This window comes from Centroberyx affinis, unplaced genomic scaffold, assembly GCF_046629955.1.
Source record: "Centroberyx affinis isolate AG114_WGS23_722 - 3 ecotype Tasmania unplaced genomic scaffold, CSIRO-AGI_Caff_v1 ptg010099l_1, whole genome shotgun sequence".
Taxonomy (NCBI): domain Eukaryota; kingdom Metazoa; phylum Chordata; class Actinopteri; order Beryciformes; family Berycidae; genus Centroberyx; species Centroberyx affinis.
This window is the reverse complement of record NW_027284735.1, coordinates 2,539-146,717: the sequence shown is the minus strand read 5'-3', so window position 1 is coordinate 146,717 and position 144,179 is coordinate 2,539. Positions and strand designations below refer to the sequence as shown.

General features: G+C 41.1%; 2 protein-coding genes across 5 annotated transcripts in view; one reads left to right on the top strand and one right to left on the bottom strand.

Annotated features, from left to right (window-relative positions):
• Window positions 1-33,818, top strand: part of LOC139640641 (rho GTPase-activating protein 26-like) — a 108,968-nt gene extending 75,150 nt beyond the window's left edge. For 2 of the 4 annotated variants that reach the window (XM_071514816.1, XM_071514815.1), the window contains 9 exons: window positions 338-396; window positions 7,828-7,933; window positions 11,052-11,211; window positions 13,498-13,639; window positions 15,482-15,659; window positions 27,566-27,601; window positions 27,780-27,890; window positions 29,619-29,710; window positions 32,841-33,818. In XM_071514816.1, coding sequence (XP_071370917.1) covers window positions 338-396; window positions 7,828-7,933; window positions 11,052-11,211; window positions 13,498-13,639; window positions 15,482-15,659; window positions 27,566-27,601; window positions 27,780-27,890; window positions 29,619-29,710; window positions 32,841-32,929 — 973 coding nt within the window. In that variant the 3' untranslated portion in view covers window positions 32,930-33,818. The remainder of the gene's footprint in view (window positions 1-337; window positions 397-7,827; window positions 7,934-11,051; window positions 11,212-13,497; window positions 13,640-15,481; window positions 15,660-27,565; window positions 27,602-27,779; window positions 27,891-29,618; window positions 29,711-32,840) is intronic. The other 2 variants (XM_071514818.1, XM_071514819.1) reach the window with 2 other exon arrangements.
• Window positions 33,819-41,338: 7,520 nt separating this feature from the next.
• On the bottom strand, window positions 41,339-113,978 carry LOC139640649 (glucocorticoid receptor-like). Its single transcript, XM_071514827.1, has 10 exons — window positions 113,557-113,978; window positions 109,977-111,241; window positions 63,150-63,319; window positions 60,223-60,249; window positions 53,845-53,961; window positions 51,328-51,600; window positions 48,161-48,305; window positions 45,926-46,056; window positions 42,086-42,243; window positions 41,339-41,584 (listed from the first exon to the last, which is right to left on the bottom strand). The coding sequence occupies exons 2-10, from the start codon at window positions 111,230-111,232 to the stop codon at window positions 41,432-41,434; spliced, it is 2,430 nt and encodes an 809-aa protein (XP_071370928.1). The 5' UTR covers window positions 111,233-111,241; window positions 113,557-113,978; the 3' UTR covers window positions 41,339-41,431.
• Window positions 113,979-144,179: the final 30,201 nt, after the last annotated feature.

Sequence of the window (144,179 nt, the reverse complement as noted above, 5' to 3'; positions counted from 1 at the left end):
ACACACACACACACACACACACACACACAGCCTCAGGACCTGAGGTCAGGCCTCATTGAGAGCCAGTGGGAGCCATTAGCCGTCTCAGGGTGCTGTGATAAACTGATCTCCAGCTGTGTGCTCGCATGGAGGAGAGAGAAGATGAGATGAGAACAAAGAGGAGGAGGCGAGGGGAGAGGAAGAGAGGAAGGGAGCAAGGACGCTTCTTTTTTTTTTTTTTCTGGATTCTCGTTGCATGCATGCTCATCCAAACTATTTAGATTTATTGATTTTTCGAAAGCAGCCAGCCCCTAACTCTCGTCTTCCAAGCTGACATCTCTGTCTCCTCTGTTTCCAGAATGCTGCCTGCTCCTCTCATGACTTACCAGTATCAGAGGAGCTTCATCAAAGCTGCCAGTGAGTATTTTTATTTTTTTTTTCTTTCATGGCTCATATGTGCCTTTCAAATGCGGTCCTGTGTAGTTTAGTCGGCAGAGCATTAGACCAACTCTCCCGGGGTTTGATTCCCACCGAGGCCACCCAAATAAAAATTACACGCACAGTTCATCTAAGGCCTCTTTGGATAAAAACATATTCCAAACACCAGATGGTTTACAGTGAGTCCACAAAATATTGAGACCAACTGCTAACCAGGGGAATCTAAAAAAAAAAAAATTGTATAAACATTTTTATATATTTATATAATCCCTTATAGGACTGCAACTAACAATTATTTTCATTATCGATTTTTCTGTTGGATTATTTTTTCCAATTAATCCATTAATAATTTAGTCTATAAAATGTCAAAAATAATAACAAATGCCCGTCACAAGTTACCAGAGCTCAAAGTGATTCTTAAAATTTCTTACTTATTCTGACCAGCAACCAAAAAAACCCCCAAAGTATTCATCTTATAATGATGTGAAAAGCATTTGTGAAGCTGTGACCAGCAAATGTTTGGTATTTTTACTTGATAAAAATGGCTAAAACTATTATCAAATGATTATCAAAATTATAATTGATTACTTTTCTGTCTAATCGATTAATCAGCTAATCGTTTCAGCAGTAATCCCTTAATGATTTAAGCTATTAAATCCACTTCACTCATGTGGAGATGAACAGTTCATGAATGGAAGGAGATGAGTTAAAGATAGATTTGTAATCCTTGTTCAGAAGAACGTGCAACTCAGTTATTGTAAAGTGTCCTTGATATTTTGAATATTCTTTGCAGGTTACTCCTCTTCTTTCTGTTCTCACTTGAGTATGGCCTGTATATCTGTTATCTGTAATACACGATCTGATTAAGAGATTCATTTAAAGCATTTCTCCTTTATTGGATAGTTTACGGTGGAGAATGGCGTGTGACTAAGGTCATGATTCAGTACCAATCCAGTGAAGTCGCAATACACGGGCCGCCCGCTGAGATACCAGGTCGCCCGCTGTGCCACCGGGACGCTGCTGTCTGTCCATTTGCTCTGGCAGTCCGGCCCTCCTGCTGTGCCGCTTCGTGTTATGTGTCACACACAGTATGTTGCTGACCTTGTCTGTCCAGGGCAACCAGAATATTTATACAATATTTATATGATTTCTAAAACTCCACACAGAGATGAAAAGCCTGGTGACTCGCTCTGAGAGTGAGCACCTCATAAAAGGTTTGCATGTTGAGGTTTGCTTGAACCGTGACTCGGGTCAAATAGTTGCAAATAATTGTTAGCATTTGTTTTACCAGTACCAGATGGGTGGAGTATATTGAATTAGGACAATTTGTTTAATTTCCAAAAAAGTATACTCAGTTGATACATTCTTGTGTTTGCCTGAAGTCACCAAACACTCACTGCATTGCTGTGTGTTTCAAATCCCACTCATCTGGCACCTAAAGGTAAAAACTAGGGCTGGGCGATATTGACAAAATCAAATATCACAATATTTTAGACAGAATACCTCGATATCGATAATGTGCTGATTTTTCATATCAAGCACCCCTAATTTAGTCCACCTTAGGGCCACAGAACCCCATTTGATGATATATTACTATCTGTATTGTAGATAACAGTGAAGCTATGATCAAAACAGTCATTCTTCTACATTCTCTAACTGTGTTAAGTTTAACAATTCATCAATTTGTTGGGGACCCCCTGGAACCCCCTCAAGGACCCCGGGTGGTCCCCAGACCCCACGTTGAGAAACGCTGGTCTATTTTTGGTTTGGTCTGGCCTGGTCCAGTTTAGTCTGGTTTTATCATGTCTGGTTTGGCTTTGTCTGGCCTAGTTTGATCTGGCCTTGTATTGTCTCGTCCAGTCTATTCTTTTCTTACCTGAACAGCCCTGTTTCATCTCGTTTCACTCTTTATGTTCAGATTTTATTGCAGCGATAGTTCTGTTGTCGTCTAGTCTGAACGAGTTTAGTCTAGTCTAGTCTAGTCTGGTCCAGTCTGGCCCTGGTGTCTCACAGTCTGTGTCAGTGACCTGCTTTCTGTCTGTCGGTAGCTAAGCCTCCTGAAAGCTGAGCTGACAGGGGAAGGAACTCCAGGAAATGACCGTGTGTCTCTGGCAACCCCACCAGGAAATGGCTCTATAGTGAGGCCAACTGGAGAGAAAATGGGATGAGGTGTGTGTGTGTGTGTGTGTGTGTGTGTGTGTGTGTGTGTGTGTGTGTGTGTGTGTGTGTATTGGGAGAGTGGAGAAGAGCGTGGCACTAACAATGCCAGGGTTACTGGTTGGATCCCCACATGGACCACCCATGCTAAAAGTGCAGGTATTCAAGGTGACAGCCAATAATAAAATATAAAAGCAACCGCCAAATAGCATTTATATAAATTAGCAGATTTATATCTCTGGTCTCGCTAGATCTTTCCTCCTTCTGCTAAACTCCTTCCATTCTTTCTCTCTTTCCGCTGCCATTCATCTCAGGTTCTCATTAGATTTGTCCGGGTGTCTGTGTACATCCTTGTGTCAGTGTGAGTGTGTGTCCATACGTGCATGGGTGTGTGTGTGTGTGTGTGTGTGTGTGTGTGTGTGTGTGTGTGTAGTTCTGTATTTTATCCAAAGCAGGCATTAGCAGCAGCAGTGGGGTGTTATGAGGACAGCGTCCTCAGCTGAACTCTCCTTTCACGAGCTCCTCCCTTTCTCCTCCTCTCCTCCTGTCCTCCTCTCCTTCATGTCTCCCCTCCGACTCCTCCCACCACCCTGCCAATGATCCTCCTCTTCCTCCTCCTCCTTCTGCCGCTTCTTTTCAGCTTACTCTTCTGGTTTTGGCAGAAAGCGATGGGAGAGGGGAGGGGACTAGAGAGAAGGAGGAAATGGAGGGAAATAAAGGGAGAGTGAGGAGGAGGAGGAGGTGGGAGGGTGGAGTGCCACCTGGATTTTGGATACAGCTTGAGGCATGCACCAGCAGGAAAAAACACACACTCTCACCCTGGTTACCGTTGTTTTTTTGCCCGCAATCTCTCGGTGTCATCACTATCCTTTTTTACCTTCGTCTCCCTAAATTTCTTCCCTCACTCTGTCTCCCCTCACCTTCCCCCCTTACCTTTCCCTTGTTCCCCTCATTTTCTCCTGTATGAATTGGCTGCATTCCTTCAACTCTCTTCATCTGGCTGCATTTTTTTTCAGCTTTGCTACGTGAACCTTTGAAAGTTGCTGAAATGCTAGGCCAGACATTATTGATTTCAAAGATTACTTTCAAGGCATTTCTGCTTTATTAGCTAGTATATAATAGAGAGAGATGGAAAGATGATGGAGAGAGAGAGAGGGAGACATGTGACAAAGACCATGAGCTGGATTCAAACTGCTGACATTGAGAATGTAACATGCGTGGCAAATGGTTTTACAGACTCAATAGTGTCTCAGTCACAGACTAAAGGTCTCCCTCGGCAACCTCATCTCCCCTCTCAGCTAACTAAGCTACCAGGGCTTCTTTTAAAACAGTCTGTCTCAAAACGTGATGTTTGATGATCCACACCAGTCCCAGTCCCAGTCCAGATGAGATGCAGCAAGGAAGTCAGGAGAGGATGGACATCTGGGCCGGTTTTATCCAGCTTGAATCAGCTGTTACTCCCACTGTATCTTGTTAACTAAGGACAGAGTTGGGAGTCAATTCATGAATAAACTCATCAATTCCAATTCAACTGAGGAACTGGAATTGGAATTTGAAAAAAACCTACAGGAAACCTGTAACCTCAAGACAACCTCATCCTGCTTTTTGTCATTCAGAAATGTTCAAATTGTTGAACTTTGAATGTTTTGTATATTTATATAGGCCCATTAGATTCTGATTCATATGCAATGTATCCTAGACTATTTAGTCACTAATTATCATCCCTGTGATTATAACACAATGAAACCTATCTGGCAGCAAGCATCACTGTTTTCTCCTCCTAACCAAGAACTACTGGGAGTTTGAGTGAGTTTGGGAGGGAATAGAAATGCACTTATTATATTATTATTATATTTTTTATAATAATTTCACCCGTCCATTATTTCTATCTCCACCCCTCTCTCTCCTCCCTGCAGCTCTTCTGTCTTTTCCTTTTCACCTGTCCTGAAGGGTTGAAACAGTTAAAAGTAAGGTAAAGTTGAATATACAACCTGCTGTTAGAAGTGAAGATAGAGGAGGAGGTTCCCTCTTTGAAACTTTTCCTCTTGTCTCCATCTACCTGTCCTCCTTTTTGTCCGATTTACTAAATGACAAATGACGGTTGATGATCCATCACCATGGCGTTATCCTGCCTTACCTGCCCTGACCAACAGGTGGAGCTCTGCTTGTGCTGTAAGGCTTGGTGTGGTCTTGGCGGGAGAGGAGAAGTGAGAGAGTGTTAGACTCTAAATTTGCCTTTACCAGCCTCAACAACACTTAACCAAGTCTTCACTTCTTCCCAGAGTTGTATGCGTGTGTGTGTGCATGTGTGGGTGGGTGGTGGGAACTTGGTTGATGGGTGGGTGAGTGTGTGTTTTGCTTGTGTTTTCATGTGGATAAAATGATATATTTATAAAATGGATTCTGAGTAAGAAAGGCCCTTTGAACTACCCAGAAGGATACAGCTTACTTAAGATGTAAGCCACAAAATATTTTGAAAATCAAATGTCTAGGAACTATCATTCAGTTGCATCCTTCAGGAAATAGAAGAAGTCTGACTGGTTATCTCTGTTTTGCATCAAATTTATCAGCAAATTATCAATGGAGAATATTTCAGTGTGAAAGCAGTAATGATATTGGTGCATTATAGTGAGTACTGGTGGTGAAAAAGAGTATAATTTATCAGAATTAGAGCAGATCTGAGTAACAGTTCTCTATTTTGTGATGTTAGTTTACTATTGTCAGCATTTTATCAGAAAGTTGTGTGTTGGTGCTGTGTTCAGAATTTGTGCATCAGCAAAATATGTTTTACTGTATGTGAAACACTTGTAGTAGTTTCCCCCACTTTAAATGGGCTATCAATGGCTATTTGTTTACTTATATAATAACTGCATAGTAAACAACTTCTTAATTTGCCATGGTATCCGGGCTGGTATTGGCAACAAAGTCAAAGTGTTGATATCATTAACAACTGTAGTGTGCTCGCTCTGATGTGTGTGTGCATAATACATACTGTATGTGGGTGGATGTGTGGTTTTGCTAACATGACTTTGATTGCAAAAGCATGTACTGCATATAGTGAAGACACGATTAAAGAGAAATGCATGATTAAGAAATGCTAAGATGAATGAATTTTTGATGAAGTGAAAACCGTGACTCTTTACTTTCACGTTGGTCAGTGCATTATAAAGTGTTACAGCTAACTCCACAGTTTGTGTGTGTGTGTGTGTGTGTGTGCAAGCAGGCATGTGTGGCAAAGAGGGTGAAAGGATGTTTATTCGTGCTTGGGTACATGCATGTGTGTGTGCGTGTGACTTTGTTTTCTCTTGTTGAGAAACAGTGAAAAAAACAAGAATGAATAGTGAGAATAAAAATGTTTCTCTGATGAAGTGTGAAATGAAATCCAAGGTGAGAGAGGAAAAGTGACTTTTAAAGGTCGATGTGTTTCCAGTGATGGACGAGGTGGAGACTGTGATGGTAAATGACTTCAGCTTGTTGGAAGCGCTTGCTGTGTCTCGGCACCATAGCTACTGACTGCGGTGTAGCTTTAATGTACGAGCTGTGGTTTGAGTGTGTGTGTGTGTGTGTGTGTTTGTGTGCATGTGTGTTTTGACTTAACATACGGGCTGGTGTGTGTGTCAGTGTATCTGCGGGTCCTTAAAGTCTGGAAAGATAATCTAAATTTGAGGTCTTAAAAAGTATTAAAAACAGTTATTTAAATACAGCTATTAGAGGTCTTAATTTTCTCACCATGAAACAACAGGTTTATTTTTTTATTTTCATTTTGATACAAATTAGACAGAAGTTTTGACAGAATCTTGACATTCACAGAGCAGGGTTAATAAAGTATGCAAACTTTAATTTCCTCTTCCTTATACTGCCCATTTACAGTTTCAGGACTTTGATTAGCTATGTTAACTGATACAATTGATCATCTATTTTGGCTTGATTTTTGTTTCTTTAGTTTGTTAAATCGGTCTTAAAGCATAACTCCATCCATGATTGACCTGGACCCTATTTTCCCATCTTTGTCCACCATATCAATTGATTCTGATAAAAATCACAACAATTGCTTCACTATAAAACTACTTCTGTCTTGCTTGCCTGGGCATGTGGCTCTCCAATACAGTCTCCAATACAAATTGACCCTAAAAGCATCCAAAACATGTTGTTTTCAACACATCGATTGCTCCCTGGTATGATGGAAAAAGATGGGAAGATAGGGTCCAGGTCTAAAATGGCCAGCATGCTTTAAATTCAATCCCAGGTAGCATTAAAAGGAAACCTGCAGATACCCTGATGTTTGTGTGTGTATGCATACGTGTGTGTGTGTGTGTGTGTGTGTGTGTGTGTGTGTGTGTGTGTGTGTGTGTGTGTGTGTGTGTGTGTGTGTGTGTGTGTGCGTATGTATATGTGTTCTGTCTTAAAGTTGAGGTGCAGGTAGAGGAGTGTGTGTGCTTCAGCATAATGCGTGTGTTGTGTTGGACACCAGAGAACGGCAGACACTGGCAGTGATGAGTGTGATTGTTTTCATGTGCATGCAGCTGCGTGGAAGGCTGCATGATCGGGTGTAGCGGACGTGAACATGCATGTGGATGTGATGTGGTGTGTGTGTGGTTGGTTGGTTGGTTGGTTGTTTGTATGTTTCTGTTCTCACAGTGTGCCGTGTGTATCCACTAAATATGTGCAATGAGCATGTTTGTGATGGTTGTTCTGTGTGTGGTGTGTGCATTTGTGTGTGTGTGTGTGTGTGTGTGTGTGTGTGTATATCCTTATCAGCCTGATTGTTGATAAGAAAAAATGCATTTTTGTTTTCCTGTGTGTGTGTGTGTGTGCGTGTGTGTGTGTGTGTGTGCGTGTGTGTGCGTGTGTGTGTGTGTGTGCTGTGACAGTGGGAGTGTATTGCCCGGCGCTGACAGCCAGGGCCAAAGGGGTTGATCTAGAGTCTGTCTGCTGTCGTCTCTCTATCGACTGGCTCTGTGCCGCTGACTTATAGAGTCATTCATCACCAGCATGTCTGTCCGCCTGTCTGTCTGTCTGTCTGTCTGTCTGACTGCCTGACTGCCTGTCTACCTGTTTGTCACCAGAAAATACTGCAGTGCCACTTTGCAGTAGAGTTAAACACCCAAACTGACGAAAACCTGTCTGTCTCCTTCCCTCTCTTCTACTTTTCATTTCCTTCTCTCTCTGACTCTCTGGCCTCTCTCTCTCTCTCTCTCTCTCTCTCTCTCTCTCTCTCTCTCTCTCTCTCTCTCTGTCTGTCTGTCTGTCCAGAGCTAGACAACCCGGAGGCCAGGGTGACAGAGATCCATGCTATCGTGCACCGGCTGCCTGAGAAGAACAGACAGATGCTGGAGTTGCTGACCAAACACCTGGCCAAGTAGGTTGAAATATGAGGCTCACACACACACACACACACACACACACACACACACACACACACACATACACGTAGGGTTCAAATCGCAGTGGAGCCACGGGCAGCTGAGCTCCTCTGAAAGCAATTCAAGTTTAAATTTTGGAGAAGGTCAATGTCCTCAGTGAGTAATATTGCAGCAAGCTGAATAGAATCTAACGGCAACAGGAACACAGCAGCCCAACCTCCTAACTGGGAAGATTTAATGCAAGAGAATAAAATGAAAGAAAGAGACAAAAGAACAAAAACTGTTTCTTAGGAAGGCATCATTGAAATGGGGGGAAATAACGTTCTTATCATTTATTTAAGTTGACGTTGAGTTGGAATACCTTTCAAACCTATTTCAGTGTTTTTAATTCAGTATTTATAGAGGCATACCACTCAAATGGAGATTTAGTCATAGACCAAGATTAATTTTGTAGGCCAAGACAATAGTCTCATCCAAATAAATAGCCTTTTATTTTTATTTAGAGGCTCAGGTGGTTTGAATTATTAATGTATTGTACTGTGTTGTAGATGTGTGTATGTAGATCCCAGAAAGAATGGCTGTTGCTATCAGCTAATGGGAATCCAAACAACCTTAACCATAAACAGACAGATCTATAGTCTACAGAGTTATACACAGGCATAAATACTTACTAATGCTGTATACTATGTGGCATTCTATAGCTGGTTAAATGGAATATCTGTTCTATTGATTCATCATTCAATACTGTCCACTAATAAACCCGTCCGTTCAAATGTTATTGATTTAAATGCATGTAATATACTGGCTGTAACTGTATATTCTGTGGTATTTCTGTAGTGCAGTGTTGCCCTTTGTTACTTTGCTACATCTCCCCACTCTGCTTACCCAATTAAGAGGATTAGACATGCAGTGAGTCGAGAACTGGTGACAGCAACAGTGACCGGATAGATTCACATGCTCTACTCCTCATAACTCTGCTGCATCATTATGCTGTTGTCCTCTTCTCCCTGATCTATCTCTTCTCCTCCCCTCCTTACTTTTCTGCCTCTCTTCTGTCTTCTCTCCTCTCTTCTCTTTTCCTTTTTTCCTCTCTCCTCCTCTTCTTTCCTCCTCCTCCACTCTCCTTACCTTTCTCTATCCTCTCCTCTCTTTCCTCTCCTCTCCTCTCCTCTCCTCTCCTCTCCTCTCCTCTCCTCTCCTCTCCTCTCCTCTCCTTACCGTTCTTCCTCCTCTCTTCTCTCCATTTCCTCTGCTCTCCTCTCCTTATTTTTCTTCCTCTTTTATCCTCTCCTCTCCTCTCCTCTCCTCCTCTCCTCTCCTCTCCTCTCCTCTCCTCTCTCCTTTCCTTACCGTTCTTCCTCCTCTCTTCTCTCCACTCCTCTCCTCTCCTCTCCTCTCCTCTCATTTCCTCTGCTCTCCTCTCCTTATGGTACTTCCTTGTTTATCCCCTCCTCTCCTATCCTTACCTTTCTTCCTCTCCTCTCCTCTCCTCTCCTCTCCTCTCCTCTCCTCTCCTCTCCTCTCCTCTCCTCTCCTCTCCTCTCCTCTCCTCTCCTCTCCTCTCCTCTCTTATCCTCTCCTTTCGTTACGGTTCTTCCTCTCCTCTCCTCTCCTCTCCTCTCCTCTCCTCTCCTCTCCTCTCCTCTGGTATGGAGGGAGGAGCAGGTTTTGCTCTCTTTCCCCACCAGAAGGATTACAACCTCATACATTCTGCAGGGGTTGAGTATTCCACATCTACATTGCTGGAAAACTATTTAGCCAGATTGCTGTTGTCCTGCATCCCCGAGGAGGATTAGCGCTCTGTGTGTAATCTCTTGACCACATGCATTAAGGCAGCATGTAAATAGAAACCCATCCAGCCGCATTCAAGTCAAATCTATTTCCTGACTTGGCCCTTGAAGGGAAAGGGAGGATAATAGTAATAATAAATGTATTACTTTATTGATTTCATTTTGCCCCTATAGAGTGCAGCACCACTGGAGCTGGTAGAGATTCAGTGTTTTGACTTTAAAGTGCAACAAATCAGTTGTAATCATTTGCAACGACCTGGTCAGTGGTTTCATATTAAGGCGATGCACTCCTGCGTCCTACTGATGGCTTCTTCTCTCTCTTTTTCCTCCCACTTTCATTCACCTCTTTGCCTCAGCATTGTGGATGTTTGTGCACATAGACAGCATTGCATAGACACGGCCATAGCAGGTGGCCTGTCTTTTGCTTAGATAACCACAAGCTGCTGCAGCCTATAAGGAAAAAGCAGGGCATGACACTGTTGGCTTATCTGTAATTATTCTTCTAATGCGGTCGAGTGGCATTGTATTTCACTCTAAAGCCGCTTCTAAGCCCCCTGGCTTTACCAGGCTTTCTTAGGCAGCGGCGACATGATATAATGTGTGACAAATGGGATAGTAGCCAGGTTCACACTTCCGTTTCAGCCAGTCGCAGCATGCAGTCGAGGGCGTATGCAGGTAGACAGAGTGCAACCTCTTTACCCTCATAGATAATACCCATCTGCGATAAAGGAATCAGCACCGGCTTAGGTGGAATGTCTGGATCACAGTGTCTCTCAATTCAGTTCAATTCAATTCAATTCAATTCTTAACACATTATGACTAATGACAAAAAAGAATACTAAGGTACAAAACATGTGACATGAAAAGACAAACAACAAAGCAACAACAACAACAACAACAAAAAAAAGAGCAACAACAACAAACAAAAACATAGGCTATAAGTCCCTTGTTGGAAAAGAAAGAGAGAGAGGAGGGAAAAAAGCTAAATAATAAGAGAATGGGATAATAATGAATTGGGAAACAATAATGGAAACAATTCAATTCAACGTGCTTTATTGGCATGAATGTCATAAGAACAATACTGCCAACGCATCTAAGAACAATGAAGTAAAAAAGACACAATTCATCAGCAGAGTAAATAGTGAATACATTACTAATAAGACAAAATCAATTCAAGCAAGAGCATTCAGATAATACAATAAACAGTTGAATATTACAAATTGGTAATTGTCTCTCATTGTCTGTCTCTCTCTCTCTCTCTCTCTCTCTCTCTCTCTCTCTCTCTCTCTCTCTCTCTCTCTCTCTCTCTCTCTCTCTCTCTCAGTGTGGCCAGTCACCACCAGCAGAACCTGATGACCGTGGCCAACCTGGGCGTGGTGTTCGGGCCGACGCTGCTCCGCCCGCAGGAGGAGACGGTGGCGGCCATCATGGACATCAAGTTCCAAAACATCGTGGTGGAGATCCTCATAGAGAACCATGAGAGGGTAAGCGGGGTGTGTGTGTGTGTGTGTGTGTGTGTGTGTATCATGCATAAATGAACACACACACGCACAAGTAAAGTGTAAAGTAAAGTGGAATGGAGGAGTATTTGCAAAATATATTAAATGCCTCCCTCGGCTTGTTAAGTTTTGCATAATTGTTCATGAAAACAACAATTAACCCGCCCACCATTATGTGTGAACCTTGACCTGCTGTACACACACACACACACACACACACACACACACACACGCACATATATATATACACACACACACACACACACACATATACAGTATATATACACTTCAACGCCCTCAGGCCCCTTTCCCCTTTCGATCCAAGCAGCTTATTGGCTGGTCAAGCTGCTTACAGAGGTCACTATGGCAACGGACAAATTAGCCCGACTGTTTGAGACCCCAGCATCACACACACACACACACACACGTCTGTTTGGCCTGTCCAGGGAGCACACACACACACACACACACACACACACACACACACACACTCACACACAGCAGCTCGCAACACACCAGGTACACACAGTGAATCCTCAGTGATCCTCAGCAGATTCTGCCCAGCAGCCTGGTAGACAGACAGTTACACACACACACACACACACACACACACACACACACACACACACACACACACGTTGGCTTTCTGCCTCCTCCAGACTTCCTAGAGAACTGCTGGAGTTCTTTTTGATTGACAGTGTCTCCAGTGCAGGGTGTGTCTGTTCTTATAGAAAACCCATCGCACTCCACATCACACTGTCTCCTGAAGATATAGAACAGTGACAGTCTGCATGTGTAATTGAGAAACAACACTAATCCTTTACACATCTGACCTTTTCCTACGTACAAAAAGATGATTAGTGTCCTTTTTCAGACATTTCTTTCATTTCCTTTGCTAATTTTGGCACGAAGCCTTTGGAAAGTGTTTTTTTTCCTCTTCCTCTTGAATTTGCTACCACCATTTACTACAATGAAAACATAGTTTAGTTTGGTGTGCACGGTATTGAAGCAAACATTCATAAACACTTTACTGGAGCTTCATGATAGCTACATGCATTCAGGAGTCTGCAGGTTTCATTTGGTCCTGGTTATGACAGGTTAGCACACTTTTCTGCAGTCGAAAGCCACAAATCCGGTGTGACAGTCGGTAAGGGATTTCACAGATCTCCAGTTTGCTTCTGTTTCTTCTCTTTTCCTTCCTGGATGGAGCTAAGGGTGTGGAGCTGGCTGAAAAGGAGAAAGAGGCGATGACAGACGAATGGATGAGGAGATGATGACACTTGACTTTTCAGGCTGAAATAACAGGCTAATAAAAACATAAGGTTTTCAGTTGTGGGGGAAAAAAAATCTGTTCAAAAAATGGAGAGAGAATTGGTGAGGGAAAAATTAAAAACATGAGACAAAATACAGAGCTGCACAGCATGTGATCGTCATTCTCTCCTCTTCCCTGAATGTAATTACAGTACGTTAAGTTGGTGTTATGTATTCTGCTGTATCTTGCTTCAAGGAATAGCACAGAAATGAATTTTAGGGTTAGAAATTGTAAATTGTAGACTGTGGGCCACAGTCTACCCTGCTGTCCATTTTGCTTTTCTGCATCTGTAATTATTTATACTTAAAAAAACATTAGATGGGGCAGCAGCAAGCAGTTAGGATGCTGACTTCGGCAATAGTGAGTGTAAAGGGTGCAATGCACTGGTGGAATATAGAAAAGAATGAAATTGATGTGTTTTTGTTTATCAGCTCACATATTAGGCTGTCTCCCGGTCAGCAGAGCAAAATGGCAAGCCTTATTGACTTTGCAAACAGGCATAGGGACTGGTTGGATCACTAGTGAGTTAGCAGAAATGTTTATTTCATCATGTTGCTATTTTAATACTGTGTTTTTGCTTGTTTTTTGTACTGAATCATAATGTAGCATATTAGGACCAGCATGTTATGTTTTTACATTCAAACACCACATTGGAAATAAGTCTCTGATTAAATACGATAAGATAAACTAAACTATCCTGCAAGTATCCAGATCCAGTCCATAACTGGCTCATGGTAAAAATGTTGTACCTTCATGTGACCGAAAGGAATTTAGAGCATACTGTATACTCGTTAATTGTTTTTGTGAAGAAAACAAATCAAAAACCCAGTGTTTCCATATGTTTTCTATGTTACTTCCATTTTGTTATCTCCATCTTGTAAATTTGACCTCTCGATGTAGATTGTTTTGCTGGCTGAGCTGAATCACTCACACCTCATCCGTCTCCCTCATGTGTGCAGATATTCAAGGACATGCCGAGTTCGACCGGTTCGACCAACCTGCAGCTCAACCTGTCCAGGAGGAGGAGCACGGAGAGTAAAGCCCCGTCCTGCAGTGAGAGGCCGCTCACTCTCTTCCCCACTCCCACACATTCCCTGAAAGGTGAGTTGGACACTGGCAGTACAGTGCTTCCCTTACAGGATTAATATTGTTGCGGCTCGCCCAGGTAAATTAACAGCCTGCCAAGCAGTTTTTTGGATTCATTTTGGAGCAATGATACATTAAGCTGGCAGTTCTCACTGATATAGTTTTCAAACAATCACGATTTAATGCTGCCAAGTGGCTAAAGCATGTTAGTGAACTACAATGACCATAATTCCTTGCACCTAGTTTGAAACGTAGCCTCGATAATCAGACGGAAGTGTTGCAGTGCCATTAGTTTATACTAGATTTAGAGACTTTAGTGCCTGAATAACAAGTCATCAATAACCCTCCCTCCCTACGCTGCTGTAGTAAACTGACAACCTGAGGAAAACACTGTGGTATCATGCAAACACAAAACATTAAAATATACAACAAATGCTAACAAACACTCAAAAATATGTAGACAAAGAGACAGGGAAACAACACACACACAAACATAAATATACACATGCAGAAACGGACACAGCACATACGCAGACACAAACAGGCAGTGTCACAGTGGACAGAGTCAGAAATGAACTTTCTGGCCTCACCTACCAACAGCTGATATTAGTTAACATACATTTTTCATAGAGATATGCCACCCTGTCTATTTTCAGTGCTATTTTGTGTACAGAATCAGGTAGTGTGTGACTATATTTCGAGTTTTTAGAGTTTTAATTGGTTTAAATGGGAGTATTTGTTGCGTTCTTTTATCTTTCTATTTTACTTGATTTGATTCTTTTAATGCAATGCATTTTGCTTGTTCTTTTATATGAATTTTATCTTTTTATCTGCCTTCTATTGATGTAAAGCACTTTGAGCGGCATGTGGTGTATGAAAGGTGCTATATAAATAAAGGTTATTATTATTATTATTATTGTTATTATTATTATTATTATTATCAATTAATTAAAAACGTGCCCACAGACTTATACAATGGATATTTTTTGTCTTCATTATTTTCTTTTTAGAGCAACGCTACAATCCTTGACTGTCTCTATTTCTTTGAATTACTACATCAGTACAAACATGGCTACAGTAATGGAAGGAATGTGTTGAGTGTCTTTCTAGACTAGATATCTGATGCAGAAATGGACGATACCCTGTTACTAGTCCTAATCTAACCGGCAGTGGTGGAAGAAGTATTCATATCTTTGACTTACGTAAAAGTAGCAATACCACAGTGTAAAAATACTTTGTTACAAGTAAAAGTCCTGCATTCAATCTTACTTAAGTCAAAGTACAAAAGTATTAGCATCAAAATATACTTAAAGTAGCAAAAGTAAAAGTAGTCATTATGCAGAATGGCCCATTTCAGAATCATATATATCATGTTGTTGGACTATAATTATTGATGCATTAATGTGTTTATCACTTTAATGTTGCAGCTGGTAAAGGTGGAGCTAATTTTAATTACTTTATATACTGCTGGGTAGCTTAACCTATAAAAATATATAATCATTTATTAGTTGATTTATAATTTGTATTAATAATCTAAATCTGCAAAGTAGCTAGTAACTAAAGCTGTCAAATAAATGTAGTGAAGTAAAAAGTACAATATTTCCCTCTGAAATGTAGTGGAGTAGAAGTATAAAGTAGCATGAAATGGAAATACTCAAGTAAAGTACAAGTATCTCTAAATTGTACTTAAGTACAGTACTTGAGTAAATGCACTTAGTTACTTTCCACCACTGCTAACCGGCCTGTCAAAGTGGCCGCTAAGTTACATCGCTTTCTACCGCAGACAAAGAGACAAAGAGACAATTTGCTGGTGGATGACACCAAAGAGTTTCTGAATCCGTCTTGTTACTCCTGCAGGTGAGAAGAGGAACAGTGTGGTGAACTCGGCCGCGGAGCTGCAGCAGCCCGTCTCCTCCAGCGCCAACTGTAACAGCAGCAGCAGCAGCAGCAACAGCAGCCAGGGACGAACCCCGAGACACAGCCTGACCAGCAACGACGGGGAGCAGGAGAGCAGGCAGAGCCGGCCCAGCTCGCTGTGAGTATAGGACAGAGAACATGATCAGAAAAATAGAGATTGACTTTATTTATATAGCGGCTTTCATAAGAAGAATGCAGCTGCACTTCTGGACAGATATGAAAGTAAAGACAAAACGGAGAGAAGCAGCAGAGAAGCAATGCTAAGAGTGATGACTGTCGAGAGAAATAAAAATAAATATGAGCAGCCTGCGTGTGTGTGTGTGTGTGTGTGTGTGTGTGTGTGTGTGTGTGTGTGCGTGTGTGTGTGTGCGTATGGGTGGGTGAAGGGCAAGGAATGTGAGTGGGGAAGCGAACCCCGGTAAGAGTATATACATTCAAAAATATATGTATAAATAAATATATACACACACACGTACTCATGCAAGAATGCACACATACGCACACCTGTTCACTAAACACATGCGCATACACACAGAAATGCACCTGCACACACAAAAACACACACATACAGATGCACACGTCAGACATACCAACAGTAATGCACACACACACATACACACACTTGATCACACACACACACACACACACACAGCAACTTAGAGGCACGAGAAGCAGGTGTGTGACCAGAAAGTCATCGGCTCAAATCCCCATACCTGGTTACATAAAGTCAAATACATTTTAAATGCTATCAAAACCATAAACACTGCTCTATGTATTTAATCTCGGATTGATTTTAGAGGGTTTTTTTAGGGATTTTGAGGGTTTTTTTAAGTGTCTGTCCAGATAAATCAGTCACACCTCAAGCAGTTTACATAATTGAAACCGTAAACCATTTACAAAGATATTTTTAGCGGGTTGGAACAAGCCCCTCCCCCCTGTGAGAAGTGCTGTAGATCTTAATGTAAACGCTGACTGGACACACCCATGCTGTCGACATTGACAGATGTAAACAAACGCAGACACACCAATTCACAGAGGCATACTGGCTGGAACACACACACACACACACACACACACACACACGCCCCTCATCTGTCCGTCCATCATCGTGCGGTCGTCTGTTCCGTCTTGTTGTTTCCACACGCCACTTTGGTGTTGACGCACGCCTTGTTAGACTGGGAAGAGATCCAAGCTGGCAGAGCCTCCTCAGGGGAAACTAGCTACCAATCATCTCATTTACTGTCACAGGCGAGACGGGGTTTCAAACACAGCCTGTCACTGAGACGGCTGCACGTCTCCACTTATTACTTTTCTCCCGCTGTCTTCCCATTTGTACCTTCTACCTTCCCCGCCTCTCCTTCACTCTCCCCTTCATCTCTATTCTTTTTAATCTCTCACTCACACATGGCTCTTATATCTAGCCTTGTTTATTAAGTTGCCTCTCAGTGTGAATTCGGTCTCATCGTTATTTATTACATTTCCTCCGATGCATCTCCTTGTATGTCTGCTAATTCATACATGGGATTCGATATTCTGATTGATGTGATCAACTGAAGCACCGTATTTGAACAGCCGCCATATTTGTAGCAGTCGATCCAAATTATATGAAGTGTGAATGTTATACAGTATATTGTGTGAAATGCACATGTACTGTTTACAGTGGGAGCATTTATCCTGCATCTATCCTGCATTAGTGCTGCAAACATTCTCTTTTTAACATTATACAGCAGGGCTAAACGATATTGACAAAAAAAAACCTAATTGCGATTATTTGACAGAATACTGCAATTGCGATTTACTGCGATACTACTACTACTACTACTAATACTACCATTGCGATTCATATCAAGTTTTTCTTGTCATACATTATGTTTAGATTTTTAAAATTGTTTAAAGAAAAGTGATTTTGTTTAAAAAAAATATATATATATATATATATACTGTATACAGTACTGTGCAAAAGTCTTAGGCATATGTCAAAGATATCCATAAAGCGAAGAACTAATAAAATGAAAAGTGTCTGAATATCAAAAATTTACAATAAACAGCAGTCTACTGACACACTAATGCAGAAAACAAATACACATCTAACACTTATAAGAAATTTATATAAAAACTCTAGGGTGCCTAAGAATTTTGCACAGTACTGTATATATATATATATATATATATATATATATATATCAGTGTGCAGGATTTACTGAGTTTGAGTATAATGAAAGGTTGTGATTCTTGGGTGAAATATTACCTGGAGCTCTAAAACACCTTGTTCAGAAATCCAATTTGGACGCTCCTCTTTGTCTTAAGCAATTAATTGCAGCTGTGATTTGGAAATTGCAAGTTCATATTGCGATTTTGATTTCTTTCTTTTTTTCTCAATTAATTGTTCAGCTCTATTATACAGTAGAACCAAATTAGAATATTGTAAAATAAGACTCTCGTCATGACTGATGCATCAGTTGCATCAGTTGTTTCCTTCATTCCATCAGGTTTCCTAGAAGTAGAAGTAGGGCCTGAAGCATGGTGTTTTATTTGTCTTTATTATTCCAATAGAGACAGGCCTATAGCTGTGATGACCAACATGATGTGGTAGGGAAGAATCATGGGTGTAATTGTTTTGGTAAATATTTGATATTGGCAGGCAAGGAAACAAGTTACTTTATAGCAAAGAAACATAAAAAAAACCCTCACAATTCTTTTTGGATAATCAAAATAAGTAAAAAATAAGGGAATATTATGGGGAGTTGTCAGTTTGTGCAATCATGTAAACAGCTAAATCGGATTTGTGTCTTATTGGCAGTATTGGCAATAGTCGTGTGACAGTGTAAGCATCTCTCTCAGGGAAAGGAAGAGAGAATAGCAGAAGTGAGACGTGGATTGCCAGCTACAGTCACTGAGGCTAACCAGTGGAGACAGAGCAACAGGGAGAAAGAAGGAGAAGTGGCTGAGAGAGGAGGAGGAAGAGTCAGCAAGGGAAATTGAGGGAGAGTTCAATGGACTGAAAGAGTGATTCAGACAGATAGAGGCAGAGCAGTGTTTTGAGACCGTCTTTTGATTATGAGTCATATTAAAGAGGCATTTAGTGGCAGAAATGGCTGACCCATGGGTCATAACAGTGGACCTAATGGGACATGAAGTGGTATGTTCTCAGATTCTCTTCCAAATGTTCAGCCGCCCCTCCTCCTCCTCTTAGGGAGAAGGAATGTATAGAATAGTGCTATCAGGAGTTTTATGCAAGTGTGTGTATGTGTATGTGTGTGTGTGTGTGTGTGTGGGGGGGGGATCACATGGCGTATGTATGTACGCATACATTTGTGTCATGAAAGTGGAGAGATTCCTCTTCATTGCTTCTGTCACGGCTAATTTAGCCGTTTTCCAGCATCTCCTTGCGTCTACTCGCTAAACGTTTGAAATCGCTGTGAGATGGAAAGAATTATGCTCTTTGCGCTTCGCTTGCGGCTACATCTTATTTTCATGCGTGAGAAAGCGCTGTGTGGTCAAAAAAAAACCCTACCAGTGCTCCGTGTGTATTTAGCACGCTGACACACAGTGGAGGTTTTTATTTTGGTTGAGCAAACACAGACCTGTTGAGTGATTTTCAGCTATTCAGCAAGCGACCACAAAAAGAAAACCGGACAGCGGCGGAATGAGAAAGTGTTTATTGTATTTCCAAAGCTGCTCTTTGGCTAGAGTGTCGGTGGACTGCAGTACGGTCACAGAGGTGCAAATCGCCAGAGAGTTCCCAAGGCAATATTTTTACAATACTTGGGCTACAGTGTAATTATACTGAGATTCTTAAGATCATACCAGGTTGGCCTTGTAAGTAAGAATTTATCCTTGCAATTAAAAATTAGCTCTAATGTGACTTGCTGCCTGGTTAATGAAATAATCTGCAACATTTTCATACAAATAAATGTCAGTTTTGCAGCTCTGTATCTCCGATTGATGTAACACAATATTTATTCAACCTATACCTAGTTTATGAAAGCTTTTACATTTGCTGTTCTAAACACCCGTTGTCAGGTAGGTGCTTCCGCAACAGGATTAAAAAAAATAAATAAATAAAATGCAACAGGATAGGTGTACAGGAAGTGATGCGCTTTATGTTTCCAGAAGCAGCCACAGCAATTTGTTTGGAATAAATAGAAGAACTTGATAGCAGGAGCAGCAGCAAGGAACAGAAACTCAAGCTTCATCAACTTCTTCATCAATGATAAATGACTACATCCCATCCATCAAACCTCCTGGAGTCATAACATTGGTCTAGTGCCACGTTTTGCCTTTCGGAAAATATTTTGATCAAGATCTAGGGCTGAAACATCAGTTCTGGCCAAAGTCTAGGTAGTAGGACTTGGCCGGTTCAGGTAAAAGTCTAGGAGCGACCTGAAAACTGAAACTGAACATCAGCTCAGATGAAGTAGTAATCAACAAGTCAGCTCCGATGAAACTCAAGAACTGAAATGTAATGAAAGTATAGGACTGAAACCTTATGTTAGATTAAGCTGCACTTTATTTGGACAGTCCAGTGATGATTCTCAACTATCAGATGACAAAATGTAGCTGTGCAACAAAATGTCATTTTCCTGTTTGCTGCATCTCTACAGAATATGTGACTCTAACCCTATCGCTGACTCCAAACCTAACATTGTGAATATCACCTGAAACTCAGTAGACTTTTTAGTGGCACTTTGGACTATCCAAATATAATGTGATCGATTTAAGCCTTAGGAACAAAACATCTGTTCTCTGGAATATCTTGGATCAAAAGTCGTGTTGCCTGGAGTTTTTTTCTCTTTTCTACAAATTTACTTTTTTACTTTTACAGACGGAGTGATTGAGTGTGGGGAACCTGGTCAGCAATATTTAAATCATCTAGTCTCCACGGCTTGGGAGGTCCCAGCTAGCATTTCATATGGCCGCGATCTGGTTTAATTAAGCCCATTTACAGTGTAGCAAGTATCGGTTTTGCTGAATAAGTCAGTGGTCAGAGTCTGTCTGGTCTCTTTGACTCTGGATGTCTGGACTCTCTCACTCACTCACTCACTCACTCTCTCTCTCTCTCTCATTCCAAGAAAACCCCGGCCTGTGCCCTCATCAGAGAGGAGAGGGCTGCAAAGGTCAGAGGTCAACAACTGAGCCTTCAAAAGTGCAGCGTCCCCCTGCAGGAGGATGTTATTTTCGACCTCAGCACCTTAATTCCTGCTCAGGGTTTTTTTTTTTTTTTTTCTCGTGGCGTTCCTGTTTTTGCCGTTCGCTTTCGGGTGGGGAATGCCTTGAGGTCTATCCACACCTGTATGAAAATGTCTCTTTTACATTCTCACACATATGCATCGCATTTCTAGCGCTCTTTCTAGGAATGCAATAAAAAATGTTAACAAAATGAGTCGAATCGGAATGCGAGGCGAGACTAAAAAAGTGAGTGAAAAGTGAGTAAAAGAAAGGAAAAAGAGAGAGTGAAAGTTCACAGTCTGGTTTCTAGTAAACTTCAGTCTGTGATTGATTCGAATGTCGACCTCGCAGACTTGGCCTCGGACCTGAGGTGCGGAGGCGAAAGGTCAAATGTCAAGATGTCTCTTCCTCTCCTCCTTTTGTCCCTCGGGGGAAATCCGTCGAGTCCTCTTTTCTGTTTGACAGCGAGAAGACGAGAGAGAGATAGAGAGACATAGAGAAAGACAGGGAGAGAGAGAGAGAGAGAGAGAGAGAGAGAGAGAGAGAGAGCAGTAAAACTGAATTACAACACCAAAAATACACTCCAGGCGAGAAAAAAAATTTCCGTGGTGACTAAAACATTTTTCTAGGAAACCTGTCATAGAAATATTTCCTCTCTCCCTCCCCCAACAGCATTACACACATGTGTACACACACACACACACACACACACACACACACACACACACACACACACACCTCATTGTCTGCTGCTGTTGGTGCAGTTACTGAGGAACTCTAGCTTTCTCTGATATTTTTTTTTCTCATTCCCTCTATAATTTATTTCTGCATTTAACACACTACAGACATATGATAGTGCGTCTTCACCTGCCTCTCTGCCTCTTTAAGTCTCTTCTTATCTATCCACTGTGCACATTCACACTCCTTCACTCTCTCATTCCCTCTAGTTCATCCCAGTCTCCAGATATAGAGTGAGTATTGGCAATCGATCAAGTCTTAACAAGTCATTCAGTCTATTATTGAGTCCTAAAATTTTAATTTTCTTAAAATAAGTGAAGAAATCTGCCAATGGAGTTAGATAATTTCTCTTCAAATCAATTTGTTTCAATAATTTTGTTGAATCAAGTGTCATTTTCCTGATAGTAGTGCAGTGATCTGCCTTATTCTGACTTGTCTCACGATACTGACACTAGACAATTCCTGAAACTGCAGTGGAAACAAGTGAAGGTTATCTCAAATTTATGTCTATTATTACATTATTAATACAGCCGTTTTAGAGTGTTAGAGAACCGGTGGTTTCCATGCTGCACAGTAAATTTCTTGTTGCTTATTTTGATTATCGCCACAGGCGGTGAGAATAGAGAAAAATACTTAAAATACTTCTTCTCTCTGACATTTCCCCCTTTCTCCCTTTCCCTGCTCTCTGCATCGCTGTAAATACACTGCAATTTATGCTTTCCTACAGGCTGCACAGTCACGAGTGTGGCTGGGCGTTAAAGCTAGCTCTGTGTGGATGATGATGATGATGATGATGATGACGACGACAGCGACCATGCTGATGACATTAACACTCAAAGGGCACATTAGCATTCATAATGCATAATCAAACTAATGGATAACCAGGGACTGAATCGACAAGTGAATAAACTATAATTCTTATCTAATTAATATTCAAAACAGCCGCTTTTACTCTGTTTATTTTAATCCAAGTGTTTGGCTTTACTGCACATAATCTGTGTTGTAAAAACATTTTGAGACGAGTGTCGGTGTTTATAATCAGGGATTAACAGGCTAAATTCATCCGACCCTTTGTGAAGCCAGAGGCGCACACAAAGGGAAGCACAAACCCAATTGAATTACCACATCACAAAAGTATTCTTCTTGGTTAAGGAGAAATGCCACATCATTTCACTTCATCACAATGCAATTCAGTTTTCTTGACTCAAGGGAAAAATGGGCAGATCATTCGACTTGTTTTAAGATGATGTGACTTGATTCATGCAAATTTATTTAAAAACTTAAAAAACAACTTTAGCTGGATTGGAAACAAGTTATATAATGTGACTACACTGAAGGTTTTTAACTTTACTTAAAAAAAAACGATAAACGATAAAAGTTGTGGTTAAAAATATTTTAGAGCGTTTAAATATTATCATTATTTAATTGTTATTGATTACAAAATAAAACATTTATTGGATGTTTTGGGGATTTTTTTTTATGTTTACAATGCCATGCTAGCTCCACTTTATAAAAGCCACCAACACCTCCTGCCTGTTCCCTGTATCGCTGCAGCATCTTGTGGTTTATTGCTCAAATGCAGAGATACTGTTATGTTACACACTATTACACTTGATGAATGACATCAGCAGCAACATGAATTTATGAGGCTCATTAGTCATGTGTTAAGCACCGCTGTTGCCTGTGAGCTTATTGCACCTTTGCATTATTTTTTAGAGCCCAAACACAATATTTGCAGGTCATGCTGGTTTATTATCGTTAGGGCCTCTGAGCGATGGATGAGACATTCCTTCTTAAAGCCGCAGTAGGTAAGTTTGAAGGAAACCAGGAAGACAAACACACTCTCTCCCCTCCCTCCTCCACCACCCACCCAGCCATTAGCAATCGCCATGCAGCTGATTGACAACCTCAAAAATCTACTACTTTGAAATCAAATAGCTGAGCAATATTGCAGAGATTCCGACATATTATCTTACTCATTTATGTTCATCCAAGTTTTTGTCAAATTCAAACAGACTGTCAGCTAATAAAACCTGCCTATGATGGCTTTAATTGATCGTTGCAGGGTTGTAATCCTTTACTGTATCAAATGTCACAGTAAATAGAGATTTGACAGACAGCAGGACTTCCAAACTGTCTCAGTGCCGGAGGTGAAAACAGATATGCAGACTGTTGTTGCAATGCAGCACCATTTAATAATTCAACTTATGTTTTGGTTCATTTGGGTCTTGCAGTAAATAGAGACATAAGTTGACACATTGGTGTATTTCACTTTACTTTGAGCTTGTTGCTCTTGGTACCGAGGCTGTAAAAAGAGCGCTGATTAATTCCTTATATGCATAACCTATAAATTAGGATACATGCTGTCGTTGTAGTCAATTTGCAAATACCCTTCCATTTTCTTGTGATGAGATGGAAGAGATGGTGTGTGTGTGTGGGTGTGAGTGGGTGTGTTGTAATGGCACGATGTTGTGCAGATTGATGGTCTATCTGGCAGGGGGATGCGACGACAAGAGATCAATTTAATTAAGTCAGCTGTCAAGTGTGCCGCAAATATGGAGGGGAGAGAGAGCAGCGACAGGATGAAGAGTAAACTCACCTGAACTCACTTTACCTCAGTTTACACTTTATTTTCCCCTGTGAAATACAGTGACCCCACTTTTTTAAACCATCACAAACCATAAAATCTCAGTTTTTAGGATACAGTATGTCAGCTAAAAAAACCAAATCAGTCTTTTCAAAATAAAGAAAGATAAATGCTATTGTAAATAGTGTCTTTTGTTGTATTAGTCGTTCAAAATATCTTGATTGACAACTGGAAATAATCCCACTTTTTATTTTATCACTTCATCACCTGGATGGAGGGAGGGAGGGGTAGAAAGGGATGGAGGGAGGGAGGAAATGAGACGGAGAAAGCAGATGAGAGAAAGCAGATGAGAGAGAGCATCTTGACAAGCAGGACGCGCCAAACAGAGAGAAGGTGTTGAGAGAATCAGTCAGACTGTCAGTTTCATTAAGTAAAAGCACACAAACACAATTTATTTAGCAATTATCAGCATTTTTTGTCTTCACTTAACGGGGGTAAAAGACAACAAGAAGTACTGTAAAATGGAGGGAAAGGAGGGAACTTTACTCTCCCGTCACACAGTATGTCTTATCTGCACTATACAGATATCCTGTTAGCAGTTTGTCCTGCAGCTAGTTTAACAGCATCATATCAGCACCAAAAACCAGGTCAAATTCCTTGTGCACCGGTTATTCTTGCGGAATCAAAGCAATTTCAGTTGCTTTTCCATTTCCAGTTTATTGCAAGAATCTCCTCCAATTAGAGCTCGATCCACCTCAAGTATTGCTTCTACATTTTTTTTTTTTTTTTTTTCAATTTGTTGGTAATTTCAAAGCAAAAGTAGTCAGGAGAAAGACTGCGCTGGGGTTGAAAAGGTGTGGATGCATTCTGATACAAAGTCAAGTGGTACAGTCGATGATTTATTCCAGAATCGCAACATACCGTCAGGTCAAACATCCATCATTTCATCTATACTCGTTATAGGGTATTATGCGATTCCGCCGGCAAGTTAAAGCTGTAATTTCCTGCTGGAGTGCATCGCTGGCGGACAGTAGATTGACTCCCAACAGTATGCATAGAAAGCACAGAACAGCTCTTATCACCTATCTGTTATCGGCGGAGTACCAATAATAAAGGTGGTTATTGAGGTGAGTCATACGGTGGCTTGACATATGAATCTCAAGAAAGACGGAACGCGATTATCCCATATTATCCAAAACCTTGCCATAGGAGTGACGTTGGGGATTCAACAGAGTCGCTATGGCAACCTGCGCGTCATCGGGAAAGGGAAAGCCTAGGCTATAGAAATGGCTCTGCTGTGAATGAGTTGATGTTAGGTGCAGTATGGTATATAACGTCCTGGTTCAACAAAAGGGCCGGAGCTGCGTAAAACACACTGCGTGGAGAGTGAACTCTATGACACTGGCAGAAATAGAGTACAATACAATATTGTGCCTTGCTGATCACATGTATGCACTGTATCTCTTGTCCAATAATGATGCGCTTGCAACTGGTGAATAAAACAGAACCTCGGCTCTATTGGCCTCAGTGAATGAGGAGCAAAAATGTGCACAATTTCCCAATTTCCCAACAAAATCTTGGCGAAAGGGAGAATGGTAAAACCGCCTAGTCCCAGTTTTCCTAAAATAGACTGTCCAGCTGAATCTATTAAAAAGCCACAATCCCTTTTGGTTTCTCATATTAAATCCACTTTGATCATGAAGCAGAGGAGAAAGGTTAAAGAAGGCGTTTTTAAGCCTTGAGACAATGTGAATGCTTGTGTGTGTCTGCCATTCAGTGGGTGAACAGGCAAATCTAAAGATAAGATGTAGAAAATTATTTGTGAAGCTGACTCCCATTAGAGTCTATTGATATGCGTGTATATGTTGTATATTGTATTGTATATTGCATATTGAGCGATGTCTCGTGTTAAAGAGCAGTCCAGTCTTTTAAGGTTTATCTCTCTCTTATTGTTCATGTGTTGCAGACCAATGAAGCAACAGAAAATCAGATTATAAACTGAAACACATGCAGTCAGTCATGATGCACAACAGTGTGGCTGAGTCTTGTCACAGTGCTGCAACGTGAATGCAAAGTGGTGGGCGTTTTGTTACCTAATGACTCTCTACAGTGCAAGTTTATACTGGCCTTGTTTATGACCAAATCTTCTCTGGCGGCCGTGTAATAATTATATTATCAGTGTTACTTGAACTGCCTTCATATTTTTTTTCTGTCTCAATAACGTAATAAAAAAAAGAAAAAGACCAGGCAGGGAAAATGATCTTGAAGATAGTTACAAAACCTGGCCTCGCCCGGCTATAATTTAATTTGCTATGGACAGTGTGTGTTCCCTTCACTCCATTCATCTTTCTCTATGTTTTTCCATCCCCCCCCCCCCCCCCCCCCCCCCCCCTTGCCAGCATATTCTGCCTCCCTCCCTCCCTCCATCTCTCCTTCCTTCCTCACTCCAGTCCTCCATACTTACTCTGTCTTTGTCTTTTTCACCTTCCCTCCTTCATCACCCATTATCCTTAAGGGGAGCCAGTGATGGATAGCAGCCTGTGTGTCGTTTCTGAGTGAGAGACACTGAGAGAGGGACTTGAATGACAAGCATAATTGAAGATTGCACATGCGTGCGTGTGTGTGTGTGTGTGTGTGTGTGTGCATGAACCTGGCATCCTTGCAGCACCAGCTGGATGGATAGATAAAGGGTTTAGATGTATGGAAGGACAAATAGATTGATGAAGGGATGGGTGGAGGAGCAGCTTGGTTAGATGGATGGATGGATGGAGTTTTATTCTAATACAGTGCCATGTAGACTGATCATAGTGGGGTAAAGGGAAAAAAAACAAACAAAAACATTAGTTGGGTACCGCTTGGAGAGACTCCCACTCCAACTATGTGTAAGTAGATCAAAGAACCAAATGTAAACATGTATTTTTCATATTTGCAGCCTGTGACGATGTTAGCCACGTCGACTTGAACATACTTGGCTGTCTCCGCTATCAGCAGCCTGTAAATGGCAGTAACTGATTTATAACCTGACGACTGTTAGCATCACTGGTGTGTTACCGTACCTCGCCCGCACCAGGTTTGGCCCGTGTGTATCCATAGCGAAGTCTGCTGTCTCCTTTGTTTGTTTTGACTTTGGCGTCACACCAGAGCGTACCATTTTCCCCGTCACGACTATTAGCCTTCATTTAAGGTTGTTATTTCGGTCGAGGCTGGAGCGCATTAAGCGACTCACATAACCCTTTGAGAGCTATTAGGGAGTCAGTCTCTCCTCACAGCTAAATGATGTGGGTTTTATTTTGGCTTGGCTTGCCAAGCAAGTTGGGAGGTCCACTCTACGGACTTGTCATTGGTTCCTCTTTGTCTGGCAAGCGAAGGCAAACATGACAAGACGTACAGTACATGGGAAGGGGGGAAACTTTTGCACGTCTAAACTAGGTTTAGACGTGCGAAAACAGTTTAGCGCTTTTTCTCTCTCTCGTTGATTAGGATGGATTACCTCATTTTTTGTTTTTTGTTTCATGTTCTTGTGATTTCAGGCTGAACCCAAAGAACCGCGCCAGCATCCCAGCCAGGTGAGAAAAACTTGTCTTTCACCTACCGAACACATTTACAACAGGTTACAATGACCTGAACCGATGCATGCGGTGTAACACTTAACATTTTAATCACTTCATTATCACTATCACAATACCCAATGCTATGAATCACTCACTGTGTGTGTGTGTGTGTGTGTGTGTGTGTGTGTGTCAGTGCGGCGTCCCCCAGCCCCACCTCACCTCGTTCTCCCTCCTGGCCGATGTTCTCGGCCCCCTCCAGCCCCCAGCCGACCTCCTCCACCTCCAGCGACTCCTCCCCCGTCAGGTCGGTCCACAATGTTTCTGTTACGATTTCATCTGAACTTGTAGAAAACTGTACTGGGAAACTCCCAGCTGAGGATGTGTGTAACTGTATGAACACGAGGGCAGGGCATTGCTGAGACAAGTCATCTTACTGCATTGGCACTGGTTCCAACAAATTTGACTGTTTTTCAGGATAATGTAACTTGTTATTTACTTGGTAAAAGTGACATTTTCTTGGAGAAAGTTTCTTGTTTCAAAATGTTCTTCATTGTTTTATGATGATTTCTTTAAAGAAATCATATTGACATGTATCAAGTGAAATTTATTGAAACCAGCAAGATTATCTGCCAGTGCAGTGAGATAATTTGACTAAAAATATGACAAAATAAGCTTGACAGGTCTGGAAACAAGTTAAAATCACTGGACAGCTTGTCATTTTTTGCAGTGTAAAGGTTAAAAAATAGATTTGTGATGTTTATTCACTTTATTTTCATGTAATAGTTCCACTTCTGAAGCTGTTGGAGTGCCTGGAAAGTTGAAGCACTCCTCAAATACTAATTTGGGGGGAAAAAAATGAAAATACATCCAGGTCTACATGTTTTTATTTGCTACACAGCTATGGCAGCTTCCTGTGAAATCCTAAATTCGCTTAATAATGGTGTGCTAATGGGCATCTTGCTAATGTTTACTAAAATAGCACATCATCATGCTATATTGTTGCCAGTAAATATGTAAAAAACGTATTCCACTATTTAACTCGTACAGAAAATCCACCTCCTGAACTGAATGCTTTTAAATGGAGCTGAGCTCAACCTTGACAGACATGCAGTGACTGTTTCTCCCTTACTGTGAGCTTCAAGCCTCCTGGTGCTGCCACAGATGTCGTTATAACATTTCGTCCGCTTTGCTATCCCGGCCTTCCCTCCTCCCGCTCGACACTCTGCATGGCAACTGACCGATTCTGCGGCTCACCCTGGTTTTATATACGTTGCAGGGACGCGATAAGGGGCCTGGAAGAGGAACGAAAACTGTAATTTCCTCTTCAAAATGAGTGGCAGTTGTGCGTCCAAAAAAATCAATCAAACAAACAAACAAACAAAAAATAGAACCTGAAATCCATAACGGTCCTGAAATATCGCGTCTCTGAGGTTGACTTTTGCGAGACACACAGCCTGTATCTTGCATTTTTGTAGCCACTTGGTACTTGTAAAACACTTTCTGTAAAGGAATAACCTTTCTGTGGTTTTAGTAACTTGAGAGTGTCTGAATGATGCATTGTTTCAAACTGCAAGCCTTTTCTCTCTCTCTCTCTCTCTCTCTCTCTCTCTCTCCCTCTCTATCTTCCCCTTTCTCTCTCTCTCTCTGCATGTGTGTTTGTGCAAGTGTGTGTGTATGGGTGTTGGAGTTTTTAAGGTGTTTCTGGTCATCTCTCCCTCTATCTTGTGAGACGTTTCACTAAAGAACATCAAAAGTCAAAGTATCTCTCTCTCTCTCTCTCTCTCTCTCTCTCTCTCTCTCTCTCTCTCCCTCCCCTTTCTCTCTCTCTCTGCATGTGTGTTTGTGCAAGTGTGTGTATAGGTGTTGGAGTTTTTAAGGTATTTCTGGTCATCTCTCCCTCTGTATTGTGAGACGTTTCACCAAAGAACATCAAAAGTCAAAGTATCTCTCTCTCTTTCTCTCTCCCTCTCTCTCTCTCCTCTCTCTCTCCCTCTCTCTCTCTCTCTCTCTCTCTCTCTCTCTCTCTCTCCAGTGTTGTGGGCAGGAAGGCTCGAGCGCTGTACGCCTGCAAGGCAGAGCATGACTCTGAGCTGTCCTTCATCGCTGGGACCGTCTTTGAGAACGGTGAGTCAGGCTCTGGACTCGCCAGCAGGGAGGGAAAAAAAAAGGAAAAATATTGTGGGTTGGTGTTTGTGCAGAAACAAACAATTACTGTCAGCATGAAAAATCTGCCTCGGGGATTCGCTGGACCTCACTAGCCTCTGTGCGGGGGGATGTATTACAGTCATTGGATTTTGCCCTAATTTGGATAATTAATTTGAGACTTTTGCCACCATTTTTCCTGGACTGCCCCTTCTATAATTAAATACATTGATTACTCATTCATTCCCATCTCATTTCTCCCCTTTGGTAAGGTGTTGATCACATTGGAGGCTTTGAAAATGCAAAGTGCACTGGCAACGTCCCACAGAAATATATCCACACTCTGGATATGGCAACGTTTCTACCAACAAGGCCTTCCTCAAACACTCAGGATTGTAGGATGGAGTTTTTGTTGGTTGACACAATGCAATTAATTATGAGGAGCTTGGATATATTGTTTTTTCCACTTGTTTTCCAAGTATATTTTTATCCAACACCTGGCCTGCGAAAAAGCTTGGATGTGCACTTGGTCTTTTCGTACGCTGCTGAGGAAAACATCAGACTGGAGTGTAATAGATGCTCCTGTAGAAAGTCCAGTTAAGTGAAAACACTCAACACCTTTGAGGTTTGATGAGATTTACTTTGACTTGTTTTGGGGGAAAAAGAAGTACACATGTTAAAATATTCCACCCACAGGATGACACACGAAGGTATTAAAAACACTTATTTCCAGTTTTCCGTTGCACATTGTTTAATGGTCTGTAACCATATATAGTAGCAGAGGAGGGCTTGTGCTTCCACTTGTTACTCAACGGTCTCTCCCCCTAGTACCAGTGTCTGGCATCTCCTTTCCTTTCCTTTCCTGTCCTTTCCTTTCCTTTCCTCTCCTCTCCTCTACTCTCCCTTCCTCTCCTCTCCTCCTTTCGTCTCCTCTCCGCTCCTCTCCTCTCCTCCTTTCCTCTCCTCTCCTCTCCTCTCCTCTCCTCTCCTCTCCTCTCCTCTCCTCCTATAGACTCAGGTTCCCCCCTCTGCCTTCTCTCAGTCTGTAATCTGAGCTCCCTGAACTGTAAATCACATTCATCCCTCTCATTCAGCAGCTCCCTTTCACCCAACTCTCTTAATGAAGACCAGATTGATACCAATTGAAAGACAATTAAGCCATTTAAGCAGTAGTTAAGCTTCTTTACTGATTATCAGGCAGAAAAGCACAATTGAATTGACCTTAGTTAATGTGATACTTTCATTAATCCACGCAGGGAAATTGGGACATATGGTCTCTCGAACCCCCCGCTCCCCTAAATGGGGCTATCCTGGGCTAAGTGACAGTACCGCAGGTTGTTTAGCGCAGAGCCGTGCCTTGAGGGTGTCACCAGAGCCCCGGGGGTCAACAGGTCACTTTGGGGACATTTAATCCCCGCGGCGGCATCTCAACACCCCAACACCGAGGCGGTGGGTGTTACCAGTGGCCCGCCAAGGACGGAGCATCCCAGCTGTCCCTCTATAGCTCTTCTCCCCTTCCACATATCCTCCCAGTCGTATAATGTCCTTTTTAGCATTCTTAAGCGTACAGAACAGTGTATAAATCTGCTTTTCTTAGCCATTAAACACAATGTCGTCATAGTTTTGATTAATATGCCGTTGCAGAAATACTGAGCATCCAAAGGAAAACGCGTTTTCTCAGACGCTTAAATCAGGCGGATGGGAGAAGAAGATCGAAGGAGACAAAAACCTCACGCGTGGTCTCGTGTGTTTTCGTGCAAGTTTTTGTTTTGTCTCTTTGTTTGATGCAACTCTGCGGCAGCGTGGCCTGCAAACAGGGTTTATTTGTGAGCTGGATTCTGTCAGAGAGGACAAAATCCTCCGCTGTGGTAAAGCAGACAATTTACTTCTGCCGCGACTGCCGTGTTGACTTCCTGTTTTTTAAGACACATGTTGCCAGAAGGACTTTCTTGGTTTTGGATCTTTTTATCAGGACGTTACAGTATGCTGCGCGTCAGTGTTCCACACAAACACATAATTAATCTAATTATGTTACTTCCTCCGAAGCACAGTATTGTTGCAGTTCATACATGTCGGGCTCCGCACTATTAGTCACATTATTAGAGAGTTGTTTGGACATGTATGCCCCAAATCCAAGGCAGCCTTTCTGTTGGCGCTTTCATTAGCTGACAAGCTCAACTTCACGTCAACTTGTTTTTATTGACAGTATAATATAATAATAAAGTGCCTGTGTTTACAGCTTGAGGGAACGTTACATTGCATGAACATAAAGTGAAGCAAAATCACTGCAGTTTACAGCAGCAGAGGAATAATTGCTGTTGTTTTCCACAACCACTGTAACGCATTCAAGTCAGTGTTATTGCATAGGGATGGGAATATTTACATATTTTTCCCACCTCAACCACCTGATTAAATTATTCTAACAGCAATAATAATAATGATGAAGTATTTTTAGATACCTAAAAACAAAAACAACTGATTTTAATGATACTTTTAATGACGTACTCGCAATCAAAACAATTTTATCGTCATAACACCGTCTGGCAGCAGTAGTGAATGTAGGTTTAGTGAAAACTGTTTCTAACCTCTGACTGTATATGAGGCCTTCACAGTCCTGTACGTCATGCAGTTTCTTCATTTACCTGCAGTTAGTTTGTTTTCTGCTCCATCTACTGTAGACGTACATAACAGTAGATTTGCAGGAGTCAGGTAAGGTGAGGTCATGTGATCCCAGCCTGTCTGGAGTCTGACATCTGATTTAATGTCAAGCATCAGGAGCTGCTGGTGTGACTTTGCTGCTCGAGACGCCTGCTCCCCCTTGAAAATATCCAGAAATGAAATGAGGAACATCTGAAATCGTTAACTGTCTCCTGTTCTTAGTTATGTGCATCTGTTTCTTACCCCACCTCCCTCTCTCCCTCTCTCTCTTTCTCTCTCTCTCTCTCTGTGTGTGCATGTGTGTTTGTGCAAGTGTGTGTTTATGTGCATGTACTGTGTATACGGTTGGAGTTTTTAAGGTGTTTTTCCTTTTCCTCTGTCTTGTGAGATGTTTCAGGAAATAACATCAAAAGTCAAAGTCTCTCTCCCTCTCTCTCTCTCTCTCTCTCTGTAGTTCATCCCTCCAGGGAGCCCGGCTGGCTAGAAGGGACTCTGGATGGTCGAACGGGGCTGATACCAGAGAACTACGTGGAGTTTATGTAGCCCAAACTGAACCTCACAGGACCGGAGTGGACCAAACTGGACTGCATGGGACCGGAGCAGACTAGATCTGACTGGACTGGACTGTTGTTGATTAGATCGGACTCGGCTGAACGGGACTGGGACCCGGACTGGGAATTGAAACTGGAGCGATGTGACGTAGCGGAGCGGAGTGGAGTGGGGCGAGACCACTGAGTTGCACTGGAAAAAAAAAAAAAAAAAGAAAAAGACGAGACCCCCTGTGGTTCCGGCTGTTATTGGATTAGTATGGAGCTGAAAGGAAAGGCTTCCTGGTCGTGGAGAGGATGATGTGGTAATGAATCTGGAATGTGTGTGTGTGTGTGTGTGTGTGTGGGTGAGAGAGACCCAGACATAGAGAGAGACCAGTGGAGAAGGAGAGAGACAAAATTACTTGTAGAAATGAATTAATATTGCTGAGCTGTGAGGCTCAGGATTTTTCAGTCCTTGCTTTCTTTTTTTAAATGCACTGCCACTGCTTTGAGCATCTCCTCTTGCTACAACTGTTAAAAAAAAAAAAAAAAAAAGATGTTCCTGTGGTTTTTTGGAAAGGGGATGTGAGGACAGGAAACACAAAAAAAAAGCAAGTGGCCTTAATCTTTGGACTACGAGCTCGCCCGGTCGCCTCGTGGCTGAATGATCGTCGGTCGCATCGGGGGCCGGCCGGAGCTTTTAACGCCGACTGGCTGTAAATGTGTTTTGTGAAATACTCGCTGCTGTACTGCGGCGGCCCGGTGAGTCTCTGGGACAAGACTCAACCTGGCTAATGTTTCAGAGCTACAGTGCAGCAGCAGCAGCAGCCCCGGGGCAGATCGAGCGAGGAGAGCGAGGTCGCCTCAAAACAGTTCTCCGAAAGGTCAGCGTTGGGTTTCTCCGTTTTAACCCCCCCCCCCCCCCCCCCCCCCCCCCCCCCAAAAAAAAAAAGTGAAACATTTCAAACAAGCTCTGCAAGCAAATCAGCGGTTTACAACGCAACGTAGGAGGAACAGACGATTCCTGCTGGTTAAAACAGGCCCAGCTGTGATTCCCTGCCCCGCTTCCCCGGCTCAACCACATTTTGACTGTGACTGTCAGCGGTGGAAATAACCAGACATCGACTTTAGAGTCTATTTTACGCTATTTCAGTCCGGTCCTCCCTCATCCTCGCTCGCGGCCCCCCTGGGGAAACCCCCATTAAGCCTGGATGTTGTATTTTTCACATCGGCCCGATCCATAAATGTTCCAGTACAGCAAGGCCCTTAAAGGAACGTTCCACTTATTTTCAATCTGGGTCTTATTTCCCTAGTTTTTGCTGATGAATTCTGATCAGAATTGCATCATTTACTTCCATCGGTTACTTCACTGTAGAGATCCTTTAATCTTCAACGGGACGGAGCGAGCGATCGAGTGAAGTCATTTGAAAACCAAATATGACCCATAATTCGTTGCACTGTGTACGTCATCACCGGGAACTAATCACCGTTATCTTGCTATCTAGCTGCTTCCTCCTGCTTGCCTCTAACCGACTCCCTCACGAAATGACTAAATGACTAGAAGGCCACTCAGCGATGACGCTAATAACCTAATTATCTGGAACGGAGCCACATTTACATTTGGGTCGGCGTTCAGACCAAAACGCAACAAGTCGTTTCCGGTGTTTCATAAAGTAAAACCTTGAGGAGTGATTGATTACATATGTAAATTGACAGGCACTTTGATGACATGAAACGTGAAAAACGCCACCATTAAGGCAAAAGTTCACTCCAGGTTTTTTTAATTACCGAGTAGTGAATTTCAAAGATGGATTTGTACGCTGGTCTGCTTCGGGGCTCCAATGAATGTCCTCATTTCCTACGAGTCAAAGCTGAATATCATTAATTTGTTTGTTTTTTTTTCCTCTGAACTACTTGGTGAACATCTATCAGCTATCCTGGAAAAAGAGTTTCCCTTGATCTTCATGCTTTCATTTAGGACAGAATATTTAATGACATTTTAGCATTGTAACAGGTATATCAAATGGGAGAAAAAAAAAAATCTTTTAAATGTGAAACTAGACTACTTTGTTCATATGTAAACCTTTATTTATGAGACTTTCTCAAAGGCGCAATTCTGAACTGTATTCTTTTGGGGAGTGTATTATTGACATTGTAAATAAATACACAGCATTTGATAAGGTATAATTTTTTCTTAAGTATGAAATTTTATATTTTGTATTTTTAGCATACTAACTTAATTCCTTAGCATCTCAGTTGCCCAAATTTTTGTATCATTTAAGTCTATCTACAGCCTTAAATATTCAGAAGTCTCTGTGAAGTGAAAGGTTGTGCAGAATTAAAGATCATCGTTGAACAGCTACAGCTGGTCTCGCTGGTTTCTTCTTTGATGCAGCGTCTGGGCTCAGTATTTATACTGTGGCGATATTCACACGCTACACATCGCACTGTTTGCTCTGTAATTTAATGTAGCTGTGGTGCCGGAGGGTAATTTTAGTTTTGATTCCTTGTTTTGTTCCCAGTCATGGATCCAGTGCTGAAAACATTTTTCTTTGGATACTTTATCATAATAAAAATTTAATTGTAAACATAAGGACTACGCTTCTTGTGTGCTCGAGAGGGAAATTTGGCTCAAATGTATTTAGGAGAGTTACAGACTTTTAGAACCAAAACATGCTGATGCAAACTTGAACTTGAAAGCTTTATGGAAGTAATGATAGTAAAATGTTTTCAGCATCTGATCTCTGTTGGCAGCAGATCTCGTTCCTGCCTTGTCTTCTGTATTTTTGACCTTTACTATTTTTAGTCTGTCTGGCCTTCATTTCTTTCCCTAGCACTTCTCTTTTATACACAATAATTCCAGGCCCAGATGTGTATTTCATCTCTCGTCTTGTCACTGTGGCTTTAACACTTGCGCTCTTTACGATTGGTGACACATAATGTCAGCAGTCCAGGAATTCAAGCTTATTGAAGTATTAAATATTAGCTAAATGCCTAAAATGTAACTGCAAACGTTTCCAGGTAGTTTTCAATATGTGAGAGAAAACCAAGCCGTCGGAGGTGACTGTTGTGATTTGAAAAACAGGAAACTTTATTGTGTGAGGTGACCGCACCGAAGAGAAATCACTTCTTCAGATTTACCAGCGATGACAGAAACATCACTGCCAAAGAACAACACAGACAGTTAAATTCAACATTTAATCAAATAGGTGAAAATATCGACAATGACTACAGAAGAAGGTGTAATACAGAAGTAATACAAACTATTGTTTTTTTTTTAAAACAAATAGACATTTTATATTTTTTTGTTTGTTTTTACATCGGATTACATTTACATAACTGAAATACGAACAAAACAGACTTCAATGAAAGCCATATATACCAGTGAAACATGATCTGCCCTTAATCTTTAAAGATAATATTTGCATGTATTTTATACAAAATAGACTTTATCGACCAGTATAGGGTAGTGCAATTTGTCAGGCTCTGGTAGATTTACTTTCACGCGCAGATTCAACTTTTTTTTTTTTTGTTTGTTTCTTTTCTTTTTATCCTCTTTTAAAGTGACCAGTAAATCCTCACAGCAATGTACATCGGGTCCAAAGCCTAGACCTTTACAAAAGATACCTTTCAAATAAAATAAGAAGTACTAGAAGTTGGATAATCGTAAGTGCTACTTAATATGTAACTGCTTGAATACTTCTTTTGTTTGTTAAATCTTTTTTTTTTTTTTTTTCTTCTTCTCTGCTTTGGTCACTCTGATATAATACAAAACATCCTCCAGTCCGTCTCTCTCTCCCTCCCTCCCTCCCTCCCTCTCCCCCCTGTTTTCTCATAACTTTAAAACACAGTGATCATTCATATAGACTTTCCCATTGATTCATAGAATTTACATTTACTTTACAAGACAAACATGTTTAACACTTTCTAACGTATTCAACACATCTACCTTTATCAAACACAAACCAACAAACAGAAAAATATTTACTTTCTTTACTCGTTCAATGTACAAAAAGGATTGAGTAAAATTATTCATATCAAAGAGGATCAAGCTGATGTATTCAAAATCGCAGAAAATATTGTCTTTTTTTTTTTTTTTTTTACAAGAAATCAATCTTCAAAAGCATTGATAGTTGTTAAGGGTTTATCTATTTCCTGATTTGAAATCCTATTTCTATGGCTCTCTGTCTCCCTTTCGCAAGGCCTTTAGTCGAACACTTAGTTGAAAAGAAAAGAGAAAAATGTATAGGAGTATACAGGCTATGTCCATGTAAAAATATTCTGTAATAATAGACACTGTTTACACTGCACTGGATATGTTGGCGCTGTTATATACACCTATGGCCGTTCAGAAATAAGCAGGGATATGGGTACATCTGCAGGTTAAAGCTGGTTTTCTGAAGCACCGCCACCTGAAAACACCTTGCGCTGTAATACTGTATGCAAAAGTATAGACATCTGCGTCAAATCTTCCCCAAAAATAATCAGCATCAAACCTCCTTTTACAGCACAAGGCCACAAAACCGCGTTAGCCGGCGACGCTAAAACCCGCCGCTGTACATGATTCCTCGGGGAGGGAAACGCACGCCGCTGACAAAAATGGCTGAATAAAAACGTTATGGCTCTTATCGAATAGTGGCTCTTCTGCGTCCAGAGCCTGCTGTGCCGTTAGCTATAAGTAACACACAAATGACCGGTCGCTATGGCAACCCACTACCTGCTCTGTTAACTGTCATTCAGAGTCATGCGCTGCGGAGGGACGAGTACCGTTAAGAGTAAACAGATGAAAATCTATACGGTCGCCATTTTAGGTAGAGAGAGGCTTGGCAGAACAACAGACACTGAAGAAAATAGAGTTGGGTTTTTCTACTGGTGGGGGGGAGGGGGGGGGGGGGGGTATATTGTGTTTGCCCTGCACTGTCACTGTGTGTTCACTTGGCCATCACACAAGCTGGTGCAAACACCTTGAATCGTTTACAGAGAGAACCAGGAAACAACCTTTTCGCACGACTTTCACATGTGCTGGTCACCGCCTTTCTGACAGCGATAGAAAATACCGTACGCAAAAAAAAAAAAAAATAACCGCTTTGCAATTTCAAAAGTACAACATTTTTTTGTACATCTCCAAATAAAAGTGTATCTTTTTAAAAAAATATCTAGCGTGCAGAACTTGGAGAACAATCAGTACAGGTAAGCTGGTGTAGGAGATTGAACCGAGATCCTTCTCATAAAATGAGAACCCTGAAGCAAAGTGATGACGGCCACATCGTGTCGAATCATGTGCAAACAAAGTCATAAATGAATAATCACTGTAAAAAAGAAAAAGAGCATACCTCCATGAATAAAAATGAATTGGGAACCTGCTGTTACTTTTGGCACTAGTAAAATACATCCAGGTGACGTGCAAACTCATCTGAGCTGCGATTCACGCTCAGCCAAATTGCAAACGGCAGCAACCTTTTCCCCCGAAAATATTTAACCGATTACTGACAAACTGTAGAGGTCAAATCATGAGCTTAGAACTGTGAGGTCCCATCTATGTTCAGAGGAGTTTGGAGACAATGGGTGTCTAAGTTTTCACATCCCATATACAGTAGCAAAACAAACATTACCTATTTAATTTAGCTTTTCGAAAGTCTAACTTCTGCCATGTGTGTAAAACCTGTAGAGCACAACTTATTTTTGACCAAAATGCCAGATAAAACGTTATATTTCTAACTGTAAAAAAAAATAAAATAATAATAATAATGTTTAGGGTGAAAAATGCTTTCTTTTTTTTTTAAATAAAGAATGTTAATAACTCCAGGAGAGTTCAAGCTCTGTAAGGTTTTTTGTTTTGTTTTTTTCTCATGTAGGATGGTATTATGAGTGAAACAGGGCTGAGCGATAATTCAATATTAACGTTTATCGTGTTTCAGTGGAATCATATCGTGATGATATGGTGATTTTGGGATATCATGACACACAATTTTGCTGTCTAATGATGATAACAATCAAATTTTGTTGATCTGTTTTGTCTTTACCATTCATTTCAATGGAATGAACATTAATTTGATTATTTAACATGTGATTTTGCATACGTGAGCCATATTGTGATATACTGTATATATGTAAATCCATATCACCCAGCCCTACTGAATCATAATACTTAATCTTTTTGTCACATATACTGCACTTTTTCTTTACCAGATCTTTGCAAATAATTCTCAGTGTTTGTTTTAACCCGGCTGGAGCAGCAGATGGGTGGAGCTGCTCATGTCAGGACAGTTCAGATGAAGTCAGTTAAGCTGTCAATCACAAAAAAGTCAATTCACATTGACTTTCAAATACCTGGTTGTGACTGTCTAAACTTTCTGGCTCTCATTGTACTCATTGTATTGTCTTATCAAACCCACCTATCAAGTAGTCCAGTCAGGTTAAAACAAAAGCTGTAATTATTTCCATTCTTATTTAACCCAGGTGTGATTTTTCGAGGTGGAAACAGGCAGAGTTTGGCTTTGGGCCACTTTCTGTGCAGGTGGAGCTCCTGAATATAGACTGAATATAGCTGGCGATGAATGGACGGTTTTCACTTGAAGTCAAGTTTGCTTGAATCATTATGGCTATTTACCCACACCCAACACCCAACCCTGACATCTGACACCGTGGATGAGTTTCCCAAATGCAACTTCGTCCTCAAAACCCCTTTGTGCAACTGCAACTGAGCGAATTGCAAAAGGTGGTAAGGGATGATAAGTGTTTCCAGGGTTCCTGCACATATTTCACTCCAATTCAAAACACTTTTTCCAGACTTTGGATGCGTATTCAACATATTAACTGAGTGCTATGACTTTCAATATAATGTATACTTATACTTATGTAAGAAGACAGTGGATCTACAAACACATAGTCATATGCGTTTTGGGACTAAACAAAATTTTTCTGTATTTTTCGAGATTTGTTTCTATGACTCCCAAACGTTTAAAGACCTGAAAAGACCTCAAATTAATTTTCCATACAGCTGCAGACATTCCCTTCCTGCGTAGGAACCCTGTCTTGTGAGGAACCGTTGGGATCTGGCTCTCTTACGTTCACGTCTGGGGATCAGAACACAGAAAGCTGCCCACATTTAAAAAAACACCAACACGGCGGCTTGGAAACAGAACAGAAATTGCCGGCGTGGAAAAACCAAAACAGACAAAATATGTGGAAGGGTGTCAAGGTTAGATTCCTATGCAAAATACGCAACAGTTTAGAGAGAATGGCTATGAAGAGCCTTAAAAGCTAAAAAAGGCACAAGTTTTTGTTTTTTTTTCCCTTCTCAGATAAATCCTGTGTAAACATTTTGGTGAGTGAATTTGTGTCTGTGTATACTTTGTGTTGCATGTGTGTGTGTGTGTGTGTGTGTGTGAGTGTGTGTGCATGACTTTGTGCGTATGTGTTCACAAACGCATGTATGCATAAAATCAATAGAAACTATTCCTCTTGCTGTTTTCTTTTTTTTCCTCCATTGGCCGGGTAGATAAATCGGATTCGTCTCATTTCAGGATAGATAACTGATTCACAGCTGAAACACAATTTGTCCTCAGAAGTCCTTGGTTCCAGACGAAGAAAAATAAAATGTTGTCATCTCAGAGTGTGTTTCTAATTTTCAAGAATTGTGTCTTTCTTTTCGCCCGCCCCCCCCCCCCCCCCTCCGCCGGGAGGAATCCTCTTGAACACTCACTACATTTTTCTGTACGGTGGAGCTGGAAAGGGCAAGCGGAGGAAGGCAGGCCGGGCAGGTGAGGAGGAGAAGAAGAGCAGCAGGCGTGATTTGAGCTTGAGGAGGCGGCTGCTGATCCGGCGAGTCGGAGAGTGTGTTAGGTGTCGGGGTGAGAAGAAGAAGAAGAAGAAGAAGAAGAAGAAGAAGAAGAAGGGCGGTCTAGGTGTCGGCTGGTCAGTGAGGTCGGGCTGAGACCGAGGCGTAAGAAACATCACAGGCAGGAGAGAGTGGTAGAGGCAGATGAGGCCGAAGCAAACGGCATTAGAAACTCTATATCCAAGGACGGAGCCATGGACGGAGGAGGAGGAGGGGGGGGGGGGGGAGTTCAGGGGAGGCTTGGTGTCGCTGAGCGAGGCTGTGGCCGAATGGAAAAATATGGATCGCCCAACGCAGCAGCAGAGTCACCCTGCCTGAGACATTCAGAGCCAACATTTGTCCCCTGGAGGCCAAATTCTGCTTGCTTGGCCAAGAGGGGGGGCTACAGGTCGGTGGTGGTGGAGGGGAGTTTCAGACTGAGGCCAAAACCTGGGGGCCAGGATTAGGATGAATGGGGCAGGGTGAGGGGGGTGAGAGGGGGGCAGGTATTGTGCTCCTTGATGAGGTCAAATGGCTGCAGCCGAGGAACAGAATGAGACTGAGGGTAGAAACGTTTTTTTTTGTTTCCGGGGGGGTGGGGAGAGGCGAAGGCTTGCGGCTCGAGGGGGGGGGGGGGGGGGCGAAAGCTCGGGGTAGGGGGCAGGACTTAAGGCATTGTTTCACAGTTTAAGGCAGTCATTTCTGATGAAACAGCAGAGGCTTGACGCTCCCGTCTTTGAATTTTGGTATCTGGTTGGTGATGATCTCCGCCAGCATCTCGGGGAATTCCACACTGAGGGTTTTATTCACGAAGGTGTAGAAGCAGATCTGGAGAAGACCCTCCACCATCTGGAGGCAGGCAGAGACACAATCAGTGACACATATAGACTCTTTATGTTGTTTTTTGTTGAAATTAGCTATGTACTTCTTTACTTGTGCATTAAAGAGATTTTAAAGGAGACGAAAAGAGCCTAAGAAAGCTGCGATCAGAGCAAAATACATTGAATAAGATCTGAGATTGTAGAATCTTCTGGATTTTATGTGACTCAGCTGGTCTAGGGAGCTCCACAGGGCACCAAGTTATTGATGCAGACAGTGAATACAAACTAGACAGTCATCAGTAGACATTAATGCACTTGAACCAATAACATATGGAAAAAATAGCCTGGCTGGTACAGAAAAAGCCTTAAAAAAAAAGCCATGACGCATCTCTAAAATGCTCTTGATACTTTTCAGTTCATAACGTAGAGCAAATCCCATATAGAACATACAAGAGGAAAAATGTGTGTGTGTATCTCTGTGTGTGTATGTGTGTGTGTGTGTGTGTGTGTGTGTGTGTGTTTTCCTCACCTCCTGCATGGAGTCCAGTAGCTTGGTCAGCTGGTAGAAGCGTTGCCAGTTCTGGCTGGAGTTCTCCTCTCTCTTGACGATGGCCTTCCCCAGCTCCTTGATGTATGTCATCCTGATCTCGTCAAACACCGCCTGGCTCTTCAGACCGTCTTTTGGTACTGTGCACACACACACACACACACACACACACACACACACACACACAAACACAGAGACACAGACAAAAGAATTCATGTTAGCTGTCTTACAGCTACACAGCGACACAATTAGACTCAACCTTGTATCTGCAATGGAAGCCCTTAAACTCATCAGCGGATCCTTGTTACATACTTCTACACAGAAGCTCCTAGTTTTTCATGATAAGGACCCTCAAAACAGATTCATATTAGACCATGGATGCCAGTTTGATAACATTTTGTCCCAGGAACCCCCCCATTTACGAGGATCATTGTTATAAGATTTGATTTAATCCAGAAATCTATAACAGGGAGATAACAGTGGAGGGAGTGAAAACGCTGTTAGAGATTATTTTATCGGGCTATCTCCAAGAGAATGAAATAACAGTAAAATTAAACTGTTCTTCTACCTCCTTACAATGCACATTTGCGAGTTAGGACACAGTTTTCTCTCCGATCTGGACACCTCCTAATGTGAATAGCTGGTGATGCACACTTTCAACCTGTACCTATTATAGCCTATTTATACTCTGCTGCACACACACACACACAGGTCATAGGTATGGCTGCAATTCTAAACATGTTTCTGGAAACATAAATCTAACTCGACACTTTCACCTGCAAAACAAGAACAAGAACAAGAACCAAAAAAGTGTGTACCGTGGTGTGAACACACAGACACACACACATACACACACACATACACATACACATACACATACACAGACACAGACACAGACACAGACACAGACACACACACACGCACACACACACACACCCTACCCAGCAAGCTGAAGCCAATGGAAAATATGCAAAACCACAGGTAACATCAATGGCTGCTGTGGAGTGTGTTTCCTGTCTGATGAGGCGTAGGAGGAGCAGAGGGATGGACGCAGACCGCACACAAATCATAAACCTGGCATGTATATCATAAAGCATGAGAATTTTCACTGTAGCTGTCACTGCCTTCCATGCAAAATGTCTAAAATAACGCCCATGTGAAGTTGTCATAATGTCCAAGCCGGACGCCAACGACTCCTCCCTCTGTGTCCCTCCTCCACCTGGGCCGGGCCCAGCAGCTTGGCCTCCGGCCCGGGCCTGACCGCGTTCACTGGATTATGCAAAGCCACACGGGGCAGGAGCAGGGTGAAATACTGTCCCATTTACATAATCAGATAAACGGGCGATACCGCAGTGCGAGCGCTAACTGGCCTCTGCGCTGTGCTTTTGCTGGTTTGGCTGGGAGACAGTGATTTCTGTAAAGAGTGAAACCAGATTTCCTTTTCAATCTGCCTTATGCCCTTGGATTATTTAGTATGAAATAACTGAGAAAGTGTTATTTTGATTTAACACAGCTTTGGGTGTTATTGGAAGAGCAAGCCCAGTTTCTTGTGTTTTTATAATTATTCAAATTTTGTAGTGCAGATGTTGAATCCATTTGAAAATGTAGTCTGGCTTCTGAAGTTAAGAAGTAGCTAATAAATCAAACTGTCCCCTAGGTGACTGTAATTTGCACTGTTATTTGTGTGTGTGTGTGTGTGTGTGTGTGTGTGTGCACGCGTACATGTACACGCATGTGCACATTAACACCTTTATTAAGCCAGCTCAAACCAAAGTTGTCCTGATAGTATTCTCATCCCTGACAGGAACCAGCTGGAAATTGCTCCCAGGCATAAAAATACAACCCACTGCTCGGTATGGAAATGTCATTTCCTCTGCGCAACAATCAAATCACCCTTAAAGTGCATCCTTTCCCCAACCATTCATTTGGAGTAAATCAGAAGGAATAATTCTTTTGTGAATCCAATTTTCAATCACCAAAGCTGAAATAAACCGAAATGGGCAAAAAGTTGGATTTGGTAATGGTTTAGTGTTATTCTCAGGGTTTTAATGGTGATGATTACAGAGCTGGAATAGTAGCCTGCTGCTTCTGTAACTCTTTTTTCTTTTACTTTCCCTCTTAGGAAGAAAGAGCAAGTGAGGGGTTACTTTTTTTTGACCAGTTAAAACTCCGCCCTCCAACGACCTTAACTGATTCGAGACGAGTCATGCAAGAAATCACTGGTCGCAAATCACCCTGTAAGTGCATCCTTTCCTCAACAATTCATTTGGAGCAAAACAGAAAGAATAATTGTCCGCTAAATCCAATCTTCAGTCGGCAAACCTGAAATTAACAAAATTGGGCAAGAAGTTTGGTTTTGTAATGGCTTTTCATGCTTTTCAGGGCAATTTAAGATGGTGATAATTACATACCAAGCCAAATGGCAAGTTGTCTTTTTTTTACCTCTGAGCCTGAGACTGACCTGTTGCTGTTGTACTTACTTAACTCTTTGTTGAACAGTTTCAAACAAGCTTTGCAAGCAAATCTTTGGTTACAAGACACAGTAGGAGTAACAACTGCTTCCTGCTGATTGGAAAAGCCCCAGCTGTCCGCCAAGATTTGTGTTGTAATTTACTTTTGTTGTACCCCCTACCCCTCAACCTGCCTCGTCTACTTCTATTCCAGTTTTCCTTCATTTCCCAGGATGCCTTTCAACAACAAACCCCCAAAGAACAGGCCTGGACATGTTGCATCCAGCTGGGTTTTACAAATAGGTGGAGAGAGAGATGGCAACAGATAGACAGCCAGAGTTTCCAGTCGAGAAAAAGTGAAAGTCACCCCTTACTCAAAACACAGCATGTCTTGCATTGCATTCTGGTCTATAGAGACTACTGTCAGTGGAGAAACTGCTATTTCTTCTCTTCTTCTGTGTGATTGTTTAACGTAATTGCAAAATGGTGAGTAAAAAAAGCAAGACTGACACCAAAAAAGTTTACCGTTAATATTTTAGATCGGTGAAAACTTTCCTCCTATTAAATTTCACTGTAGCTGTGCTAGAAATATCAAGATGTGACGTCACACCTATGTTTGGCCAGTTATCCACAAAAATAAGAGAAATATGGCAGCAAACAACAAAATTAACCCAGAAATGCAAAGTACATTGTCAAAAGCTGTTGTTTTTCTTTTAAACAATTTTAGGGTGTCTTTTTCCTTTGAGGACACACTATATGAAACTATAAGTCTTCATTGCTTTTCTGCAGTACTCACACAACTCAAACAGCCACCCGGCACCACACACACAAGATAAAGTCATACTAAGTTTACGAATGCTGTTCCTAACTGTAGATCTAGAGTCTCTGTTACATCTATTTATAAATCTCTTTTTTTCTTCCAACATCTCAGCAGTATGTACACAGACCACCGGATATAAGCTTTTAGTTGCTTTATCATTTCCTCATCATTCAACTACAGAGACATATTATAATGATAGTTTTGATTGAGTGCATGTTTGGAGTAGCAGACCCCTCAATTACAGTGTAGTGTGGTGCAGCGAAAAATGTATTGTATATTATTGCATTATTATTGCACAGGGGTTTCCAAACATTTTCAAGCAAAGCTTGACTTCTGGAGCCATCCAGGCTACAAAGATTGTTTTTTACACTCATAATCTACTACCTACCTGTGATGTATTTAGACTACCTAACAATGCAAGGCTGAATATACTTGCAAAGGCTTTGGCAGAATAACATACTGTAGTAACAGCACAAAAAAGTAATTTCCGGATCCATTTTAATCCCAGAATAATTGCGGGGCATAAAAGCGTGTTTTGGTGTTTTCCATTACCTGTGCTGAGCAGCAGCAGGACCTTCATACACAGGTACTCATCATAGGACACCTGCAGTCTGACGAACTCATTAGAGATCTTCAGCATCTGCTCGCACTGGTCAGTCATGAAGGGCAGCTTCATACGCTCTCTGGAGGGAGGGAGGGAGGGAAGAGGAGAGGGAAGGAGGGAGAAAAGGAATTAGGAGAGATGGAGGGGGGGGGCAAGGAGGGAGTGAAGGAAGGGGGAGGAAGGGAACAAATGGAGAGGAAAGGAGTAGAAAGAGAGAGAGAGGGAGAGAAGGGGGCAGGAAGCGAGAAATCAAGAGAGGAGGAGCAGGAGGGAGGGGAGGAAGAGGAGAGAGAGAGAGACGGAGAGAGATAGAGACATACTGATTAAACTGAAAACTCATTCACTCTTCCTGTTATTCAATTCTCAATAAACAGCCGTGGCGGTGGAGTGCTATGGCCCAGCAGGAGCAAACCGCGCTGTGAAATCAGTCCTGATGGGCTTTCACACCTCACTTCCACTGACACACAGCCCACATTACTTTCTACCGCTAAAATCAATACAGCACTTTCTCCAGACAGCCTCGGGTTTTAGAGCCGTCTATCCATTCCGTCAAACTGTAGCGCTGTTGGCAGTGACCTCTTCACCTTTTATATCTATTTTTTCCCCCACTCCGAGGTTGCGTGCCCGTTGGGAACGACTCCTCACGGCACAGGACTCGTTTTCTCCTTATTTTCAGTGGAGAGGATGTTGCTGTTCTGTCAGCGCTGTGAGTTCAGTGTATTTTTTTATTATTTTTTTTTTAACTCAAACTTGACAAAACAGCGCCACGCTTCACACAACTTTTCAATAGTCACTTAAGAACAAGAGCAATGCCCAGTGTCTCCCCAAAGCATCTACTGGCTAAAAGGAAACGCTTGTTGTGGGACACCAAAGTATCGAGTTGGTTTGACGAGTAAAAACAGACGAAGACGGATGAAATAAAACAGCAGTATCATTTCTCTCTGATGGTGGGATGTTGGGTTGGTATTTAAAATTTGTATTCAAAAAGCTGGGAACCGCACTAATGCCTAGTTCATGACGGATGAGCCTCTGCCTTCTCCAGTTCACTCTGGGGGACTCTGCTTAAAACGCCTGCGGTAAGCAGCAATGCTTTTCAGCACGATCAATTTCTACAGCCGGTGGTTCCTGGTGTAATGAGGCTTTCTAATGAAGGTGCTGGAGTTGTACCTGAGCCATCCGTCTAGTAGCATATACGCACTGATAGCTATTTACTGCAGGTTTGGTATGTTATCGATGCATTCTGCTCTGTCTGTGTGACTAATGCTCTGTCATGATTGTGCTTTGTTCTGTGTATTATATCACTTGCGGGGATTTTTCTCAATAAAGCACTATTACTACCACAATGACTACAATTACAACTACTAATGCTCTTGTTACCGTTTATCATCCCAACACTGAAAAACAAACCACTAGTTTTAGTAGCTTATGGGACACATGGCCACAAAGTAGATAGAGCATTGGTGTACAGTTGATGAAAGGTTACACTCTTCTCAGTGTTTACTGTACCATGATATTTGTAATACCTTGAATTGCTGGCTTTACTTTTCAGTTTGAACATGTGTAACACCAAAATTCTTCCTGATTTCGGATTTACAGTATGTTGCAGTACTATTTTTTTTATATATTGTCAGAATCTGCTTTGTTTGTGTTCGTTTATGTCCTAAAAGTGTGATTTTGAGACCCGTTTTGCCATTTAATGGCAGTGAATGGAGAGAGGAAAAAAAAACACAATTGTCCAATCATCTCTACTGGAGCAACAGATAACAGAGAATCGCCAATTTTGGGGTTATATCATTTCCAGGAAGCTACACAACCCATGGTACTACCAAATCAACATCACTTTAACTAGGTGGAGAGGTGGAAGGAAGGTGGGTCAGGCCAGAAATCATTTGAACCCCCTTTTGAAGACAATTGACAAATAAAGTGAATCTCTACATCAGCTTAACACACAGACTGAAGCCACATCAAAACTTGCCAAATTCATAATATCGTAATATTATGACTTCTACTCTATTCTTGTCTAGCTTAGTCATGAATAGATGGATGAGTGATTGTGCAAGCCAAGTGATGAAGTGAGACTGATATAATAAAACGAAGAAACGCTGCACAAACCCATTGACTAAATGTCAGGCTAAATAGAAGAAAGAAAGAATAGGTATAAAGGAGCCGGCTGTGGTACGTACTCGTTGATGACGAGGTCGGGGGCGAAGCAGAGCATGCTGCCGTTACACTGCTCATAGGACCGCCAGCCCAGACTGAAGGACATCAGGAAGAGCCAGGAGCACTGCAGCAGCGTCATCTGGTCATCCAGGTGCAGGTTACGGAAGCCTGAGAAGGTCAGATTAGGTACGTTCACACACACACACACACACACACAAAGCCAGACAGACAGGAAAGGGCGTGCAGACGGACATAAAACATACATAGAAACAAGCACACAGACAGGCAGGCACACACACACACACACACACACACACACACACACACACACACACACACACACACACACACACACACACACACACACACACACACACGTAAACTTAATTAAAATGACCAGCTAATAATGTGACACCAAAAAACCCCCTGAATTATTACATTTGAGAATATATTAGATTATTCTTAAAAGATTATTAGTCAAAGTCGTAAATAGTTTCATGATTCTATGACAGCTGCACATTTTCTTTCTGTCAGAATGCTGAGATTAAGCTTTTTTATGGAGCTCGGTTGATTTATGAGGGTCACTGCATATTATGTAGCCTGTGAAACCATTTCCATTCTTTAAATATTTTTAAACTGCTGAACTTAAGTTCAGAGAGACGCGTGCAGCAAGCTTGGCTGGGTAAGAGGAATGCTAATGAACAAAAGTAAAAATGAGAAAGTAATAAGCACTCAGTCCATATTCCATTATTAACACACAATTATCAAGCCAGCTTACACAAAGTAGACTAATAGGACAAAAAAAAATAAATAAAAAGGATCTAGTTAAGTCGATGTTCACATTGGACTTAAATTGCAGTTCAATTGTTTCCACTTTGCTGAGACTTCAAGAGTGGAAGTGCACATAAAAAGTCCTTTCACATTATATTTGTTTTAAACCATGACTCGGTTATGTAAGACCCTCCCTAAGAGCCTCCCTTCACTATCTCCTTGGCAAGCTGCCAGCTATGAACAATGCACACACTACATGATTTTGATCAGATTTGTCTCTCATAATACTGTCACAAGCACAAAGTTTGAAAATCAGGGTAAAAGGCTAATGTCACTGTTTTGCCGGGAGGTTTTCTCAGAGAAACCCAATCTTAAAGCGCCGGTGTGAACAACAGCAACGATTAGTGCAAGAAGTCGTGTAGTGTTGGCCCACCTCAGAGGAGAAAGGAGGGCACACAGGCTCCGGGCGAATACTTGGGGCGATTACCACATCATGTGCCTCCTTTCTCATGATTAGAAACTAGTATGGGTGGTTCAAATTCCAAACTCTTTTGTTTCCATATCCGCGGAAAGGATATTAGGTAGCCTACAGACCCAGCAATTACCTTTTCACTTGAGGCTTTAACACATGGATTTAAGCCATTTAACACAATTGTAAGAAACAAGTATATCCCTTATTTGAAGAAATCCTGTACTGTGAACTGTCCACTACTTTTGTAATAATGCAATTCAAATGATTTGGCTCAGAATTCACTACATCACACACAGGAAAGCTATTTGTTCCAGTTTTGATTTTTGCATGTAGTTCTATTCCCATGTGATTGATAACATTAGTATGTTGTGATTAGTACCAGGGATAACATGACAAGTTTTCAGGAAAACACTGAACGATTAAAATAATTCCCCAGAAGCAATATTTTTCAGTAAAATAGACATTTTGTGTATCTTTGAGAACAAAACCATTCTATCAAAGTAATATTTCACATAGAAGAACGTTTTCATTTGGTAGCACCAATGCCCTCATATGAGTTAATGTGCTATCTGACACCAATACTATGATAACACTGCAGGTACTGTATAATGTAATTGAGACATTATACAGACAGTAAATGACATTGACTTGCTTCCATTTTGAAAACCTAGCCCAACGAGTTGCATCTTCAACACATGGCAATGTGATTCTGTCGTATGCAATAATCCAAAAAAGGCTCACTCTTACAACTATTTCTAAGTCAATGACACTGATAATAAATCCACTGACTTGATTATCTGTCAGATGAAGAAGGGCAATTGCTGCTCATTGTAAGAAAATTAGCTTGAAAAAGAAAATGCTTTTCGTTAGATTATAGGAATATCGTTTCATTTGCACAGCTAAAAAGACATTAACCTTGGTCATGACCTGACAAGATTAAAAGTGAGAGGAATCATTTGCAAAATTAAAGTTTTGCTCTCTTTTTTGCAGTGTGAAGTTACAAAGAAGCTGGTGACTAGTTGGCTGAGAGGCAGTTTTGTTTTACAGTATACAGATTAAATTTTACTGTGTAACATTGTCCTGTACTAATGCAGCATAAAGGCATAGAGAGGGACTTCTACAATGGCCACCACTGCACAGATTAAGATACAAACAGGCTACAAACCTAACCATGATCAGATCAGCTAGATGCTGGACCTCAACTATACAAAGGCTCCTTTGTTGCTCTTCCTCAACTGTCTGATTCCACAAATTCAAACTTAGGTGAACAATAAAAATGAATAACCTCACTAGGTTAATGTCTTAATTCCTGTCTCACATTTTACACCAATTCTCCAAATGTGACTTACTTCACTTGCTACATACCAGAAAATGTCAAAGAACACACTGACATGAATTGAATTATGGTTAGTTACATTTCTTCACCAGACACTTGTCACATATTTGGCATTGTTTCGCTAGTTAACTTCTGGCTAGCAATATACTTGACTTTCAGTGAGGAACCACTCACTAACAACACTGACAAGCCAATGCTAGGGAAACTGAAGGGCAAAAGTAGAAACCATTTTTGCATTACGTAGCATGTGTCTGATGAAGAAAAGTAAAGTAAAATTGCAAATGTTAAGGTTTTTCTTTAACCAAACTGTCCCTCATTAGCAAGCGGTGACTTAAACCTCTTTACTATGGATCTCTAAAGCAAAGAAACTGTCCCTTGTTTCATCTAAAAGTGATTTACCTTGCTTGACCAGCTGCATGCGCCAAAACTGACAAACATGGGTGTCCTATTTACCCATCAGAGACTTGGCCCACTTCAATACATATTCCTTTGGTCTCAATTACAAACCGGACAAACCTTTTTCCCTGTCCGTGATGTGCCTTGCTTGGCCAGTTGTACGCATCTAAACCAAACCAAAGATGTTGAAAAAACGTTAAAGAGCGTGTCTTTACCTGGCAGTGACTTGGCCCACTTCACTGCGGAGATGACCTGCTGTCCGCCCAGCCTGTTGAGAGTGGTCATGAGTCGCGACGAGGTGTCGGGCAGCGTGCTGTCGTAGCCCGAGTAGATGATCTCCGGCTCGATGGCCTTGAGCAGAGACAGCATGGTGGGCACCAGCTGGGGCATGGACTTGGGGATGACCGGGAGAGGCATGCTGCCGCCGGTCTCCGACGGCGTGGTCGACTGCTGCACTTTCATCTTGATCAGCTTCTTGTTTTTCCTCGCTGGTGGGACGGGACAGAGGGAAGGAGAGGGACGTGAAACAGGAGCCTAACCCTCCTATCCAGAGCATCTTCTATGTACAGCAGCTGAAAAAGCTTAAAGACCCCCATGAAATGGCATTTTTACTCCTTTGATTTGATATATTTCCTGTTGAAACAGGATGTCGGGGTGGGACATAATACAGTGAGGGATCATTCAAAAGTCTAAACCAATGGAATATGAGTCAGGGAGAGAAAGGCAATTTTATTTGATGGCAGGGGTGCGGAGGGGCGGGACTGTTCAAAAATCTGATGGTTTTATTGGTTAGAAATGTATATTTACGTCACCATGTTTTCCAAGAAGTAAAAGCAATGGGAGTTCAATTCATGGGGACTTTAAAACAGTCAAAACAGCAGTGCCCAGACAGTATAAGTAAAAACGATCTATTCCTTTTTACCTAAAATATTCATGTATCATCAAAAACACAGGTGCAAAGTCAAAGATCCAAGTAGAAAACAGTTCACAGAGATTAGATTAATACGTGGATACACTCAGAGCAACATTTTAACGCTGGTGTGAAAATCAAAAGGGGCAGACCTGTGATTAAAACAACTGAATGAATTTATTAATCAGTGAATTACTTGATTAATAATAAACAGGAGAAGAAAGGCAACAAGAAGACTGAAATGAATGTCACGCATTTTGCACCCAGTTTGTACCCCATGAACACCAGAATATCACCAGAATACAGCAGCCTGGTTTGTATCCAGCATTAAGCAATCGAGTCTTTAGTTTTCTATGAAGCAGTATGTCACCGAGCAAAGATTTCACAACATTTTTTTTTTTTTTTTTGGTGCGTTCTTTAGAAAAGAACACATTTGTGCGAAAAACAGCAACGACAACAGCATTTATCCTGTTTTACCCTATATGGATTCTCTAGGCATCTTTTCAACATTTTCTGTGGCTAAATGTGCAAAACATGTCATGGGTTGAGAGGTTACCATGAAAAAACATGTTTTTTCCCTACTCTCTACCTTTTTAATTTCCTCTCCTGGCGTTTCTATGGCAACTAAGAGCCTTTCTGGTGGGAGTCTGGGTTAGTTTGTCTGCTGATGCACTGACGTCCATCAAATCACTCTCTTCCACACACACTCGCACACACACACACACACACACACAGAGTGCAGAAACTACTCTCGCTCACACCTCTCTCTCTGACACACACTCTCTCACAGACACACACACACACACACCCACACACACAGTACTGTTTCTATCTCTGATCTCACTCAACACCCTGATTTGTACAAACTAATCATTGCAATTTCATGGCCCAAAGGGAGCATCAGGTGAATGAACACAAGGACCTGTCCACGAAAAACACCAAGTCCTTCAGCAGCCAGAGTGCTTCACCTGTTGCAGCCCGTGTGCATTCACTTTTACCTCGACACACACTTCACTGACAGTCGTGCACTCTGTCCAGACCTTGAAAAAATAACAACTAAGGGTGAAAGACTACTGTGAAGAGCCATTGTTTCTTTCCCTCTATCTTTCCGTTTGTCGTTACCTGATCCAAGGCTGTGGACTTGAACTTGGTACTGGATTGTGTATGTATAGTGTGCAGGCAAGTCAGCAATGAAGATAAACTCCATCTGAGAAAGTTGAAGTTTGTCGCCACTGTGGCATTAGTTTTACAGACGAAAGAAACAAACACAATCTATTTCCATCATAAACCTGCTAGCGTTCTTCTGTTAGCGTTGTGCTGTTAGCTGGATGGCTAGCTTTGTTGTTGTTGTTGTTGTTGTTGTTGTTGTTGTTGTTGTTGCGCGTTGTAGGAGGATTTTGAAAGAGGTAACACACAGCGCAGAGTGGCAGGGCAGGGAATCAGCCAAAATTCGTAGGAGCCAATAGTAGGATTATCCAAGTGGCCAACATCTGCTAAGCTAGACTAGCTTGGAACACGAGGTTAAGGAGGAGGAAGCTTTACGTTAAGCTGATACTAACACCAACTTCAGGAGCCAGAAGGCACTGATGACTTGATCTGAGATCAGGCATGTCATCGGGCTAATCAAGTGGGAATAAGAGTTTCAATGTGATGGCTGGCAGTGTCTCACAACATTAGTTGGAATCCAGTATATAATGGCTGCAGACGGGGCAACTCATTTGATTCCATTACGCCAGACGAGATCAACCAATACTTCAAAAAGAATTCACATCTCAAAAAAACTGGTGATCTGACACCAGGTTGAATCGGTGCCACTGTTTACCTTCCAGGTTCATTCCGGCTTGAAGACATTTCCTGAAGCGGCAGGCCGGACAGTTCTTCCTGCGGATCTTATCAATGATGCAGTCGTTTCTCCCTGCACACAGGTAGTTGTGCTGTCCTGTAGGGAGGAGAGCATGAAGAGGAAGGAGAAGAAAAGGGAGAGTTATTAGTGAGCTAAGAAGGTTTGAAAAGGATTAGCCTGAGCAGTATGTATTGTGACCACAGTAACCACCTGTTGATTTCAAGGTAAACCTGGCAAACCTCTAACATCCCACTGAGCAATTTTACGTTGATTAGACGTTTAAAACACGTCTAAATGGCCATAGCTGTCTAGGCTAAATTAAGTTTAAATGGGGTTGAAAAGTGAAACTTTATTAGATGTCTATACATAGACAAAATTATCCTGGACTATATGAGAGCTACGCATAGACGCAATGTTGAAATTACTTCTTGTGCTCAGATAATTATCTTGTAGGCTAGTCTACAGGACTTCTCTGGTACATATTTTTGGTATTTACAGATGTTTATTCATTGTAATAATGTATTTACTGCTTGGTCTAAAATAGGTCTATACATAGCCGTAATGATCCTGGGCTATATGAGAGCTAAAGCATAGACGCAACGTTGAAATCACATCTTTTGCTCAGTGGGATCCATCTAGTGTTGATACCTCCACTTCCTCAAGCCTGCACATATTTTATCAGAGTACTTACTCTTACTGTAAAGTATACAGAATAGCTTACATGTCATTTGGGGAATAGTTTGCATGTCATTTGGAGAAAACTGAGTTACACTGTGGCATTGCACACACATACTAACAGGAGGATGTGTCAGTTTCTCAAAAACCAACAAACAAAAAAAAAAAACTGTTGTGAAATTGTTTCCATGTCTTAAGAGAGGGCTTGATTAGTGATCAGTCGGATAAGCAGCTAAAAATCCTTCATCTTAAAACCACTTGCAAGATCTATCACATGTCATGTAAACTGCCAGTTACGGTGAATAACAGTGTAGCCTAGGCTACAGTGCAACATTACAGTGTCCTGTTTTTAGTGCTGTGGCTATACTAGGCTCAATCACTGAGGAGAAAAAGGAAGCTCTTGTATGAGGGAGCCTGAGGAGAGTCATATGAATCTAATCTTTCTGATAATGTCTCAGACATTATCAGCCTAATAGACAGAATTAATAAGGGGAAGTCCTGTAATGTCATGTCAAGCAGGCCAGCAAACTGTCATTAAATCATCTCACACGCTCTTTTTTTGTTCTGAGAGGCCCTGAAAGGTCACCTTTGAAAGTTCAACTATGACAAAGCATTATTCTATGTAATAAAGTCATGCCATGATGCCATGATTAACCAGAATCTCCTCTGATGTGCCAGATGAGTCACCACCTAACCGGCCAAAGTACCTTATATCTGCTGCTCTGATCACGCAATGCAGTGGAAAACAGCACCAAGGCAGCGATTTAGAAAGCGATTACCATAAATCACCAGTCACGGCAAATTATTTCTGTTGGTTTCACCACATCCTTCAGTTACCTGTTACTGTTCCCATCAGGCTGATGCTACTGGCCTTGGACTGCTTTAAATTCAGTGAGTAGGCAGAACTGAAAAATCCCAATTTGATACTTTTTTTTTTTTGCAGACCAAAAATTATGAAATTGAATCTGTTATAAAATTAGTTTCAGCCCAAATTACAGTAGCCCTCCTCATATTACACATAATCTAGATCCATGATGCCAGTTTAGGCTACTTTGCATATACTTTCCCCATCCAACTCATAAAAACCTCAAATTTTAAACATAGCAGATGTATCACTCATTGTCTTACACCTTTGACAATAGGGTAATAATATTAATATTGTAAGTCACTCTGGATAAGAGTATGGATTAGTATGGATGAGTTATTTTAGTGCCAGCACAAATTGAATCTGAATTTAATAGTTTTGAAATTTGAAATGTTCAAACTGAATATTGTATGCTAAATTTGAAATTTACCTGTACCTTTTTGATTGGACAGTTGAGACAGAGATCGGCTAATTACTGATGATGTATTTAAAACATTTAGCAGTCGATTATGATCGATGGCCGCTTGATTGGTGCACCCTTAGGTGTAAGGGCATCAGCTAAATGCTTAAAATGTGAATGTAACAGTCTATCTCAGGAACAAGCACTTTGTAGAGCTTTTCAAACTTTCTCATGATTTTTTGTGTTTTCCCATACATGTAAAGACCTGAAAGCAGTAGAATAAACTAAAGTAATAAACAATATGTTTGCATATTTTCCAAAGAGCATAGGAAGCCAGCCCCTGCTCAGACCATTGCTCTATAGCTACTAAACCCTTGATACTTCCATCAGGTCTACATCCTTCTGCCTACTGTCCGGGCCTACTGTTCTACCTCAGTTTGGAGTCACTCCACATATTTTTTATAGACACAAAATACACTTCTTCAGGTCACACCATGCCCTCATCCTCTCTACTCCTCTACCTGCACTTACAGTACACTTGATCCAAGTTGCCACTTACTTCTAACCATTTATAGGTCTTCACATTTTATTTTAAGTTATTTCCAATTACTGGATTCCATATAGCCAACTTATCATTAAGTCACTATGGACCAGAGCATCCGCCTCTTCTGGATGACTAGATGACAAAATTATAATATACTCTTCCCACCACCAATTAGATATGGGGAGATAAAGTGGAAGGCTAGCTCATTAGCCACCTCTGGTATAATAGCACTACCCATTATAGAGCTTTTTACATTACATACATCGTTTTTACATTGCCAGGACTGGCATAAGCAGCCGATGCCATAAATGAGCGTATGGATTTATAACCCTGAGACTGTTTCATGTGCAGCCTTTCCATGTAGGTTGTTCTTACAACTTGGCATCAAAATTTAGAATGTAATGCTAAGAGAATCACACTAGACACAATGTTGACTTCATCTCCCTACTCCTACATCAAACCTTAATTTAGCCTACATACACACTGAGAAGATCATGCTTGACTGTAAAATGAAAATGACAGTGGCTGAGAAAGGCCCTCTTAACTAACACACAGTCAATAGAGCCTCCACAAAATGTCCTTTGGGACCATAAAACACTGTTATCTCTGATCTTTGAAATATCACAGGCCTGTGGGATTCACTGTGTTTGATGCAACTTTTTGAACTAAAGGGCATTCAATTATAGTGTTGGTGCCTTAAAATGCCAAAATAACACTGTGCAATATGTTTTCCTATATCACTACTGTACATCCTACAGGAGGGGTGGACAAAAAAGCAGAGACACTGAACAATATATGAATATCAAGTGCCTAATAAGGACTAAGGCCAGCCTTTGCCTTTAGAGCGGCCTCAATCCTGCTGCTGGCAATGGTGTCATATCAATCCTGAAGTATGTGTTTAGCGGTGTGTCAAGGGTCATCTCATGTGTTTGCACCATGCATGTAGTTCTAGGCGATTATACGACCATGTAGAGCAATCATCAGACCTAATGACTCCCACGAGATTGCCCATACATTCCAGATTCACCACCATGCTTAATAGATAATAGTTAGTAGCAGACATTGTGTGTTGAAGGCGTTTGGTGGCTTTCTCCAGACATAAACCGTCCAGATATACAGTAGGACACTATATTACTTTTTTCTGTTCCAGGTTGTGTGCTCCTTACACCAGGTTATGTGTCTTTGTGCATTGGCCTTGGATACGAGCAGTTTCTGAACAGCAGCCCTGACATAAATGCCAGCCACAGGTTTTGTTGAGACCGTGTCACAGGTGTTTGTTCACTTCTGTGTAATTTTAGAAGCCATAGTTTTGTGTTGATAAGAAACGATTCTTGTGTCCATCTATGTCTGTCGGTGAGCTTTGACTTGCAAATGCTGTTTCCCTTCGGTGATGTAGTTTGTCCATAATTTTCAATTTTGCAGCTTTTGTGACTGATGCACCTAAAATTTGGGCACCAACTATTTGACACTACTAGTTGCCTCATGTTGCTTAGAAAACATAAAAGTACCGATTAGTGGCTTTTAAAGGTGACATATACTGACAATTTTCATTTAACTTAATAACACACCCATAAAACCTATAAAAGCCACACGAAACACTGTATAGTATGGTGTAATATAACTGTAAAAAGCAATATTATTAGTTACTTAATGCTCAGATCACATGCATACACATGGGACCAGTGATTAATGAGCTTCGGGGGGGGGGATTGTCACATTATGCCTATTTAGTCTACTTTTCATGATGACAGAGAAGACTGGTGTATGTATCACTTATCAACTGTTAAACAGCTGCTTTAAAAACAAGAACGTTTAAGAATACTAATACTCAAGCCTGCCCTAAAGTTCCAGTACTCAGTTTAAGATTGATAGAGAGGTTTGTAGTTGGACATTTAGGCAGGCAAAACAGCCAAAACATGTCTTGATTCCTATATAATCATTATTATTATTATCATTATTATTGTATTACTCTACAAATTTGCCAAAATCACAGGCAGAATCAGTTTATCCACTGGCAACTACTGTATTATTCCACATAGAGACTGGAAAGTAATCTGTGGGGCCCATTTATGGGGTGCGACAACAAGGTAGCGGCCTGGGGGCTGCCAGTTGCAGCCATCACTGCTATCAAAGGAAGACATAGCAAACAACAGCGTAAACAGCCATCTGTGGCGTCAAAAGTGCCAGCTGAATCCCACTGATATCCTCTCTCTCTAATCCTGGCCTGATCTGCTAACGAGGGCCTGGCAGCGCCCGCCAGCACCGGCTGGCGAGGCTTCAGGTGTGCTGCTGCTGGGTTCCTGGCTAACACTAGCATGAGTTCTGCATTGCCCAAACCAGATTTTCTGACTTATCTGTGGTCAAAGGTCTCTACCTAGTACTATTATAGGTCCTGGAGATCACACTGTTGGCTATCACTTGCATGATTTCTCTAGTATGACAGCTGAAATTAAATAGTTAGCTATATAACAGTACTGGAATGAGCTGCTGCTGGTCATGAGCTTTCAGCGGCAGGACTCCTGTAGAGTTGCTTCAGGGCAATGCTAGCATTCTCATAGTATCATATGGTGATAACAATATGACCATATGATACTGTGGCACCTCTGCCACTATTTGTTTGTGTTACAACTAGCAAGTCTAGACTTAGCCCTCCCAAGCTCTGTGTGGTGATGGGTAACAGAGGTGAACGTATTTTCTGTAGTGTTGATTTAGCAACAGCTAACACAGCAGGTGTCATGCTGTCTGCTTCGCCACTGCATGCAATGTTTTGGACAATCACATAGGTGAGAGGATTTTTTTTTTTTTTTTCACATGGTGTCCTAATAGAGTTCTGACAAATCGTGTTGCTGGGCCACATCAAGCTTCAATCTGAATTGGTTAGTTATCGATCCAAGGTCACAATAAGACTGCATTAAGAATAACATTCTGTAGAAAATCACGTCTTGGTTTCTTGGTTTTATTAAATATAAAAATATTGTAAGTAATTATAAAGTGAAATAAAAATGTTCAGCTCTCCATTTAGCTGTCCCTCTGGGATTTATTTTTCTAAAACCTCACAAGTATTTCAAGGGCTTGCAACTATGACAAATCTTCAGTTTAAAACCATACAAGCCATTAAATCATTTGCATAAACAGGTCTCTTTATTGCAGACAATCAAAGCACTTTGCCATTTTCCCCAATCCTCACATTTTTTTCTGCCAGTAATCACAGAAAACATCGCAAATTACTTTGCAATTTTAGTTATTTATTTTTGCAAACAGATTATTGTTTCAATAACTTACAAAAGTCTGAAATCCTACAGGAACTGATTTGAGCTACTTTCTGTGATATACTGAAGCTGAGAAAAATGTTAGGTAGTTGACCTGGAAAAAACGGACCAGGATTGGTTGGAAAACACCTGGTCATGGCCTGACTACATTTATCAGTAGAAAGAGTAACACACAGACACAAACAGTACATGAATGCATGAACAAAACCCAGCACAAGCAAATAACGTGAAGAGGTGATTTTTAACTTTAGATCACAGCAGGTTAATGTGGATCAGGTGCAAAAGAAAAGGCCTAATTATAAACAGGGTGTGGTTATTATTGGATTTACCACCTGAAATGACAGGTGATGGTGAGGAGGAACATTCCAAGCAAGAATTGAAGAACACAAAATCATTGAAAGGCAATTTACATTGATTTGAATTACCAAATCAGAATCATTTGCATGCATTAACAAATAGATCGCAGGAGAGGCTATATGTGTCTAGGTAGATTGGTCATATTTCAGTGCTGGAAGAATATAAGGACATGGGGTAAAGCAGAAGCGAAGGAATTACCATCATCATCATTATTATTATTATTGTTATTAAAGGTGCATTTATTTACCATCTGTGTTTTGTCGTGCTCTCCATCCTTCACCATAGAGACAACGACCGGAGAATGGAGAGGGGAGAAAAACAAAAATAACAGATATAACTCTCAGCTCTATTCAAAATGAAACTTACTTAACACTTTAATTTGAGCGCTTATGTGGTCATTTACACCAGCACAACACAATAATAAAGTTGATACACTAGATAATAGGCCTATATGACAGAATCAGAGAACAATCATAGAACAACTCAAGTGTTAATATCTGTTATTTTTGTATTCAAATTCAGGGCCAAGTTTTATGATACTAACTAAACTAATATTATTTGCACATAATTACCATAATAGTCATAAACGCTAACCATACTGTGTACACAAGACCACAGAGTGTCTTCAGATGTCTATTCATTAAATTGATATTCTTCCATCAGACGCCGGCCATGTTTTAGCCATAAAATGTTGCACAAATCCAGGAATCCCTGAAGAACACTTCATCACCTCACCTTGTCACCAATGATTTTAATAATAATTTTAGTGACTGAGTGTAATGATTTAATTAGCTGCTCTGGGTATAGGTATAGGGGAAGGAAAGAGAGAGATAGTGAACATGAAACCAGAGAAAAGGACATCTACTGCCTGCTAACTAGGACATAAATTTAAGTGACTAGTGTGGTTCAGCTCTGTTCATACAGTTCTGGCAGTTTTGGGTCAATAATAAAATGAGAGTGGTTGATCAAATCTGCAAAATATGTTGAAGTTATAACTTAGGCATGTCAGTGATTTAATTTAATAGTAGAATGTATAGTAACCCAATTACAGTAACATGCTTTCCAGACTTCCAAACTTGATAATGACATGCTTGCGTCACTTTTTATTTTCATTACCAAACTTGTTAGCTATTTAGCTTGCTAAGCTAGGCTATAGGCTATGAAGGCTATGAAGTGGGGCAGCAGGAACTCGTTTGTAGTTGGGAAAGGCAGACTTCTGATAGAATAAATATACATTCATGTTTACAATTTAAATCTCCACTAAATTTTAGGTTTTGCTTTTTGAAAATAGCTATACTTTTTGGTTAGTCAGCTAACCTGCTAGCAATCCTGGCTAAGCTAACATAAATGTTGGTCTCCTTTTCTCTTCAAGCTGACCTGCTGGGCAAGGATAAAACTCTTGTTATAGTTTTTGTCAGGCCACCTAAAATACTGCCTGCTTCCATTTTAATGTTTTTAATAATTTCGGTATTTGGGTCAGTTGCAGCTGATCATTTTGTCTGTGTGACACCAAGCTGCATGAGTTTGCATCAGCTCTCAAAATGTGTCAGAAGGGTGTGGGTCCAAATAAAGCTGACCAGCACGTCACTAATAGTAGGTAAGACGCTAGTTAAGTTTCTACTGACGAAAACTGGAGGGGCTCGTCAGATCTGAGGTCAGCTACCTGGCAATCTACTACTGCTCTCTGTTTCTGTTCAGGAATCTCTCACACCTTTAACACTTACTGCAGAACAGAGAAAGAGAGAGAGAGAGAGAGACAGAGGAAAAGAGACAGAGGGGAAATAGATAGAAACAGCTAGAGGCAGGGAAGAACAGAGAGAGATGGAATGCATGGAGACCTTAAAACTAATCACTTGTTGTTTGTCAGATGCATTCCTGCCCCTCCCATCTTTTGCTGAGGCGATTACATTCAAGCAGAGCGTCCTGATACACACTCAGCCACAGATGATACAGTAGTCAATGCTGGCCAAAGGAAGTTCACTTTTGTTGCCTTTTCAGCAAACATATCAAATGTAAATGTGAAGCAAAGCAAACAATGGATTTCTTACAAGGTATAGTACTATGCCTGTATAAGACAAATCAGCCATTATTGAAATAGGAACTTGGAAGTAGTATTTTAGGAGTAGGCTATATCTTCTACAGCTCCTTGCTGTTTATTAAAGCTATTCTAAGGCATTTCTGCTTAGAGACAAAGCGTGCAGTGGAGAGAGACAGGAAAGACAAGAGAAAGAGAGAGGATGGCATGCAAAAGGTCAGGACTAGGATTCAAACCCGCCTTCAAGCTTCCAAAACAACCTTACGGTACCTCCATAACCTTGGATTTTGAGAAATAAAAATCGTATTTTTCATAACCTAACAAATGAGACAGAAGTAAGACATTTCACTGATGTGCAACAGGCTGAATAGCTAATCTCATGTAATTCAAATGAATAAGAATCTTTGGGACAAAATGTACAGAGCTAATGGATGCTAACCATTGCTACTAGGTGCACATGTACAATGTTGTGGCCACCTAATTAAGAATACACCGGCATGAATATGCGACTCTGATTATGGCCTGGTGTAAATACGGCCACAATCCATTACGAAATGATGGGGCGCTAACAAAAAAGAATTCTAAAAGGAAACGCATATCTGTTTGTTGCCTAACTTGTTCTCTAACTTTCCATAACATGTCCTCTCACACACCACACAGTGCAAGGTGCATATTCAACCTATAGCAAAAAGAAAAATTTATGGAAATACTATCAAATGTGAGTTGAGTGTCCAGTGTTTACCAGGGGCGGACTTAGTGATTTGGGGGCCCTAGGCAAAGGCAAGCATGGGGGGCCCTGAATCCCAACTCTCTCACTTTTTAATCCATCCTTTCTATATATAAACTTGGGTAGCTATGCTTATTTTATTTTTTTAACTTCTCTCTCACATACGGATGCAGCAGCAAGGAAAATGAGCTTAAAGTCAAGTGGCAAAATCGCACTAGAAGTAGAATAGCAAAAAGATGGGTGTTTTTCAATAATAAATTGATTAAAAATAAGTTTACTTTAGTTCTATTCTTGTTTTTTGTGGGGCCCTTCGTCTGTACTAAGTGAGTGAGTGAGTGAGTGAGTGAGTGAGTGAGTGAGTGAGTGAGTGAGTGAGTGGATACAGACAGGCAGGTAGGTGTGTGGGACCAACCTTCTACGGCCCTCTTGAAGAAGACCTTGCAGCTGCCACAGGTGACGACCCCGTAGTGGCACCCCGAGGCCTCGTCCGAACACACTAAACAGATCTTATGGGTCGGCCCGCTGGGCTTCGACTGGCCCGGCACTGCAGAACTGCTCGTCTCCCCTGTTCTGGCTGACGAGCTGGAACACAGAGAGAGAGAGAGAGAGAGAGAGAGAGAGAAGGTACAGTAAGTATCAGAAGGTTGACCTATTTGACCTTTTTTTACAATTTCAAGACAGGCTGAAGAGTGGGGGTTTAAGTTTAGAGTATAAGAAAATCGCCTGGGTAACTCATAAAATAATTTTCACAAAACATCTTCATGAAGAAAAAATGAAGAAAAAAAATTTACTCAGTGGTCTCTGGTCATCTATTTATTGCGTAAATGCTATTTAAGTCTGCATATCCAGCAGGCTTTCTATCTTGGTCTAGTTTTAAGGTCTTAGCAGCTTTATCTGGGTTGCTAAGTAAACAGCTAGCAACCAGCCGAACAACACAACAAGGTCATTCATCAGCAGAAACATACAATGGAATTCTGGCACTGTACATTAGAATAATATTTAATGGTTTCTATGTTACTACTAATGTTGAATGCAGTTTGCCAACCTGCATCCCCATGTTTACATCATGAGGACCACAACGGATAAAGGTCTCTGACTTTATTGTGATATCCTTGATGATTTTATTGTTGATTTTAGTGAGTTTATTGTTCTTTTTTTAATGTTTTTTTAAGTCAACAAATAAAACAAATCAAAATGAAGCCTATGGCTGGCACAACTCTTCCCTGCAGTAACTGACTAAGCTCTAAATCTCACTCCAAGCTCCCAACCGAGTTATAATGCACATTAAAACCGGTTAGGATTGAAACTTATCCTCAGTTGTCATTATCCCCTCTTGTCTATAGTTAGACATAACCAAGACGCCTGAACTGTAGTATGAAGCTTAGCGAGGCACTAACATCATCTTGTCAGATCTTCTGCAGGCAAAGTACTGATATGTATACTAGAAGTAGGTCAGGTTTAAGGAGCGTGTCAAGGCCAAAAAGGCATCTAGACTCATTTGTTAGACACTGAGACAAACATTGCTGTGTAATCCACGAGAGGAATTTCACGGCATTAGAAAGGCTTAAATCTTCCCTCCCTCGTTTGTTTTGGCAACACAATAGTTGGGGCTTATATGGGCCTTATGTAAGGGAGTTGGCTGGCTGGCTGGTTCTTTAATGTCTTTGAAGCGAAGGCCTATGGATACTTGAATTCACCTCAACAGCTGATTCTGTAGCATCACTCTACTAATGTTTCTAGGGTTGTTTCCACTGTCCTGCAGCGGCACGGACTTTCCATAGTTAAAGCTTCCAGGCTCGGCCGTGTTTCTAGGATGGGGCAAGAGAAAGGCATTTACATGAGTTAGCGTGACTCACACGGACCGTGAGCCACCTCCCACCCCCCCACCCCTCACTCCCTCCCTCCTCCCCGACCCGAATGAGCATGACCTAAATTCACATAGGCCGGTCCCTCATGGTCATTGGAAAGACGACACTTGTTTATGGAAGTCAGACAGAGGACAGGGGGGAAGAGAGGCGGTGGATGTTGGAAGATTTCCATGTAATTGACTGTGAAAGAATTTTAGGCATGATTTTAGGCTGAACTGGCCAAGCTCATAGCCCAACACAGGTTGACAGTGTCAAAATGAATTACAAAAGGATCAAAAGTGTGACGCCACCTTAATTTTCACAAGCGCTGTTTAGTAGCTGGCATAAAGAGAGAGGGAAGGGAGAGCAGGGGGCTGACATTATCTGTACAGAAAGTACATAATTATTACATGAGAAATTAGGGGAGAAAATACTCTAATACTCTATTTGTGATGCCACAGCATACTAATGCACAGGAGAGGACAGAATTTGTGAACTTCTTTGTAGGTAATACAAGCAATACAAGCAATAAAGAAATAATTCAACCTTGCACCTGGAAAGCTACGTGACAAGCAGAGAAAACAAGTATATATGGCTCATCCTGAAACTTAAAAAAAAAAACACAAAAACTCCTCACACCAGGTTTCTTGGTTTCCTAGCTAGAAACACAAAAAAATGTCCAAACTTCTGCATCCAAGTCCTATATCCTAACCAAAAAATGAACTCTTGCCCCAAGAAAATAACATCGCTACAGTCACCCTCACCATGTTTTACAATTCTATGTAAGCTATACATCACAGATTAGGTGGTGCGAGACAGATTGTTCTTTAGTGAGTATTCACGAAGGCGCACAAAACTGTCCTAAGACATAATAATCACATCATTGGACGCTGAAAGGAAATAATTCAGTTCTGTCTGAACAGGACCTGCACAAACTCTGATTAAACTTTATCTGCAACACTGCTATCCTGCAACTTTTGGCAGGCACGTTCTAATATGTCCCAGTCCTAAACTTCAGGAACGTCAGGCTGGGAGTAGTAGAGTATTTATAGGACGGCTCCTTATTTATACCTCAGTTATGATGACTATGGCGTCCTGCTATGTGCTCACCTCTCCAGCCCTCTGATTAGTTGCCATCTGATGTCAGCTAAGGCTGGACACAAGTGAAGATGTTGTGAATGTGAACACTAATTATCAGGCAGTCTTTGGACTATAACAGCTCTCTTGGGCCCAACAAGACAGAGTGCTGGTATGGTGGAAGGTCACAATGGGGTTAGGATAGGTTTGGAAACAAGCATATGTACAGTGCTGAAACGATTAGCTGATAAATCAATTAGTCAAATCATTTACCAAGTCAAAATGCCAAACATTTGTTGGTTACAGCTTCACAAATTATAAGATTTGCTTGCTTTCTCCATTTCATAGCATTATATAATGATTTTGGCTGCTGGTCAGACTAAGTAAGCAATTTTAAGAATCACTTTGGGCTCTGGTAACTTGTGATGGGCATTTGTTATTATTTTTGACATTTTATTGACTAAATGATTAATCTAAAAAATAATCAATAAATTAAACAATAATGAAAATAATTGTTAGTTGCAGTATTTATTTTTTTCAGTACTTTAACATAGTTTTCTTCAGTATACTAAATTTGAAAGAAAATGTTGGTATTATAAATTGACCACAGGGTGGTGTTTGAATTAAAATATACTGTATACCCCCCTTCTCTTGCTCTCACTCTCTTGCTCCTCCCACTTGCTTAGCAAACCAGTGTGGCTCTGAGCCACGCAGCACAGAGTCAAGCCTCATTAAGAACGCCCCCATACTGGACCACGGTGCCATAAACATGTGCCCGCACGTATACACACACACACACACACACACACAGAAAAGGGCTTGAATGCACTGATAAACACAGGCCCACCATAAACAAATCCACACTGTATACAGTGATCAACACACAACCTTGTATATACATAACTGGGGAAATTCATTAACATACAAACACAGACAGGCTGGCAAATGGTTAGCACGCACAGTTTCAAAAACGATAAGCGAATAAAGCAAACACCCACACTTGCAGACCCTCACCAATACTTTCAGAAGGCACTTTAACAAAATGTATGAATAACCCAGGCTCTACAAAAAAGCTCCAAACACAGGTTGCAGTTCACTGAGGATTTAAACAGGCAAGTTTAACCAGATCTGAGCATGTTGGACTGTGTTTATGCTCTGAAGCATGCTGCTGATTGCTTACCTTGCGATTCTGTTTCTACCGACAATCATTTGTGTGTGTGTGTGTGTGTGTGAACTTGTGTGTCCATGCAGGGAGACAGAGCAGAAATACTGGCAGGACCTGGCACCAGGACTTACAAAGACAAATTCAGTCAGATGCTGCTGTAACAGACAGTATGTAGCCTATGTGACTGAGGGATTTTGTTGAGAATACACAATCCTCTCCAACTTTAGTGAGCTCCTTCTACAGAAATAGTTTGAATAAATAACCAGGATTTTCTTCAATAACACAGGTTCCGATACTTTGAATTCAACATTGCTTCTAAGGTACATTTTTTGTTTTTCCAATTTCCCTTGTAATTCCATTGTTGTTGAATGTAATCCCATTTCAAATGAGCAAGAGGTTGATTTTCGTTAGATCTGTTACTTGTACAAGCCATCTGTTTAAATATGATTAAAATCAGAACAAAATCAAACCAGACCTCACTGATTTCAAGCATATGTCTCTTTGTAACAGTCTTTGAAGCTTTTTGATATATTCATATTACTTCAAAAAGTAGTAGTAGTTATACAAAATTATGAAAACTGCAAATCAGCAAAGAATATATAAATAACAATTTTTTAATGACACAACACTACATGAGATGAGGCTTTAAGAAAGAAAAAAGAACTCAAGTCTGGCACTAGTGACAATCCACAGGAAACAAACCCCCTCCATACTGGTTACAGTATGGAGGGGGCTAACAGAACTGGCTGCATTGTTGTATCACTGGGGAATCACCAGTGACTACAGTGGGAACCGATAAGAGGCTAGTCTTTATAAAAATCAATGCTTTTTTTAAACCCGTGTGTAGGAGTGTGGAAAACCATGACATGAGTGGTGGGAAAGTGAAGTTGTTTCAACATAGAGATACAGAATCAGGGAGCATTCACAATGCTGATGCTAGACACAGAACATGGAAATTAATGGATATCATAGCAGAAAGACAGCTACTGCAGCCCCGGAGTTGTTTCAAACTATATTTATATATATTTTATATATATATATATATTTTATATAAATATTTATTATCGCTGTCGTGTGAAAACCTTGTGACTCAACTGAAGGATCACACCTCACTCTCTGTGGGTTGAGAAACTTCTACAACCTCTTGGGCTTATGAAAACCTTCCAAAAATGCATTGTCACCAAGCTAAAAACAAGGCTGTTTTTCTTAGTTTAAATTTTCATGACATTTTTGTAGTCGGTTTTCACACGGCAGCAGCGGTATGTCTCTCCAGGCAGGCGCATGTATCTATCTGAAACGAGCGTCTATAGAAGAGGCAGCGATCTAGATTCCACTTCTACAGCCAAAGTGTCACTTATTTCACCATGAACATGCTGCAAGAACAACAGGAGTGGATGCAGGATCCAAATATTTCCGTCTTCCTCTATAGGAATTCGTTATACATTAAATACGCCTGCCTGACATTGCATAATTTGCCTGACAAAACAGGCTTGGTAAAGAATCTAAGAACCGTACATTGAAACCTACTGTGACAATCTATCAGCACATAGTTAGCTGGGCACTTGAGGTAGTGGTAATAACATGTGCTTGTTTCCTGGGGTGAGTTCATATAGAGTTTATGGCCAGTGCCTGTATCTGTCTATTTTATCTGCTATGTATGTTGCAATATAATTCACAAGATCTGCCTATACAGCAGGATTCCTGGCTATTATCTCTGGCTATAGGTTACACAGCCCAGTCAGTGGCTAATGCCCAGTGGAGTAGACTGAGCCAGGCAATTTCAGTCTTAACAAGCCTTGAGAGAGACTCGGTGGGTAAAAATGTTGATTGTTAAGTTCTTCCAAGCCAGGTAACAACTATCCCTGCTGACATTATTTTCTATTCTGTGTTGAATAACTTACACAGTGTTAGGATGGTTCTGGGACGGCCCTCTGGAGGTGTCATGGGCCTAATTGAATGAAACATCTGACTGGAGGCGGCCACTGGATAACCTGATAACCCCAATAATGACATTACCGCTTCTGTATGTTTCTACATAGGGTCTGTCTCATTCCCCTGTACATATACTATATAGCACAAGGGATACTTGCATCAGATCCTATGAATTGGTAAATTAAAGGAAACAAATCAAAATTGAAATATCAACAAGTGTAAATCACGAGAAGCTGCATTTTCTTAATGAAATGTTGTTTCAAAACAAGGTGCTCTTCTCACAAATCAAATTCAACATCAGAGAAAATCCTTCATTATATTAAAAAAAGAGAGGATCCTATAGGCCTAAATCATGTAGAAAAAGCTGTCTCAATGTATTGCACTCACAATAAAAAAAGCATTGCCATGAGACTTTTGGTCAATACGGCTGAGCCTTACTGCTGTACTGTACTCTTTCTCCCTTTCTGCCTTTCCCTCCTCTCACTTCCTCTCTTTCTAATCATATCCTTCTCTCTCACCAACTCTCTCTCTCGTCCTCTTTCGTTTCTCGCTCCCCCTCCTCCTTCCGCTTCCCCTCCCCCTCTCAGCTGCCAAGGTTATATAATATTCATATTGCTGCTGCTGCTGCTGCTGCTGCGGCTGACGCCTCCCCCGTGCAGCCTCTCAGCCAATCAGGCGTCACTACTGGCGGGGAGTATGGAGGAGGGAGTCATGGGATTATCCAACTCACCTACCCAGATACAAGCATACATATACAGGGTGTGTGTGTATGTGTGTGTGTGTTTTTCTGTGTGCGTTTCTGTGCGTGTGCATGTGTTTGATATTTATGTAGGTTTCTCTATGTTTGTATATGTGTTTTCTGTGTGTTTCACTCAGAAAACACAGTAAAAAACAATACAGCCTGTATATGCGTGTGTGTGTGTGTGTTTGTGTGTGTGTGTGTGTGTGTGTGTGTGTGCGTGCGTGTGTGTATTGAGTTGGTCTATGAATTAGTGAGCAGAGCCTTTGGTTGCTAGAGAGGATCCCACTGTTATAAAGCTACCCTTGTTTCAGAATCATCATGTGATTGTATGATCTCTCCCTCTCCCTCTCTCTCTCTCTCTCTCCCTCTCTCTCTCTCTGAGCCAAGTGTCTACATTACAACCCTCGCTCCCCTTCACTGTACTGCATTAAACACTAAGCTTCACTGTCATCGGGCTTCTGTTGCGAAAGAAACAGCACAAAAAAAAAAAAATTTTTCATTTCAACCATCATTTTAAAGGCAATCTATTCTTTCATTTTTTTCCCTTTATGGCATAGCTTTAGTTTTATATCATGCTGTGTAGAACACCATTGTACAGTGCCGCTGTTCAGTATTTTCTCTTGTGAAGTATTTGTAAAGGCGGTAAAATTAGTTTTGTCCATTTTGTCCACTTACATTCCATTCACATTCACACTTTGATTTCTTCAAAGATTGCCTAGAATCACACAAGATTGATGTTGATTGAGTCGATATGAAAAGGAACCCTTTCATTCCCGGCGATTGTATCGTCCACTGACTCTTTGTGAGCCAGTGTGTGATGGGTGAAGGCTGAAGTGATGTGAGTCAGAGAACAGGAGAAGTGAAACCTACAGAAGGAAAAACAAGAGTATAATTCAGTGAAGCACTTTGACTTCCTCTCATGCGGGGGGTGACAGTTGATGTCTGTGCCCTCCCTATATCCTTTTTGCTTTCTCTTTTTTTCTCTCTTCTTTTTTCTCTCTGTCGTTCTCTCTCTCTTGGTTTTTCTCTCAAAAGACATCCAAACACAGCCATATATAAACACACATGCACACACACATGCGCATGCATACACACAGACACAAGCACTCACTCATAAAGGGCCATTAGCAAAGCATCCATGATGCCATGATGTTTCTCATTAACGGCAATTTCCACTGTGACTGCCAGTGAACCAGGGAACTTTTCATTCAGATACTGAAATAACTCCGCTACTGCCTTCTATTCAGCGGCCTTCTTTTCATCAGGCCTAAACACAAGATTTCCATCCTAAAATAGAGCTAATGCGTAGATCTGTTGCCCGTTAAATGAAGCCTTTCTTACAGCAATGCTACAGCGCTTGCCAGGCATGCTAATGCCATGGTTAGCTTGATAGGGGTAGATGAGATCTAACTTACAACAGATACAACACAATGCAAAGCAATGCAAAGTACCTTGACGCAATGCAATCTGACATAATGCAAAGCTATGCAAATCTAACATGTCACAATGAAGTACGACACAGGGTGACAAGAACTGTGACAAAATACAGCACAAATTAAGCCATCTAAGTGTAGCTTGCAACACGGCCTCAATAAAGACCAAAGACTAAGCGAACCCATTAGCTCAGTAATACCGTGCAGCTCCCACTCTTTACAGCCACGCTATAAATTTGCATTCATATTTGAGGCATTTAGCTAATGCTGTTATGCAGGGTGATTTACACTGAAAGTGCATGTAGACTCAAAGTCTTCCTCAAGAACAATTCAACAGGATGCTGATGGACACACAAGCTGCTCCCGGGATCAAACCTGTGACCAACCAGTTAAGGGACAGAGGCTCTGTTACCGCTGTGACACCCTGCCACCCTTTGGAAGGTGGACGGAGGGCAGAGGGTGGGAAAGGAGCCGAATCTAGTGTTTCTCTCTATCCTCATTGTCCTGCTGCCTCCTCAACGCAGACAGGAAGACAGCAGCAGAGAGAACAAAGCTTCATGGCTGTGGATCAACAGCCAAACAGTCTTGACACGACTCCTGGTGCTTCAGACACAGAGAAGCTAGACAAGGACACTTGTCTAATAGAATCAAGTAGACTAGATTAGGCTAGAATAGAACAGACCAGATGAGTCAAGAAGAGAATGAATTGTCAAGTGAGTGAAGAGGATAGACAGATAGACAGTCAGGCCTTTTGTCTATCACCTTGATGCACAACAAAACATCTAGAAGAGAAGGGAGCAGATAAGAGCAGCACAAAGGGAGACTTGGCTTCTGCTGCTCCTCTTGGAGAAGGGTACGGGCTTGGGCTAGATGAGGTCACATGTTAAATCCCAGGAGTGCAGCTACGCTGTATTGGAATGCAAAGCCTGACAGGAAGTAGGGCCACATGGTGCAGACCACAGGGAGCAGAATGAAGGGCAATGGCACAATCTGTCACGTTCATCCCTGATTTTATTGAACTCAATACGGGCTCTATTCCAAAACACTATACATCCATTTGGTGAGAAAAAGTTTATCCTGAAGTTTATCATTGGTTATCTCTAAAATATAGATGTCCCGCTCTGTAAAAGTGTTGCTAACCAAGGACTAAAAAACATACATAATGCGTTTTCATTTTTGCTGTCAACTCTTTTCTAAGCGTAGGCGTCACATTTTGAGGATCTTATTTTGCAACCAGACTCTTTATGTAACCCAGGCAGGCTGGAAAAATAAATGTTGTTCCCCCTTTCAGCACTGCCTCTGCCCACCTCCCCATCCTCCACTCTCACCTGCTACCTCAACCCACTCATTCGTATAAATCATGGTTTCCCACACTCACGCACACCTACCTACCTCAATCGATCTCAGTAGCCCAAACAAGTTCTTGATTTTCTTGAGAATTCTGGTTCAGTCTAAAACGTCTAACCTTAACCTTTTAAAGGCTGGTTTCTAGTAGAGGAGAAATGTGTGCTGTGTTCCCTGGGGCCTCAAAGGGAGGCCCTCTCCAGCTCGTAGAGGTCAGAGGTCACAGAGGTCCTCTACAGCGCATGACACAAATACTGTTAGGGTTAGCAGCTCATTCCCCACTGGGGCCTCCCATGCTAAAAATCCACACACTGATGGTACAGTGAGGCGCTTTGGATAAAACCAAATGTTATGGTAGCATCTCTGCTATGTAGAAGCTTTATTGAGAGAAGATGTTCAGCTATGTCCAACAAATTCCAAATAGTGGTAGCCTACAGTGTAAAGAAAGAATATCCCATGCTATTCCATTATTGGCTATGTTTACACATGACACACTATGTGACCAATACTGCAAGTCAGCAGTCCAATTAAACTGTTTACATGATTCCATAATTTGACAACTGTTTACATGGGGGAAATGCTTATTTTGATTATCCTTAAAGAACTGTGGGAATTGGAGTTTAAAGCTTAAAAAATAATTCTGTCCTGCCACTTTCAAATTTTACCACAACAATTACAACCATGACTCTGCACTAGCACAGCTTTTTAGCTCTGTAGTATGCAGCTTTCAGTCCTTTCCAAACATATTCATTTGTTCTGACAAATCCACCCTCATGTTTTTCTAGCACTCAAAATGTCACATTACGGTACTAAACCACGATATCCATGTCTTGCAACACGTGTAACATAAACTCAGTCTCTCTCAGCTCCAAAAGTGTTGACTCCTGACATCATCTTCGTCTAGCCCAGCGCAGACTACACTTCCCTTCGACAAAGTCTCAGCATTATTCTACTTTTCGACCCAGGTCTGATTACTAGAGGGGAGGAGGCAGCTCTCCTATCCTATCCCATTTTGTGATACAGCTGTTTAAAAGCTTCATTATAATGACCCCAGATGTCCATGTGTGTGCTGGGCGAGGAACCTTATCCCCGACCTTAGAGGACGAGTAAATTACAAGATGGCCTTCCCATCGTGTTGTAATACAACCTGTGTGTGTGTGTGTGTGTGCGTGAGTGTGTGTGTGTTTTACGGCCTAACCACAGCACAAGGAGATATGTGTGAACCTTGATTTGCTCCCCGCAGATTCGATTTGCTGCTGACACATTGTGTGTCTTAAAGCAGATAGATGGCCAGGGCTCGAGGGCACACAGCACCCATTTCCCCTGGTGGCCTTATGCGATTAGCTTTCATTTAGCACCTTAATGCTTTGGCCCCTACAAATTACCCGCAAGAAAGTCTTTTCTCCCTCTCTCTCCCACTCAGTCTCTGTCTCTCGGTCTCTTTCTTTTCCTCTCTCACAAGAGCAAGTAGACAGAAAACGCCACTGGCCAGATTTCAACCTTCATTTCTCACCGGGCTGAAAAAAAAACGTGGACAATTTCTGATATGTCAGTCGGTGTTTTGCCAGTAAAAAATGGCTGTTATAACACCAAAAGGACTATTGTGGTAATTTAATTGTTGGCTTGTCTTTTCCCCTTTCCTCTTTGTGTCACTCTGAAGAAGCAGCAGTGACACATCTAAGCCAACAGCGGTTACATAACAGAGAGCTTACCACAGCGACGTAAATATTTAGCAAGGCCATAAACATGTAAATTACAATGATATAAACATCCCACTGTTGGACGAAAAAAGGATTTTACATATACAGTAAAAGTTTAGCTTTAACAGCTTGGGATAATACTCAAAGTCTTTGCAAAAGAGAAAGGAAATACACGTTAAGATGAAACACATACTTTTATAAAAAAACATGTTATTTCTTGCTCCTGTGTGGCCATGTGATGTACGTTGACAGGCTTACTTATCTAGTCGAGAGAGATTTCATAAGTGTTTCTGGGAAAACACCAAACGCACAGACTCACAAGCAACAAGTGAATGCCTGAATGAAAAAAGACAGCACTTTATAAATACTTGGATAGTTGCCACCAAGGCTAAATAAAGAAGCAGGGAGTGGTGAGGAGCGGTGTGGCGAGAGAAAAAATCCACAACCCATTCCACTGTTTGGCCTACATTTACTGTACTAAAACACATGGCAGGTTTAATTAACCACACAACAGAGCAGAGAAGAAGGGCCGGGCCGGGCCGGTTCTGAATGTCAACTCACTCGACGCAATATAAGAGATGAAACTAGATATGTGGACTTGAGATCACCCCAAGGTTTGGCCTGAACACAGAAGCGTTCATGTCTGACTAAATGGAGAATGAGATGGCAACAAGCTAACATTATTGGCTGCTAGCATCGAGAGAGCGGAGCTGAATTGACACCATTGGCTGCTATCATTGAATTGGCATTATATTACTGCCCTCTAGCCACGAATGAATAGAATTTGCACTGACCTGATCCCAACAAAAGCACGGTGGGTTTTGCATCGATCGCTTTGCCTGGCACTGTATCTCTGCTGAGGTTATGTACTTTAACATTATTACATCGCTGGGATTTCCACTGCTGTCAGTGTGTGCATATGCCTATAGCCTACAGCCTTTCCAATGTTGTCACTATGGCGATAAGCCCACAACTGCTTCCACTGACACATCGACTGATCAACTTTACAGTGAGGCAGCCTACAGACTGGAACTAACCATGCTGTTGCAGACTACAAATGTGCTAAGCCTGTTCAGTAATGTGGTATAGGCAGCCAATAGGCTGAGGAGGTGATGGTGGAAAACGGGTCACACATGTAAGCAGGATGGCAGGCAGGCAGGCAGACAGAGTGAGTGGGTGAGAAATGCTGAGAAAATGTCCACAGCAGCAGCAGCAAGAGGAGCAGAGGAGAGCAGCGATGGCTTGGGCTGACTAATGGAGGGTTAAATTTACATACGCCCACCATCACAGTCTGCAATATGATTAATGAAGTTGAAGATGTGGTCTGAGTGCCACTGACAGAAAGAGAGCAACGGAACAGAGAGAGCGTTGTGAAAGGCAGCAAAGTATTGTTGCACAGTGTACTGTAGTTACAAGTAGCCTGGACTTCTCAAACAAGAATCTGACCATTTTTCCCAATGTGATTCCTCTCAAACTTTGAGGTTTATGACTTACTAGTGGTAAAATACTGGAATTCAAACAGTGGAACCAGTGGTAACCAGTGACGTCAACAAACATGGTTTATAGGTGGTTCTGTATTGCTGGACAACTTGCGGGACAAGTTTGTGAAGGCAAAGAAGAAAATGAAGGGACAGAGTGGGGATGGTGGTGGGAAAACCGTTCCTCCCATCTTCACCAAGTTGTCTTGGCTCAGTATTTTTGTCAAACACAGGGAGACAGACACCAACTTTGAGGAGGCAAGTTATCGCATTAGATTAATATTAGTAGCCTACCAGGAACCAGCTACCCCAGGAAAAAAAGTTAAATTATTGTAGCCCTATTGTAGCCTAACCTATGAGTGAACTCTGACGTCCTAGGTTGCCTAATTTTAATCCCGGATTTGCTATGGTCAGCTATGGTTTACAGATAAAGACTTTAAACTTAATCCCTCACAGGGAAACGTATAGCCTAAGTTTTTTCCATCATCGACGTGAGGTTGAAAATACATAATAAACACATAATCTAACCCCAACTAAATAGGCCTATCCTCCCTCTTCCTTCGCCTGGTAGCCTATACAACGAATCTTTCCTAGAGCGCCCTCTCAGGGATAAAGTTAAACAATGTTATTACAAAATAAAAGCACCATGAACATTAGAAATCCCCAGATTTAAGCCTATATACACTTTTGTATACAGACTGAGGAGGACAGAACAGAGCAGATCCAGCCACTTGACACCGATACGCCAGCCCCATCTCCTATCCTTGAAGTGGATGTGGATGACCTATCCACAATTGCAGCAGAGGATATAGACCTAGGCTTGTCTCCAGTGGGCTCTGCACCAACTCCACCACCTGATCAGGGAGATGGGCCATCTACCTCAGAGACCCAAGCTGCCTCACCACAAATTCAGCCACCATCATCAGTGCAGAGGAAGAAAAGGAAAGCTGCAGATGGTATTGATGAAGCAGTGGTAAAAAGACTTGCAGACCTTGATAAACGCAGGGAGGAGAGGGCAAAATGTATGGAAGAGAGGGCAGAGAACATGGATGACGACTTCAGATTTACAGAAACAGTGCGGGATATGTTGCGCAAGTTACCAGCACGTATGAAATCTCAAGCCAAATTTAAGATCCACCAGATGTTACATGAAATGGAGCAGAACCTGTATACTGAGGCATAATTAGTTATTAATAATAGTAGTTATTATAGTAGTTAGTTATAAAATTACTATTAGTTATCAGTAATTTTAATCACTTTTCATTACAGTTTGTAGTATATATTTATTTATAAGGCTGGGTATTGGACCTCACGATACGTATCACAATACATGGGTCACGATACGATTCTATCACGATACATTGCAATACGATACATTAGGGCTGCAACTAACGATTATTTTCATTGTCGATTAATCTGTCAATTATTTTCTCGATTAATCGATTAGTTGTTTGATCTATAAAATGTCAGAAAATGGTGAAAAATGTTGATCAGTGTTTCCCAAAGCCCAAGATGACGTCCTCAAATGTCTTGTTTTGTCCACAACCCAAAGATATTCAGTTTACTGTCATAGAGGAGTAAAGAAACTAGAAAATATTCACATTTAAGAAGCTGGAATCAGAGAATTTTGACTTATTTTTCTTAAAAAATTACACAAACCGATTAATCGATTATCAAAATAGTTGGCGATTAATTTAATAGTTGACAACTAATCGATTAATCGTTGCAGCTCTACGATACATATTGCGATACATTGCAATAATCTACATAAAATCTACATAATTTACTGAAAATTTAAAAATAGAGCTGAAAATACAACTTGCTATGTACCACCTGGGTAGTCTAATATGTACATCACATTATATTGATAACTCAGCGGACAAATTGAGTCAAAACTACTTAATTCAAAGGGATTTGAGGGAAATTTAAGGACATTTTAAATTTAAAACATGAATCATTTTTTTTATGTATCGGGGCTGGAAAATCGATACAGTATCATGGAAAAAAATATTGCAATACTCAGCTGAATGAATTTTTTTGCACTGCCCTAATTATTTAATATTTATATTATTTCTGAATGTTGTATTGCTGTTACAGTTGTGACTTTTAATGATACCATTGTTGTTTTTTGATATCTCGCATTTTTATATAATCATTTTTTTTTTTGTTCTCAAATACAGAATACAATTACAAAAAAAGTGATTTAAAAACTGCCTTTTTATTTATCAATGCTAGTTATTGCCCCGATGACACCAGTACCTAGGCTACAGGGAGCATAAAATGGTTCAAGTAGGCCTATAGGGACAGGAGCCTATGAATATCACAAATGGTAGGAAAAAAAGTTTTCAAATGTCAAAGAATGGTGCATTTATGCAGTGTGCCTGCAGTTTATAAGAAAAAGCAGTGACACATATGCGGTTGTCATAACAACAGTGTCGGGAGCAGGAGGAGATTCTGCGCTCTCCGCGAACACCGCGCTGATACCGCATTTACCATGAAATGCTGTGCCTCTGCGGAGAGAACGGTCTTGCCGTGAACACCGCGAACGCCGGACACACCGCAGAAACCATAAATCTGCCTAAACACTGCCAGGGTTAGGGGTTCAGTTCCCACTAGGGCCAGCGGTGCTACAAACATATGCACCCATGGTACCGCAAGGCCCTCTAAGGTCTTCATGTTCACAAACAGGACTTGTGACTGCTCGGTTAAATCAAATACAGATTCTGTACACTCCCACAGTGCATTCATGGCCATGACATATAGATCTAATTACATTTATTCAATTTGTTTCAATGTGACCTGGTTGATCAGCTGCCTTCATCAGTGCTATAGAAAATAGGCTACTCGGCTTGCTAGTTAACATTAGCAACTGAACTGTTGGCAAACACAGCTTATAGCATACTGCATAGGCCTATATAGAATCACTGCTTTACAACTATTTGCTTTATAAAATGTCTTGAGTATGTGTTTTCTTATGAGCATAAGAGTTCTGACTACACTACCAGTCAAAAATTTAGACACATGCAAAATGTGTACTATTTTCCACATTTTAGAATAATAGTAAAGACATCAAAACTATGAAATAACACAAATGGAATTATGCAGTGACCAAAAAAGTGTTAAACAAATCAAAACTATCTTATATTTGAGATTAATTTAAGTAGCCACTCTTTGCCTTGATGGAAAGGCAAAGGCTTTGGAAAAAAAAAAATCATACATAGGCATCAACTTCACTAAACAAATTTCAAGCATTTAAGCATAAGCCTTTAGATCAAAATGGCTTTAAGATAATGAAAAATAAAGTACATTCAATCAGGTGTGTCCAAACTTTTGAATGGTAGTGTAAGTGTACAGAAATGAAATAATATTATGTAATATCATAATATTACTCATATAAGAATATTGTGTTCAACAGTGGTCTTTGAAAAATTAAGTACCTGAGCCAGTATTGGTACTGATGCCAAAATTTCAGTATCATGAAAACACAAGTGGAGAGTCATGCTGAAAGAGAACTGAAGGGACAAAGGTCATGACTGAAAAACCTGAAAAAGACAATGTGTCTTTACACGATCATAGTTAAGTTTTCCTTCCTTCAGGCAGCTCTCTGTCTTTATGACTAATAGTGAATTTTTCATGTACTGTGCGTTGGTGTCATCTGTGACAGTCTGAGTCTTATAAATAGCTCACAGAGATATAGGCCAAGGTGACTAAGCAATCGAGCCATAACGAAGAGAAAACACAGTAGCACTTCATAGCTTACAGGCGTATCTGACTGTATGGAAGAAATAAAACCACCAATGAAATGGAAAAAGGGAGGTAACGCCACACCTTAAATGACCACACACCTGTGGTTATTGGTTACTCATCTCTTTTGAAATAAATGGACATTCACTTAACTTGTCTATGAGAAAAAGGTATGCAAATTCATCTTAAGAGGTGAGAATTACAGCAAATCAGAGCCAAAGAGAGATGCCTATTTTGATTTGATCCCGCCTTAACTGAAGGTCTACTGTAAACGGCTCTGGGCAGTAGTTAAATATCTGCCAGTTATTTGAAAAATTAAGCAATGTTTGTTTGTCTATTTTGAGGCTGTACCTGGGAAGAAGATAAACTGCTTATAAAGAAGCCCAGTTCAATTATTTGAAATAGTTAGAGTCAAGAAAGCCAATACCTTAATACTGCAAAAAGTAATGCCTGCAGAAATAAAAAAAAAAAAAAGAAAAAGTAAAAGTCATGCAAAAAGACAACGTACTCAGAAATTTGATTACTTTAAAAAAAAACAAAAAAAATACCCTGATGAAGACATCTACTGGGTGTCTTTTAATTACCAATTATACATAAAAATATTTTTATAAATGAATGACATTTTTGTGCATGTTGGACCTACAGGCAATCTGTTTGTTTCCATCGGCCTGCACCCTGCGCCAGTGAATCTTTTTCTCTTGCCATGTTGCAGTGGGTTAAGCCAAGTGGGCAAAGCAGACTTTTGCCCTGAGTCCATAAGGGCACACTGACTAAGCCAACACAACATTTATTTGGCTGTCCTGGTTTTAATGCACATTATATGCTCTGTAAGGTTGGCCTCTCGCTCTCTCTCTCTCTCTCTCTCTCTCTCTCTCTCTCTCACACACACACAAACACACACACACACGCAGTGAAAGAGGGAAATCATTAACCCAGAAAAGCATGGTAAGTGTCTCTTTATGAAGCCTCTTATCCATTCCTCCCACAGGTTAAATCAGACAAGGGGAAAGAGGCGTGGCAAGACCGAGTGTTTCCACTGCTGCCTCTCTGCCTTCATCTGCTGGGCAGGAGACCACAGGAGGAGAAGAGGGGCTTCGAGAGAGGAGAAGACAGGAAAACTGACTGTTTGATTGACTGATTAATTGACTGAATTTATTTGATAATCATGACATAATACACAAGCAGATCTTCTAGTCGGAAGACATCTTTGAGTATGAATCAAAAATTCTGAAGGGTAACGCATTAAAGCCTGAAAGCTTTTTTTTCCAAGCAGATGAGAGGAGTGAAGAGAAAGAAAAGGAGGATGACGAAACAAGTGAAAACTAGCTTAAAGCGAATTTTAAGCTCGTCACATTGGTTTCAATAGCCATCTGTGCAGTATGGCAAAAGCAAATTGTTTACTGCAGCTCACAGAAGCGCTCCACTATTAATGGCTCCCTTAAAAATAGGAAGATGCTCACAATACTACAGAGCTCTAGGGTTGCCACCAGCATGACCCCAAAAAGGAGGACAACAACACAGCAACAGCTGCAGCTAGTGTGTGTGTGTGTGTGTGTGTGTGTATACCATAGGATGTAAATCATACCATATAGTTTGGCTGCTGCACATGCACACACACAAAGGCCAAACCAGATAAGAGGCGATGTTGATAAAAGAAAGGGGATGGATAATATTTGAATCACTATGAAATCAGTTTTTCTTCATGGCAGTGGAGTGTAGGGATCTTTAACAGGACAGCTGCATCCTGATTTCTGCACATTCTGCATACCAGAATGTGCTTGCAGAAATCCTGTAACTCGGCATCCAGGGAAGAGCTGGGCGGGTTAAGAGAAAAGAGCCTGCAGGTTCTGGACTCACCTGGGTCATTCCACTTATCTATTCGAATCAATTTAATGAAACAGTTGAATTTATTTAATGTTTATGTAGTATTATATTATTGCCAATAACATTAATATTTATTGTTTCTGTTTAATTATTAAATCATCAGTTAATGTGTATAATATTACCTGAATCAATACACTGTATGCTTTTGGCAACAAAGGTTTCTGTCCTGTCGTGCCAGTAAAGCAGATTTGAACTTTGATTTGAGAGAGAGAGAGAGAGAGAGAGAGAGAGAGAGAGAGAGAGAAAGAGAGAGAGAGAAAGAGAGAGAGAGAGACAGAGAGAGAGAAAGAGAGAGAGAGACAGAGAGAGAGAGAGTGAGAGAGAGAGAGAGAGAGAGAGAGAGAGAGAGAGAATGCTCAGACATCTTTTAAACCTCTGGCAGCCGGCAGGCAAACACAAGTTGTGGGAGCAAGATATGAGATTCTAGAGTGGCATTTTGCTGATTATGCTTTAATTCATAGATAGCAAATTTGAGAAAGAACAAAGTAACTATTGTTTCTTGCTGCAACACACTTGCTATGAGCTAACCCTAACCATATGACAGCTGTTTATTGTGGCTGAAAAAAATCCACTTAATACCGTCAATACCGATACAATACAGCCACTATAAGTGACTCACTTAAATAACTGCACCGAACTACAATCTACCAGAAACTTTAGTGTGAGTAAGTCCCTCCCCTCTCTGAAACAGCGACAAGCCATTTGTCTACAACACGGCCAATCCCAATCGAGATTGGTCAACAGCCAATCGCCATGCATGCTGGCCGATTCCAACTGACATTGGATGATGACAGCCAAATGTGATGTTGACAACTTTGCCTCCCAAAAAAGACGGCATGCACCAGTTCATGGTGGTGAACAGTTCAACGAACAAGGAGAGGACAGATTAACACATGAGTAGAGGAAAGATAAAGTGAGGAAAGGAATGGAGAGGTGTGAGTGAAGAGAGAGAAGGGTAAAGAGAAAAAGGAGGAGAGAAAAGGGACATGAGAGGAGAGGAGAGGAGGTAAAAAATTGGGGAGAGGAAAGTTAAAGAAGTGAGAAGAGGAGGGGAGAGGAGTGGCAGGAGTAAAGAGGGAGTGAAAAGGGAGATAAGGGCAAAGAAAAAAAAAGGTGAGGAAAGAGAGGAGGATTGCAAGCGTTTCTTCCCAGATTTCACAACTCAAGATTTCACACACAGAGCGCAGCACAGAGTAACACACTGTTACAACCTCAGTCACACACCGACTGAGTGACGTTGAAGAGAAACAGAGAGGAGGAGGAGAGACGGAGGAAACATAATCACGACGCAGATCTCGGCGGAGGCCCGGTCCGTCGTAACAGCCAGTGACAGGAGGCTCACTTCGCGGGAGGGACGGATTACCGCTTGTGTTCAGTTTACCATCGGACTCAACAAAAGGCAAACAGCCAGAGCCGGAGCCCTAGGCGGCGAGTCGGCACTCCATCATTTCAATTTCCTATGAGAGGGCCAATGGAGCATGAGACTGAACGCTGACCTTTGACCCTGCCTGGGGGAGGGAGGGAGGGAGGGAGAGAGAGAGAGGGGCCTTCCAGATGCTAGTTTTCACTCAGGTGAACGCAGTGACTCTGATATATATATATAAAAAAAAAGTGGCAACACGAGCGCGGTGGGGAGGAGGGATAAGGAGCTTGATAAGAGAGCTGTGGAGAGGTGATTCAGCTGGGCCTGTTCCTATTACTGTAATCCAAACAACCGCAGATATGGCGGTAACGGCGAGCCCACTGCATGTAGGGGGAAATTACCTCTGCCTCTGTCAACAGTGTTTAGAATAGTGTGTGTTTGCAAGAACAGAATAAAAACATGATTGGTTTGATATTAGATTTCAAAAGGTTGTGGTTGCGCAAAATCTAATGATAAGAGCTTTTTTTGTGTTGAAATAGGCTTATTATTATGACGTAAGCGAGGCCAGTAGTTTCAAATCTGTATTCGTCATGTCTGGACAGGAAGGATGTTTTGAACTGCTTCAAAAATAACCGAATAATATAAAGGGGAAAGAATTAGCCACACATGATCAACATCAAATAGCCACGAATTCCATTCTGCCTACCCAGCGGCAGCAAAAACAGCCTCCACTCTCTTGATTTAACAGAGGTAAACAAAACCATTAGCGGTGAAAGTAGCATTTTTCACTGTGGGTCAACATTAATGGAGCAACCACAATAAAGCATAGAATCCACAAAGTAGCGCATCAAAGGTGAGCCTGAGAGAGGACATGCGCTCTCATTCACCCCACATCCATACACACACACTCACACACACACACACACACACTCACACTCTCTCTCTTATAGAACGTAAGCGACTTTCCATAGCAACAGCTGCTTTAGTCAGCGTTCACTGAACCTGCAGCCTTGGAGAGAACGAGCTGCCAGGCCAAGATTCACCATCAAGAGATGGAAAGCTTCCTGTGATATTTTTTAGTTCACTTGGTTTAAGAAGCCCTTGTTAAAGAAAATACATTTTTACTATGTTTATAGATGTATGTGACCAAGGATTTTTCATGAAAATATTGTCAAAATGTGATTTTCCATGTGCCGTTAGGTTAGGGCTGGGTGATATGGTTGAAATCAATATCATGATAATCATAAGGATTTTTCTCGATCAAATTAATGTTCATTTCATTGAACCGAATGGTAATGTTAGGTGTGATGTCAAACAAAACAGAAATATTCAAATAATATTCCTACCATACCTCATTTTATGAGAGTTTTTAAGTAAAATTTGCTCAATTTAGACAGAAGAAATGTGCGTCACAATATCAAAATATCTTCATATCATCACAATATGATTCCACTGAAAGACGATAAACGATAATATTGAATTATCGCCCAGCCCTACGTTAGGTGTAAAGTCATTGCATTTTCACGTCACCTCAAGAGAGCGCACACGTTTGGATTGGAATAGAAGAAGAAGAGGATGAAGGATTTGAGTAGACAGAGCTGCAGTCTCGCTCCCCATAGTGGACTACAGCAACACAAGTAAGAGAAAAGAAAAATCATTTGTAACTGGTCAGCTGTCTGACCAGTTACAAAAATGTAACTGGTCAGAAAGCTGAAAACATGGCAACAGCGTCAAGGACCTATGTTGCTTTCCAAGCCAACAAAGACGGACACCAACCGACACATCTAAACCCCTGTGCAAAAATTGATACAAAGCTGTCAAAGTCAAGTATGCTAACACATTTAGACTTCAGATATTAAACTTACTATTGGTATCAAAGTCAAAATTCTGGTGTTGTGACAACACAAGGAAGTTTTGGATAAGCTTCAGTTAACACATCACATCTGTGCTTGGTTTTGATTGGCACTCGTTCCTAAATGCCAACTGCTCAAATCAGGTAGGTTTGCCTCATTTGAATTGCCTCTAAAATCTCTCCACTCAGCAGGTTTGCATCATGTGACTCAAGGGAGCAAGGAGCATCGACCAATCAGGGCCCAGTATTGTGACTGCTTTGCATACGACTTAAAACCCATTAAGCACATTATTCTTATCCTTAGACTTAGTGCATTTAAAAGCAAATTCATAAAAAGTAAATATAGCTGGGACCTTTAACACATTCAGAGAGCTAGACAACCCACTATAGAAAAGAGTTGGCTTCCTGAGGACCTTACAGCATTTCAAAAAAACTTTGCCCTGCAGGTTACAACATGCTCAAATAAAAAGAAACACTATCCTGGAGTCCTGCCACAGTGACTCTGTGCTGTGTGGGGTGCATTTCCTGGCATTTCCTCATCGCTTCTCATACTGACCTACCAGGTTGTGGTCTTATCATGACACTGTACAGTCCACACATATCAACAGCCAGCCTACAACTTATTTGCATCTTTAATGACATAACGATGCAAGAGAAAGCACCTCAAACCATTACAGACTCACCATTTGTGAATGCCTTTATAAATTAATTTGTATATAGCCTGCAAATTAGACCTAACTAGTGACTGCATGAACTCTAAGGTGCTCTGTTCCTCTGACAGATATAGCCTAGACCCTCTTATCTCTGATGTTATGGAGATGTTAAAATGAAACTACTGATGTGTCTGTGTCTTTAAGGTGATGCATTGTCCACTCACTGAACGGTTAGATGGTGTTTATTTTTTAGTGTACTTGAGATTTAATTCCATGTGTATATTACACATCTAAAAAGGTACTTAATAAGTTTGAATCATAGCGGTGCATTGATCGGCTTGTGTAGAACTATCCGCTATGCCGCAGTGAAATAACAACGTGGCGAGAGAGCGGAATCAATGAAAAAAAAAATATTCCTGTCTCCTCACCTCCTAATTGTACAAGCAAGTTTTTGCCTCACCTCCTAATCAAAAACTTGCTTGTACAAAACGCCCTTTCCACACCATTACAACTGTCCATCACAGCTCCGCAGAGCTTTAGTCTAACAGCGTCCTCACATCTCTAGGATATTAAAAAGACTGTTGAATATGGTTTAAACTTCCAGTACAAAATGATGATTTCAAGCTACAGTAAAAATGCCACAACTAGAAACAATGGTATGTGACCAAGTATTCTGCCATGTCCTTCAATCATCACAACATTCATTTCTTGGCCACAACAGGGAACAGAGGTCAGCCAATTTCCACTTTGCTGGCCAGAAGTGGTGTTAGCCAACAAAACTTAAAAGGCATTTCCCTCCCACCAATTTGGGAGCTCAACTTTAGGGCTGGGCAATAATTCAATATTGTCATTTATCATTTGTTCAGTCATTTATCATCTCTCAACAGAATCATATTGTGATAAGGTAATGACAACAATACACAATTCTGTTGTCTAAATATATGATGGAAAGCAACTACTAATTAAAATATCTCACGAAATGAGATCTGAAACAAATTAAGGAATATCAATTGAAAATCACAGTTTTATCATACTCTATACCACCATGTAGTTCAATGCCATGAACATCAATTTGATTGCTGAACGTGATTTTACATCACTGATGTCAGCAGATATCATCCAAATAATTTCTTATGATTATCATGATATTCATTTTTTCCTGTACGCAGAACTTTTTGCCGGCTGCCAAGGCGTAATTGCCGAGTGCTCAAGCCACCAGAATAAAAAGATGATAATTTGGTCCTGCGAAACGTGATTTAGAACCATTTTCATTGACATTTTCCTGTTCTATTTTTGGAGCACTGTTGCTCATGAGTGCTGTTGTACCCACTCTCGTTATGCAGCGGCAGTCAAGTGAAGGCAACAAGCAGTGCTCAACGAGATGCATGAAACTACTGAAACTACTGAAACTACTGAAACTGCTGAAACTGCTGCTTCAACACAAGATGCGAGTGAGACAAAACTGTTACCCAACTTTGGGCCGAAGTTAAACAGCAGTCTCATTTGCCAAATAATGTTCTTACTCCAAGAGGAAACGATAGCTATCAGCTAATTAGTAGGCAAGCCAGGTGTGTTTAATACCTGCACAGAGCCTGTGTGTGTGTGTGCGTGAGTGAAGAGAGAGGAGAGAGAGAGAGAGACAGAGAGAGAGAGAGAGACTGGTGAGCCAAAAGCCTCTAACAGTGGGGAGGCTCAGGTCTTAATCATGTGCCTGTCATTTGTATGCAGTGTTCCAACACCAAAGTTATCCAAATGTGGTATTTTTCTTAATTTTATGAAATAAATAAAGATATCCAGACCCACCTCCATTTTATATTGCATTATGGTGGAAATATCCTTCACATTACTATTTTTTGGTTCCTACCAAGTTTAATTCTGCTTAACTGTACAAGTTAAACTGTTATTAGACAATCAGAATAGAGAAAAAGCCCATTAAACCACTTTAAATTCACTTGCTAACATAACCAAACAGTTAATCAACAAAAACAGTTTCTTTTTTGTATATTCTGTCAACTTGTAATAGCCTAAATATGATCAAGCCACGTCAGCATTTACAGTTATTTGGGGCCATTCCGGGAAAAATGCTGTAAACTACAGTTAATTGTGCATTTTTGATGGCCCACGCTCAATTCAGGACAAAATGAATCAGACTTCAGGATGAAAACTTGACTCTGGAGTCCGGCTCCATAGCAACTGCACTGAGAAAATAGCATGACTAAGTGCAGTGAAGTCGTCTCACTCACGTTGCTTTTACACCAGCATCAGCTAATCTGCTGCCAGTCTTTAAACCAGAAGACTAAAACATAACAATTTCTCCCAACCATTTCTGACTCCAGCCCACCGGCTTCGAGCTCGAGTGTCCAGCAAATCACCAAGCCTTTGACCGTTCCAATCAGATTACATTTTACACCACATTTTAAACACTTATCTTATGCTCTAATGTCTTGCTCATAGACACTCACGGCTGTTGATGGACAAACGTTGGTGATTGCAAGAATGAAATCTTTCAGCTTTAGGCTACGGGATGGAAGAGACCCTAAACAGTTTGATGGTCAAAAGGGGGTGAAGACTGCAGCAGGTACAATATACGACTACTAGACAAAGTCCTGTACATGTAATGATGTACTTGATACCTAATATAGTGATTCTGGTTATCAATGGAAGCAGAAGTGTCATACAAGTGAGCTTAAACAAGAAGGACTGAAAAAAAAACCCTACAGGTATAGCAGGTTCAGAGCCAATGACTTGTACTGACAATTTGTTTTCAGAATATGAAACAGACAATTTTTACTCAATAATAACATGTTATTGGCTCAGATCGCTGAGAATAGAACAGACCGAAGCCTTAATGAGTTCTGAAAAACATTACAATTTCAGTGCAAGAGGGAGGGGGAGAAAGAGAGAGAGGGAGAAAGAGTGAAGAAAGAGCAGTGAGAGAGCAGAGAAACCTGCACAGAGCCTGTGTGTGTGTGTGTGTGTGCACGCGAGTGAAGAGAGAGAGAGAGAGAGAGAGAGAGAGACAGAGAGACAGAGAGAGAGAGAGAGAGAGAGACAGAGAGAGAGGGAGAGAAAGAGAAAGAGAGAGTGAGAGAGAGTGTCAGATGTAATTAGCGGATAAAAGGCCGGTCTACCAGAGAGGAGGGAAATGTGGAGAACAGGGAATGGCAGACATTAGTAAAAGGCCTCCGACTGGGTGTCACAGCAAGAGTTAAATTCATTTAATGTGCAAAGGGAGAGGTGAGCACACAGCAGCAGCAGCAGAGCAGGCTTGACATTAATCATGTAAGATAGACACCAGCAAAGGCCAAACATCTGAGAGGAAAACACAGCTGAGGAGGTCTGATCAGCAACTGCACTGTACACTCACTTTACATATTTTTTTTTATTTGTGAATAAACCTGCTTTAACTGTGTAGAGTTTTATACAGTGTATAAAATGCAAGCAAAGGAAGATCAGCTTATACATGAGACGATACAGAAATAATAAAACCTGTGTAATGACACAAGTTAAACATTTTATAGGCCTGCAGTCGCTCCCCACATTATTTTAGTTCGCAATTAATGTGGAAGATATTTCACATTAATGGTGATACTTGTTGAACTCCTGCTCCTACTGTACCACTTGTGCCATCTTGTAGCAGAGCGTAGCAGAGAGTGCAGCAGCAGCACTCTCCAGGACTTAATACCAGAGAATGTGCAGCATAATTCCTCCGTGTTTGCAAGACCTGAGATGGAACCGGCGACCTACATGTGGCAAATGGGAAGCTTAGCAGGAATTTCGCAGAGAGAAGCCTAGGTCCGCGGCTTTAGAACAATAACAAAGTTAGAGCGGGGTTTCAAGCGACATGAAAGCACAGTACACAAACAAAGCTCAGCCTTGCACAGGCCCTGTTGGCCGGCTGTCAGCCACTGAGGGAACAGAGAAAACAAAGTCTGAGAAAAAGGTTACGGGAGTTCCAGAGAAAGCGACACTGACTGCAAACAAACTGTGCTGCGGCGAGAGAGAAACAGAAAAAGTAGACTAAGATTAAGAGGGTGAGACAGTTGGAAAAACAGAGAGAGGATAAACTGGAGAACGAGAGTGAGAAAGAGATAGAGTGAGAGAATGTTAGAGAAAGAGAGATAGAGTTATAGAGAGAGAGAGAGCAAGATAGAGAGAGACTTTGGTCCAGCTGGATCATGGCCCATTTACAGTGGAGCTTCTTGGGCTCCTCCTCCTCTTCCTTACTGACGACGCTCACAGGAGGAACTAGAGGGAATGTGTCTTCGTGGGAGCCAGAAAAACAGGCTGCAAGCTGCGACAACTGCCTGGATGACTGTTAATAAAAAAAAATATGCCCCCCCCCCCCTTTTTCACGATTAGCCCATTTAATTTAGTACTTCTCACGCTTTTTACTTTTACCTCCAACAAAGAAAGGCTGCCAGGCAAACAGAAAGAGGCCTGATTCAGCAGTAGGACGGCTAGTGGAGCTGGATTTAGACGTACAGACCTGAGATGACATATGGTGTTTAGCTAGAGGTGTTTAAACTGTGACTTCCACGGCCTAGAAAACTTCAGCTTTCCCTGCTACACAGCTAAATCCCTTGTTCTGCTCTTTATACAGGCTGAACAGAAGGAGTCGATGGCAGAGGTGGCAGCTCCATCAGCAGCCCTCGTCACAGTCAATTTTTCAATTCCTGTAATGTGCTATTAGCTTTTTTTTTTTTTACCATTTTCTATTGATTCATCCATATGTGACTTTGGCTGCTATCGTTCCCCTTCCCCATTCCCCCTCTCAGACTTCTTCAAAAATGTTTAGATGTGTTTTGTGTATGTGACTCTCCAACTATTAGTAGTACAACATTGTTTGGCCTGTTAACTAGTAAATTGTTTCATTGTTTGTTAGCGCAATTTTTTTAAGGGTGAAAAAAAAAATTCTGCAGCATCTAGTCCAAAAACCCAATCTAAGTATGCTTAATATAAATGAGATTGGCTTTCCATTTTAAAAGCAGTAGTCTTGCCTTGCATTTTAAAACAATGATCAGATACTTTCTAAAGGTAAATAACAAATTAACTAATTACTTAAAAAAATAACTTTCCAACTGATCACAGTGATCAGTCAAAGCTACCCTGCAAACCAAGTGACAACCACTGATGATTAGGAGGAGACTCATTTTTCTGTCCATTGGCTGCAGTGGATGAAGGTTCCTGTATTCAGCCGTCAATGTGAATATCTACAGTAGTCTATTCTTAAAATCAATTTGGCTGCTGATAAAACCCAACTAGCTGTTGAATTGTTTGCCTTCCTTGCTACAAGTAATGAATGGCAGCGAGAGAGAGAGATGTAGCTGGACTTTCATGGTGAAGTAGCAGGGGGACTTTTATTGTGAAACAGCCATGGGACTTTTATTATGACTGCTACAAAAAGTGAAGAGTCATGGGTGCTTGTGTAGTGATGTACTATTGGCTGGAACTGCTTCCTTGAAACAGAGAGCCGAGCTGCCAGGAGATTGTTCAAGGATGACAGATCACAGATTGAAAAGCTGATCACATGACAGCGCCGTGGACTTCAAGAGCCGGGGTGAGACACGCCCCTCCTGTGCACCTGAGCACTGGCACACTACAGTGGTGATCACAGTGGTAAAACTTGTTTTCTACAAATCATTCCTGCTATTTATTTAGCAGTGTATACTAAATTAAAGGGAAATAAAAGATGTGTTATTGTGAAAATCTAACTGTAACCACAAATCTTGACATCTTAGCTATACATTTTTTTTCAACTCCCATGATCCTCTTTCACATGATTCACATGATTTCATACAATGGGAGAATGTACTTAAGGGTTTTTTTTTATTAGTGTGGATGGACTACTGTGATGCACATACTGTGTCATTGTACAATAAAGCACTTTGTTGTATAAGCAGTGCTTCTATGTTTGTATGTAATATGCTAAATAGCCAGTAAAGTAGCCTAACATTGCTGTACATTGCATTCACCATAGAAGAGCTCAAGGCAGCTGATCAACCAGGGAGCCAGACAGCTGAGATCAAATTCAAATAAACTGATTATTAATTAGGTCTACATGTATGCACCACGGGACCATACAGAATATGTACTTTTATTTTACAATACATTTCAAGCCATATTAGAGAGGAAATGCCCACTGCATGCTTTGAATGAGAAACTATAAGCCGCAGAGCTAGCCTAGAGTTTGAAATAGTTCACTTAATTTTGACTGAATAAAAGTTAAAACCCTTATTGTGGGAGGTTTACACACAAGGAACCGACAGCATTCGCTATAGGGGCTAGTGTAAGAACTGAGGACAGTGTAAAGAAAGATCGGTGACTGATTAATGAAGATCATGTGACATACGGGGCTGGCTGCATTTCCCTAAATCACTTGTCTATTAAGGTAAACAAGCTAGGTATGACTTAAATAGGCAAACTCTAACTGCCAATCACTGACATGCATACAGCAGTTACTGTGCTTCAGGCACATAACTCACTGCAAGCCTCATTCATGTAGCATCTACATGCTGCAAAAAAAAAGGCTATTCATGACAAGTGATGGATACTTAAAGGAATAACCCGACCACATGTTTATTCTTGATAATCTAGATACCCTTCCGTGCTAAAGGGGGCCACCCATTTCTCTGAGCAGCTAAATCGCGGCTTTGTGCGGTGAGGTCTAGGTATGCATGCAAGGCCAAAGCCAGGGCTCCGAGTTAGCTGCCACAGTCAGCTCGCACACAGCTGTGAAATAAGCAAACCAAGTTGTTACATAAGATAGCTGGCTGGCTACCAGGGCTCAGAGCCCTGCCGGCCAGAGCCAAAGGACATGAAAAACCAGATACGGAGGCGCCGCAAATTGCGCGTGACCAAATTCTCAGCAAACAGATCCAACCAATCAGCAAATAAGGCAGGATGCCATTTCTCTAGGTTTGGAATCAAAGGGACCATAATTCCAAGACCTTACTCTAAATGGGTTTCAGCGACTTGGCAGGTGAATAAATAAAGGCTTTACATATCTATATGTTTGGGTGTGTTCCTAATTCCACTATATCTACTTTAGGTGCTTGCTGTCTGTTATGATTTTCCTCAAGGCAGCTCACCCAGAAGATGAGGTGAAAGCAGACATAAGCCTATAAGTTGAGGAAGCTGCTGCAACAGCAATACACTAGCTTAGGCTCTCCTGTAAGACCTGCTACTAGTTCTGAATTATTATCACATCAGTGCAGGGGCATCAGACACATATTGACAACTTATAGATTTCCGCAGCACATGTTGACATGGTACAAGGGAAAACAAGACCTTAACCTTGTTAAGACTGTGTTTCAATCTATTTCTGCAAAGCAAAAAGAAGGAATGGTTATTATACAATTATACAAAATCAAATTCAATCTTAAGGACTGCTTATTACACATACAGATATAGCTACTGCCCAGAGGGTGAAATGAGATTAACAAGTAAAATGTTTTATGCCTAAGATCCTTTGGGTGACCAGTAGGGTGGAATCAATGTAAGCAACTCTAGTCTAATAAAATTACACCCGACTAAACATGTACCCTTCAGTCTAGATGATTAAGAGGACAGCAGTCATTCTACATGGTGCCTGCTGTAGTTCTGGGAGTCTTAGATCCTTTGGGATGAACAGTTAACCAGGTAAGTACTAGTAGTCAAGATTGAACTGGAACTTATGGGCCTGCTGGGTGCCTGCTTTGTGCCAAGGTTTGATAACACAAGGCGGTGCTGGGATTCAATCCAAAATAGAATACCCTACTTGAGAGAGACAAAGCAAGAAAGCAAGGAAGAAAAAGATAGAGAGTGACAGAGAGAGCAAGAGAGAAAGAGACAGAGAAAGAGAGAGAGACAGAGAGAGAGAGAGAGAGAGAGAGAGTTGAAGAGCTGCTGCCCTGCTGTCATGGCAGATTCTGTATCACTGTGCCTGAGAAACAGAGCTCACCATTCAAGGCGGAGTCTGAGTTTCGGCGCTGCTGACTGATTCAGTGAGAAGTGCGATGACGCATGCTTCTTCCTGTTGCAGTTCGCCCAGCACCACTTCAAAGCAGCTGGGGGTCTATTCACTTTCACTTGAACCCATTCACAAGCCAGCCTTTATCTGGTCATCACACCGTCTCTGTCTGAGCCCAAGACACACAAGGAAATGTGAGTTTGTCATATCATCTTCAAAATAAATGAATACATATTGGTAAGGAAATTAGGAATGAACGTTATTGCATCCCAATTCACTGTCGGTATTTGACCCAAAAATCCTGTTTACGTCGTGCCCTACTTAAAAAACTTTCTCTCGCACAGGCCTGCTTCCTTTTACTTATCTTAGGAAACAAAGGAAAGAAAACAGAGAGGGCGGGGATGTAAAGTTGGCCATTGCTTACCGTTACAATAAATGTCAGGTGGCTGATTTATGGCCAGAAACCACTGAACCTGTTTAGCATGTTTGGCAGAAATAGTCTGGGTGGTTGACAAACTCGTCCCTGCTGCTCACTGTCTGCTGTACAATGCCACATTACAGTATATCAATGTTTAGATTGCCTTGGCAAACCTGTGGCCAACCTGGTAAAAGAGACGCTCGTGCTGCACAGTTAATAAAAACAAAAATCAATATTGACCATGGCAATTTCAAATCTGTAAGAGGCTGTGATTGTTTTTAGATCAGAAAAGGTGTTAAAGGCAGTTTACTTAAGTGCTGTGCAGAATTCCTGTCCTATAAATCAAATCATATATATCAAATAAAATTAAAACCAAGCAAATCTCAATAATTATTCCAGCCAACATCACCAGCAATTCCATCTCAGCGACCTTTCACATTTTCTTTTTGGAAACTAAATGTATTTGGCTTGCAACTACAGTGCATTATCTTGCCCTATTCATAATCAGAGGCAGTTCCCCAACCTAAAACAAATTCAGATATGCATCACCACATTCTCATCAATCACAACACAATCAACTATACAGCCATGCTTTTAGCCAACTTTAGGCTAATAAGCCTATACTTACATAGACTTTTGTCTCTTCTGGAAAGCGTGGGAGAGGAGGGAGAGGAGAGGAGAGGAGAGGAGAGGAGAGGAGAGGAGAGGAGAGGAGAGGAGAGGAGAGGAGAGGAGAGGACAGGAGAGGAGAGGAGAGGAGAAGCAGCCTCTACAGCATTCATTGCACTGTGCTCCTCTGTCACAGGAGTTGAATTTATGCAGCACTGTCTTGACCATTCTAGTATAATAGATGATGAGAGGAGTAGATCCTCCACACAGATAAACATCATTTTTGTAGCTTATTTCACTAATTAGTCATGGTGGGCTATAACTGCCAGCCACCAGCCAAATGCTGGTATTTTTGTTCTCAGTTAACCAAAAATTGTCTAGAGGTTCCTGGTTATCCGATTCAACAAACCCAATCTGGTCCTGTGTGATTCTGTATTACAAAACTATTTGCAAGTAACCACATCATAGTCTGTTAGCCTCTCAATCATCATTTAGCCTCAACTTTCATTTTTTGAACTAACTGGGTATGCAAGAAATTTTCAAGATGTTCCTGCCAAACTATTACCCAACGGCACGATAAGGTCTTTGAAGTCAAAACAGCCCCCAAGCAAACTGCAGGAGGAACAAAGCAGTGAGAGAAATGAAAGATTGTGGTAATGATAAAGACAGAAAGCAAAGGAGAGTAGAGCTACAGTATGCAGTATATATACATCAATGCAATACAATGGCATAAGCAACAGGTGTGCTCCTCTATACAGCAAGAGGACCAGGGATGTAGTGTAGGGTAAACCCACCTAAACTCAGATTACCCACGTTTTAATTTGTGGAATGCATTACCCACCTATTTTGGTCTAAGATAAATCTTTATGATGTAAATGTATAGTATGTATCATAGCTACATTTTATTCTGCCATAGTAATCACAAATCGGCTGGCTTGCCCATCACAATTTCACAAGCTCTCCATCCAAATTATATTAACTGCACTTTGTAATGACATTTTTAAATTGTTGTTTACATTCTAGCAAGGCAGTGCCATCGCTAGAAAGATTTGTGGCTGCACAGTCAGACTTGGTTGTCACTGAACTTTATTACATCATATCATGGTTGTATCAAATTGTGAACCTCATATCGTATCGTGAGATAAGCAGATCGTACCATAAGTATCAAACTGATGTAAGTAATATGAAAATCATCTATTTGTATTGGTGGTTGTTTGACTTGCAGTGATCGCTAACTGTTTACCGACCTTTTAATTTACTACTACATCACTGAAGACGACTAGACTGATATGGGCATGGACCTGGGTACTGTTCTGCACTGCTGTCTGAGAAGATTTATAATGCAAGCCTGGGCTCAGCAGAGAGAGAGAGAGAGAGAGAGAGAGAGAGAGAGGGGCAATGAAACAGAGAGTGATAAGATAAGTAGGTAGGGAGGCATTTGAAGGAAAGGCAGCTAGAGTAGGAGAGATGGAAGGAGGGAGAGAGAGTCTGAAGGGAAAATGAGGAGGGTAGGTGTGTGGTGGGTGGTGGTTTTATAGCGCCACACTGTTGTTAATCATTCTATGTTTCCAACAGGCAGAGTACTAACCAATGATAAAAAAAAAAATAAATAGATATTTTATTGGTGGGTGGGAGCGGCGGGTCCAAATCACACTTCACCTGCACCAGAAAAAAAAAACTGTCATCAATAAACGAAGCCTCCTATAAACATTAATAATTTGCTTGCATCTTAAAAGGAGAATACCGGTGTCATTATCACCCACAGTGAAATCAGGGGAGGGGCTATGGATCGGCCCTGGTCCGCCCATCTGTCCGTCACACACAATGTCTCGGATGCCATACATCAGATTTTGACAACAGTTGGGGGAATGATGCATCTCACCACTGCTTTCTCACATTTCCAAATTTACACTGTTCAGCCCAAGAGGGGGGGAGCACTACTTTATTGGTTCGCTCATGTGTCACGCACAAAATCTCAGACACCCACTAATCCGATTTTGACAAAACTTGGGGAAATGATGCATCTCACCGCTGCATTCCAGCATTCAAAAATTATTCTGATTAGCACAAGGGAGAACTACAATTACAGCTCAAAACAAGATGACATATTTGTTATTAATTGGCCCAGGATTTCATCATTTGTGGGGGACGATACGTTACGTACTGTTGCCAAGTTTAGAGTTATAGCCCATTTGCTAAGATGTCTTGGGGGCTGTCAAAACAGCCCCCAAGCAAACTGCAGGAGGAACAAAGCAGTGAGAGAAATGAAAGATTGTGGTAATGATAAAGACAGAAAGCAAAGGAGAGTAGAGCTACATTATGCAGTATATATACATCAATGCAATACAATGGCATAAGCAACAGGTTTTGGCAACACATGCCTTACATAAGAAAGTGGCACACTGTAACTCACTTTTTTTTAAAATGCAAACTTTGCGGCGTCAAACCTAGCTTGAAATTAACTGCTGTCCCCCACGTAAAGACGCCCCACATAAGAAGACATGGACAATAAAGTTTGTAAGGCGACACGTTTTTGTGGGATTATTTCCTGGTGGAGACTTCAATTTCTCCCAGTGGGTGTCAGGTGATTGACACCTACACCCATAAGCAGAGTGTAACTTAATGCGCACATTGATATGAAAACACTCACTGCAGGCACAATGAAATGACAATAAAACATAAGCTTTGACAAAACCAAATTAGTGATGGAGTGTCTAGCTCAGGCAATTTCCCAGTCTGTGGAAGCTGTTATTTATACTGTACAAAAATGAATGGCAACAAATGGCCATTGATATATCCAGCTACGCTAACTGTGTGCAGACAGTATCAGGAATAATGTCAAGGGGGGATTAGGGCTGAACAATTAATCAAAATTTTATCGAAATCGCAATATGGCCTACTGCAATTTTCAAAACGCAGGAGGCGCAATATTTGATAAAGGCGAAATGTGTGTCAAACTACCATTTTAAATGAAATATTGTCGTGCTGCAGAGATGTCCTAACCTACACATCATATTCTACAGACTAATGAATTAAGAAAACATCTTTGTTTGGTACAGATCCCCGCAAAAATCACACCATAATCATGTTAATACGTTTTTCAATGAAAATGAGAATAATGATGTAAAAATTATCATTCCCTCTAATATCGCAAATCATATCGCAATTGCAATATCAGTCAAAATAATCGCAATTAGATATATTTTCAAAATCGTTCAGCCCTAGTCTAGATGATGTGCACAAACTTAAAAAAAAAAAATAAATACTGCCACTATACTTTAACCCATATACTGGCCAACTCATATCAAAGACTAAGAAATAAGCAATAAATGTGATCTGGCTAACACTGGCTGACTTACTTCTTATTCCGTCTGTAGGATATACCACATAGGTCTATTTTAAATGTTGTTTTTTGGCAGGCAAGACAGAAATTGGCACACTGTAACTCACAGCGACGTATTGTCATCACAAGCTAAAGCACCTTTAAAAATAGCAGTCTGGCCTTAGCAGTAGCCGTGCTGGAAATAGACAAGCTGGAGTCACAGAGTGGCTTCTATTTTCAAGAGTGACAGCATGACGGCTAAGAGGTGGGTCAATATTCCCAGACGAACGAAGAACATCGGTGGCAAGAAGTGTTGGGGTCAATTCACTTTCAATTCAGTCAGTTCAAGGAGTGAACATCCTTCAAGACTGGAAATCTTTTGCAGCACAATGGTTATTACAGCCAATCTAGAAAGAAATTGCCCAGAATGAGGGCTCTACTACCATTATTATGTGAACTGCAGTTTCTATTTATTTTCTGAAGTGATTGAGCTGAAAGTGAATTGATCCCAACCTTAGTGGCAACAAAGAGTGAAGGAGAGAGAAATATGGGAGTGGAGAGAAGGAGGGGGGAGAGAGAGAGAGAGAGAGAGAGAGGGAGAGACAGAGAGAGAGAGAGAGAGAGAGAGAGGGGAGAAAAAGAGGGAGCCATCATACTATTACATGATGAGGGGTGGGGTTTGGGTCGAGAGAAGGAGAGAGAGAGAGTGAGAGAGAGAGAAAGAGGGAGGGCAGTGAGCCAAACTGATATTCGAGCAGCCAGCCCTTGAACAAACAGGTAAAGACAGGCAGATATATCACCCCATGCACCAGCACCGCTACCCCCATGCGTGCTGCATAGACACCAGCCAGTGATAAACACAGCCGCTGGCCAACCAGCCAGTCAGCCGGCCGGTTGCTTAGTCAGCCTGATAAACATAGTCTACCGCTGTTCTATCTCAGGCCAGTGTTGATACCGATCCATGTTGGACCAGTCACTCATGACAAGTACAACACCGGTCGACCGGACAAACGCAGCATTTTCCCAGCGCCGTGCCCTCGCTGCCACCACTGCTATTACTGCTGCTGTATCCTGAATAGCTGCTGCAAGCATTTCTATGCTGATAGAAACCATTTTGGAGAATAATTAATCATTACCTGAAGTTCCATCTTTCAATATCTCTTAAGTATGGATCCAATCCAATCTGTTAAAGTGTTATCACTTTGTCAGCCAAGGACTGAAGTTACTGTATCTACTCTCCTTTAAAAAAAGTTCCACACTTTGTTTTTTTTATGCTATAGCCTATTCCATCATCTTGTAAGAGTAGGTGCCAAATTTCTCAAATGGTGGAAATCTCAAGTCAGAATGAAACCCATTAGTTTTACTCAACTTTAAGCCTTTAAGCCTAAGCGTTTTTTGTTGTGATTCACATATCTCCATGTTCAGGTGAGCACTGTACTGTAACTGGAGGAGCATGATAGCCTATATTAAGACCTGGAGATGATTTGAAAGGGAATTAACATCATAAAATCAAATGCTTCCCATTGCTGACTCTGCAATCAAACAGTAAGTGAGGGAAAGACAAAATTTACACGACTGTGTTTAAAGGAACAGCTGAGTAGGACTATTCCAACTACTGCATGACCAGGATAACCTGCAACAGGTACGGACTTTGACACTAGCTTGAAATACAACCCCCAAAGGAAGTAAAGCATGTAATCCTCATAGTTCTAATGCTGTATGACTGATGATATATTTAATCAACTGATCGAATCTTTAGGGATGATCCTCTAGGCTAAATCTAGACTAATTGTCATAGGATTTGGTTGAATAATTGAATATAATCCTTATGACTGACAAGCTGCTTTTCCTATAGCCTACTACGGTTCTCCTGCAAATCAATGCAAATGTGCACAACAACCTGTAACAAAAACATGTATATATTTGTGAATACTGTTGCAATACCAGAGACATGCTTATAATTTTCCAGAAAATAGATTAAAAAAAAAAAAATGAACTGACTCACTTTGGTGGAGCCAAAGTGCAGCAGTAGCTCAGCAATCATGCAATAAAAAATGGGATATCTAAGGCTACATCTATACTGAAACTTTATTACTAGCCTATTTATTACTATTGTTTTGTAGGCTTGACCTATTACTAAATGAGGCCATTATTAAGGTTGGCCTTAAACCAATGGGCATATACCAGCTAGTATTGCAGGAGGTATACCAGCAGCTTCAGTGGGTGAATCTTTGCCTCCACATGTACAGTAACCTTGGTCAGGTAAATCATTGACCAGCCTACAGCACAAGGTCCTTTGGGTTGTCTAGTGACAGCATATGACATAACCAGGTGTACGCAAGCCCAGGCTAACAGCAATCATGCCTACAAACAGGCTACAAGCTGGGGGGTATCTGTCTGTCTGTCTGTCTGTGTATCTTCACATCCCCAAGTAAAGAAAAATGTGCAACAGACAGAAACGCATACCTGGATAAATCAGAAAAGGGGCTGACTGTCTGTAGCTCTGATGCAAAACTCTCATTTCTGTGTGGCATAAAAACAAATCAAACATATTACAATACAATTTGCCTTGAGCATGTAAATTTAGCTTGGTTTCTCAGTGTGACAATCCAGTCATGAACAGCCGCAACTGAAAAAGACGTTTGTCTTCGCTGCAGACAGCATCCATTACCTTGAGACGTAGAGGACAACTGTCATTTCACACCATCTGTCAAACACAGATGTCTTTAAAGCAGCACAGTAAACAGAATAAAATAAATGAGAACTCCTAGCTGCCTCTAATGCACACCTTCTTGAGGCTTTACCTCATGAAACGTGTGCTTACAGTCATAAATTAAGGTTGTCTTGCACAGACCCTGAGACCAAAAGCTCAGCCATCGTTCCTTAATATCCTCAAGAAATAATTTGAGTAAAGTAAATAAAAAAAGGCTGATTATAACGGCAGTAAGAAGAAACGGCATTGGGCATGTTTTTTTTTTTAAACACAGCGCTGGAATTTTTACTTTAGGAAATTACAGACATTGCTGATTTACACAGGATAAAAATCAGCAGTGATCTTCGCTTCACGTCCCCAGGTAATATTATTCCTGTCCAAATAGGGCTTAAGAATGACAAGCGGACCAATAGAAAAGTGAAGAACTCCCTTCACACTGCCATACTTCTGTCGGAGGAAGATACACAGATCAAAGGACGAACTTCTCCTCAGTCCAATCAGAAGCATCTCGAGGGGTGAAGGGCCAATAGCATTAAGACAGGGGGCTGATGGACAGGAGGGACGGGTGCATTCCCTCTAGAGATTAAGGGCATCTCCCTCCTTGCTGACCCGGGAACGAGGGATTAAAGACGATCACATCTGTGTCAGATGAGGGCCAGACAGACAGATAGCTCCATTGAGAGAGACAGAGTGAGGAAGACTCAAAGTCAGACAGAGCAACAAAAATATCTCACAGTTCAGCAAAAGCACAGCCGCAGAAAAACAGATAGACAGCACAGAGGAAAACATGACATGGTATAGTGCACTACTGCTCTTTGGGTTTTATTGTGACAGACTATTAATACTGGGAGGCAGAGGAAGCAGGAAATTCCACCAAACTGATTCACAGATCAGAAAACAAGCTGTGACACAGCAGAGGATTTACAGGAGTAAAAATGAAACTATGAGAGAGTACCTGAACGGCTCTGTTATAATGTTTAAGTTGCTTTCTGAGTCGTCCATGTCTCTGTCTGCACCAACGCCACCAAGACAAATTCACAGACATTTATTGTACTTCTGATTCTGCTTTAGCAAGGCAGGTAATGAAAGGTGTGAATGATGCAACACTAGGAATGCAGAAATACAGGCTAACAGATGGTTAGGAGTAAAAAAAATATGTACAGCACCATGAATGTCTGTGACATTAAAAGATGAAATGAATAGGCAATGTGCTTGTTTCTGCTAAATAAACCCAAAGCCAATGCCATTCATCATTCATTCAAGAATTCAATGACCAGCGTGACCCAGTTCCTGATAGAGTTGATGCCCAACAGCACAAGGCTTTTCCTATGCGCACAATGAGATGGTTCAGTCGGGGCTATATATAGGCTAGAGGCCTGTGAGCCTGTCGCTACTGACGTATTCAAGTATGATAAAGACGCTACTAGTAGAATATTTTCCACGAATACAGCAGAGATGACACTAGCGAGAGAAACTGACATCACAAACAACCGGCCCAATTATCTGCTTCGAGGAGTCGCTTTCTGGTCCAATTGTGGAAAGATTCAGCTGAGAAAACACTTCCGGTAGGCTCGTAAGTTAGCCATCAAACGCAGCGGGAGGGGAATTAATGGCATACCAACAGAAAGGCACTCACAGGGGCTTTAGAGCGTAGTGCCGATGGACATCACCCACAACTCATTAGACAAGGATGGATTTAGAGAGAATCCTGTTGGTGTTATCTAACAGGAATCTCTTACTGTATTCTGGGTATTGGCAGGCTATAACAGAGTCTATAACAAGAATTGCCTCCTAGCTAGCTCTGCCGACCATCCACTGCCATCACATGATGTGGGCTGACGCATTTGTGAGTATGTGTATTCATTATGTGTGTGTGTGTAATGTGTACGCTACAGTATGTGTGTCTGTGCAGAAACAATACAGAATAAAAAATAAAAAAAACTATCCTAAACTGCCATCGCTCCTGCCTTACAAAAAGGAAACAGCAAAAATTGACACTTAGAAACACGACTATATATAGGATATACATTCCACTTTGTACCAAAAATATTTTTGGTCGGACAAGAGTCACTTCTCATGCAGCTACTGCTCTTTTGCATTTTTAAGGCAGCCTGTTCTGAGGGAAGAACAATGTGGTACAATATAAGTTAAGCCAATTGTAAATGTGGCTCTTCAAATCTACATTTCTAACAGTTCAAACACAACTTACAGATTTGACGGATACATTGTTTTTCCATCTTTTGCCGTGGAATCGACAACAAAAAGATTTGCCTTGCTCTGCAGAAAGAGGTTAAGCCCATCATGTGGTTTGCTCCATTACATAGGCCTAGAATATGTTCACGACACCCAACACCAGCGTAAACAAGCCACCGGCCACCAAGCGGCCTTAAAAAAGAAACAGCTTGGCCGCTAAGAGGCCTAGGCCTCCTTTCTTACCCTGCACTGCTGTAACCCCAGCCAAAGCCTACTTCAAAGACCCAGTACAGTAGGCTCCAAAGGGGAGGGAGGAAACAAGAAAGAAAGAGACTGAGGGAAAGACACAAGACGGAGTGAATGAAAGAGCGTCTTGTTAGATAACACACAGTCTAGGCCGATGGCTGTCAGCGCTGGCGTGTCCAGGAGTGAGCTCAGGGCGCGAACATATAAAGCCTCTTTCAGCAAGAGTGCCGATACGGAATCAGCTTCATGTTTCAGATCAGGAATAAGGCCAAAGTGATCTCAAATCAGACACTGTAGGAGCCTTATCACAAGCCTTGAAGGTCCAACTAAATATCAGATTCATTTTGTAACTAGAAGGGCAATCTGAGAGCACAGACCTCCGCCAAGGCTTGTGCTATTATTGCTTGTTCGTGAGTCGGACCCGGATCCACTCCAAAATTTAATGGGTTCCTCCTTGGCCCATGCTACACCCTTCCACGAAGTTTCATGAAAATCAGGCCAGTAGTTTTTCCGTAATCCTGCTAACAGACAAACAAATAGACAAACAAACAAACAAACGACACCGAAAACATCACCTCCTTGGCGGAGGTAAAAATGTATCTAATGTAAATGTAAAAAAAATGTTACTCCTCCACACAGAATGATTGTATCATTCTGGCATGATAGAGTTGGGCAATATATCGATATAATATTGATATTGTGTATCAGACTAACCCTTATTGTAATATCGTGATATAGCTTAAATGTTGTTTTTCCTCATCTTAAAGTCTGTGTTAGTTATTTTTTACAGTTATACAAGTTGCTGAACTTATTTGACTGTTGCCATCATATCCACATTAGCCTACTAATGCTTGTTTCTCAAAATTTTCTCATGTCTAAATATCTCCTGAAAGCAACAATAGTCGTCCTCAAAATATTGTCACATTATCGATATCGAGGTATTGGGTCAAAATATTGTGATATTTGATTTTGTCAATATCGCCCAGCACTAGATGTAGCCTAACATTTCCACACACTCAACAATTTGATGCATCATGGGTGTTTGTGTCCCAATTTAACATGCAATGGCTCTGAAAAAGCAAAGAGCCACTCTCCTGGACCTGGCTGGCTACATCTTGAGAAGAAACCCTTGACTGGATGGCTGGGACTGATACAGGAAGGAGGGAAAAAAAACTAGAAAGAAAAGAAATAATGAAGAGGAGAGACAAGGTGCAGTGAAAAACAAAGAGCAAAAATAGTCCTGCATACAGCATAAGTTATCAATAAGCTTATTAGGCAGCAGGAACTCAAATAAACAATGTGGATTGAGGTTGGCATAATCAGAGATTACACATCCAGGACATTGAGTAAACAGACATGAGTCTGACCCAGTTTGGGTTTAGTTAGTTTTATCTGCTTCTTGCTTAACTACCTGTTGTGAAATGACCATCAGGGGAAGCTAGAATTTGTAATTCCCTGTACACAGCGTAAGTGCACAAGTCAGGTTGAAAACACGCTGTATACATTGGCAACATCATCAGTGTCATTCCAATGATGTTGTAAAACTCCAAGTAGAATTGTGACCTTGCAGAAGGCCAAAAACAAGAAAGCCAAGACAGTCCTGATGAAGTCACTAAAACCCTGGAGCTGTTATAGTGACAGAGAGTTTGATACAGTGGCAGCACCTGGGGTGGTTTTACACAGACACAGGCACATTCTGACAATGAAATGAAGCTAATTAGCACCTTGGTTCTCTGGGTTCTGGGTTTGTAAATTATTCATGTCACAAATTCTGAGTGAACTGACTGATATGAGAATTCCACTTGCAAATTTTTTCTTAGGGTAGATTTTCTCTTTACCGTTGTAACCGTTGTAACTGTAACTTTGTAACTCCGATGTCACAAACAACAATCAAATAAACCACAAACCACAAAATGTGAGAAATGTAATTTTGATGATGCAATTACTAGCACAATAGCTCAGCAGGTGGATGACACATGATGATAGGAGTCTCCAAAATGTATTTCTAATAAAATTTTGAATGCAAATAATAATAACAACAATAATAATAACTTTTAACAAACACAGTTACAAAGCACTTCACAAAGGTGTAAATGAAAACAAAATAGATAAAATCAACAATAAAAAGTGAAAATCAATGTAAGCATATAAAAAGTGAGGTCAGGGACAATTAATGAAAGATTGCTACATAAAAGCCATCTTATAAAAATATGCTTTAAGAAGAGATTTTAAAAAAGCAGGTAATTTTGTGAACAGCTGCATCTAGATTGGTGCAGGTTACTTGGACCGTTGTGACAAGTGGTAGCCTAAAGTAGGCCTAGGCCTTTACTTGTTGACATTGTGCAGTCACTGATAAGGATGCTCATGAACAGGCCTAATCAATGATCACAGTGTTTCTCAATATAATGTTAATATTTTGGCAGCTCGCCCAGATAAATTAACAGTCTGCCAAGTAATTTTTTTTTTGGATTCATTTCAGTGCCATGATGCTGGAAGCTGGCGGTTCTCATCGATGTTATTTTCAAACAATCAAGATTTAATGCTGCCAAGCACCAAAAGCATGTTAGTGAACTACCATGACCATAATTCACTGCACCTATGACACAGCGGTCGCCATGTGTCTGAGTCGGCATAGAATGAATGGAGAGACAGTTTGAAATGCAGCCTCAATAATCAGATGGAAGTATAACAGTCAGCTAATGTTGCAATGTCGTTAGCTTATACTAGACTGAGAGACTTTAGTGCTTGAAAAATATGAGTCACTGGGCTTGCTAAATGAACATCAACAACAAGTCATCAACAACCCTCCCTCCTGACACCGTCAACTGAGTACCTGTGGAAAACACTGGCTCTGTTATTTAGGCCTATTCTTGACTGTGCAACATCAATCAATTTATCAAATCTGGTGGAAAAATGCTATCTTTTAAACTGACCATGTGAAATAGCATAATGTAAAAATTTTATGCCTGACAGTTTCAAGAGAACTCTTGAAAAACTACTACTCAAAACTATGAATCATTTGCCAACCCTGGGGTTAGACCTGCACATCCCAGCTAAAGCAACAGTGTGGCTGCCTGAGAAACTTAGGAAAAAATGTGAAATTTCGGATAACAGTATACTGGCTGCTGGTCGCACCTAAAAATGATAATAATTTAGCCAAGTTCCTGAGGCAGGGTGTCCTAGGAAGAATAAGTTGCCTATTATCTAGCACCAGATTTCTTTTCTTTTTTTTTATTAAATAATTTTGTAAGCGTGGGTGTCACTTTTTTTCCCAAATGGTATCCCATTTTGCAACAAAACTCACAAACGTCTTCAGAACTTGTTGTACTCTAGTCTACTGTAGACTAGCAAACCTAAATGTAGAGGCCAAATATGCACTACAGAAGTCACTGCTGCAGAACCTGTTGTGCCTCTATGAACTCCTATAAAGCCTAAGCTAGGTCATGTGGTCATGATGCTACCATCAGTGTTAGGCTAGGCCCTGCTAGACTAAATCAAGAATATTCTGAGGAACAATAGCTCCTTTGAAGCCTGACAAGAAATCCAATGCACCTAAAGAACTTCAAATATTTGAATAGATTTCACACAATAGACGGGCCTACAGGCTATGTAAATGACTGACCAGTTTGCATGTGTTGGACAACTAACAAAGCTTAGAAAAATATGTGATCTATTTTCAGCATCGCAACATTACCATAAAGACTGAGCCAACCAAAGCAAAACAGGACACAAAAATCAAATGCATGATGATGCATTAAGCTACTGTCTTCAACTTCTATCTAATGCGTATATATGAAAAAAAATAATTTGCACAATGGCATGTTAAAAAGGTGTGAGCATTTGCATGTGAGCTCATGTGCGTTAAGTGCCTCTCTGTATGTGAGTAGCTGCTTTGACGTCTAGTCTCTGCGCAGCACGACTTGTATACATTTCTACTATAAGTGTGTGTGTGTGTGTGCGTGTGTGTGTGATAGCTTAGTGTGTGCAGCCTGTGCGCACCTCTGTGGAATGATGGAGAGTTGTGAGGGGCCCATCAGAGCTGAGAGGGGGAGAGGAGAAAAGTGATTGAGTGACAGACTGAGGAGAGGGAGGCAGCAGCGCACCATAGCAGATATGTACACGTGGCCTCCCAGCCTCCCTTGCCTCTGTGTGCGCACACACCCACACACACACACACACACACACACTGACATTCTCTGTCTTGCCATCCAGCACTCCGCTCCAGCACACACTGACACACCAGAGCACAGCAACAGAAAAGAGTTGGGACCAGCTTTTTAACCCTTACTTTACCGGTGTGGTTGACTCAGAGCGCATTTTCAGATGACATTTTATGATGACCCACAGCACATTTTATGATGAGAAGAAGATATATAATCAGCTCAGAGAGAAATCCACACACTACACAGTATCAGAAGATTTAAAAAAAAAAAAAAACACTAACACCAACAGACAGCATTTAACACCTCAAAAACACAGGGAGCAGCGTATTTATCTCATGGTAAAGATATAAAAAGAGTTGCTATACTGATAGCTGCATGGACAAATAAGAAAAGATTCTTGTGTTTGGTGTGGCTGTGTGGGTGTGTGTGTGCGTGTGTGTGTGTGTGCGCGTGTGTGTGTATAGATCTGCATATGGGAAATATACAGTTTGCCTCTGGTTACTGATATAGGCCCAACATTACGTTTTCCACTCTATCATCTAAAATAGCTGCTGACTCTAAGTTCCCTATTCTAAAGTTTCCGGAGAAGGGAACTCCACTCACTGAATTGCCTAAACTAATATGGCACTTTTCTAAATACCTTGCCCACCTCAATAATGTCTTCTACGTTCTGCCAGACCAGAACTGTAAACAGGAATGTGGTCTTATCTGGAAAGCATGATGAAATAATGGGTAAGTAAATAACTAAATATTTACTTAATAGAGGGAGTGTCATAGCTCTTCAAGGCTGTTGTTTTGAGTATCACTCCACAGAGATCTATGAAGTAGGCTATTAATCAGGAATGATCAGACCCAGCGAAGGGCATTCCAAGAAAATCTGGAGCCAGGACCTCGTTTCATCTCGGGCATGAAGCAACATTTGTCTATTTGATTATCTGTTATACAAAGGACCGCTTCAACCAAGCAATCTGATTGGGTCAAGTCGTGCTCCAACTGTCCTGAAAATCTCCATAGAGCACAGCTAGCTGGGCTTCATGAAATAAATGAATTTGGTTGCTATGCTAACTCTTGTGGTAACCAGGGAGCAAGACACTGACCTTTGTTGCATTCTCCTGTTTTCATCCTTTTGAAGTGAACACAGGAAAGCACATCTACATTCAGAACCACTGTGTAAAATGCATAATATGGAGGGTGTTCATTACAGTGATTATAATGCCGGATGCACCTTGCCGCATCAACATTGTTCCCAACTTCCCATAATCACAGTGAAGCACAGTTATAGCCTAATTAATGTTAACTACTACAACTGCATGGTAAAGTGAAAGTATGATAAAAATTAAATTTTCAAATAATATTCCTTAATTTGTTTCAGATTACTCAATATCATTATTTCTATGTGATATAATTCTACTGAAAAATGGTAAACTGTAATATTGAATTATTGCACAGCCCTACTTTATGGTGCGTGATCATTGGTTTGTTAGTTTCTACAATGGTTTGTAAGGTTTCCCACAAGTTCTCATATATTTGTGGTGGCAACAGGGGGTGAGTGGGTAAAATTGGTGGGAAAAGCTGCGTACATGAACAGTTATTAACATGTTTGTGTCAATTTGGGAAATTGCTGTATTAGGCCTGTCTGATATTGCGGGAGGCTGCTGCAAACAAGTCTGTATGGGAAAGACTGTTCGGCTTCCAGGAAGAAACAGTGAGTGGAGGAGATTGGGGTTTCCACAGTTTGCTATGTGACTTTTTCACAGTTTAAACTGGCTGACATGAAAACAACCCAGAAGCATAGTAATCTGAAAGCAGGGAATTGCACTGTGTGAGATAACAGTTACCGACGCCTGGGTTCATCTTTGACATGTTTACAAAGCAGACTGAGCCAAACACCTCGACGCCTGTTTCAGAGGGAGAGTACTGATGATGCATTGCGTCAATGGCCATTCCACTTCACAGAATTAACCCCTCATTCTTCAAACGTCATCTTGTGATCCACCCACACGATCACATCCTCAAAAACCTATTCAAGCCGCGTTCACAGGGGCCGATAAGATCATGAAACATTATATTTGCAAGTAATCTCACTGTAAAGAATCTCTCACAGTCGACTTTTCACTGATGGCTGGTTCAGGTATCAAACAGTATTTCTAGGCATGAGCGAGGCGTGTCTGCCAGACACTTCTCATTCTCACCGATGGACTCATGGACTTATTTCACTCACATACCATAAAGATGGATTTAAAAATGCCCACATCACATCCTTTGCAATGCAAATATTGCATTCTTCCATGTTACAACATCAACACAAATTCACCAAATCACTTTCTGTACAATGAATCATTTAAGTCTGTAATAGGTTTGTAACAAATACCTCAGCAAGACTTTGGTAATAGGAGACATACCAGAGGGTTAAGCATGACAAAACCATGACCACTGTAGTACACTACAGTTGCTTTATGGCAAACATTGAAAACAATCCAACAATTTTGCAACAAGCACACCAGTCAACATAACAAAAAGCCCTACAGCCAATTCTACAGTATGCAATTACCAAAACTGTATGGTTGTTATAAAATGCCTCACTGTCTATTTAAGGTGATTTTTACTGTCTCAACTCAGGGCGTCCTGTGGAGCCTCAAACTGCCTTGGCGCGCCGCCCCGAACTTAGTTCAACGTTGGGAGCGTCAACAGAGGCCCGCATGGTTTTGCGTGGTTTCAGGAGCCGCAGTGCAAAAGGGAAAAGGTAAAATAACTTTTTTCCAGGAGGCAATATTCTTGAATTTATTATCTAAATAGGCATGTCTGTGTATTTTCTTTTATTAATTTCTCATGCTGTCATATAACCTATTACAGGGTGTTTTTGGATTTCATTACTTAGTACCATTTGACAGCTTGTCAAGTTGGCTAGTTTGTTAAATTTTATAGATTAGAGAGACTACATACGAGGTGCGTCAAATGACAAGTGGCAAAAGTCGCGTCTAGTGAGATTGGCCTGGACTTTGGTCAGTAATGCCAGTGTGCTTCTGCTCTGAATATGTGACACTTCAGATTCCTTGATCTGACATGGTTTGAGACAAGGAAGCGCTGAGATAACCAAACACAACTGGTTCCTACTCTCAGAAACTTGCCTCTGCTCAGACTGAAGTATGAATCAACTTCATCTCCTCCTTTCTGTTCTGCAACATTTCTTCATCTCGTTCTGCTCTAACTGACTGGCCCGCTCTCTCTGCTTTAAACTAGACATAAAAACAAGGTGAATGCCCTCCGTATTGTACAGGCAAATCCATCAAAGGCAAGCATAACACTAATGAAAGCGAATACATGAAAGGAGAGCCAATTTTCCCCGCTCTTCCGCCACAAAGAGAAAAGTCAACAGTCGGAGCGGGATAGCTTAGCTCCGTAACACCTACCTGGGGAAGCTGACAGGAAAAGTTGCCAAGGAGGAGGCGGAGGGCCGCCCATCGCTGCCCCTCTGTATCCCGGACGATTCCCCGTACCCGTTCCCCCTGACCCAGCCTTCCCCCAGCGCAGTCAGGTTTGAGTACATGCCAAAAGGCTTCTGGTCTGGCAGACCCACAGCAGAGGACGCATTGGCTCTGTAGTGGTAGCCCGGCCCTCCGCCTACGCCCATAGAGGAGGACAGAGGGCCTCCTCCATGGAGGGAGCTCAGGCCGCTCTGGAGGCAGGACGCCTGGCAGAAACCGGCGTTGTCCTGCTTCTCCTGTTTGACCACACCAGGAGTGCGGATGTGGACGAAAGAGTCGTCCGCATCCTTCTCTTCCTTGATCATAACGCTGGAGAGGAGGGGCGGAGGCTGCTGCTGCTGCTGCTGCTGCTGAAGCTGATGTTGCTGGTGGTGTAGAAGGTGGTGCTGCTGCTGGTGATGATGGTGTATCGGGTGCTGCTGCTGGTCCGTGCCGTTCACATTGGTACAGTTTCCTCCATTACCGCTGAAAGACTTGGTTTCCTTTAGCATGCCGCTGATGGTGCCGCCGCCACCGCTGCTCTCGTGCAAGACGTTACCCAAGTGAGCCACCTCGGTATCCAATTCAAAATCGCTGATGTCCGGCAGCGAGCTGGGAAGTTCCAGGTCACGCCATATCTCGCTCTCCTCGATTAGGCGGCCGTCATCCAAGTCGCACGGTCCGTGGCCCGTGTGACCGCCGTAAGTGCCCATGTCCTTATCCAGAGAAAAATCCACCTCCTGCTTGACGTGCTGGGGGAAAAGGTCGGGCAGAGGGAGGTTGCACAGGACGGAGGATTCCGAGGTGCTGATGACAGACGTGGATGTCCGGTCTAGGTCGGAAATGCTCTGCTCCAAGAAGGACAAGTTGTCCTCCATGTTGAATAAACCAATATCCTGCTGTTGTTGTGGTTGTTGTTTCTGCATTCTGATGATTTTACCCTCCTTCATGCTTGAGCCCTCACCCATAATATGACGAGGGGGCTCAATGATGCCTCCAAGCTCCCCCTGGGTTTTGGTACCACCCAGTCCGTTGGGGGCCTCTCTGGGCTGGGGCTGGGACCCGGGGCCCGGCAGGTGCATGGCAGAAGGGAGCAGTGAACCAGCTGTGTCACCTGTCTCTCCTCCCACTCGCTCTCCTGTCTCCCCGAATGTCAGGCTGTCGTCTCGATTACCGCTACGCTTCAGTCCACCCTGATCCATTTCTTGATCCTGACAGTGACAGAGCGAGAGAGAGAGAAAGAGAGAGAGAGAGAGAGAGAGGGGAGGAGGGAGGGGGGAGGGAGGGAGGGAGAGACAGAGAGAACAGAAAAGGTTAGGCTAGAAAAAGTGAGTTGATGCTGTTATCTCATGGGCAATTTATTTGCTAAATCACCAAGAGGCAGACACACAACACAGATACGTGATAGGCTAGTCCAAAAGAGGAATTAGAAATATATTATTTATCTTTCACAGTGGGAGTGGTCTTGAAACATCTGCATCAAAAAATTTGTTAAGGTGCAGTTTAAATGCATTGCCAGTGACAGGCAAGGCAAAGCTACAGCCTACTAAGCCTGTGCTGTTTTTTTTATTTTATTTTAAGGAATGACAGCAACCCAAATCAAACAGGCCATCTCATCTTCTCACGCCCACACTGGAACAATGTGGCAGAAGAACAAACAGCAAACACCAGACTGAAATAAATCAATAGAAAAGAAAACCAAGAAACACAGCTTTTAAGTAAGACAATTACCATAATGTTGACGTTATTTCTTCTAACTGGCAAACACAATGTAACTCTGGGTCTCAACTGTGTGGAATATGGAGCAGAGCCAAGAGGTGCAAGACGTCAGACAAAGTTACTGTAGGCATGCCCGGACTTAACTTGTCTTTCAGGCAATTCCCCTTACAATCCCCCGTACCGTCATATTGCATTGAATGCTGAAGATAAAAAGATTGCAGCAATGTTGCAACAACATGCATTTGTCAAATCTTTGGTAATCATGCCAGGATTATCCCAGGAGGAGCCCCCCGCCCCCCCGGGCATTTCTGCCAAGTCACCCATCCAGCCTGAGCCTGTACATTTTGCACCGGCCCAGCCAAGAAACTATGTAAGTTGGCATGAGAGTGCAAATTCACAATTAAATTACAACTTTATCTACAAAATTAGAGCTTTCAGGGCCCTTGGTGGTCCGGGGCCTCAGGATATCTGCTGGGCTGGTACTCAAAGCATGTTGGTGATGGATCAGAGTATACAGGTGAGGCACTAAAGCATCGGACATCAGCCCTTATAATGGACACTTTTGAAGCATGTTATTTTCTGCACCTCACTTATTGATCTGTTGATTATTAACCATGATATCTAGGTTGTCATATGAAGAAGGGCTGAAATAAACTACCTTGGAAAGCTGTTATTTGCAGTAATTTTGCCCTTTCAAAGTCACTGATCGTTTGAATATTACAGTACATATATATAAAACCCTTACTCATCACTCAACACATTTTGAACTGTCTGCCATTTGATTTATTGTAAATGTCAAATCTGAAAAACGGTTACCTTGAAGTAAAGCATCATCGAGCAGTTAATGATGCCAGCATAATTTCCTGTCATTTAGCGATCAATGCAAGTCGCCGATCCGGTATCAATTATTCCTTCAAGCATTGGACGTGACATCCCGCGTACACATTACTCCATATAGCATATAGTACATAAATGGTGCTATGGACAGCTGTTCATTTCGCAGTCAGTGGGTATACAGTACCTCCTCTGCCTATATGCCCTATACTCCTGCACTGTTGACTAATGCAGTGGTTCCCAAAGTGTGGTCCAGGGACTCTCGGGAGTCCTTGAGGGGTTTCCAAGGGGTCTATACAAAACTGAGGAATACTTAAATGTAACTTTTATTTCACTCATTATGGCATATATGTAATAATGTTTGTTATGATCAGTTTCAGTGCCTGCTCTCCACCTACAGCATTATAGCCTACAGTATAGGCAGCTATGTAATTCTATAGCCTACTAAATGAATCTATAATTAACTATGAGATCGGGGTCAATGGGACACAATCTTTACAAATTGAGGTCCGTGGTGCAATGCATATCTATTCGGGAAGGGGAGGGGGGGGGTCCTTGACATGAAAAAGTAAAAAAAAAAAAAAAAAGTTTGAGGATCCCTGGCTTACCGTACTGTACTTTTCCTATGTGACAGCACTGTGCAACATCACAGCATTAGTGCAACCTGTTGGCTGCGATGGGAAACTGCACTGACCACACGACTACAACGGGAGAGGCAATAATCAGCTGCTCCATCAAAGTTTGTGCAATATTTCCTTTTGCTCGCGTGAAAATCAAACGGTTCCCCCTGTTACTGCTGGTGACATTTGCAGTGTCATACGGTGCGGTGCTGTCAGTGCGCCAAGCGGCTACAACGCAACGATATGGACGGTCAACGTCGGCCTACCCGGGCAGATCTATACCAGTTAGCTTATAGCATATCTACAGGGACTAAATTAAATGACAAATCATTAAATCGCTACGTAGGTCGTACCTGTAGTCAAAAAAAGGCGGCGCTCCAGTGGTTAGGTCATCTCCCGTCCGTCCAAGTTTGATAAAATCGGGAGAAATAACGCAGATGTCCAAACGGTCAATCTTGTGTCTCAAATACCGTTCCTCCTTGTTATACGGTTACGTGGTGAAATGTCAGCTGGCTTCGCTGGTACCTCTCTCCTCGTATAACAGGAAAACATCCTCCGGAATAATAATAACAAAGTCAACAACGTCGACCTAGCTGGCAAGATCGACTGTGTGTGCCATTTTACCGATCTGTCGACAACTTTTAACGCACGTCGCCGGTGGAGAAAAAAAAGTGATCGATCGGTCACTTGCGATTTCAAAACAAATCCAAAATAAATCGACAGAACTAGGGCGTAATATTCTGCTCTTGCGCCTTGAAACCCTTGAGTACATTAAAGTTACATAATATAGCCTTGCTGGCTGGTGCACACAACTGCAAACTCAGGCAGGGCAGGGCGGCTAGTTAGTTCCACCAGCGTCAAGCTAGACGGAATAAACGATACAGTTTCCGGTTGGAACATTCAACATAAAACGTTAACTGGCGAACACGCTGCAACGTTTCATGGTTAATACAAACTCTTAAAGTGAAAGTAAAGAATTAATTTATGGAGAAATATATAGCCAAAGCCAATACAATTGTTATTTTTTGCCAAAATGAACTGTACACCCCAATTGTTACATTTTTTTCAAAAGTGACACATTTTGGCGCTTTTATTTTGAAGGCAGAATCACTTGATTTCCGGTTGTGATCTTGCTACCTCTGGCAGGCTTGACGCAGCTGTTAGTTTGACACTTGCCGGTGAACGCCCCTTTCCCCACTGAAACTCTCTTCTCGGGAATCTGTCAAAAAGTGTCTTCGTCGACCACGGCTCGTCTCTCCGCATGGCGGGATTGAGGCGTCAGGTTTAGCCGTCCAACTATCAAACAAAAGCAACAAACTGGATTAATTAAAATGTCTTTATCTAGCACAGTGTTCCCAAACTGGGGTACCGGGTCCATAGGGGGTCCTTCAAAGGGTCAAAGGGGGCCCTGAGCAAAGTGCAAGAGTTTGTCACTATTAGTTGGCCCAGTGATGCATGCAGTATAAGAATGACTATTTTGATCACTCTCTCCACTGTTATCTCTACAACTATGAAATAAACTCTTAATAATATAAATCTCACAAATGGAGTAGCCTACCAAAGAGAAAATGTAATCATATATGGATCCCAAGGGCAGAAAGTATCTTTTTGTGGTTCCTTGACATGAGGTGTTGCAAACGGTGCCAAAGCCCTGAAGCGCTCACAGCAGACCGCCTAAGCATAAGCAAACTAAGGTAGCAACTGTTAGCTAGCGGCCTCACAGTTTGTTTTGACTAACTGTAATAACATTGTAATAATGTGTATCCACAGTGTTTGCTCACAGCCACAAGCCCTACAAAGGGACCGAAGAGTTAGCCTAGTTCAAATCCAGTAACTAAGAAACCAGACTGAGAGAGGCAAGAAACCACAAAGAGGCCAGGTAGAGAAAAGAGAGAGGAAGGACTGAGAGTGAGGAATCGAAACGCAGCCAGTCCAAAGTTAACTGGGTCTCATTATATCCAAACTTGGAGATTACAGCAAACTCCAAGCAAAATTGCCTGCAGCACTTCCAAATTAAGGACATTAATCGTTTCTCAGGCCAGCACAATTTTCTAAAAGTATGAGCAAGCATACTGAATTGTGATGCAGCAGCTCAAATAAGGCACAGCACTGTTAGCTGCAGTAGAGAGAGAGGGGGCAAAGGGCAGGTTGACAGCCAGCAGCGCTCTGGAAATAAACAGGACTTGAATTCCCAATCTTTTACAGGCCCACCAAATAGATTAGGACAAGGAGCACAGATTTTGTCTGAGGGAGCCCCATCTGAGAAGATTTAGTTGTTGGATATGATTTGGTAAAGAAATTGTCAACTGTTTAAATCCTGTAGGTGGAGAGATAACAGTGGGAAAGTGAAACTTCCAATCAAAATAGGCATTTTTATATCATTCTCACACTTTCCCAACGTTCACTGAAATAACTGTGGAATTAAACTATTCCACATTTTGCTGGGGGCCTCCTCAAGACCCCTGAGGGTCCCCTGACCCCACTTGGGTAACCACTGGCCTAAACCAGACAACTGGATTTGTAATAGTTGTAGTAGCTCAGTTTCTTATTGAAGGGACCAAGTTGGCATCCTGAACCTTTTCTCCTTTTGCTAGTAGCTCAGTTTCCCTCAACTCTGTGGTCAAAATCACAGTTCAGCTCTGACTCAAGGGAAGCCTGTCCAATTTCAAATTCTCAAAAACAGTGGCAACTTCGAACTGCCTAGTCTCTAGGAGTTGACTACTAGGAGGTGACATGCATACTGTAGATATAGGCTGGTTGCCAACTCATCAATAATAATAACTGATAGCACTGACAAGTAAACAGGCTTTATGTGATTTGCTTCATGTAAAGCGGCGACAGCACTGCACTATAAAGAAAACTGGAACACATTAGGTCTATGTCTAATTTACCTTTGGCTATACAACAACACTGAACTAAATTCTCTGCTAAGCTTGCTGCCACAGGAAAACAGTTGTTTACTGTTGGTGTAATGTAGGCTACAGATACATAACTGTCACTCAAATATATCTGATTGTCAGCGGCACAGACTCCCGTATCTCTTAATAGGCAGGCTTGTAGGCCGGGCTAGCGTAACAGTTTCATTTCTTTAAATCAACACTGCCGTTTCTATGATTGCTTAGAATGGTTCAAGGAGCAGAGGAGAGAAATCCCCATCCTCAATGCATTTAATGGGCCTACTTGAGTGTTAAAAACTGGTGAGTGACCTCTCAATGACTAACACTCTTACACAATTATTTTGGTCACTTCCCCAAGACCGGATCATTAGTTGGATTTCATCTTCCTGATGGCAATTCAGGCAGAACAGAGCAAGGTCTATTATGTGTTATCTTCGTTCTGATAGAAGTGGTTCAGCATAGAGGCTGGCTCCGGGTGGGGAGGAAGAGAGGAAAGGGAAGAAGGGAAGGAAAGGGAAGTGGATAGGCTATAGGCAGCAGAGACATCAACGCTTTTCTATGCGCAACGAAAAAAGAAAGGAGGATAGACAGACGCAAACCTGCAGCAAAAAAGGAGAGGGGAGGGGAGGGGTTGAGGGAGACGGGGCGGGCAGGTGCGGCCCTCCATGCGAGCCGTTCGATTAGGAGGAGCAGAGTGTGTCCTGTGCATGCGGATGTCTCATTAAAGGCTAGCATGGCTGGAGAGAGGCAGGAGCTCCCCAGGGCCTGAGAAAACCACACTGTTCTCAAAACATCATAGGGAACACTGTGGGTTTTTAATGTTGGGTAACAATGGGTGATCCTATTTACCAATAAATAATAAAACGGTGGCGTTTAGGACATACGGTGCTCCATGTGCATGTATGTTAGGACATATGCTCCATGTGCATGTATGTGTAATTGGGATTTCATGGTATGTTACTGTGGTTGTATAATACACTGATTGCATGTTAGGTTTCACTTCTCAGTAATTACGTTGCTGTATAGACAACTTGACGTGAATGCGAAGGCACTGAGTAATGCACACTCACATGTGCCAGCTGCTAATAGTGGATGGTGTCTTCCAAAGCCCTCGGTTTGGACGTGCTGAAACGGGTTTGGGATGCAAATGATCCTGCCCATTGGAAAGACTTGGCCCCCCGGAATCAACCCGCCTCATGAATCATTGGACTGACAGACACACACACACACACACACACACACACACACACACACACACACATTTTGCCCATTTTCTTCTGTTTAAATCTGAATGAAGGACAAGGAAAATACAAGGTTAGCTAAGGGCGCGTTCACAAAGCAGTTTATTCAGACTCTGGAGCGTTTACTCCTTCATTTCATTTCGTTTGAGCTGGTGAGAACAATGCCAGTCAAACTCGGGTGTGTACCAAATAACTGCACCAAGACAGTCTGAAACTGCAGATCTCAGTCCTCTTTCATGCAAACTGCAGTGTTCTGTAAGAGTGAGCAAAACCAACTATAGGAAACGACCCCAAAACGCAAGGCTTTAGAGCAAACTTCAAGATGAGGTGAAATGCTCCTCAACATTTGGGCCAAGGGACACATTTCCCAACTCCTACAAAGTTCTTAACTGGTATGAACACTAGTGAAGGTCAATTATGTCAAAGCGTGTATACAAGTCCATCATGTTTAGCTAAAGTTACAGGGACTGGAATCTGACTTGTTTTCACTCCCCCCCACTGCCAAAATCTCTAACCTCGCGGGATGACAGGTTGCCAAAACTCTGTCCAATGAACAAGCTACTTGTGAGTTCATGAGACTTTTGTTCACAAGCCCTGGTTTGTTTGTAACTGGCCACAAACCAAATACAAAAATGCAAGTAAGTAAACTTTTCCACTATGGCTCAGACCAAAGAAAACAAACTGTAGGTGTGATCACACCCTAAATGAATGACTGTCATGGCAATTGACTGACTGGAAAAATACCAATAGCATCTGTGAATCCTCTCAGCTAAAATTTTAGAAGGGCATTCTTCTCATCCTCCTCCCTTTCCTTATTACTGTGACGCAACCACACATCTCCGCCAAAATGATTAGTGGCGTGCACATAGTAGGAGTTACCTAACACTGTTGGGTCACATTACATCTTACAGTATTCTAAAGGAGGAAGCACAGAATCGATGCGGGAAGGAAGGATTTCTTTGGGAAAGGAGAGCAGGCAGGCCAACCCCCCTTGGTATGTTTTCTTTGAGACAGAAGCAAGGCTCAATGGGACAAAGAGTGGGGAAGACCTAAAGGAGGAGGGATGGAAAGGATGTAGCAAGGAAGGATTTGTAAAAAAAAAAAGAATCCAAACAAGGCCTCTGCAGATCTTGCTCTGCACGAACTGTTAACTGTTAAACATATGGGCGCCTGTGAGCATGTGTTTGAGCGTGTAATCACCCAAACAGACGAGCAGCAGAAGCAGCGGTAGTGAAGGGACCATCCGCTGAGAGGGTGTTCCCCCTCGACTCAAAATGTCAGGAACTCCACTCACCCAAATAATCACAGGCCACAAGAATTGCGAAAATTGATCCGTGGACTAAGCTGCTATTGATACTTCTTTCCCTTTGCTTCTGATTAAAGACTAACACTGCAACGTGAATGGTGAAATCTACCAAGACATTTTAGACACTAAAATAGGGTCTTTCTGAGGAAGTCCAAATAAGGTTTCACTTCAGACGTCCAGAGAGATTGATGTCAGGAGGACTGCACATATAAATAGCCATGCACTTCCTTTTCACCGTCGCTTGGGTCTGCACACAGATGTGCCAGCGCATGTTCTTCCAAAAAGTGATTTGCAGCCCCAAGTCCGTTATTTGTTTACATGAGTGAATCATGTCAGCGTCATTCTTTTGATTTGCTGGTGCATTAGCTCTCAGCAGATGCAGTCATCGTGACATTAGAGCACATGGGTCCAGTGTGGCCACATACAGCAGCACCGCTCCTATCAGAGAGGAAGTCTAATTCAGACCTGCCTGCCTGGATGACATAACGGACCATTCCTGGATGACATTTGGCATGCTTCCATCTCTCTGCGTTACCATATACTGTATATAGACAGTGTTTATGTTCCAGAGCTTGCATTTGGGTTTACCAGTATTTTCTGTGGAGGTTTACCACACAGCCTGGGTCAAACAGTACTTGCAAATACTTTTTCATCTTTTGCTAAACCAACATAGATGCCAGATGGGTGGAGCATGCCACATGGGGCAACACAATGAATGGCAGCAAGTTTGGACAATCACAGGAAATTTATTTCAAACAAAAATTTATGATACTTTTATGTAATTCACGGCTTCCCGGACGCTATCTGAATTGTCCTGTTGTGATAAACCCTATCTATCTGGTACTCCATGCATGTTAGATCAAATTATTTGCAACTACTGTTTTTCTTTGACTTAAAATTTTTGATTTGTTCAGCTGCTACCCTTTATCAGTTAAAATAATTCGAATCTAGTTTGTTCTCCTCAGAGTGACCAATGACGTTCTTCTAGTGGCCGGAGAATGTTCCATAGGAATTTGTTTTATAGCTCAGTGCGGCCTACGATAACATTAACAATACCATTTTAATAGATTGCTTGAGAAACTGGCTTGGTCTCAGGGACAAAGCTCTGCAATAGTTCACCTCCTACATTTTCAGTCACCATAGGCAACTCATCTTCACCCTCAATAGATATTACATGTGAGGTCGTGCAGGGTTACATCTGGGGCCCCGTCTTATTCTCCATTTATATGCTTCCACATGGACATATTATCAGCAAACATATACATTTTCACTGTTATGCCAACAACTCACAGTTATATGCCTATAAAAACTAGCAGCACTAATAGTCTAGCCACTCTCACAAATTGTCTGCCATAATATATATATAGATATAAGATGGAAAGATACAGTAAGATATAGAAAGTTATAAGTGCTAGATGTTGCAGAATTTTCTACAGTTTAATGCAAATTAGAATAATGCTTTTCTGCCCATCTAACATCACTAAATTGCAGTTTCTATCCTTTGGCAATCTTTAAAAAGTCATCCATGTTTGCTTCTATCGCTTATCACTTAAACTGCTGCAGTTTTCTGTATTTCTGCCTCAGATTTAAAATGTTTACTGATAACTTTTATGGCACGGATGGGTCTGGCACCAAGCTACAGTATATCACAAACCGTTTATAACGCCATATGAACTGAATTTCCCAAAGTCCTTGGTTTGTTCCCCAGCGCCTGTTCCAAAATGTGGATGAAAAACAAAAGGCGATTGGGCGATTTTCCATCAGGGCTCCAAGACTTTGGAACGACCTGCCTGAGGAGCTTAGGCCGGCTAAATCTGTATCATCCTTTAAATCACTTCTTAAAACCTATTTTACAGACTTGTTTTGATGCAGTGATCTTTTATTCAACCTTTTTGACTTCCCTTCTATGATTTACTTTTATGGTTCTTGCCTTGCTTTTATATTTCTTACCTTGCATGCATTGCTTTGCAATCAATTTTATTCTTTTTTGTTTTAAAGTGCTTTTTGACTGTGTTATGTGCTATATGAATAAAGATTTACTATTATTATTATTGATATTAGACAAATCTTATTTTATTTTCTCCTTCCTCACTGGGAAGTAGTGGGGTGGAAGAGAGAAGAGGTTGCTTTTTCTTGTGGGTTGCATGTTGCCAAACTTTCCTCACTTCTTATAACTCTTCTGTTTCTATGTAATGGAGGAATCTTCGATATGTGACAATGCAACTCATCAACTTGCATTTTAAAACACTATGTCATTGCTGGGCATCAGGAACTACTATACTGCGCCTTTTGACTGCTCCACCACCTCTGAGCAGCCCCACCTCACCTAAAGCACACACTTAAAAAGGGATATTATATCTTCATGTATACATAAGTCAAATTCTATGCTACATGTGTACATGGGGAATGTTGATCCTAAAGTCTTTCTCTGGTTCAGGAGCTTTTCAGTAGGTAGGAAGGTGAGTGTTTTTATGGCCAGGGTGACATTTCCCCCTGATACTGACAAAGCCTAAATTGTTCTACTATGGGTGGCGTCACATCTGTAGCAAGTTACAGTACGGCATTTGGTCCTGATTCTGAGTTTAAACAAGGTGGAAATCCTCCCAATCCTCCCCTTAGTCACACACGGTATACTGTAACTGCTGTAGGAGTAAAGTATATGATTATAGGATAGGAGGATTATATTACAGGAGCGCTCGCAGTTCTCTCAACGTCTCTCAACAACCACCAAACAACAAGCCATACTCGCTGACAGTATGGACCAAGCGCTCCTATAAAACATGTCTGAATGGCTGCATACAGAGTGGCACATCCACTACAGTGGTAAAACTGCATTTTTACTGTATTGATTTCCACATCTTGCTTTCAGTTCTTGTCTGTCATTCCAGTGGTACAATTTTCTTTCATCATTCATTCTTTCCTTTTTTTTCCTGTTTTCAAGAAGAAAACAACGCTGCACACCATGTTCATTGCTAGTGTGTTTGGGCCAAAAGCAGATGCTTTTAAATGCCAACCATCAGGCACTCCGTTGCACAGAGTATTATTTTAAAGATTACATTTATAGTCAGGGCCATGTTAGTGACAAATTTCAGTCTAGTACAGTACAACTAGCTGACATTCAGAGAAGCGGCAACTTCTCTCTCTTCATTCTCTCCAACACTTATAGGTATATGTATATATGTATATATATATATATATATACATATATACACAATCCAGATGTATATGTGTATATATATATATGTATATGTATGTATGTATGTATATATGTATGTGTGTGTGTATATATGTATAGATATATATATATATATACAGTATATAGCCTATATATAGGCATGATGGCCTGCTTTATAAATGATTTCATTACATTAAGTGGGACTGGAGGAAAAGCATATGATACTGTAAAATCACTATATAAAAGCAACAAATGTATAATTAAAACTGACAAAAGCGAAAAGATTGTTTCATGCAAGGACGTGGAGTGAGGCAGAGTTGCAATCCGAGTCTAACATTGCTCAGTATCTACAGTATGTAAATGAGGTTGCAGCGATGTTGGAACAGTCTGCAGCCTCTGGCCTCATCCTACATGATACAGAGATCAAATCACTGCTGTATGCTGATGACTTAGTCATTTTATCAACCGCACCAGAAGGACTGCAGCACAATACTGTCAGAGATGGGCGCTGACAGTGAATTTGGATAAAACCTCTGTGCTGATTTTCCAGAAAAAGGCCAGATCCCAGCAAAATAAATGTCAGAAAAAATATGGAAGAATCACATTAAAACAGTGCAAGTTACAATGATCTTGGAAATCAGTTCATCTGGGAGCTTGGGCTTGACAAGATGGACTTTAAATGCCATTAAATCAAAATTTGGGAAAACCTCCATACCTATAAAAATTTGGCGTAGAATCTATCAGAGCGGGCTCTATATCTGTTATCCACAGTCTGACAAATGGAACAAAAGCCCAGCTGAAATCTTACATCTTGAATTTTGCAAATTAATTCTGGGAGTCAGTAGAAATGCTTCCAGCTACGCCTGTCGAGCAGAATTGGGTTTATTTCCCCTACATCTGGAAATCCAGAAAAGTGCCATAAAATTCTGGCAGCATCTTAACAGAGCTGACCAGAATTCAGTCAAATACAAAGTTCAGAAAAACACCACTGGCCCCAGGCACCATTGTAGTGGTAAAGAGCAAGCAAAACTGAAGCAATCTGAGACCAAAATAAAAGAAAATGATTCTGAATTTTGGGAAAATTAAATCAAATTACAATAAACTGCAATGTTATTCTCAATTTAATCACAAAATTAAACAGGCACAATATCTAAACATTCAAATTACAACTCACAGAAAAATGCTTACAAAAATAAGAATTAGTGACCATAATCTTGAGAGGGAAACACAAAAAAACATGGCTGCCTAAAAACAAAAGGCTTTGTCAGCATTGTGAACTGCAGTAGGTAGAAACCAAACTGCACTTTCTATTTGAATGTCCAAAATACGTTAAAATTAGAGAAATATACTAGCCCAAAATTTGAAAGTGTAATTTCAAATTTCTCCAAACTTCCAGACTATCTCACACTATTCATAACATATTATTATTTTTAATTATGAATTTATGTCTTGTGCATAAAGTGCATAGAATGATTTTTTTTTTTTTTGCATTCAGTGTGTTTCTGTAACTATTGCCTTCATTACTGCTGATATTGTAACATTGTTCTGGATTTTAACATTGTATTTATTCATTTTGTGTTTATTTTGTGTTTATAACACAATATGCTTTGTTTCTATAGGATTCGTGCCAATAAAGCTAATTTTGAATTGAACTGAATTGTCTACACGGTGAGTAATTTGTGTCATGTTAATGAGCCCCCACCCCACCCCCACTATCTCTCCTACAGTAGTAGAAATGTCACAGCACAAACCACCTACATGCAGATACAGATCTACTTGCTCTGTGTAACTGCTTGACGCTCAGCACCAAAAGCAAGGCCAACAGATTTAGATCTTCAGTATCAGTATCTGCTTTGCATAGCGAGCAAGGCATGAAACTAACCTTCCACTGAACCGGCCGCAGCGACCTTTGGATTTAGAAGTTCACAGGGCAATATGATATATTAGCAGCAAAAGGGGGTTTTAGGATGGAATCGCCTGACAAACACCCGTTGGCTAACCGCAAAGTGGCTGTAGAGCTGACAGATTTTCCATCCACGGCCTAATTTACCTGCGTTTGGCTTGCAGCGAGCATAAAACCAAGCCCTAATGATGAAGAATCGTCATCTGCTTTTCATGGTTCCTCACCAGGGGCCTCGTTTTGTAAAATGTTCTTACTCACCAATTTTGTGCTTATGACTGAATCCAAGCCAAAGCTGTGTTAATGAACCAGTACAGATTCTGTATACGGTCCCACAGCGCATCCGTGGATATGACATATAGTCCTTTCTGCATGTACAAAGGGGATTGTGGGAGTTGGGTGAAAATTTGCATGGTAAAAATAGATCCTGATGCCAAAATTAGAATTACAAAGATGTACTCTATCTGTGATATCGCAAAAGCTTATTAAACTGATTTATACACAGCAAAATCATGAGTGATAATTCAACTCTGAGAGTGTAAAAATCTATTAAAACTGCACGTTTATGTCCATAAGTATCATTTAAATAAGTGTTGATTTTTCAGGTGTTTATATATGTCCATAAGTATCATTTAAATAAGTGTTGATTTTTCAGGTGTTTATATATGTCCATAAGTGTCATTTAGTGTTTTAAGTGTTTTTCAGTGACAATTACTAGTTGACAAGTGTTAATTGGAGTGTTGTTTGCTCACTCATAGAGCTAATATGGCTCTGAGGCAGCTGTTCAGAAGTGTTACATTAACTTTGATGGGTGTGGATTCATATAAACACCGGCATAGCGTTCATTTCTCCGCTGTCATAGCTGAACTAACACTGACGAGTCCGTTGTTTACGACAGAGTCTGGCGGCAAGACAGAGAGCGCGCGGCATGATGAGTGGCAAGCTCGCTCTTCTTCCGGAGTTATCTCAGGACAGCCGGTGCACTGCGACCGGGGAATGAGGTCACCATAGCCAGAGGTGCTGTTTACATTCCCCAGGAGCAACGCTGTGAATCCACCAGGAGCGTAACTGTGAATCAGATATACAGACAGAGAGACCGAGAAGAAAGGGGCAGAAGCAGAGACAGTTTGAAAGAGAGACAGAGAGCCAGAGATAGGAGTAGAAAGAAATATCCTGTATTTCAAGACTGCCGATGTTACTGATGGCGGTAACAGTTACTAAGGAAGAGGGGAAGCCCTTCTTTGCTGGCACATGAGTGTTTCCTCAGCCTCAGGATGTCAGTGAAATATTTTAAGGCTCATTTATGAAAACAAAAGATTTGATGTAACTGTCCCTTGTGCTGATAAATCAGTGAACCTAATTTGGATATCTGGCTTAGATGGTAGAACGGAAATGGCATGAGTTGTATGTGTGTGTGTGTGTGTGTGTGTGTGTGTGTGTCAGAGTGTGTGTGTGTGTGTGTTTTAGGGGTCTGAATGGGTATCAACAGTGCATTCTGGCATCCTAAAACCACCCGCCCCCCTTTATACTTGCACTCAGCACCTGTTCTCACCTACATCTAACCCTGTAATTTACACAGTGAGCATCAATCTGAACAACAGGCACACACAGTCACACATACACACACACACACACACACACAGAGAAAGAGAGAGAGAGAGAGAGAGAGAGAGAGAGAGAGAGAGAGAGAGTGAGAGAGACAAAGGTCTTGCTGATCAGATATAAAGGCTGAATGAGACAGAACAGTAAATGTGTGTGGCAGGTAAACACATAAAAGATAAAAATGCGTCTGGCATGCTTTACTGTGCTATTACAAACATCCGGAGGGGAAACAGAGACAACTGCTACTGCTGCTCGACAGTAAAAACAACCATCTTGTTGAGGAAGGGACTGCCCCACGGACAGAGGCTCGGTTCCCCACAAGATCTTACAGTGCGGAAATCAGAGCAAAAGTCAATGGATTCAATTCAGAATTGATTTTATCATCACAACTTAGGCTGGATTTACATATTATGTTCTTGAAGAGTTAAACTTGTTCATGAAAAATAAATTTTGGGACGTTTTTTTCATAAGTCAAAATAATTATCTGTATATTGTATAATATACTATATATAATATAACTGTGTACAATGACAAAAGTAAAAAAAAAGAAAGAAAAGTCTTTAGCAGTGGTGTTAACATGTTGCTCAGTAATGCATTACACTGATCACAAATTATTATTCCCATTTTAGTAGTTACCAATCAGAAATATATCTTGTTACTTTTGTTATCACCGAGTTTAATAGTCCATCCCCTGATTAGTTTTCCTCAAAATGATGTTGGCACAAACTCAGCAAGCTTAGAGAAGAAATGGCAGTAAAGTTTACTCTCTCTGAGCGTTAGTTCTCCCACCACTTTGATTTTACTGAGTGAAAAGATGATAAAAATATTGGACATCGACCTTATTTGCTTACCGTGAAGGTGAGATAGGATGCAATCGGCATATTTATGTGTGTAACGGAAAAGTAATATAACGAGTAGTGCAACTACTACTCTAAGGGAAATAATGTTATTACTTCTGAACTGAGTAACAAGTAATGAGTAATATGTTACTTATAATGAGTATCAAGCCCAACACTGGTGATAAGCAATGCTGTGTTTTGACAGATGGTTCCTCTGATGGTCTTTTGCACCTGAGTGTCAGAAAGCTTTACCACTGAAGCCACTTGAAGTACATGAGTGATATTAATGGTAAAACCCTCTGATTAAGCCCCGCCCCTCCCCTCCTCCACTCCCTGCGGCTCCTGAATAATGCAGACATTTATCCACTACTACACAAGGTGTCATTTACCGAGACACAGGATCTAATGTAATTGCCTCTTGTGCTATTAGACTAGGTCAAACACTTGCGTAGACGGTGATAGCACAGACCCTGACAGGGGCAAAAATCTCTAAAAGGGCAACTTCTGTCTGCCCTGCTGGCTCAGCTGGCTAAGACACATAACATGTAAATGCAGCATCTCAAGTTTGAAATTGGCCTGTTATATCCTCTTTCTCTCTTTCTCTCTATTCTGTCTCTTTTCTCTGTCATCTTTAAAAGGGCACTTCCCCAGAAATGCTATGTGGGTCTGTGGACATGATGCTTCCCCAGGGAGAAACTTTCCAAAATCTGCTTTTCAAAGCTTAATTTATGGTGAGTATTGTACAGTATATTCCCTTTCAAGGAGAAAAAATGCATCAGACGTTTATATACACCAGATCATTATATAATCAAATCTAAACAATTACAGGTATAAAATAAAATGCAACATGAAATTGAACAACAGTTGTAAAAAGTTTATTTGTTCAGCAGGATAGTTTCCATTTCCATTCAACCATGTTTCCAAGAAAAAATATGTTCCCATACAAGATGAGAAAGCACTTGACCAGTATTTCTAGATTGTGTCACTCAGTCTATACACAATAGTGTTGGTATTCAGTAATTGAAATGATATTTTCATCCACATGTTGCACTATTCTATAAGTATGAGTCAATGCTCAACTATTTTTGAGTCCACAGGCCCTTAAGAATTCCAGGTGAATCACTTATGTGAGAGATTAGCATGCTATTTTAAAAAAATATGGCCCATATTCAGACCAAAAGTAATGGTTTAAAATATCAGATGAGATAAACAGATTCAAGATTTAAAATTGTGTTTACAGACCAGCCCTAACAGTTGCTTCTCAATGCATTTTGGTTTGTTCATCGGAAGGAGCTGCAGACATTTTTTCTGCATGGATCGGATAAGAGAAGGAGGCAAGTGTCTTACGATCTGATGGAGAGGATGAAAACATTCATTTGCTCACTGCTGACCAATGCAAGTTGCTGAGGAGAGGTAAAGCATGTGCGACAGGTTTGAATAGCCATATCATTTCCTCTTCAGACTGGTTATCTGCCCCTTGTAGCTTGGTGAATAGCATAAGGAAGTAATAGTGTGTGTGTGTGTGTGTGTGTGTGTGTGTGTGTGTGTGTGTGTGTGTGTGTGTGTGTGATTTAGAACAGTCACCTCAACAGAAAAGGTGTACATCACATTGGAAGAGCGTCAACTAAATGTGTAAAATATAAAAATGTAAACGTTCCCTTCAAGTCATCAGTGATGACGATGATTGCTGTGCTTTCATTCTTCATATTGCATGTAGGGAAAGTGAGTCACGGTGGCTGTCACTCAGTGAGTTCACAGAGAGGAGAATTGTCTGAAACTTAGGGGAAGGCCAGACCAAGGGCTATAAATTGTGAAGATGAGTCACGATTGGCGCAAGTCAAAAACTCCTGGGTCGAAGTTTTCCTGGGACCAAAGCTGTACAGGAGCTGTTTACTCGAAAAAGAAATCTGGTCCAAGTGCCGGTTCTTCAGTCTCCAAACTTCTTGCTTATTGTCAAGCTACTGTCACTTGATACGTTCAGAGAGAGGAGAATTGTCTGAAACTTAGGGGAAGACCAGACCAAGGGCTATAAATTGTGAAGATGAGTCATGATTGGCGCAAGTCAAAAACTCCTGGGTCGAAGTTCTCCTGGGACCAAAGCTGTACAGGAGCTGTTTACTCCAAAAAGAAATCTGGTCCATGTGCCGGTTCTTCAGTCTCCAAACTCCTTCCTTATTGTCAAGCTACTGTCACTTGATACTTTTGGTATTTTCTCAACCTGATAATATGCAGAATTTGGACCAGACCCAAGTGTCTGAGGGGAAAACGAGGTCAGACTATTTTTCTTACAGACTTAAAAAAAAGTTCCATCTTATGGATCCCCTAATAGTTCAGAGGGACAAAAATAAATATTAAATTGTTTTACGTTTTGGGGGCTGCTATTATGCATTTCTTCACTTGTTGAGGTTGATTCTGATGGGTTTTGAAGCTGCAGTGAAAAAAAAAAAAAAAATCGCTAGCAATACAGCATTTCATGGCTTTGTAAAGCGAGGATAACACACACCGTATGGAGGATAATGCAACATCTGCACCATGTTTGTTAGCAAAATAGTTTTTAAAAATTCTGTAAAATATGTAATAAGTTAAACATATGTAATTTCTACATCTTACATTACTTCACCCATTTTAAGAACAGAATGATTGGCAAACAGGATAAAAAAATCCTGTTTATTTCCGTGCAAACGCGAAAAAATAATGGATCCTGATATAATCTGAAAGCCCTGAAACGACGACTACACTTGAAAGGAGTTTAGTGTTCTTGTGAAATCAACAGGTCTAGTGAGGCACCGGCTTATCTGTCAGTCTGTGGCAGTAAATTGAACTGTTCCTCCCTCAGTGAGAAGAAGAGGAGCTGTGGTGTTTTAGGAAAAAGTCAAAGTCTACAGAGAGAATCTGATTGCTGTAGAGGCAGACATCAATACTTCTCACACTGAGGAGCCAAGACGGTAAGCATTAGTCCATGCAGGTCAAATGCTGGGTCCTGCAAACACACACACACACACACACACACACACACACACACACACACACAAGTTCAAACACGCACACAGCCCAGCATTATGTAAACAAAGAACCCCAGAATAAGTACGAATATAAAAGGGATATAATTGAACACTCCATTGTTAATTTCCCCGGTCTGTCTCATTTGAGCAGCCCCAATTATTCCTTTTATTTCTTTGTTTTTAGGGTTTAGCCAGTTGTTGTTTGCACAGCTGATATGTGGCACACAGATGTTCTATTTAACAGGGTGACTCATTCATTTACCTGGTGGTCTCTCTCTCCCTCTCTCTCTCTCCCTCCCTCTCTCTCTCTCTTTTATGTAAGAGTGAGAAAGAGAAAGAGAGAGAGAGAGCCAGGATCAGGTAACAAATCCTCAGTTAGCTGTACAGGGATTATAGAGATTTCAACACCACTGCATCCAGAAAAAAAGGATCTATTCAACACAGTGCAATGATGTTGAAGTAGAGATGAATTTATTAGAATGCGTCCCTTTTAGATGCACCATTGTACATATTTTGTCAGTTCTGATGGGGCGGGAGAGCTTGTGTGGTTGAAAACAAATTGTTATAATAATGCAGGCTTACACCTAGTGGTTGTGTAATGAAGTCTGTTATGGTAAAAATACACAACAACTCCGGCTGATAAAGGTGCATCTGTAGCTGTAGCCTTCGCTTTCAGTATTCTGCAATTCTGTAAATGTTTTGCCTTTGTGGGAGGATGATTTAGTGCTTCTTGTCAGTTTGTGTATTGATGCAACACGCTGTCAGTTTCACTGATACGACGTAAACAGAGTAGATCTGCTCCAAGGGAATTTGAAGGGATAAAAGGGATTGTGATCCAGATTCACTGAAGAGAAGACCTTGTTTAGACCTTGTTTCAAAAGGGGTGCTAATAACTAGCTAGCCGCAAAAAAAAACAACAAAAGTTTTTCTAGAATGAGGAAAATAGAGCTTATTTTCATGTATGTCTATGTAATTTTGAAATCATATAGTGGGGTTGTAACGGGTTTGAGGGGCCCAAGGCTGATGGAACTTAACAAATAGCAATAAAAAAATAAATTAAATGTATTTTTTTTTTTTTACTTAAATTAAGAACAACAAAAACACCAAACATGTTGTTATGTGGCTTTTACCCAACAGAAGTCATATGTCATATATTGAGATTTTACCCATAGTTTTGGTGAGGAATAGCCAGCAGTTACATGTTAGTTCTGTTGTTGGACCAGACAGAAACATAATGGTTCCAGTTAAGACAAAGACCCGCAACCCCACTGCAAATTTGGCCTGCATTCAAAAATGGTTTCCCCCCATGTCTCGGCATAATAAATTATATTCCATATACTTGTGATTGGCTGAGTCTGGCTCAAACCTCTCCCTCTCTCGTCTTTCGTGCCTCTCTACGCTGAACCTGATTCCTCTAGATCAGGACCGGGATTTGCAATTAATCCAAACATGATCATTTCCCAAATCTTTTCACAGTTCCACGCCTTAGTTTCCCATGGCGGGGCGAGCCTTTTATTTATGTTTGGATTAAGGATCAGGACCTTAAAAGCCAAACAGTTAATTGAAGCCATGACAACACAAAGCACGTTCACCGCAAAAGCAAGCCTGAAAAAATAAAAGCATTTCTCTCTCTCTCTCTCTCTCTGTCTTAACAACCCCACTTCATCAGTTTGATGGCTAAGCCCACCACTCACCGAGATCAGAAAGAGGAACAGTAAAATCACGCTGAAATAAAAAATTTTCGTCTGAGTGTTTTGGGGAACAGCTGACACATCTTTTCAATTAACGGCGTCTATAAAAACCATCTGTATCTGAAGCAACCGCTGCTCTCCGCTCTGTGCAGCTCAGCGACAAGGAAAGTGAAGAAATATGTCTGAACACATGAACCAGAACCTTTCCCTCCTCCTCCATCTTCCTTCATCTTCCTCCACCTTCCTCCTCTTCCACCTCCTGTTACACTTATCTTCCTCCTCCTCCTCCTTCTCCTCCACTGTCCCCTCCCCCTCCTCCTGCGTGTATGAAATGTGTGTGTGTACATGTTAATGTGTGTGTGTGTGTGTGTGTGCGCTGTTTCGTTTTGTTGTTCTGATGCCGGCTCATTTTTCGCCTGGCAAGGCTGTCACCATGGATACAGGCTGTGTCGTGACCTTTTGGGGTCGACCTATCATGTGCTAAATGGTTGGTATACACTAAGCAGCGAGAACATGGCTTAGTGTAGAGTTGCATACGCACGAAGCCACACACACACACACGCACACACACACACACACACACACACACACACACACACACACACACACACACACACACACAAGCACACACAGCAGGCTTCAACCTTCATGATCAGCTAATCTACAGATGATTTAGCAGTGTGTACAAATTCAAATCAGGAACCTGCAGCATTGAGGCAATAAACCTGCTGTACATCTCTGCACATACACTTTTAACTCTAAAATGTCATTATTTTCACCATTACATAAACATAAATTAAAAATAACACGGCTTTAAAAAAGTAAGTGTTAGTATCATGGGTTTTTAAGGGATCTATTCATGGGATGATTCACTATTAATTAAGGGATTTGTTATGCCTTTTGTTCATGGATGTCAAGGGTCATTAATGGGTTTTTAATTAATAAGTTCCTGTCCTGAATTTGTCATTATATTTAGAGAGTAAACAGTCAAAAATTAAGGGGGTGTTTAAAGGGGGTTTAGATGGGGTCTTCTCTATTAATAACTCCCTTAACTAATTATAAGCGGATTTTGCATGAATTAAGTGGTGAATTAATGTGAATTGTAAGGTTATTTTAAGGGATTATTGGTTCAAAGTGAAATGTTTCAAATTGGACTGCTTGGATGCAACAGGATGTTATCCCGAATGCCTGGAGATATATATATTCTTTTTCAGAAAACACCGGCTCTTGCGTTTCACATTTGCTATGAAATGACACAGAAGATCACAACTGTTTCCGGGGAAAGGACCTGAGCTAACTGCATTCTGCCAGAGGCACTTGTCTCAGCTCCCTGGATCTGAAAGCGCCGGCTGCCAAATGCAGCCTCACAGGCACAAAACAACTTTGAGAGAGAGAGAGAGAGAGAGAGAGAGAGAGAGAGAGAGAGGGAGAGAGAGAGAAAGAGAGCGAGAGCAAGAGAGCTGAGTTGCTGTTGGCAAACAGTGAAAGAGAGAGATCTTTTTTAATGCTCTACCCCAAGGACGTTTGAATGGACCGCTGAGTGTCTGTTGATTTGGTCAGAGTGCTGTGAACAGGGATGAACTGGAGGCTAAACCCACCCAAACTCAGTTTAGCCAACGTTTTCCTATTCTCTATGATACACATGTATCATAGATAGTACATCTTAATAGTACACCTTACGGTCAGTATAGTATCAGACTGATGTAAGCGCCATTGAAATAGCGTCTTTCCGTGGAAATAAACCATAAATCAATACTATTCTGAAAATATGATGGTGTTTTTTTTTGTATTGGTGGTTGTTCACCTTACTGTGATGGTCCACTGGAGCTCATTTTCCCACTTTCATACTTCCCACTACATTACTGATTACATCAAATGCTGTGAGGATGAGTGGGAGTTTAGAAGAGTTTGGTGCAACTGTTAACCACTGAAGGCTCTGTGTAAAGGAAAGGAGTTGGGAGTCACTTCACTTTCAAATCACTGAAAATTCAAAAGGTAAAATGAGCCGTGATTCATGTAATATTCAGAAAGCCTTCAGCGCTACAAATTAGTGCATTAAGTATGTAAAGTTTTATAGGCCTACTTGCTGTTACATCCCTGTAACTACATTATTTATTGGAGAGATTTTCATTAAATATTATTGTACACTTACAGTACATTTCCATAATTTTCCATTTTCCATTTTTTCGATAGAAGGTATACATTTTTTGAGTGATGAGGAAAATGAACTGAAAGGCATTGTTTACCAAAAGCATCTTTACATCATCATGTAACGGGACAAAAATTTCTCTGCTAGGTCTATCTTTATACGCCCATTCTTACTGGTTTGTCCTGATTATTTATTTTTTCCCTTCCATTCCATGCTATCTCCTGCATTGTAAAATGTGCAGATCTCAAACATTAATCATCAAAGACTGTGAGAGAGAGACAGGAGGAGAGAAGGGGAGAGACACAGATAGGCAGACACACACACACACACACACACACCCAGATGGGAAAACAGTATTCAGTGATGATATAGTGATGTGATGAGTCACAGCGTGGTGATCCCGCCCAGACTGAAGCCTCAGACCGCACTTTCCATCGTCGACCAGACCGCTTCTCATTCTCGCCACCGCCAGTTCCAACACATTATCACATTCTTTTCATCTGATGCTGCGGATTAAATTAAAGAAACCACATACTGCTCTGTCGGTCTGGCTTTGTTGTGTGCTCATCCCAAGATTTGTGTTTGACCGTCTGCTACTTTGCCTGTCAGTCGGTTTGTGCAATGTTTGTCTTTCTGTCTCTCTGTCTGTCTCAATCTTTATATAGCCATGTTTCATACTTACTTTATTCTATGCTTATTTGATTATTTTCTTGAAATAATGTTGTTATTTACGTGCTCAGAATAATTTCATACTGTGAAATTACGTAAGAGGTGGGAAGTAACTAAATAAAAATACTTGGGAAATCATTAACTAAACCAAAGAACCAAAGGAATGAAAAAAAAAAATCAGCTTGGAGAACAACTGACAAAGCTTTACAGTAATATTACAGTAAAATCCAATGTGTTTCTGCTGCAATAGCATTCAACAGGGTCACAGGGTTGCATGCAAAGTCAGTAAATGTACAATCAGTGACGCCCAAAAGGGCCACCATGGAGCCCGGAGACCAATCAGGCACCAGGTTTTAAAAACGATGACAAAAAAACAATTGCCAAAAGAACAGGAGCATTACTCAAATCTCCTCAGGGCGTCACACATGGTGATGATTGTGTTGTATAAACCTGTAGGCAAAGCTGCAGGGTGTCTGTTCTCTGATTACATTGCCTCTGTGTTTGTTTGTTGCATTTCTCTGTGTGTGTGTGTGTGTGTGTTTGTTGCATCTCTCTCTCTCTCTCTCTGTGTGTGTGTGTGTGTGTGTGTGTGGAGTGTTTGTGCACTCAATTACAATGGGCCAGCACTGAGAAACATGCTGTGAAGGATAAACACTAATATCATGCTGCTTTTAGACATTTCTACACTGATGACAAGCAATGCTTTCACAAACAAACCCGTTGTTTTGCCCATGAAAAGTCTGCAAAGTCTCTCAAAACAAAACAAAACAAAACATTTTTCCAAAATAAAAGTCACTTTATCTTAGATTCAGATTTCAGATTTCATTTATTCAGCCCTTTACAGGAATTTGCTTTGCATTGAGTCAGATATTTACAGACGTCCCACAAAGATAACATTTAAGACATCAAAGAACAGACATAAACTGCAAAATAGTTAATGACAGTGTAACATTTCAACATACAGGTAAGCCAGGTGCTGCAGCAAATAGGGTCATGATCATGGTGCAGAGTCAGGGGATAAAGTCCCTTAAAAATACGGTCATCTGCTACTAACACTTTACTGTAAATCTTAACTGTACCTTGTTTAGTATGGGACTATTCAGTGGATCAGAGCTTTGTTGCCCAAAAACATCTCATAGTGCTAAATCAGTATGAAAATCAATGGAATGACATAACTGACCATCTACATTTGGGGTAAATTAAGGTTTATTCTTGAAGAGTTTGGCTTGTAGCTTTTGAGCCTATCATATCTCAAAATACCTGTGTGTTACTTCAAACACTGAATATATAATCATACCTTTAACAGGTTCCAATTACATGTAAAACTCATGTTTAGCTTTCCTATACTGTCTGTCCTTGTATCAAAACATAAGAAAGTATATTTAAGAGTGAAAAAAATATCTCTACTTCAGTAAATTACCATGTAAATGCCTGCAGTGGGGTGACAGTGCTTCAACAGGTGGGTGGCTCTATAGCACAGTTATGCATTGGGCCTTCAAATATGAGTAAGGCATTTTACTTTGAAAGCTGAAAACAAATTCATTTTTCAAAGTAAAAGTCTTCAAAATAAAATGCCCTATATAGAGATGACACACACACACACACACAGACACATACACACACACACGCAAACAAATACAAATACAAAATAAAAGCCCCTCCCAGTGCCTAGAGATTTCCCTGTTGTGCCCTTTGTACAGAGATGTCCCAATTTCCTGAGTATTACATCTAGATCTGTCCCTTCCCTTGTATCATTTATGACATTGAGAAGTCATCCAAAAACAAGGGTTTGATTACCTGGCTAATTGTCCCACTAATGAGAAGCTTGTTTATCTAGCGGGAGTAATTAGATGTGTCAATTAGCATTGATTAGACCCATGGCGTTTTAATCTGCCATTAGGATGCAGCCTGAGAGAATGTTCCCATGCCTACTCCAGGTTGGACACAGCTATTATGAGGACCGCGTTTCACAATTTACCCCAAGTTAGAGTAGTAGTAAGGTTTTTAAGTTTGTTGGATTCATCATGAAGTAGTGTAGTATTTTCAGCCTATACAAAAAGCACATGTGCTAGTATTGTGGTTGGTGAAATATTAACAGTATATTACTAGCAAATGTTTATCTTATTAGCAATTGTTTGCAATATGGGCAGAAAAAAACCCTCATTTTTAAAGTCTTTCTATGTAGTAAGCCATATTGTGAAGCAGTTATGAAACTGTTTTGAATGTACTGCATTCGATTTTTATGATAAAACAATATACAGTAAAATAAAAAGTGTATCTGAACTGCAAAAACTGACAAACTTATAGCTTATTAAGTTATTTTATCTTGTATCCAGACATATCAAGCTTATTTCAGAAAAAAATTGTTTGACAAATTTGACTGTTTTTCTCGTTCTTGTGTTTCTTGTGTTCGTTGTGTTTATTTCAAGATTTTCTTAATTGTTTTATGATGATTTCTTGAAAGAAGTCATATTGGCATGTATCAAGTGAAATTTATTGAAACCAAACCAGCAGGATTATCTGCCAGTGCAGTGAGATAATTTGACTAAAAATATCATGAAATAAGCTTGATAGGACTGAAAACAAGTTAAAATCACTGGACAGCTTGTTATTTTTTGCAGTGTGTAGTTCAAGATCCAATATAGCAACAGTACCATTGAAAAAAAAAGACATTAAAGTTTGTTTGCAATTGTTGTTGGCATCAGTGTACCACGTGTTCCCCGTGCCCATCCCCCACAGACACTTTGCTCCTATAGAGGCGGTAGTTCTCTGCTCTGCCCAACAATCAGAGCACAATGATCTAATTTGCTCTTAAGCTGTGCATTGTGCATGCATGGCTGAAGCAAGAGAGGAACTGACTGTACAACAATGTGTGGGGAGAGAAGCAAGAAAGAGAGAGAGGGAGAGAGACAGATGGACAGAGAGAGAGAGAGAGAGAGAGAGAGAGAGAGAGAGAGAGAGAGAGAGAGAGAGAGAGAGAGCGATAAAGGCAACATACAAACATACATACAAGTCAAGTCAAGTCAAGTTTATTTATACAGGCCTTCATCACAAAGCATGTCTCTAAGGACTTTACAGAGAGCGAGCCTACCATGCAATACAGTATGCAACAATTTCTATTTTTAATTATTATCCTTACTTACCTATTTTTATCTTTATTACCTCCGCCAAGGAGGTTATGTTTTCGGTGCCGTTCGTTTGTTTGTCTGTTAGCAGGATTATGGAAAAACTACTGGCCCGATTTTCATGAAACTTCGTGGAAGGGTGTAGCATGGGCCAAGGAAGAACCCATAAAATTTTGGAGTGGATCCGGATCTGACTCACGAACAAGCAATAATAGCACAAACCTTGGCAGAGGCCTGCGCTCTCCGAGTGCCCTTCTAGTTCTTTCTTTTTTAATGTCATTTTACTAGACAAATTATGTATTTTTGTTCTTGGGATTTGCTACTTGTGTTCCTGTTCCTAAACTGCATCAAGCCAGCGAAAGACAGCTACAATAAGGCCGGAAGTAGAGCAATTTTGCCTTCAAAATAAAAGCGTAAACACGTTGACAGACATATTTGTCAATAATGGTTTTATTTTGAAGTTTGTGACCATAACTCAGTCCTCTTTTGTCCCACACAATGTTTTTTTTACTTGTTTGATTTTGCTGACACATTGGGGAATGATGCATCTCATCACTGCATTCGCACATTTTCAAAATCACACTGATCAGCTGAAGGGGAGGGGGCACCACATCATTTGTTTGTTCATGTGTCACATGCTATATCTCGAACACCACTGATTCGATTTTGATAAAACTTGGGGAAATGATGCATCTCGCTGCTGCATTCCAGCATTCGAAATTACACTCACTCACCCAAGGCGGAACTACAATTACAGCTCAAAACAAGGTGACATAGTTGTTACTGATTGGCACAGGACTTCATCATTTATGGGGGACGAACATGTTTACTGTTGCCTTCTTTACTCTAGCTCGCTTGACACCGGTCCGTTCCTAACAGGAATTTGTATATTTTGGAGATTCTAAGTACATTTGGTTGACTATCTGATGAGGTAAGCACTTGAACATGGTAGCCATGTTGTCTTTGTCTTCTGTCTATCCAACAAATAGGTATAGTCACTGGTCAAAAATAGCATTGTCTGGTTACATTTGCACAACAGCAAACAATGTCTTGTAACAGATTTCTACTCTAAACTCTGTCGACTCAATAAAAGGTGTTGCTAAAACATTAGAGGTGTTGTCAGTATCCACGACAGTCATCGCTTGCCAAGAGGTTCACAGCTGACAAGCATGTAACCTCCACCGAGCTTGTTCCTATCACGATGAGAATAAAATTTGTTTGTATTTTAGAACATTTTATGACTCACTAAATGTCAGGGATTTATTGAATACACTGTCTCTCTGCTTTATGTGACCTTGCAAAGTCCTTCTGAGGCCAAATGTAATGCAGGGAGAAGAATAAGTTATTATGGGGCAAAAGCGGTGCAATTTGTTTCATAACAGAACCTTGTTTATTTATATAATTGAGCTAACCACTGAGTATACACAAGTGCATACACACACACACACACACACACACAAATTAACTTGAGAGTTGATTTGTATGTGCGTTTCCATGTCCTTGTGTGAGTGTGTGTCCATGTCTGTGTCTGTGTGTGAGTGTCTTTGTGTGTTTGTTTATGTGTGTGTGTGTGTGTGTGTGGGTGGGTAGGTGTGTGTGCGATCTATTGCTAGGAGCAACATCACAGAATCTACACTAACTCCTCTGCCAGTCTGCCTGATGATATATAAGGTTTACATACTAAGATTATATTTCAGTCAGAGACACTTACGTCAAAGCATGTTGGACCATTATAGCACTAATGGTTATACAGTTGTATTTGGTGGAAAAAGGCTCTGCTCTTGAGGATGCTCCCCAATGAATCCAAGCAGCATGCGAGAGATTCTACGGGGAACGCAATAAACCCCCCAAAGGCATAGTGGACATATCATTAATAATATGAAACCGACATAAAACCAGACATAATTCAGAGATAGCTTGCACAAGCACCCTGTGAACAGATAATGGAACTAATTGAGGCCCAGTCGAGTCTTCCTATTTACCCAAATGAATTTCCAGTCAGGAAGAGACAAGCCGAAACTTAAGAGCAAAATACACCGCTTTCTCCTAAACAGAAGCGAGGGAGTGCTCCGTTCAGACAAAGCTGGACTCACCAACAATGGCTGAACCTGCTTTAGGTCAGAAATTTAGGTCAGAGGAGTGCCACGTTTTCTGGTGTCACGCTACATGATTTGTGGGTAATGAAGACCTTCAAACCTTAAAACATTCAAACCATTACCTCTTATTGCCACATGGGGCCGCCAAAGTGTGAAGTTGACTTTTGTCGTTCTAATTAATGTACAGATTGATTGACAATGCACTGAGCTTTAGATGATGTATCGCGCTTGACTTTTCTCGCTTTGTCCCTTTTATTTTTGCTCTCTCTCAATTTTGCCGTTTCTGAATCTTGGTCCTCTCCATCCTCTTCTCCCCCTCTGTCTCTCCCGATCTCTCTCTCTCTCTCTCTCTCTCTCTCTCTCTATCACTTTCTCTGCATGTCTTTTTTCTGTCTCTCGGTCCAGAGTGGTTAACCCAACCATGTGTGGTCGTCACTGTCCATTCCATTAATATTTCAAAGCCAAGAGGTTATCTAAGGCCCTGTCAGGGTTTTTTTTCCACATGAGCTCTTCCCTTTGCATTGAAATAAGGCCCATAGATCCCTCTGCAGCTTCCCAACATACTCGCCCATTACTTCCAGGTTCGTGGAGAGGAGAAGGAGGGGTTTCTTTCCACCACCGTCGCCATCACATATGCTACTTTTAACTGTGGAGCTGATGACTCCTGAAATAATCATGATGTTATCCTTACCCCACTGAGCAGTATAGAATCGGGCTGAGAGAGAGAGAGAGAGAGAGAGAGAGAGAGAGAGGGGAAGATATGAAGTTGAAAAGATCTGGGTGCTGTACAGAATGATCTGGCTGTGATACAAAAGTGATTGATTATAAGCTCTGGATAGAAAATAGAATTACAGACAAAGCTCGTTTATCTCAGCCCCTTGGGGATAAAGGTTATTCGTGTGCAGAATGTAAAAGCTCAATGTACTGTGATGTGTAGAAATTCGATGTATCAGAATATGAAATGAGCATATACATCATGTCTGAAAAGCTATGCAGAGTCTAATCTTTCATTTACATATTGTAAGGTAGTTCCAGTGATTATGCTACAATGTTAATTTCTGCATGGCCACTTATTTTGCTTATTTTACTCATTTCTTTCTTTGTTTCTTGGTGATGATGGTTCAGCTGTATTGGTATATGGTACTTAAATTACAGAGAAATACAATGGGATGTCTATGAATAGGGTACGATAGCTTTCATTTCAAAGACGGAAAAAGCCTAGATGATTAAATAATGTTTATTTATATTTCATTATCTCATGCGCTAGAAAAACTTTTTTATAAAAAAAGCATAAATAATGCCAAGATTTATGGCCTGAAAACATAAAATATGGATGAGCAATGCTGGAATTATTTCATGGAAGTCCATTATGCAAAAAATATAAAGTGTCATGTGCATTTTTATGTGTGGTACTAATTCTCATCCAAATCCCTAAATGTCTTTAAAGAGGATATTATTCATTAATTAAATCACTGTAAGGTCGTAACCACCATAGTGTACATACAGTACATGTGCATAAATATCCAGTATATACATATGCACATGTATGTTATACATATACTTGTATAACATAGCCTACATAGATTATCACTGTATAAAATTCTATCACAAATTTAAAAGTTCAGTTTTGAACATTTGAAAGGCTATAAATTAATGAATTTTGAAAAACATTTAAAGTAATAATCTGTGAAATATTCATATAAACAAATTTCAAGTTTCAATAAAAAAAAGCACATACCTAGTTGCCTCATTATGAATGGAGATCACGCTTGTTTATGATTTTATTATCTATCTGTATAAAAGCCATTGCTTGTATTTCCGTAACGGTACTCAGCTGTGTTTCATACTTATTGCCTCGCTGTCGTACCCATAACCACAGTATATAATGCTCGCTTGGTTATTATTGCTATAATAATCATCATGTTTGGTAGACATGTTTCATGCACTAAAACACTAAGAGGCCTTGTACTTGTACATGTGCGCTTTTATTTTTCAAAACATAAATGCACTAAGGCAAGCAGCGGGCCTGTGTGATGTACGCTATTAGAGTAAAAGATAATTTATCTCCAACATCACAGAATAGTGTCTTCACCCCTCTACTGTTAAAGCCTGTCTAAGAAACAATAGATTTCCCCCGTGACACATCAATGTGTCATCTTTTTAAATTGGCCCCTTGATGATTCATTTAACATTTAGCTTATTATTCTGACTGATTTGCTCCAATTCAAAAGTAAGTTACTATCTTTGAAGATTGGAAGCTGATGATTGCTCCAGTGAGGAATTCAATTATGATGATTCACAAGATGTTGGGTAACAGCAAGGTCTGGGGGGGCGAGGGGGGGGAATAAAAAATAGAAGAGTGGAATATAAATTGTGAGTCATATTTCTCCAAATGAAAACAGAAATAATTCTTCCAAACGGGGCATGACGTCAGCCGAGTGGCTGTTTGCTGCGGTAAGCAGATGTTTTGAAGTATTATGCCTGTGTCATGCGTATTCAACAAGAATCTCCTCAACAGGAGCAGATGGGCTTCTGGTCTTTCTAACTGCTCTGATCTGTAGCTGCTGCACACAGCGATTTTACTGCCTACAGTCAATAGAGAAATCCTTTAATAATGCATTCAGCCAGATTAATGAGGGTTTGAATGGAGAATAATGACAATGGCTCCATAATGACTGGGGAATTATTATTATTCTTTATTATTTTCAAGCATTGTGTATGTCAGCGCTACAACTGTGTCAGAAAAGAAACGTTACATAACGCTGCTATGATATACAGTATTATTATTACATAATACTGTGCTTATAGCATTACTGCTGCATCCACCAGATGCTCTCTGGCTTATTTGGCATCAGGTGATGTATTTTTAATGGTAAAATAAAAAAAAACGACCTGTTATTTCTCTGTTTGGGTTTCATATCTATCCAAAGAATATTTCATCATGATCCTTTCCTTTCCTTTCCTTTCCTTTCCTTTCCTTTCCTTTCCTTTCCTTTCCTTTCCTGCCTTTCCTTTCCTCCTAAGTATCAGATTGTTATTTTCTGCCTCAGTTACAGACTAAATTGACAGTTTTCTTTCGTAGAGAGCAGAGCAGAATTTCACACACATACACACACACACACACACACACACACACACACACGCACATACGCACTCACACACACACACACACACACACACACACACACACACACACAAACACACATCTGGTAAAGACTCAAGAGGGGTTGGTTGGTGAATCAACTGAAAGAGTCAAGCAGCTCCTCTCAGACTGGAGGAGATGTTCTCAGACGAGTAGAGAATAAAAAAAGAGAAATATAACTTTTTCTTTCAAAAAGGAGAACGATGTCTAAGTATGAGTGAATCCTCATACATTTTTATTTCTCCTTCAGACAGTGTAGAGGGTGAGGACCTGAGATACTGTGCAAGGCTGGATCCATGTGGCTCTACAGCGGGAATGATCTTCTAAAGAGTCTAACGGGTTGGGGCCCTCGATGAATTGAATTGAGAATGAATGGTAAATTCCAATTCAGTTCCTGGAGTTGTAATGTGAATGTCACCCAGCTCTAAGGAGGGTCAGAAGTGGAATTTAATTGAAATGACAGATTAGAATTCCATTAAATTCCTCTTCTAAGAGAGGTTGCCTTGACTTGCTAAACATTATAAATCAGTATTGATGATATATAACATTACGTGTAATCTCAGATATGTGGTAAGAAAACAAAACAAAAAACATGGAATTTCACAGAATTTCATTGAATTCAATTAAATTCCAATTCTGTCTTTTTTTCACATTCCAATTCCCTTTCCTCAGTTGAACTGGAATTGATGAGTTCGTTCATGAATTGACCTCAACTGGAGTCTAAAGCTGAAAGGTTCCTGCAGCCTTTCTTTATTGTCAGTTTGAAAAGTCATCCTGATGACATACAGTATTTATTCTTAGATTTATTCTCAGAGCTTCGTATGTGAGCAGCAGAGTGCAGAGTGTTGTCAGGCTGTGTGCAGTAAGGAGCGGTATACAGGTCAACTTCACTGACGACCTCTGTGGAGTCAATGTGGCTTATGCATCACTCATTACTTCATATAGGGGCTTTTGTGTGTGTGCATTGGCACATGTATGTCTGTGAGTAATATGCGTGTGTGTGGGGGTGTGTGTGTGTGTGTGTATCATGTGGCTGTGCGAGCTTTAATGAATCCTTCACATATTTACAGCTGAATGTATCAAGGGAAATCAAAATCAATACATGCTTGTCTTGTGTGTGTGTGTGTGTGTGTGTGTGTGTGTCTGTGTGGGCAGGCGTGTGTGAAAAACACTCAGTGCCTACATGTATAATGCATGCCTTTTTGTGTTTGTGCAAGTGTGTGTGTGTGTGTGTGCATTTGTGTCTTTGTACCCATCTAGTGCATGTATTTGTGTATTTCTGTGTGTGTGAGGGAGAGAGAGAGAGAGAGAGAGAGAGAGAGAGAGAGAGAGAGAGAGAATTGACTTGTGCTCACATGCACATTCAAGCGCATGAACACACACCTGCGCTCACACACACCGCGCAATAAGATTAAATGATCTTTTAAATGATCTTTCAGGTTAAAGTAAAGTAGAGTAAAAACAAACAATTATTTCCTGTCTACTCTGCCCTCACACACACACACACACACACACACACACAAATACGCACATATGAAGTGCAGACATACATACACGCACACACACACACACACACGCACTATACACATAAACTTTAATGCACGCACACGCACACCCAGTAGCGGCTGCAGATAATTGTGGCTGTGGGAGCCAAGGGGGAGCTTAATTATTAACAGCAGGTGCTACCTTTTTTCTAAATAATACAAAAAATAATAATAACAATACAATAAACTAGGGTGTGAATTAGGCTATAGTGCTACAGAAGGAGGGCCACTGTTTTTCCATTAGGAGCCAAATCCCCAACCCAATATTATATGCATGCACGTGCTTCAGTGAGCTGAAGACTGACTGTGTATTTAGACCTATGCCTATTAGACTGTATATGATATAACACCGAGTCCAGTTAGACACAAGGCTATGCACACAGTTTTAGACGGCAAATCAAGTGTTTATATAGTCAGAAGTTACACAAAAGATTTAAAAATGTGCTATATCAGACAAATTAATCACTGTATTAGTCATATAAACAAACAGTGCCACATACACGGGCACATCCATTCATCATACAGTATGTGCTATAGTAAAAAGCCTTGTTATATTCATTCTGTATCCTAAGTTTTATTTATTTTTTTCCCCAAAGAA

Coding starts and splice junctions, on each gene's coding strand:
- LOC139640649 (XM_071514827.1), bottom strand. CDS start 111,232: ATGGATCAGGGTGGACTGAAGCGTAGCGGTAATCGAGACGACAGCCTG. Junction 53,962..60,222: donor AGCACGACAAAACACAGATG/GTAAATAAATGC, acceptor TCCTCCCTACAG/GACAGCACAACTACCTGTGT. Junction 48,306..51,327: donor GTGGGCCAAGTCACTGCCAG/GTAAAGACACGC, acceptor TGACCTTCTCAG/GCTTCCGTAACCTGCACCTG.